Genomic DNA, 144,179 nt, shown 5'->3' with positions numbered 1-144,179 from the left:
GCACACGCCCACCGTCGTTTCCTTGCTGCTGCTGTCCGAAACCACGCCTACTGGAGGGTATAACTCAATTATCCCGCTCATATTGTTTTCTGTTTTAGCCATGCTAGCGTTATACGTAGATCTTTCTGTAATTAGCGTAGTATGTGCTTGCTTGACTGAATATCAGTATGCGTTTATTTGTGTCTATGCCATGCTAGTGATTTACTCATGGATTAATTTAATCGAGAAATTGCCTATTTACTCAACAGACTCACCTCAGAAGATTGTGCTCTGATCCATTCAGGTTCTATAGGAACTGAACATGTAAATAGTCAAAATTCACTAATACATAGTTGGAAACAGTTGGCTCTAAAACGATGATGTTATGCAGATTCACCTCAGAAGATTGTTCTCTGATCCATTCAGGTTCTGTAGGAACTGAGCATGTAAATAGTCGAAATTCACAATGTGGCATCATAGTTATTGTAGTGCTTTTCTTTAGACAAATCATAACCATAAAATTGAATAAAGGGATCCCTTATTGCAAGTGCTTCCTGTTCTGTAACGCGGCACATACCTTAAGTTGTTCTCCTTCTGAGTTATATCATATATAGGGAACGTTAGTGGTAATGTACTACACTGGGGATGGTTACGCTCTTTTCTTTGTCTTGGAGACTCAACCATCTAGATATACTCTAATTCATGGTCAAAGTCTGCCATCGGTATCGTCGACAAGGGCACGTTCGAAAATGCAGCTTGACGACATTGAATGAGGGACAAAAGGATTCATGGAAATCTGGCCTTGTTTTCTCTTGTATAGACCAACTAAGTCAAGAGTCTCCTAGTCATAGTCATGAAGCAGAGGTTCCTCCTATCAAAAATCTATCAGTCATTTGCTTTCTCAATTTTGTAGGTAGGTAATACAAACATTATTAAGAGATTTTTTTCACCAGACAATGGAAGAAATAAAAGGATTGCCCTCGAACTAGTGAATGCAAAAGCACAATTTTCACACCCTGTTCGGTAACCATTGGGGTAGGGGCCGGGGTGGGAGTTTGTGTTGAGATTAGGAGTGGAAGTAGATTTTTATTCCCATTTCCTTGCTTCGTATATTATGGGAATTAGTCTATCATGGACCACTGATCACGGATTAACATGGTACCCCATGGAAAGAAATCGGGAATCGGCTCCCTCAACTCCCATTCCTGTACCAACTTAAACTCTCATTACCTATAATCAATCAAAGGGCTTTTAATCTCCTCACCCCTCAACACACATTCCCCATCTGTAGTCCGCACGAACCAAAGACGTTGTCAGATAACACTTTCGGGGAGGAAGTGATACACTAGTGTGGTCATTGTTGTAGTCATATTCAATTTTCCACTGAGGGCCTATTCTTATCAAAAAAATCAACTTCGATATCGAATTAAAAACTTCACAATAAATGGGTTGCTTGCATCATTCTATCAAAAAACCGAGTGTATACACTTCTTTCAAAGAAAAATATAATTATAGTGATGTGGAAAAAATAAGATGACAAAAGTAGGGTAGTTTCTTATCAAAGAAATGGAATTATGTTGATCATAAATCTTCTTCTGGCTATGTCATTCAAATTTGTTTCGACACATTGCTGGTACAATACTTATCATGCTTTTTATAGGGCTAATTTGCCCTTGCAGATATTTTCCCTTATGTGCTGACTCGAAGGGCGGGCGCTTGGTAAGAGGTTGCGGGATCCCCGTGGTAGAGTTGATTGAATATTTTTCATGCTGACCTGGAAGGGTGAAAAACTTGAGCTCTGATGATGCGTTTGGTTGAATTGTTTCGTTGGTGATGATTTGTTTTTGTTTTGCTGTATTTATCTCTCGATGATAGATCAATAATTTCTAAGGCATATCGAGTATGACTTGTTATGAGCTATCTGATCAATTTATTTATAAAGTAGTACAGATTATTTGGAAGCATGTTACTGCAATGGTCATCGCAGTACTAGTAGTTTATTTTTCTCCCCCTGTCCCTCTTTTATATTTTCTTGTTTGAGGAACATTAAAATAAATGTGCCTGTTACCAAAAATATGGGGGAAGCTTTGCTTCTTCACGGCCTTGTTCTGCGCGAAGTCTCAGGAGTCTCAGCGGTATTCAAGATGGAAGCGGGCGGCAGTAACCCTAGTAAAAAGATTTCACATAGCGAGGAGGTTGAGGAGTTGCTCGGCAGATTGGCTCTCCATGAAGATCAGGGCGGCGATTTCGTATGGGAGGAGGAGGAGAATCTGCCAGATATTCAAGCTATGTGGTTAGCAATTGAGAGGGTACACACAGACAAGGGATTCAGTTCGTCGGCTTTGTACGCGGACATGAGGTCTGCTTGGAATCCCGCAAAGGGTGTGCAGTGGCGTATGATTGACACCAATTTGTTCACAGTGCAGTTTGCATGTCTTGGTGATTGGTGTTGGGGAACGTAGCAATAATTCAAAATTTTCCTACGTATCACCAAGCTCTATCTATGGAGAGACCAGCAACGAGGGGAAGAAGAGTGCATCTACATACCCTTGTAGATTGCTAAGCGGAAGCGTTCAAGAGAACGGGGTTGATGGAGTCGTACTCGTCGTGATCCAAATCACCGGAGATCCTAGTGCCGAACGCACGGCACCTCCGCGTTCAACACACGTACAGCCCGGTGACGTCTCCCATGCCTTGATCCAGCAAGGAGAGAGGGAGAGGTTGAGGAAGACTCCATCCAGCAGCAGCACAACGGCGTGGTGATGGTGGAGGAGCGTGGCAATCCTGCAGGGCTTCGCCAAGCACCACGGGAGACGAGGAGAAAGAGAGGTAGGGCTGCACCAATGGGGAGAGGAACTCATCTCGTGTCATGTGCAGCCCCAAAACCTCCACTATATATAGGGGCAAGGGGGAGGGGGAGGCGCCCTAGGGTTTCCCCTAGGGGGGCGGCGGCCAGGGCAGATGGGATCTCCCCCTTGGGTGACTTGGCCCCCAAGCCAGGAGGTGGGAACCCTAGATGGGGCGCCCCAAACCCCCTGGTCACGTGGGATTAGGTGAGGGGGGCGCACAGCCCTTTAGTGGGCTGGTTTGCCCCCTTCCCTTGGCCCATGAAGCCCCCCAACACTTGCCGGGGCTCCCGAAACACCTTTCGGTCATGCTGGTCATCACCCGGTACCTCCGGAACACTCCCGGACTCCAAAACCCTTCGTCCAATATATCAATCTTTACCTCCGGACCATTCCGGAACTCCTCGTGACGTCCGGGATCTCATCCGGGACTCCGAACAACATTCGGTAACCACATATAAACTTCCTTTATAACCCTAGCGTCACCGAACCTTAACTGTGTAGACCCTACGGGTTCGGGAGACATGCAGACATGACCGAGACGTTCTCCAGTCAATAACCAACAGCGGGATCTGGATACCCATGTTGGCTCCCACATGTTCCACGATGATCTCATCGGATGAACCACGATGTCAAGGACTCAATCAATCCCGTATACAATTCCCTTTGTCTAGTGGTACGATACTTGCCCGAGATTCGATCGTCGGTATCCCGATACCTTGTTCAATCTCGTTACCGGCAAGTCTCTTTACTCGTTCCGTAACACATCATCCCGTGATCAACTCCTTGATCACATTGTGCATATTATGATGATGTCCTACCGAGTGGGCCCAGAGATACCTCTCCGTTTACACGGAGTGACAAATCCCAGTCTCGATTCGTGCCAACCCAACAGACACTTTCGGAGATACCCGTAGTGTACCTTTATAGCCACCCAGTTACGTTGTGACGTTTGGCACACCCAAAGTATTCCTACGGTATCCGGGAGTTGCACAATCTCATGGTCTAAGGAAATGATACTTGACATTAGAAAAGCTTTAGCATACGAACTACACGATCTAGTGCTATGCTTAGGATTGGGTCTTGTCCATCACATCATTCTCCTAATGATGTGATCCCGTTATCAATGACATCCAATGTCCATGGTCAGGAAACCGTAACCATCTATTGATCAATGAGCTAGTCAACTAGAGGCTTACTAGGGACATGGTGTTGTCTATGTATCCACACATGTATCTGAGTTTCCTTTCAATACAATTCTAGCATGGATAATAAACGATTATCATGAACAAGGAAATATAATAATAATCAATTTATTATTGCCTCTAGGGCATATTTCCAACAGTCTCCCACTTGCACTAGAGTCAATAATCTAGCTCACATCGATATGTGATTAACACTCAAGGTCACATCCCCATGTGACTAACATCCAAAGATTTTACTAGAGTCAATAATCTAGTTCACATCACTATGTGATTAGCACTCAATGACTTCTGGGTTTGATCATGTTGCTTGTGAGAGAGGTTTTAGTCAACGGGTCTGAACCTTTCAGATCCGTGTGTGCTTCACAAATCTCTATGTCATCTCCTAGATGTAGCTACCACGTTCTATTTGGAGCTATTCCAAATAACTGTTCTACTTGGAGCTATTCTAAATTGTCGCTCCATTATACGTATCCGGTATCTCTACTCAGAGCTATCCGGATAGGTGTTAAGCTTGCATCGACGTAACCCTTTACGACGAACTCTTTTACCACCTCCATAATCGAGAAAATTCCTTAGTCCACTAGTTACTAAGGATAACTTTGACCGCTGTCCTGTGATCCATTCTTGGATCACTCTTGTACCCCTTGACTGACTCATGGCAAGGCACACTACAGGTGCGGTACACAGCATAGCATACTGTAGAGCCTACGTCTTAAGTATAGGGGACGACCTTCGTCCTTTCTCTCTATTCTGCCATGGTCGAGCTTTTAAGTCTTAACTTCATACCTTACAACTCAGGCAAGAACTCCTTCTTTGACTGATCCATCTTGAACACCTTCAAGATCATGTCAAGGTATGTTCTCATTTGAAAGTACCATTAAGCGTTTTGATCTATCCTTATAGATCTTGATGCTCAATGTTCAAGTAGCTTAATCCAGGCTTTCCATTGAAAACACTTTCCAAATAACCCTATATGCTTTCCAGAAATTCTATGTCATTTCTGATCAACAATATGTCAACAACATATATTCATCAGAAATTCTATAGTGCTCCCACTCACTTCTTTGGAAATACAAGTTTCTCATAAACTTTGTATACACCCAAAATCTTTGATCATCTCATCAAAGCATACATTCCAACTCCGAGATGCTTACTCCAGTCCTCAGAAGGATTGCTGGAGCTTTGCATACTTATTAGCATCTTTCAGGATTGACAAAACCATCCGGTTGTATCACATACAACCTTTCCTCAAAAATCATCGAGGAAACAATGTTTTGACATCCTATCTGCAAGATTTCATAAATAATGCAGTAATTGCTAATATAATTCCAACAGACCCTTAGCATCGCTACGAGTGAGAAAGTCTCACCGTAGTCAACTCCTTGAACTTGTCGGGAAACTTCTTAACGACAAATCGAGCTTTCTTAATGGTGATACTTACCATCATTGTCTGTCTTCCTTTTAAAATCCATATGTACCTAACAGCCTTACGACCATCAAGTAGTTCTTCCAAAGTCTACACTTTGTTTTCATACATGGATCCTCTCTCGGATTTTATGGCCTCGAGCCATTTATCGGAATCCAGGCCCACCATCGCTTCTCCATAGCTCGTAGGTTAATTATTGTCTAGCAACATGACTTCCAAGACAGGATTACGTACCACTCTGAAGTAGTACGCATCCTTGTCATCCCACGAGGTTTGGTAGTGACTTGATCTGAAGTTTCATGATCACTATCACAAGCTTCCACTTTAACTGGTGTAGGTGCCACAGGAACAACTCCCTGTGCCCTGCCACACACTAGTTGAAGAGACGGTTCAATAACCTCATCAAGTCTCCACCATCCTCCACTCAATTATTTCGAGAGAAACTTTTCCTCGAGAAAGGACCCGATTCTAGAAACAATCCCTTATTGCTTTCGAATCTGAGACAGGAGGTATACCCAACTGTTTTGGGTGTCCTGTGAAGATGCATTTATCCTCTTTGGGTTCGAGCTTATCGGCCTGAAACTTTTTCACATAAGCGTCGCAGCCCCAAACTTTTAAGAAATGACAGCTTAGGTTTCTCTAAACCATAGTTCATATGGTGTCATCTCATCGGAATTACGTGGTGCCCTATTTAAAGTGAATGTGGTTGTCTCTAATGCCTAACCCATAAACTATCATGGTAATTCGATAAGAGACATCATGGTATGCATCATATCCAATAGGGTGCAGTTATGATGTACGGACACACCATCACACTATGGTGTTCCAGGCTGTATTAGTTGTGAAACGATTTCCACAATGTCTTAATTCTGTGCCAAACTCATAATTCAGATATTCATCTCTATGATCATATCATAGATATTTTATCCTCTTGTCACGACGATCTTTCAACTTCACCCTGAAATTACTTGAACCTTTCAATAATTCAGACTCGTGATTCATCAAGTAAATATACTCAACATTTACTCAAATCATTCGTGAAGTAAGAACATAACGATATCCACTACACGCCTCAGCACTCATTGGACTGCACACATCAAAATGTATTACTTCCAACAAGTTGCTTTCTAGTTCCATTTTACTGGAAACGAGGCTTTCAGTCATCTTTCCCATGTGGCATGATTTGCATGTCTCAAGTGATTCAAAATCAAGTGAGTCCAAATGGTCCATTTTCATGGAGTTTCTTCATGCATATCTACCAACAAACATGGTTCGCATGTCTCAATCCTTTCAAAAATGAGTGAGTCCAAAGATCCATCAACATGGAGCTTCTTCATGCGTTTTATACCGATATGACTTACGTGGCAGTGCCACAAGTAGGTGGTACTATCATTACTATCTTTTGGCATGAACATGTGTATCACTACGATCGAGATTCAATAAACTATTCATTTTAGGTGCAAGACCATTGAAGGTATTATTCAAATAAACAGAGTAACCATTATTCTCCTTAAATGAATAACCATATTGCGATAGACATAATCCAATCACGTCTATGCTCAACGCAAACACCAAATAAAAATTATTTAGGTTTAACACCAATCTCGATGGTAGAGGGAGCGTGCGATGCTTGATCATATCAATATTGGAAACACTTCCAACACATATCGTCAGCTCACCTTTAGCTAGTCTCCGTTTATTCCGTAGCTTTTATTTCGAGTTGCTAACACTTAGCAACCGAACCGGTATCTAATACCCTGGTGCTACTAGGAGTACTAGTAAAGTACACATCAACATAATGTATATCCAATATACTTCTATCGACCTTGCCAGCCTTCTAATCTACCAAGTATCTAGGGTAATTCTGCTCCAGTGGCTGTTCCCCTTATTACAGAAGCACTTAGTCTCGGGTTTGGGTTCAACCTTGGGTTTCTTCACTAGAGCAGCAGCTGATTTGCCATTTCATGAAGTATCCCTTCTTTCCCTTGCCCTTCTTGAAACTAGTGTTTTCACCAACCATCAACAATTGATGCTCCTTCTTGATTTCTACTTTTGTGGTGTCAAACATCGCGAATATCTCAAGGATCATCATATATGTCCCCGATATATTATAGTTCATCACGAAGCTCTAGCAGCTTGGTGGTAATGACTTCGGAGAACCATCACTGTCTCATCTGGAAGATCAACTCCCACTCGATTCAAATGATTGTTGTACTCAGACAATCTGAGCACAAGCTCAACAATTGAGCTTTTCTCCCTTAGTTTGCAGGTTAAGAAAATCGTCGGAGGTCTCATACCTCTTGACGTGGGCACGAGCCTGAAATCCCAATTTCAGCCCTCGAAACATATCATATGTTTCGCGACATTTCAAAACGTCTTTGGTGCCTCAACTCTAAACCGTTTAACTGAACTATCATGTAGTTATCAAAACGTGTATGCCAGATGTTCGCAACATCCACAGACGACGTTCGAGGTTCAGCACACTGAGCGGTGCATTAAGGACATAAGCCTTCTATGAAGCAATGAGGACAATCCTCAGTTTACGGACCTAGTCCACATAATTGCTACTATCAACTTTCAACTAAATTTTCTCTAGGAACATAACTAAACAGTAGAACTGAAGCGCGAGCTACGACATAATTTGCGAATACCTTTTGACTATGTTCAGGATAATTAAGTTCATCTTATGAACTCCCACTCAGACAGACATCCCTCTAGTCATCTAAGTGATTACATGATCCGAGTCAACTAGGCCGTGTCCGATCATCACGTGAGACGGACTAGTCAACGTCGGTGAACATCTTCAGGTTGATCATATTTACCATACGACTCATGCTCGACCTTTCGGTCTTCTGTGTTCCGAGGCCATGTCTGTACATGCTAGGCTCGTCAAGTCAACCTAAGTGTTTGCATGTGTAAATCTGTCTTACACCCGTTGTATGTGAACGTTTGAATCAAACACCCGATCATCACGTGGTGCATTGAAACAACGAACTGTCGCAACGGTGCACAGTTAGGGGGAACACTTTCTTAAAATTTTAATGAGGGATCATCTTATTTACTACCGTCGTCCTAAGCAAATAAGATGTATAAACATGATAAACATCACATGCAATCAAATAGTGACATGATATGGCCATCATCACTTTGCTCCTTTTGATCTCCATCTTCAGGGCTCCATGATCATCATCGTCACCGACATGACACCATGATCTCCATCATCATGATCTCCATCATCGTGTCTTCATGAAGTTGTCTCGCCAACTATTACTTCTACTACTATGGCTAACGGTTAGCAATAAAGTAAAGTAATTACATGACGTTTATGTTGACACGCAGGTCATAAATAAATTAAGACAACTCCTATGGCTCCTGCCGGTTGTCATACTCACCGACATGCAAGTCGTGATTCCTATTACAAGAACATGATCATCTCATACATCACATATATCATTCATCACATCCTTTGGCCATATCACATCACATAGCATACCCTGCAAAAACAAGTTAGACGTCCTCTAATTGTTGTTTGTATGTTTTACGTGGCTGCTATGGGTTTCTAGCAAGAACGTTTCTTACCTACGCAAAGACCACAACGTGATATGCCAATTGCTATTTACCCTTCATAAGGACCCTTTTCATCGAATCCGATCCGACTAAAGTGGGAGAGACAGACACCCGCCAGCCACCTTATGCAACTAGTGCATGTTTGTCGGTGGAACCGGTCTCACGTAAGCGTACGTGTAAGGTTGGTCCGGGCCGCTTCATCCCACAATGCCGCCGAATCAAGATTAGACTAGTAACGGTAAGCATATTGAACAAAATCGACGCCCACAACTATTTTGTGTTCTACTCGTGCATAGAATCTACGCAATAGACCTAGCTCATGATACCACTGTTGGGGAACGTAGCAATAATTCAAAATTTTCCTACGTATCACCAAGCTCTATCTATGGAGAGACCAGCAACGAGGGGAAGGAGAGTGCATCTACATACCCTTGTAGATCGCTAAGCGGAAGCGTTCAAGAGAACGGGGTTGATGGAGTCGTACTCGTCGTGATCCAAATCACCGGAGATCCTAGTGCCGAACGCACGGCACCTCCGCGTTCAACACACGTACAGCCCGGTGACGTCTCCCATGCCTTGATCCAGCAAGGAGAGAGGGAGAGGTTGAGGAAGACTCCATCCAGCAGCAGCACAACGGCGTGGTGGTGGTGGAGGAGCGTGGCAATCCTGCAGGGCTTCGCCAAGCACCACGGGAGACGAGGAGAAAGAGAGGTAGGGCTGCACCAATGGGGAGAGGAACTCATCTCGTGTCATGTGCAGCCCCAAAACCTCCACTATATATAGGGGCAAGGGGGAGGGGGAGGTGCCCTAGGGTTTCCCCTAGGGGGGGCGGCGGCCAGGGCAGATGGGATCTCCCCCTTGGGTGACTTGGCCCCCAAGCCAGGAGGTGGGAACCCTAGATGGGGCGCCCCAAACCCCCTGGTCACGAGGGGTTAGGTGAGGGGGGCGCACAGCCCTTTAGTGGGCTGGTTTGCCCCCTTCCCTTGGCCCATGAAGCCCCCCAACACTTGCCGGGGCTCCCGAAACACCTTTCGGTCATGCTGGTCATCACCCGGTACCTCCGGAACACTCCCGGACTCCAAAACCCTTTGTCCAATATATCAATCTTTACCTCCGGACCATTCTGGAACTCCTCGTGACGTCCGGGATCTCATCCGGGACTCCAAACAACATTCGGTAACCACATATAAACTTCCTTTATAACCCTAGCGTCACCGAACCTTAAGTGTGTAGACCCTACGGGTTCGGGAGACATGCAGACATGACCGAGACGTTCTCCGGTCAATAACCAACAGCGGCATCTGGATACCCATGTTGGCTCCCACATGTTCCACGATGATCTCATCGGATGAACCACGATGTCAAGGACTCAATCAATCCCGTATACAATTCCCTTTGTCTAGCGGTACGATACTTGCCCGAGATTCGATCGTCGTATCCCGATACCTTGTTCAATCTCGTTACCGGCAAGTCTCTTTACTCGTTCCATAACACATCATCCCGTGATCAACTCCTTGATCACATTGTGCACATTATGATGATGTCCTACCAAGTCGGCCCAGAGATACCTCTCCGTTTACACGGAGTGACAAATCCCAGTCTCGATTCGTGCCAACCCAACGACACTTTCGGAGATACCCGTAGTGTACCTTTATAGCCACCCAGTTACGTTGTGACGTTTGGCACACCCAAAGTATTCCTACGGTATCCGGGAGTTGCACAATCTCATGGTCTAAGGAAATGATACTTGACATTAGAAAAGCTTTAGCATACGAACTACACGATCTAGTGCTATGCTTAGGATTGGGTCTTGTCCATCACATCATTCTCCTAATGATGTGATCCCGTTATCAATGACATCCAATGTCCATGGTCAGGAAACCGTAACCATCTATTGATCAACGAGCTAGTCAACTAGAGGCTTACTAGGGACATGGTGTTGTCTATGTATCCACACATGTATCTGAGTTTCCTTTCAATACAATTCTAGCATGGATAATAAACGATTATCATGAACAAGGAAATATAATAATAATCAATTTATTATTGCCTCTGGGGCATATTTCCAACAATTGGAACATGGCGATGGCTCAGGGACCTTGGTTATTCAGGAATCAAGCAGTAATTCTATTGGAGTATGACGGCTATACAAATCCTAGAACGATAGTCCTGGATAAAGTAGCTGTGTGGGCTAGAATTTTTGGTCTACCGGACAATTACTTGAATGAGCCGGTGATCAAAGGTATGTGCAGGAAATTGGGGAAGATCCTTGAGGTGCAAATTCAGTTGTCGGCTGGATATGTTGGTGCTTTTGTCCGTGTTAGAGCTAATCTTGATGTCAGCAAAAAGCTTGAGCGCTTTGTCTCCATCACACGGGGGGGAAAGAAGGACTGGTATATGGTTAAATATGAGAAACTTCCAATTTTCTGTAACAATTGTGGTTTGTTGGGCCACTGGTATGAGGAGTGTGGCACCGGTGAGCATGATGTGTCTAAGTTTGAATGGGGTGATTTCATACTGGCAGATGAATGGCGAGGAGGAGGAGGTGGTCGTGGATCAGGTAGAGGGGGTGGAAGAGGCAGAGGTGGAGCAGTGTTCGGTCGGGGTGTTGGCAGAGGTGCGCCGCCCAACGATGCAACTAATTCGGATGGGATCCCTGTGAATAACTGGAGGTATAACAGTGTGTTAAACACAAGATCTATGGGTAAGACAGCGATGGAGATTGAGGATCCAGGTGCAACAAATACTATTCTATCAAGCCAAGACGTGAGAAGTAATTTGCTAAATATGCATGGGAAGAGAGGACCGGATGATATAGTAAGTGCCCCTGGTGACTTGGGTACGAGTTTGGCTATTGTTCCAGTACACCAAGGAGGCTCCAGGGATGCCTTGGACAGCGACGAGATTGTTGAGGATCCAGAGACTGTAATATCAGATCCGGCTGCTGTTAATACACCCAAAGAAAATGTGAGGAAGAAGGTAAAGGGAGAGGATGGATCTGTTATTAGCAACGATAATGATGTTTTGGCGGGCTCCCTAGAGGGGCGCCACCCAGGACAATGAATGCCCTGATTTGGAACTGCCGGGGAGGGGGGAATTCCCGGACAGTTCGAGATTTGGCGACGATGGTGCAGTCGCATTCCCCCAAATTTGTGTTTTTGTGTGAAACTCGATAGAAAGCTAGTAAGATGAGGAGATATAGGGGTCGTCTCGGCCTTAAGGGTTTTGAAGGTGTGGATAGCTCGGGCATGAGTGGTGGTTTGGCGTTATACTGGCATGAATCATATCAAGTTACTTTGCTGGGGAAGGATGAACGGTACATTGATGTTTCTGTCATAACTGAACCGAACGGTGAGCCATGGAGATTGACCGGGGTGTATGGAGAGCCTAGGGTGGAGAATAGACATCTTATGTGGTCTACCTTACAAGACTTGAGTGCACAATCTAATTTACCCTGGCTAGTAATCGGAGATTTTAATGAGGCGTTGTGGAGTTTTGAACATATGTCCCTTACAACCCGCCCTGAACCACAAATGGCAGCTTTCCGAGATACTTTGATGCTTTGTGATTTAGTGGACCTGGGTTTTTCAGGTGTGCCCTATACCTACGACAATATGAGGTCTGGTGCAGCAAACGTGCGAGTCTGTTTAGATCGAGCGGTGGCTACAAATTCTTGGCGGAACCTGTTCGCTTTTTACAGTGTGCAGCACCTTGCGTCTCCATGTTCTGATCATGTGCTGTTATTGCTCAAGGGTGCCCCGGACCAGGAACAACGTAATGTGCATCCACGCAGGTATGAGATATTTTGGGAAAGAGACGTCGGGCTACCAGAATTAGTCCGCAAGGCTTGGGAGGCCTATGCTGTGATGGATGATCTAGGCCATGTCAATAAAGCTTTGAGAGACACTATGGTGTCCCTTCGGAAGTGGAGCAGTAAAATGTTTGGTAATATCACAAGGGACATTAATAAAACAAGAACCCGGCTAGAGGAACTAATGAATATGAATGCAGATAGTGCAGAAATCCAAGAGGTTTCGGATAAACTCAATGAATTACTGTACAAGGAGGAGATTATTTGGTTACAACGATCAAGGATCACTTGGTTGAAAGAAGGTGATAGAAACACGAAGTTCTTCCAGAGTAAGGCGGTTTGGAGAGCAAGAAAAAATAAAATCACTGAGATACATGATGCTAATGGTACTGTACACAAAGATGCTCAAGCCATGGGTGATGTAGTCTCGTCTTATTTTCATGACATCTTTGCTGCTGACGCAACCCTTGATGCCACGGAGGTTTTGGATCTTTCTAATTTAGTTGTTTCAGATGATGATAATGTTAAACTTTGTAGCGAATTTTTGGATGAGGAAATTTCGGATGCTCTTTTTCAAATTGGGCCTATAAAAGCCCATGCGCCAGATGGTTTTCCAGCAAGATTCTTTCAGAGGAATTGGGGTGTGGTGAAGACTAATATAATTAAAGCAGTGAAGGAGTTTTTCAGAACTGGTATTATGCCGGATGGTGTTAATGAGACATCTATCATTCTTATTCCGAAAATTGCGAATCCAGTCAAGGTCTACGATTTCCGGCCTATTAGCCTATGCAATGTTATTTACAAGATTGTTTCCAAATGTTTGGTTAATAGATTGCGTCCTCTCCTGGACGATATAATTTCTCCTGAGCAGAGTGCCTTTATATCTGGTAGGATGATAACTGACAATGCCCTGATTGCATTTGAGTGCATCCACCATATTAAACAGGAGAAGGATCCTACTAAGGGATTTTGTGCTTACAAAGTGGATCTATCAAAGGCATATGATCGGGTTGATTGGAATTTCTTCAGGCAAGTGATGCAAAAGATGGGGTTTTCACATCGATGGATTGACTGGATTATGACCTGTGTCATATCGGTGAGATATACTATAAAATTAAATGGATCCTCCTTGGATTCATTTGCACCGTCGCGTGGGCTTCGGCAAGGTGATCCACTCTCCCTGTTCTTATTTCTGTTCGTCGCGGATGGTCTATCTTCTATTCTCAGAAATAGGGTGAACTCTGGAATTGTTTTGCCAGTGAAAATTTGTCGTAGGGCTCCGGGAATCTCTCATCTTTTGTTCGCAGATGATACACTATTGTTTTTTGAAGCAAATCGTCTACAAGAGGAAAGAATTAAGTCTTGTCTTGACCTTTATGCTAGAGCTACAGGCCAGTTTCTAAATTATAATAAGTGTTCAATCATGTTCGGTGAAGCATGCCCTACCAATCTTGAGGAGGAGGTGAGAGATACTCTGAATATTCGGAATGTTGGTTTCGAGGAGAAATACTTGAGTCTTCCAACACCCAATGGTCGCATGTCCAAAGGCAAGTTTCAAAATTTACAAGCACAACTCTTGAAAAGACTTGTCCAATGGGGTGATGGCCATCTTGCTCAGCCAGGCAGGGAAGTTCTTATTAAATCAGTGGCGCAAGCACTTCCTACATATATTATGGGTGTTTTTAAACTGCCTTTTTCTGTGTGGGATGATTTAACAAACATGATGCGGAACTTCTATTGGGGCTCGAGGGAAGGAAAACGAAAGGTTCATTGGAAGGCTTGGCAAAAACTCTAGCAACCAAAATGTAAAGGCGGAGCTGGGTTTCAGGACTTTCGGATATTCAATCAAGCACTACTCGCGCGCCAGGCATGGAGACTATTGACAAAACCGGATAGCCTATATGCTCAACTTCTTAAAGCTCGGTATTATCCAAATGGGAAGCTAGAGGACACTGTGTTCGCAGGTAACGCCTCGTCCACGTGGACGGCGATTTCTCATGGCTTGGATCTTTTGAAGAAGGGGCTAATCTGGAGAGTTGGCAATGGCCAGCAGATAAGAATCTGGCGAGACAATTGGATTCCAAGGCCTTTCTCATATAAACCTATCTCGCCACAGGGCACGTGTCGGTTCCGCTTTGTCTCCCAGCTGCTCAACAACAATGGTTCATGGAATGTAAATTTGTTGCAGTCTATTTTCTTGCCATGTGATGTTACAGAGATCCTAAAAATTAGAGCCTCGCCAAGACTTGGAGATGATGTGCTTGCATGGGGACCCGGAAGATTGGGAGTCTTCTCTGTGAAATCTGCTTACAACATGGCTTTTGAAGAAACCTACAGAATGACTTCGGTTGCAACTAGTTCGGCGCCTGATGGTCGTAGGACCTGTTGGAAAATCATATGGGGTAGCAACGTCCCACCTACAATCAAGAATTTTGCATGGCGTGTGGCTGTGAACTCGCTTCCAACTTGAGAAAATAAACACAAGCGAGGACTAGAGGAGTAGCACAGCCCCAGGCGTAATCTGCATCTAGCTCCGCCACTGTACACATATGATGTGCCGACGTGGGTTTACTAGCTAGTAGTCATTGGTTACCTCTTGCCGCCGCCGAGCATGACAGGGAACAGCATATCAGAGCAAGGATCACAACGCCGCGTACCAAGGGCGGAGGAGAAGTAGAACGCTTCATGATGCGTTCTCCTTCTTGTCACAGCTTCTCATGTGTGTTCTCTTTGTGCATGCATGTCTTGTTTTATATAGTAGGTAACGCAAATACAACTGCCTACGCGCACTCTGACTACAGTCTATATTACTAGTCTATATTCTTGGTCTCGGGGAATTATGTATGGTCAAAGTCTTCCCTTGGGTCAACAGGCAGGGCATCTTTGGAAATTTTAGCTTCAGAACAAATAATTGGTGGCGAGCACTGTGGAAAGATATTCCTCTCTCGTCTTGTATGGACCAAGGAGTCAACACTATCGGCTATACCTATCATGCAGCTTGTCGGCACCACAGAAAAAAAAGATAAGAGTTTCTTCGAATTGCTAGCTTATTACAAGACTTGTTTTTCCAGTTGAATTTCCCACAGCATGTTTTTTCTGCCAGTTTTGCTAATGGTCAGGTGCCTCAAGACAAGTATTGTTTGAGTCGAAACTTTTTTCTCAAGCCAGTAGCAGCCCATATAAAAAGGTTCAGCTTGTTCCAAATTTTTTCGCTAGCTTGGAACAGCCCATGTAAAAGGCTCGGTTTGTTCTAATTTTTTTTTCATTTCACTAGCTTGGAACAGCCCACGTAAAAGGTTACTGTCTTTTTTTTTGCGAATAATAAAAGGTTACTGTCTCGCTGGAGCATGCCCACAGTCCACACACAAAGGCCTGGCCTGATCAATCAATTTATTTTAAGATTCCCTAAAAAACAAGTGCTTGTGTGTCTTGGACATTGCAATTTAATAATTTCAGTTTTATATATCTTTGCAATTTTCAGGATGTATCACCTGCAGTGCAATGGGTTCCAAAAAGTGAATATTTGTCATGAGACAGGATAAAATTTTCCATGGGCAATGTACTCAAATCGCAATGTTAAATAAAAGTGAAATTTGCCACGATCCATTAACTAAATTTTCCATGGTCAATTAATGAAATTTCCACAGTCCATAAACTAGATTTGCCAGGGTAAGTTACTAAATTTTCCATGGGTCCATTACTAAATTTGCCTTCAACAATTTTTGCCTTGGTGAATTGGTTATATGGTACCATATGAATTTGCCAACAATATTATTTTTCACACGACAACTTTGCCAACATTGAATATGAATTTGAATATCGGATTTCATGAAAACTAAAATTGCCATGACAAAAATTGGAGACATGCCAATTTCCGTGATCCATAAACTACATTTGCCATGCTCAATGAAATTAAATTGCAATGGTCCCACAAAAAAGTAGTTTTCCATGTTGCAAACAAACAAATTTTCCATGTTGCAAAAAATCTGATCTACTTCATTCTTTTGTGACGGAACATACATAACATTAACAATAGGTACTTGACATTTAAAACTCTTACAGATTATTAAGAAACGATGAATATAGCCATCTTACTGAAAGATTTGTTTTTTTATAAAAGAACGCTAGAGCCATGCATCTCCATACTTAGTTTTCTGGAGTTAGTAACATATCGCTGGCACTGGCAGTTCTTCACTCTGCCAACAAAAACGATAAACTTTCTGAGCGCGCGCTAGTATAGTCCATCACATCGGTGGCACTGGAACAGCCTGCTGCAGGGTCTTGCGGTGCAGCACTGCAGGTGCCGGCGGCGGTATGCCGTACCCTGGCGTGGCGCTGCCTGTGGCGCCGGAGGGCTCTGTCCCTCACGGGTTCCCTCCCTATGAACTGCATGCATGCACACCACAAGTTAACCGAGTGTATATGCAGAATATATACATTACATTACTTCTGTGGAGTGAACCAAGTAGTTCTCGCAAAAAAGAAGTTGTTAGTCTAGTAGAACAAATTACCTTGGATGTCAGCTGAGCATGGCAGGGAGCAGGGTATGAGTGTGATGGCCAGGATTGCCATGGCTGGTACCATGGAAGAAGAGGAAGATCTCATCATATGAACACCTTTTTTTCCAAGTAATTCCAATTGGCTCTATGACAACGGCAGAGAGAAGTTTTGTGTGCAAGACTTGTGCAGCGCAAAGACGTCGCAGGTATAAATATATATACGTACATATCGGATATTATGTAGTACCTACTCTGAAGAATCGTCTTAATAGAGACAGTTCACTTAATGGCCGGTCAAAGTTCTTGGCGTTTCAAATAAAAGAGTTGTTGTAGCTTATCTATAGCTTCAACCTATATGTAGTCATCACTGCAGCATGTGGACGCGTGGAAGCTTATGCGCTCTAGGTGCAGCCGGCTGGAATAGGTTGCACAGGATTTATTTAATTAGTTTGGATGGCGAGCCTCTCGTAGATTATGTGTATGAGCTATGTAATCTCGGGTTCGGCCAGTAATGGTTGTGTTTTTATTTATTTGTTTTACTGTCTGGAACTCGGTGACTTAAACTTGATTCATGTTTAATAATATGGTTGTGTGTGTCCAAATGATGCAGAGGCAGGTGGAGTTCCTGTCTGAGAGTAGTTCCAGCAGCTCCGCCACAGTAATTCAATACCCATACTAGTTGCATTATACAAGTATTTGCATTCATGAAGTAGAATATGTACGTCGACATCTTAGATGTCAATTTGCTTGACATCAATGTGCACCTTGAATGCTTCGATGTAGTCACTTGGACAAACGAGCTCGTCGATAAGGTTGCCACGGCAGACACAAAAGGTGATGGGTCCTTCAACAACGGGCATGATGTTTATTGAAAATTTTGTTTTTCACATGCCGCCGGCGAGGGCCGCGGTGGCGGAGGGCCCGGCGCCGAAGGCACCTAGGCGGGTGGACGCGGCAAGATCCCATCGGAGGCGGCAGGGGTGGTCCTTCTCGTGGGATCCGAAGGCGGTGGCCGGGGCAGCGATCCCTTGTCGTGGGGCGGTGGCCGAAGCGTCATCTGCCGGCGGAGCAAAGACCCTGGGATGGATGGCGGCGGTGGTAGCGCCCCATCCGACGGGGTGCCTGATCTACACGAAGATGGTGGTGGCAGCGACTACGGATCCAACCCCGATCGGATCCGCCGCGGGGCGGCCTTCAGCCGACCGGCGGCGCGTGGAGGGACCGGTGAGGAGACGTCGGATCTCCGCTGGTTTACCTAAGTCGGCGTTCGTCTACGTGGCGAGACTCCGCTCGGTTCCAGCCAACCGCGAGATCGGGATGACGTGGCTTTCGGTGAAAATCGCGCCTGACCGTGGTCATGGCGGACGATAGCGGCGTCTCGCACGTCGTTCCCGTCTCAAGGCATTGTCGTTGCAGGCCACGTCAACCTGGTCGGATGGTTCCGGGGGAAACCATAGATCTGGATATACCGGATCGGACAATGGCGACTTTCGATGTCGTTCTCCTTCCTAAGGGCATCGTTTTGGAACAAGTGTTGGCTGGAGAGGACAAGAGGAGGAGCGCGCGTGGTATCGGACACGTCGACAACAGCGAGTCTCAGCGGCATGGAGCAGCAGAGTGTCGCCGGTGGGCGTGTGATGATGGACGAGCGCGGGATGGTGGCGTTGTCTGACATCGCGGTGGCGTCGACGGCTACTAGACCAGGCAAGGTTAATGCAGCAGTACAATACTAAAGATGGATTGGCGGCAGGTGGCTGCGGCGGCCTCATACCTGGCAGGTGTCCTGGTTAAGAAGTGCGCCGGACTGGTGGGTGACCCATACCCGGCAGGCGTCCTGGTTACGACCTCGGATCTTAGATGTTAGGTTTGGCTGCGAGGTCTGTTTGACATTAGGCCCAGATTTTCAGCGCCCCTTCATTAATTCGATAGGAATAGCGACATTTATTGCCTAGACGGTGGCTTTAGTCTTACTGTTGTATGACTTTGTAAGGTCTTGTATGAATAATTAATAATGTGGCCGCATGCATCGCCAGATGCAGAGGCCGGGGGTCATCTTCCTTTTCTAAAAAAACATATACATGGCTACTCAATTACAGAAGGCTTAAGGACATTTTCATGGATGTCAACATGAAGCCCAATTGCTACGTCAAGGTATAATCCATTTTATTATTTTTTATCTGCCTCTCTATTCTTTCCTTTCCTTTTTTCTTTCCCACTACTGTGGAACATGGTTGAAAATCTCGTAGGGGATTTCCCTTGCAGCATGATCTATTTGCTTAGCAATCTGGTGACGCCAGTCGACAATGATGAAATGGCACAACAATTTAGTCACTGTGTCAGCTACGTTGCAACATCCTGCGCCGCTGGTTCCCATGGCAGGTAACTCGAAACGATTCAAAAGAAGCTGATGGTGACGACGAGAAAATGAAGGAGGAGGATGAGGATGGAGAGGTGGGGAAATAAGGATATGGTGACAATAACAGCGATGATGGCGAGGATCCCGTTGTTGATGCTGGCCAGAATACGCAAGTAATGATCATGAAGGCACCGGGCTTGCCACTTCTGGGCAATGCCAATGATAGCAGAACCACTTTTTTGAGCCAAGAACCATAGAACAATTATTCTACGGTATTTTTTTATATTAAATTCAAATATGTGCATAGAAAAGAGGACAAAGATAGCGAGAGTGTTAACATGGGTGTGCATGATACTTGTATACATACTCCCTCTGTAAAGAAATATAAAATGGTTTGAATCACTAAAGTATGATCTAAACGATCTTATATTTCTTTACAGAGGAAGTACAATGAAAACTTCCACATGTGATTCGTGCGTAAAAGCCGACGTTTGCAGCAACCTGCAGGTTCTTTCGGTGTGGCACAAGTCTGACCGTCGCCGGCAGCGACGAAGTGCTTGCACATCCTGGACACCCCGCTGACCTCGTGCCTAAGGCCCATGGCGCTGGAGGACGTTCTCCCTCACGGTTTCCGTCCACAAAAGCTGCATGCACATAAGCCAGCCAAACACATTAGTTCCTTTTTGTTTCTCGTGGAAAAGAGTATGCACGAAACAACAATTCAATGTAGTTAGTTACCTCGGGCTGCCGCCGCCGGCGCCGAGGATGCCATGGAACAGCATACGAGGAGAGCCAACAAGAGACCAACGTGGGTGGAAGAGCGCTCCATGATCACGTCCCAGCGCTTCTCAGTGTTTCGCACAAGGAATGGTAGCTAGGACCAGGAGAAGTTTTTGAGTACCTATGATCTCTTCCTGCTAGCGTAGAAGCATATATATACCTATATTTGCTCACATAGTCAAAGTTCCCTATGTCAGCAGTCAACAAAGATGTTGTGTTTCGAGCAAGTGGTTGTCCACATTCAACCTTCATTTCTCAAGAAAGTCTATGATATCTTTTTATATCAAAAAGTATTTGTGGATATTGATTGTTTCTTCATATAGTATTAGTATTAATGCACTCGCAGTTTGTAATATCCCTAGACCGTACTACGATCATGTGCACTATTCAAGTGAGACCGTGGAATTTCAACAAGCTGATCGTGCCGGCCTACTAGAGAAATGTTCAAAAGTGGGGATCAATAAAAAGCTCAAAATTTCCTAGGGCTGCATTTGGATGTATCGAACTAGATTTGTGAATTTGGAACTGACGAACGTGAAGAAGACATATGTACGAAATTTCGTCCGCAAACCCTCCAAACCTCCAGAATAAAGAAGATGTGGTGCAGTACGACATGATATTCTGTTATCTACGTATTTTAAGTTATCCGTGTGCAGGCCTGTCCGTGTGGCAAAACACTACGAAATACACAAATGTCATTTAAACATAACAGATTTACAGTATAGGGTTATTACAGACTTTTTCGGGTATATCAGAAAATAAGCTAAAGACGAGAAGCTGAAAAGAACTGGATGGCTTTGTTCTTATTGGCTAATTTTAACCAGACTTGTCAGGACTTATTGTCACTACAGCTTTTGCATAAGCCACGGTTAAAATTAACTGGCACTATGTGTGGCTTCCAGTAGGAGCTGCGTCTGCTGCAACTGCTGGAGGAGTAGGAGGAAGCGACAACGACGGCGATGGGTTGGGGTCGCACAAGGGGTACCTGCCCCAAGGGCAGCGGTGGTTGCGACCCCAGTGAGCTGTGAGAGGCCGAGGCGCCCCCAACGTTCTTCCATCTGCAGGAGGTATATCTGCCGGAGGGGTTGGAGGAAGCGGCGGTGGCGGGGACGGGTCCTGGTCGCAAGGGTGCTTATTCCTAGGGCAGGCATGTCTACCCCCGTTCGCAATAGGAGCAGGAGGTTTCTGCAACGGCCTTCCACCTGCACACACATAAAGAGATATACATCGGTTTGCACGTACGTGATACGTACAGTAGTACTCTCTCTGTAAACTAATATAAAAACATTTAGATCACTAAAGTAGTGATCTAAACACTCTTATATTAGTTTACGGAGGGAGTATGTATCAATCACATCAGAAAGTTCGGTGAAGTCATGGATATTCACTGTCATCCGTCTATGCATGGCTGATTACCTCCCTGGACAAGCTCAACCAGCGCGGCGCACAGGATTAGTGCAGCTGCGACGATCGCCCAGCATCGTGGGGACAAGGAAGATGATGTCGCCGGCTTCAACATAGTTGATGGATCTCTCTGTTTTAATTGTGGACGGATGCTTCATCCTTGCATGTGTCTGTACATATATATACATAGCTTGTTGGTAACCTTAGTGCGTAAGTGACCGTCACTTCCGCATGCAAAAGCTCACATCCGGTCCGCTTACGGGCAGCAAGGACGATTGCACGTCAACGAGACGTGTCTTTTCAATAATGCGTGTTTCTTCAAGAAAACCGCGTGAGAGGAAACAAGTGGAGTAATAATTAATGTCCGCGTGCAAACTGCATCTGGATGTGTGACTCTCAGCAAAGAACAACTTCTTCAGGTACTCCCGCAGAATTCTATGTCAAAACGCTCTTATATTATGGGGCGGAGGGAGTAATAAACAATTCTTTTTTTTTTGAGATGTAGCCTGAGTGGGATTTGTCCAGATTGTACCTTCTCTAAGGGAAGTCTTTAGGTCCATCACTACTTAGTGATGTATAATGCACTTATGCATTTTTACCAAACGGCATGCACTAAGTAAATGTGCGTGTCTTACTCTGAGTATCGCCTCTTAGTGCGGATTCAACATACCACGGCATTCCAGTGTGATTGTTGACCACGGCATGGCAGTCCAACTGACATGAATGGAATACTTAAATGACGCAGAAAAGATTATCGAATTTTGACTTTTCTCTATCTCTAAGAATATTCCTCATTACAAACTCAATATTATCCTATTAATACTGTAATAATATGTGCTTTTATTGCCAATATAGTAATTTCTCATGTATGCTGGTACCATATTCTAGAAAATAAAACTATTGTTGTCTATATATGCGTGTCTACATTTCATCAACGTTGTTGATATATATTAGTTCCATTGATATTATTTTAAAATGAATGGTTTTTTGTTATAACAATCGTATAATACCTCCAACGGCACAACATCTCATACGTTAGGTAGCATGAGAGTTCCTTTTAACATCATGGGGTTAACTCTTTTTTCTCTAGCAGTTTGTTGCAGTCAGCTCTTTGGTTTTGGTCTGGTCTATGTTGGCTTCAGTTTTAATTATTTACTGCTGGTGTGTTTCTCATTTGCATATCATGTTGGGGTGTTGTTGGATACTGCATTTGTTCTGAGAAGAGGGTGTAGTTTCTTAGTGCGTGGTTATGGTGCCCTTACATGTTCCGATATCGGTGTCATCCTGTGGTCGTTGTGTGCGCCCCTTGGGAGATCTTATTTCACGCTGGAACCATGGAATTGCTGCTATAACACTAAGAGCATCCACAATGTGCCCTTTTCCCGCCTCTATGAGTTGGAGGCCGGTGCCATACACTGCAAATGTCTTCCTCCAAGCTAAAATGGTTAGCATCGACGCCAAGCTAAGAGGCGCCTCCATCTTTCTTTTCAAACTAAATTAATATTGTGTCCCTACTTGTCATGCTCACTGGTGCATGATGTATGCTAGATTGGTTGATTGAAAAAACCTATTTTTTAATTGCATGGTGCCTGCCATTGGTCCACTTTAGAGGCCAAACTAAACTTCATATACTACACAGTTTTGGGCAAAGTCTAGAGGCATGCATGTGGACCCTAGCTTAGAAGCCATACAACCTCTAAACATTGTGGATGCCCTAACATGGGCCAGCCAATGACGCTCTCCCATTCTCTTAGCTCGGCTCCTTGCTCCATTCGCTCGCTTAGATCCCCCCCCCCCCCCCTCGCGCTTGCTCCATTGCTAACTTAGAAAGACCGGCTACTTAAACTAGACTGCACAAAGACAAGTCTGTCAAAATTGTTTGGCATCCTACCTTGCCAGCAGGCACACCTATTTCAACATGGTTCCAATCTTAATTTCTTATTCTCACTTATCAGGTGGAACTCCCGTGTATTTCATAGGTAGCTCCCCCAATTGACCAATTGACAAGTAAAGATTTTCATATAATCCTCTTATCTATTCATAACATCTCCAAATAAGAATGTCTCACTCTTATGAAAAATTATTTTCAAAATTGAAATCAGTTCAAAAGCACATAAAATTTATCTTGAAAGAAGGATATCATATCATCTGCATATTACAACATGTTTACACCTCCCTCACTATATTCACTCATCATTCATTTGGCATACCAATGCTTTTTGGCATTATTTAAAATAATAACCAAAGCATGAGCAGCAAGATTGAAAAGCAAAGGGGGGAGAGAATACCTTGTCTTACACCATTAAGAGTAAGAAAGTACAGTCGTACAACATCACTTACTTTTATACCAACATGACCCCCTTTCATAGTTTTGATTATACAATCATTTGATTTACATGGGAATCCCTTGAGAGTAACACTATGTGCATAAAAGTCCACTTAATTTTATCATATGCCTTCCCAATGTCCACTTTGAAAAACATAGCATTTTGTTTCTTAGCATGAACAACATTCAAAACCTCGTGTAGGATCATTATGTTGTTGAAAGTATATATGTCGGCAAATACTCCACATAAACAAGTATTGTACCATAATATCAAATGACGCACCCAGCCATGTATGACTATTAGAGGAAATTAACCAGGTGGTGAGTCTACATTGCAAACCGGCGGAAATACACGAAGCTGCACCCGAAGGTGCAGGGAATATGTCGATGAAATGGCCGAGGTTAAATTAACAACATTCATTAACATGTGGGTTGAATTTAAACTGAATTTTGTTAATTTATACAGGGCCGGGAATTTGTTCCGCTTGCACTACTAGAGCATGATTTGTTATTTTTGTTTCTCTTTATGTGAGTTGAATTTATGACTGAAATTTTGTAACATTTTAGATGTATGTTACTTCTCTATTTTTTTGCGGGAAAGATGTATGCTATTTCTTTAACTTAATTATTTTCAGAATTTTTGAGAACTCATAGTACAAGCCTTTGATGTTTGATGCACTGGCAGCACAAAAACTCTGGGTGCACAGGATATGCTCTCTAGGTTGGGACTAAGGCGAAGCTGAGTCAACCCCACTCGAACCTTTTGGAGACCAATCAACAGTAGACACCTGAGCCTCGTGGCGAGAATCTGGTGACGCGCCCACTAGACCCCAATCTTTATTTTCCTATATATCATTTGGAAGGAGGGATATCATATCATCTGCATATTACAACATGTTTACACCTCCCTCACTGTATTCAATCATCATTCATTTGACTTACCCGTGCTTTTTGGCATTATTTAAAATAATAACCAAAGCATGGACAGCAAGATTAAAAAGCAAATGGGAGAGAATACCTCGTCTTAAACCATTCAGAGTAAGGAAGTATGGTCCTACACCATCATTTACTTCTATACAAACATGCCCTTCTCTCATAGTTTTGATTATCCAATCATTTGATTGACATGGGATTCCCTTCAGAGTTAACACTCTGTGCATGAAAGGCCACTTAATTTTTATCATATGCCTTCCCAAAGTCCACGTTGAAGAGCATAACATTTCGTTTCTTAGTATGAATAGAATTCTAAACCTTGTGTAGGATCGTATAATATTGATGAAAGTATATATGTCGGCAAATTAATCTGCCTTACAAACAAGTACTGTACCATAATCTGAAGTCGTATTGCAACCTGACTTGACTTGTAATTAAATGGTGAAATTTCTGCAATCGGCCTGCCGCCCAAGGCCGAAGCTGCAACTAATAACAAAGCTAAATTAATTACGTCTGGCCGCTGGCACTGCGGGAGGAGTAGGAGCAAGCGGCGGCGAAGGCGATGGATTGTTGTTGCAGACAGGGAAACTAGGGCATCTCCTGCGCTACAGGAGCAGGAGGGGCCGGCACCGGCCTTCCACCTGCAAACACGAACGAAATACATCGGTCTATCACATCACAGCAGAGTTTAGTGAAAGACATGGAGATTTTGCATGCCATGTGTTTACGCATGCATGCTTAAGTACCTCCTTGGACAAGCTCAGCGTGTGGGGCGCACAGGATCAGCACTGCTGCGATGATCGCCCAACATCGGGCACACGAGGAAGATGATGCCGCCGGCTTCAACATATTTGATCTAACTTCTGTATCAGTCATGTACGACTGACTGCATGTGCAAGCATGCTATGTGTATATATAGCTTGTGCTCGTCTTTAGCTAGCCCTCTTGTAGGTACCGGTGTGTAACTGATCATCGCCAGTTTTGCATGTAAGAACACGCATGCTCCGTGAGGAAGACCTGGCGTCTGCACGTCAATGAGACGTGCGTTTTCACCAGCGTAAGAATGTTCAAGGAAATTGACCAGGCGGTGAGTTTATATTGCAAACCCGACGGAACTACCAGGCGGTAAGATTACGTGGACGAACATGAAACCAGAGAATGTATAACGGAGAAGATTCCTCCAATCCTATCTCGTCAAGTCGGTGATTTTTCAGCACACACAGAGTTCGCCGCAGCAACACTTTCTCATTTATGTAAATCTCATGGTTTATTTCAATATATCAGAAAGGATGAAGGCGTCACAGTTTGCTTGTATTGTAGTTCTGGAATCCAAAATTTTCTATATCTTGGCGCATGCTAAAAGTATTCATAAACTTTTTTTTTCAAATCCATGAACATTTTTAAAATTCACAATTATTATTTCAAATGGATGTATATTTTCTAAATTCATGAACATTATTCCGAATTTACGTTTTTTTCCTAGTCTACCAGAACAGTGCTGTGTGAGCTTGCCCCCCCCCCCCCACCCACCCAGCGTCGTCTCTCCGAGGCGACTCGGGCAGGCAGCCCGTCGGCCGCCAGCACAGCCCCTCCACCAGCCATCGCCGCCCGCTGCCACCAGCAAAACGATGTCCCGCAAAGCGCGGTGACAGCTGGCGGCAGTGGGATCCGTCCCGCGCACACGTGCTTGCCCTACTGCCCGCCCCCTCTTCCGTGTCGAGCCCCATCAGATATGGGCTTAAGCTTCCCTCTGGTCGCTCCCCCGGTGTCGGCCGCCGCCCTCCCTTCAGATCTGACTGGTGCGCCGCTGTGGCTGCCTCAGGGGAGGTTCCACCCGCCGTTCTCTACTGCTCCGGGCGCTGCGCCCTGCCCCCTACTCCGCGTCCTTGCGTCAGGCTCCGCCGCCTCCCACCCTCAACTGCTCGTCGTCGCCGACTGCTGTTCTGCCGCCGTGTCTCCCGCCTCCACTGTCCCCTGTTCCGTCATCGTCGTGCTTCGACGCGTGCTCGCAAATGAAGGTGGCATCGTGGCTCCTACGACTCTAGAGCCCTCCACCTCCCAGTTCCCCTGGTGGGCAGCCACTGTCCGTGGCTTCACCTACTAGGGGCTCCACACCTGTGATCCTCGCTGGTGCCCTCGGCGTCAAGGGTGCCTGTCGGCGTCGCTCCGCCAGTAGGATTCACCTGGATCTGGGCCCATCCATTTCAGCGCTACCCGGCGCTATTGGCGGCTTCTCTGTGACTTGTCACGTGGCGGATGTGACCGGGAATGGGGAGAAATCCTTGGTCGGCCTGCTGCTGGCCCAGATAGCAGCGACGCTTCCCGTCGTTTCCATCGTGATGTGATACGTCTCCAACGTATCTATAATTTTTGATTGCTCCATGCTATATTATCTACTGTTTTGGACATTATTGGGCTTTATTATTCACTTTTATATTATTTTTGGGACTAACCTATTAACAGGAGGCCCAGCCCAGAATTGCTATTTTTTGCCTGTTTTACGGTTTCGAAGAAAAGAAATATCAAACGGAGTCCAAACGGAATGAAACCTTCGGGAACGTGATTTTCTCAACGAATAAGACCCGGGAGACTTGGACCCTACGTCAAGAAAGAAAAGAGGAGGCCACGAGGTAGGGGGCGCGCCCACCCCCACCAGGCGCGCCCTCCACCCTCATGGGCCCCCTGTTGCTCCACCGACGTACTCCTTCCTCCTATATATACCTACGTACCGCCAAACGATCAGATACGGAGCCAAAAACCTAATTCCACCACGGTAACTTTCTGTATCCACGAGATCCCATCTTGGGGCCTGTTCCGGAGCTCCGCCAGAGGGGGCATTGATCACGGAGGGCTTCTACATCAACACCATAGCCTCTCCGATGAAGTGTGAGTAGTTTACCTCAGACCTACGGGTCCATAGTTAGTAGCTAGATGGCTTCTTCTCTCTTTTTGGATCTCAATACAATGTTCTCCCCCTCTCTTGTGGAGAACTATTCGATGTAATTTTCTTTTTGCGGTGTGTTTATTGAGACCGATGAATTGTGGGTTTATGATCAAGTCTATCTATGAACAATATTTGAATCTTCTCTGAATTCTTTTATGTATGATTGGTTATCTTTGCAAGTGTCTTCGAATTATCAGTTTGGTTTGGCCTACTAGATTGATCTTTCTTGCAATGGGAGAAGTGCTTAGGTTTGGGTTCAATCTTGCGGTGTCCTTTCCCAGTGACAGTAGGGACAGCAAGGCACGTATTGTATTGTTATCATCAAGGATAATAAGATGGGGTTTTCTTCATATTGCATGAGTCTATCCCTCTACATCATGTCATCTTGCTTAAGGCGTTACTCTGTTTTTAACTTAATACTCTAGATGCATGCTGGATAGCGGTCGATGAGTGGAGTGATAGTAGTAGATGCAGGGAGGAGTCGGTCTACTTGTCTCGGACGTGATGCCTATATACATGATCATACCTAGATATTCTCATAACTATGCTCAATTCTGTCAATTGCTCAACAGTAATTTGTTCACCCATCGTAGAATACTTATGCTCTCGAGAGAAGACACTAGTGAAACCTATGGCCCCCGGGTCTATCTCTATCATATTGATATCATACTACTTAGTTATTTCCTTTGCTATTTACTTTACTTTGCATTTTTATCATAAAAATATCAAAAATATCATCTTATCATATCTATCAGATCTCACTCTCGTAAGCGGCCTTATAGGGATTGACAACCCCTATTTGCGTTGGTTGCGAGAATTTATTTATTTTTTTGTGCAGGTACGAGGGACTCGCGCGTAGCCTCCTACTGGATTGATACCTTAGTTCTCAAAAACTGAGGGAAATACTTACGCTATTTTGCTACATCATCCCTTCCTCTTCGGGGAAAACCAACGGAGTGCTCAAGAGGTAGCATGATGGCATTGTCTTCATTCCCCAGTCTAGTGATGTTTTGTGTGTGCTCTGTGAAGTTCTATGCTTGGTGATACCCTTCGACTACGCCGGTGGCACACAGGTGCCGTGCCGTCCTCTCGGCCTGCCGTGACCGTTCGAATGTACCCCATGACACATGTGGTGTCACGGCATTGTGCCGTCTTGGTTGCCTGATGCTTTTCGATTGCGTCGACGGTGCAGTGTGATGGTTTAGTCTCGGCTCGCCGCTGCAGTTCGAACGCCCGTGGTGCCCCTTGTTGTGATGTTTTTGGGTGTGCTTTATGGAGTTATATGCTTGGCGATGCCCTCCGACTACACCGGTGGCACACAGGTGCCGTGACGTGGTCTCAGCCCGGCGTGACCATTCGAATGTACCCCATGACACAGGTGATGTCGCAGCGTTGTGCAGTCTTGGTTGCCCGGTGCTTTTCGATTGCGTCGATGGTGCAGTGTCTGGTTTAGTCTCGGCTCGCCGCTGCAGTTCGAGCGCCGGTGGTGCCCCTGATCGTGTTGTGTCCCCCTCTTGTCATGTGTTGTCTATGTGTTGTTTTGGCTTTATTTCTTCTTCTTGTGCCTCTCTGTACTTCTAGTTCGCTCGAACCCTATCTTGTATTAGGCTACAAAGGCTATAGGCGACAATGAATACAATTTAGGTGGGGAGTATTTCTTCTCCCCCCGTTGAAAATTCAAAAAAAAAAGGAGCTTGCTTTTTTTTTCTGCTATGATTTCTGGATGGTGAAGCGTAGCGAGCGCTGTTGAGGCCACCTGGTTGAGTCGAACCATCTGAGCCCACACCTAGTTGGGTTGCACACAAAAAGATTGATGCCACACCGGAGCCCAGAAAGCAAACACCGTGTGGTCGAAATGAACAACTTTGATGTTTGGGGATTCTTATTCCACGCGTACTGCCCCTACGTAGCGACCTAGCTGTTGCCACCAGTTTTTGGCACGGAATAAAAACAAACTTAAGATGGACTCAAATAAAAACATGTCCAATATCGAAAGTCACCGTGTGGACGAAATGAACAAATTTGATGTTTGGGTCGTCGCAATCCGATTTCATTTTAGGGGCCGAAGAAAAATATGGACCTAGCCGTGAACTTTTTTAATAGAAGATGAACATTTTTGAAAAATATGATTAACATTTTTAAATTCTCAAAGAATACTTTTTGTTATACATGAATACTTTTAAATACCTGATGATTTTTTTCAAAATACATGATGGAAGTTAAAATAAATACACAATTATTATTTTTAAGTACACGCTGGACATTTCATTAAATACCACTGTCTATAATTTTAATGCAGATCTATGTGGCAAACAATTATTAAAACATGATGCTCATTTTTTAAACACATATTAAAATAAAATATGATGTACATTTTTTAATTCTCAAACAACCCTTTTTAAGATACATGAATAGTTTTCAATAACAAATGGACATTTTTCGCAACCGCTCTACCTCACACAAATGATCGGTCATGTCCAGCTGGCGACGAGGGTCGGGCATGCAATTCAGTCCACGCCGCCCGCCCTTGCCCTTACAGGTGAGGTATTGGGCCAAACACCCGGAATTGTTTATCCCCAGTTTGTAGGGTCGCTCGCTGATCCGGTGCCGGCGGCGGGCGTTCATCTGCCTAGTGGTCCTGGACTGATCATCGTCCCTGGCCAACATGAGGTCCGTGTCGGCGCACACCCAATCCAACACCACATCCGATGTCGCGTAGGCCGCCCGACTCACCTCATTGAGTTCCTCCTCGGCGGCCGCCTTGTCAGTCGCCTTGCTGGTGCATGAGGACATGGCTCCCACGTCGCGGCCATGGTTATGAAGTATCTCAAAACTTGCTTTGATGTATGAGGCATGCATTTTTTGAAAATTAGGCATATCTTAATCCACATAACTTTTTTGCCATGACATGGTCAATGAACTAGACATTGTAGTGCCGTATTGAAAATATGAACAAAGTTGCCATGGTAGATGCATATTAAACATTTCCATTCTATTTTTTCTTATAATTGCCATGCTTTGTATAAGAAAAATGCCATGTATGTAAATTATTTTTGCCATGATACAAAAAAGAAATTTGCCATGGTACTTGAATTAAACTTGCAATGGTCCATAAATTAAGTAAGGTGGCCCTGCAGGACACACCCATTGAACCATGCATGCACAAGTCTGGATTTTATCTTAATGTGAAGGCTTCATACATCTTTTTTTTCTGCTACTGTACTAATTTTGTGTTTCCAGTTTCGTATGATTATTCGTGAAGTGAACCGAGTACAACTACAGGTTGGGGCATGCCTCCTGTGCAGTGTGTGGGTTTTTTTTGCGGGTGCAAAGGTAGTCGATCGAGGAAGAATGTAACAACTGCCTTCTTTTTGCGACAACTACTTGTGCTGTTACTTATTTTTGAAATGTGAGCTTTTGCAAAAAAAATCTGCATTTAAAAAATGTGAGCTTTTGAAATTTTGTACCCTATTTTTGAAATAATTGATCATTTCCAAAACTAGAAATTTTATCAGATTTTTGAAGTTTTATAAACCACGTGATTTTCCTGTTCATTGCTGCGGGAATTTGAATATTGATTTTGGATGAATTATGGACGAACAAACTGACCTAAATCAAAAGTTATTATTTTTGAAAGTAATGGTGTGTGAGCAAAGTGTACGCATGCATGCTGGACCATTGGAGTTGCAACAATTAAATTAGGTTATATGCATGTGCTAACAAATAGTGTTAGTGGATGTTGAAGTTGCACAATTGGTGATGTGGAGGGCTGCAGTTTTTCTGAAAATTCGAGTTACTGGGAATCAACTAATCAGGTATATAGGATTCCTGGACATTCCTTAAAAATCCACCATCATTTTTTTTAGAAAATGTTGGATCTTTATAAATTCTGAAGCAATTTAAAAATCCACGAACATATTTCTTAATTAAGAAATATTTTTTAATTCTCAAATTTTTTCAAATTCATGGATTGTTTTTTGAAATCATGGAGATTTTTTAAAATCATGAGCCCATTTTCAAATAAATTTACAATCAAGCATAAGAGAAGGAACAAGCTGCGAGCACTATTGGCCCCAACATATAGCCAGCTAATAGCGAACTCCGGCAGCAGAACCATGTTTTGTTGTACGCTCTGGTTTTGAAACCTTTGGTTTTGAAAGTATATTTTTAAAAGATAACATTTTGAAAAATTCATAACGTATTTTAAATTCTTGAACATTTTTAAATTTTCCAGCAATTTTAAAATTCGTGAATTTTTTTATAATTTCTTGAATTTTATAAAAGTTTATGAATATTTTTGATGTTCACAAACATTTTATAAATTCCAAAAAGTTTTTAAATTGATAAAAATTAATACGTGAACATTTTCCAATGCCCAATTTTTATTCAGTTACATGAATATTTTTAAAAATTCTCTAACATTTTGGAAATTCATAAAAAAATTTGAAAAAATTTGATCCTTTCAAAGCTACTGAAAGCGAAGCAAACAAATAAAATGCTTGAATCTAGCGCAGGATGACAAGTGATCTGTGCGCACGTGCGACCTTGATCATGACTAGAAAGTAGGGCCTAAATGCACCACTCTTCACCTAACCTAACGCATAAGCCCTCTTCAACTATAAGTACTAGTATAAAATGGCACATCATCTAGTAGGCCGTCTTAAATTAGTATTAAATTAGTTTGTTTCCTTAGCTTACTAGTTTGGTTTTATTTTATTATCACTTTTATTTTACTTATATTTTGAAAATATTTTATATAATCCTATATTACGAAAATTAATATACATAATTTCTATGAATGTTAATCGTCCGTTAGAGACATGTTCATGAAATGTAACTATCTGTTCACGCAATTGCCACTCAACAAACGTTGGTGGCATTTAAAATATTACTTTCATGATTGTTTTCTAAGCTCATGAAAATGTATAAGAATCGTTCAAGTAACCATTGAAAAATTGTTGTACCATTCAACAAATATTTCATGAAATTTATAAAATGTCTGCATTTAAAATATGTTTCCATAAACTGGTAAATATTGTTCATGAAATGTAAACACATGTGCACATAAATTAGGAAAGATGTACATAACAGATATAAAATGCCCGTGCCATTTAAAACATACGTTCATAACACAAAACAAGAAAATTCCCATGATTTTGTAAAATATGCATGGCATATTTGTAAATGTTCAAACATGTGTTTGAAAATGTTCATTATTTATTAAGAGAGATGTTCAATCCAGATTTTGCAAAATGTTGAATGTGTACCTCGAAAAATGTTCAACCTATACACATAAAGTATCCGACATATATTTGAGAATAAAAAGTAAACACAGATTAACAATTAGAAAAGGAACCGAAAGAAAACCTGGTGAATAGCGAAAGAGAAAACATGAAAAACGAAAAGAAAAAACATTCGGGATATTCTAAAATCGTTTTGTACTAGTGCATACAAGCTTCCCAAAGTCACGCTATTGGGCTTGTCCAGTAAGGCGAGCCCTTGAGGCGAAGTGTTCTCCCGTCTCGCATAAGCGAGACATATCAGCCTTGGCTCTAGCAAAAAACTAATTAAATATTTATTCCTATGTTTCAAGGTCGGACCATTGGCCTCTATCCCTCGACAGTTGTCTCAAAGGAACAAGTACCAATGTGGGAGAGGATCTGTGGCATGCGGATGTGGGGCACCAAGCCCTCACGTGTGTTTTTTGTCTTGGCTTCCAAATTTAACACTTTCATATATTTTCAATGAAATGTTCGAATTAAGTTATGTTTTCAGAATCGTGTAGCTTGCCACGAGGCGTTTGAAGTAAGCTTCATTTTGCATATGTTTTGATGAATTTTTCAAACTTTGGTAAGTTTCCACTAACAAAACTAAATATGAATGAATGACAAAATCGTTAAGTTTCCAAACTCAATATGTAAGTTTCAGGACTCTAGGTTTTAGAAACCCTACTGGAACCAATGACTTCTCGAATCACGAGGCAATCGTGTATTGGCGCTGGGCTTTGCAGTTGTGTGCCCTCGCACCTGTGTGCCCTAAGAGTTTCCAGTACATATGTGACAAGAATCATTGTCGAAAAACCGACGTTCTAAGAACCGTTCTAATAAAAGATGTGGCAAGAATGTTGGACCAACAACACGAATAAACAACTGCACTTATACACCCATGGGACTAGCAATCTTCCAAGAGAAATAAATAAACAAACACACTTTTAGTCACATTTCTAACATAGCACAAATAAATAAGTGTGCCACTAACTTAACACGAGTACACCATTGTCGTGAAAAATACAAGTAACGAATGAAGAAATGTGACTCGAATTCAAATCATGCTCTTGGTTTTAGTTTCTCTTCCCATCCAATTTCTTCCCATTATATATCAAACTATAGAAAGATCAGTTGTTATATTTTCTCTCTCTTTCTTAGTCGCGAACTGTAAAATAGCGGCAAAACACCAACATATTTTGATGATCTCCTCAACCGGTGGTCCAAATTCTCATTTCTTTATGGCTTCGTAGCAACCTATGAGCATTGCGGTACTTTTTCTAATGATTCAATGCCAATGGTTACTCGATGTGTTGCTTTGGACCAGAAGACTTTCAAATGGCGATGTCGGCATTGCAGTTTCAAAATCAATCTGTTACATGAAAAAAAAACTCACAATGCCCACCACCCCCTAAGAAGATCAGAAAAAACCTAAAATATGAGTTTAGAAAAGAATAGTAATCCTATACATTGTCTTGTAGTGTACATGACCCGCGATGAAGCTAGGAATTTCCATATATTATGTTGTCGTGCAACATACATGGACAATAGGTATTTGTTGTCAAATTTCACTAGAGAAAGTATACTCGAGGTGCCGAGAACGATTATGTTGGAATACAATAGAGAAATTAATTGAGTTGGCTCTACTGAAATTTTATGTGTACATATGTGATTTTCCTAGGACAACACAAGGCGGGGTTGCTGGTTTTGCGCTCCAGGCTGTTGACCCTGGTGAATAGATTGGAAGTTGATCTCATGCAAACAATCTAATCATGGCATATGACTCACACATGTGTGCTAGGTACTAGTATGTTTAGACTCAGTAAAGACGACATATTTGATCGTGGTTGCTAGCATTAATCAAGAATCATATGGAATTTTCCAGGAACAGTCAAAAATAATAAATATACCTAAAATGAAGTTCATAAATAGGTTTCTGCCCTCTAACAGAAAATGGCTCTCTCCCCAATTTATATGTAAATCAACAACCACTTAACAACTCAGCACGTACAAGAACACGCCACACCACACAGACGCAAGGTAGGACATCGATGCTAAAGAACAACTACACCACCCCATACAAATCCAAGCAAACAACAAGTAAGAGTTAAGCCTCCGAAGCCCTCAACTATGAACGAGTCACCATGAAGAGACGAAGCCGTGCAAGATGAACCATGGGCTCATACACTTCGCCTCCAGGAAGGTCACGATGCCGGAGCGACCCCACCACCTGATACAAGGATCAGGGTTTCCCATTTAGCAATACGAGGGTACTAAGTAACCACGACGACACCTTCAATAAGGGGGGCTATGCCAATAAATACCGCCACCATCCTGCCAAAGATAGAACATGTTTTCACCCCGGCCAGCTCTCACTACCATTGATACGTGGTATAGCCAGAAACCTGCCACACCACCGCCACCATCTTGGTCACCAGGCCGCCCACGTGACCATGGCCACTAGACAACACTTGAGTCGCGGGTTCCACCACAAGAACTGTGGCTCCGAGACGCCCTCGACTATGATCACTGCACATGGATGGCGTCACCCGGTAAGTGACAGAAGGCCCCACCTTCCAACCCAAAGCAGGCACCCTGGCATGACTAGGCCCCCATCGGCCAGATCTAGGCAAGGAAAGCTCTGACAGCCGCAAGCCATGTTGTAGCTGCCCATTAATCCCGATTTGGCACCTCTAGACCTTGTCGACGTTCAGGACGGGATGCCCCTGCTTCCCTCCCTGAAGAGCCCCTGCCAACTAGCACCAGCCCATTGGTCCACCCCTGACCACCGAGCCACATACCTACACCAGGAGGGGAGGGGGAGGCCGAATCCACCTCCGCCAGCGAACTGCCATGATGTAAGCATCTGCCGGCATCCCACGCTGCCCTAAGCCCACAGCGACTGAACAATGGATCGAGTTGATCGACGCCACTACTTCAAATGTGCACAACCGTTGCATATCCCATCACACCACGAGCACACCCGCGCGCCATCACATGCTCCGGTGCGAGGCCGTGGTGTGGCGCGCTGCTTTAACGCCGTATATGGATCCCCGAAAGCCTGCCTGCGCCAGCCTCCAGCACGCGGCAAGGAAGATACCCCCGCCGCCGTTTGCAGTGAGGCAGGAGGAGGGGGGGAGGGGGGTCGTAGGCGGCGGAGGCAGCGGCTAGGTTGACCTCCCCATCACATGCGGGGTGACGCCCGAGGAGAAAATGGTTTGCTCTGTTCCTGCTCTCTAGCCTCATGTACTGTGAGCGGCACTACAGAAAATTGAGAGGAATGAGATGGTAGACATGATGGGCTTAGAAAGAACACTCTTATCCACTTCATTTTTTTGTGTCGCGACATACATGACAATAGGTACATGATACTAAAACTCATACAAATTATTACGGAACGATGCACAGAGCCACCTTGTTGAAAGATTTGTTGTTTTATAAAAGAACGATAGAGCCATCTCCATACTTAGTTTTCTGGACTCTAGCAACATTTCGCTGGCACTGGCACTGCTTTACTCTGGCAACTAAAACGATAAACTTTGCGAGACTCGCCTAGGATAATCCATCACATCGGTGGCACCGAAACAGCCTGCTGCTGGATCTTGTGGTGCGGCGCTGCAGGTGTCGGCGGCGGCGGCGGCATGCCGTACCCTGGCGTGGTGCTGAGTGTGGCGCCGGAGGGCTCTGTCCCTCACGTGTTCCCTCCGTATGAACTGCATGCATACACATCACCGGTTAACGGAGTGTGTGTGTGTGTATATATATATATATATATATATATATATATATATATATATATATATATATATATATAGACACACACACATTACTGCAGCAGAGTTAACCTAGTAGAACAAGTTACCTTGGATGGTAGCTGAGCATGGCAGGGTGCAGGTGCAGCATATGAGTATAACAGCCAGGATTGCCATGGCTCGTACCATGGAAGAAGAAGAAGGCTTGTGCAGCGCAAAGACCTCTCTCGTATAAATATAGATACGTAGAGATATCGGATATTATGTACTACCTACTCTGAAGAACCGTCTTGATGGAGTCAGTTCACTTAATGGCCGGTCAAAGTTCTTGGCTATTCAAATAAAAGAGTTACTGCAGGTTATCTACAAGGCTACGGCTTCATGGATGTGGTCATCACTACAACATATGGAGGCGCAGGCACTTATAGCCTCTGGGTGCAGCCGGCTAGAATCGGTTGCACAAGTTTTATTCAATCAGTTTGGCTTATGAGCCTCTTGTAGACTATATATATTAGCTATGTAATCTCGTGTTCGACCAGTTGTGGTCGTGTTTTCTATTTATTTTTAGAAAAGGAGGATGTACCCCCGGCCTCTGCATCTGGACGATGCATGCAGTCATAAATGTTCTATTTATTTGTTTTACTGTTTCAAACTCGGTGACTTAACTTGATTCATGTTTGATAATATGAATGTTTGCATCCCCTGATGCAAACACCGGGGGAGTACAAGTATTTGCACTCATGAAGTAGAACATGTATGTCCACATCTTGGATGTCAAATGGCTTGACATCAATGTGCACTTTGAATGCTTAGATGTAGTCACTTGGACACACGAGCTTGCCAGTAAGGTTGTCGCGGCAGACACAAAGGCCGATGGGTCCTTCAGCAACTGGCATGATGTTTATTGAAACTTTTTTTCTAACATATACATGGCAAGTCACATTACCATGGACTGGCTTTTTAAAACTATAATAGAAACATTGTTCAGAATTTTTTGGCAGATGGTTACCGAGCTCGCCCTGAATTATAGCTTCTTTGGCAATACAGAAGATTTTGATGGATGTCAACATGAAGCCCAATAACTACGTCAAGGTATAATCCATTTTTATTTTTATTTTATCTTTTTTTTTGTATTTTCATGTAGGCTATTTTTTTCCTTTCCTTTTTGCATCTTTCCCACAACTGTGGAACAAGGTTGAAAATCTCATAGGGGATTTTCCTTGCAGCATGACCTATTTTATTAGCAATGATGAAATGGCACAGCAATTTAGCCATTGTGTCAGTTGCTTTGGAACATCCTGTGCCGATGGTTCCCATGGCAGGTAACTCTACAACGACTCAAAGAAGCTGATGGTGACGACGAGGAAATGAAGGAGGATTATGAGGATGGAGAGGTGGGGAAATAAGGAGGTTGTGACAATAACAGCGATGATGGTGACAATCCAGTTGCTGACGCTGGCCATAATGTGCAAGTAATGATCATGAAGGCACCGTGCTTGCCACTTCTGGGCGACGCCAATGATAGCAGCACCACTTTTTTAAGCCAAGAACCATAGAACAATTATTCAATGGCATTTTCTATATTAAAATTTAAATATATGCATACAAAAGAGGACAACAATAGCGAGAGCATCAATATGGCTGTGCATGATACTTGTATGCATACAACGAAAACTTCCACATTTGATTCATGCATAGAAGTCGACGTTCGCAGCAACCTGCAGGTTCTTTCGGTGTGGCGCAAGTCTGGCTGTCACCGGCAGCGACGAAGTGCTTCCACATCCTGGACACTCCGCTGACCTCCTGCCAGAGGCCCAAGGCGCGGGAGGACGTTCTCCTTCACGGTTTCCGTCCACAAAAGCTGCATGCACATAATCGGGCCAGACATAATAATTAAACATACTAGATACATGATGCCCCATGTGTTGCCGGAGGAACCTTTTTAAACGAAATGCATAAAGTTGCTACAGGAATATCTAGAACTAATGGGAAGCGATAAAGGGTATAAAAGGAGGAAAATTGTATTGCATTTAAAATAATGTGTCTCTAACAAAAATGTGAAGGGTGCACTACATAGGTGAGTTCTGATCGCCCTAGCACATATACTGTCAATACACAATCTAACGTAAAATTAACTTATGACTAACATGCATGAATTGATGACGTGGCGGCAATTCTACATAGAGTAATACGAAAACAATGTAATTTATAACTTGCATGCATGATTTGCTTATGTGGCATGGTTTGCATGTCTAGGAAAAATTGATAGTGGGTTGTGGCTATTTAAGAATAGAAGATTAGTTCCTTTTTGTTTCTCGTGAAAAAGAGTGTGTGCGAAAGGGAAACAGCAATTGAGTAGTTACCTCGGGCTGCCGCCGCCGAGGATGCCATGGAACAGCATACCATGAGAGCCAGCAAGAGAGCAACATGTGTGGAAGAGCCCTCCATGATCACGTCCCAGCGCTTCTCAGTGTTTCTCGCAAGGAATGGTAGCACCAGGAGAATTGGACTATGGCTGGTGCTGCACCGAAGTTTCGGATACCTATGATCTCTTCCTGCTACCTGCTCGCGTACGTAGAGGCTTATATATACCTATATTTGCTCACACAGTCAAAGTTCCCTTTGTCAGCAGTAACAAAGATGTTGTGTTTCCAGCAAGTTTCCTTTGGCTGCAATTGGATTTGTCCACATTCGACCTTTAATTTCTCACGAAAATCTATGATATCTTCTTAGATGAAAAAGTCCTTGTGATGTTGACTGTTTCTTCATATAGTATTAGTATAATGCACGCATATAGTTTTGACCAAACGGCCATGAGCACTATTCAAGTGAGACCGTGGAATTTCAACAAGCTGCTCATACCCGCCTCCTGGAGAAATTTAGACCGTGGAATTACCAAGTCCACAAGTGGGGATCAATAAAATCCATAAAAAAATGTGGGAATAAATAAAAAGCTCAAAATCCCCGCACGGTAGATGTGCTGGTCCAGCAATGTCTGCGCTTAAGAATGTGGCACGGAGAATGTTCAGCGCATACATAAAAAATGTTCATCTGTATTTGGAAATCTGGTCATCATGTCTTTAAATCATTATCAATGGCTATTCAAGAATGCGTGTTGGGAATTTTTTAAAAGTACAAGATAAACATTATTTTTATACATGATGAACATTTATAAAAAGCAAATTCAAGATTTTTAAATACACAAAGAACACTTTTTAAAACGGATGAATACTTTTAAATAACTGATGAACAGTTTTGAAAAAACATACACGATGAGCTTTTCTGAGTACATGCTGAATATTTTTTAAATACCATGTTGTATGTTTTAAGAGAAAATATGTGATATAAAATTTAATACATGATAAGAACTTTTAATACCTAATAAACATTTTTAATATTGATGTAGTATTTGAAAATGTTTACCCTTGAAAAAAAAATAACTGAAAATGAGTAAAAAGTCAAAAAAAGAAAATGGGAGAAAAAAATTAAAACGAAAAAGGAAATGAAAAACATAGAGGAATAATAAAAAAATACATTTAAGTAAGAGAAAAGTGAAGAAAAAGAAACGGGAAGAGAAACAAAAAAGACATGTACGACTAGACCAGTCCAACTAGCTAGTCTTTAAATAAATGATAAGAAAAACAACATAGTAACATAAACGATTGTTGCCTTGTTTGTTTGGGCTTCAGCTTCAACAAAATCAAGTGTGGGTTCGTTGTGGCACTGAAGTATACCGGGACATACGTCAGCCAAGACTGTAAATTGCCCGAATCGGATTTTGGCTGATTTTTCAAAGATGATTTAAAATAGGTGTTTATTTCACATTCAACTTGTTTAAAGCTGAATCTGGTCCCTAAAGCTCAACAAACTCTGTTGATATATGTGTGTGATGATTATCTAGCCTGCTTTACTGTTGCATATCACATCCCGTGACGTAGGACTCTAATCGATCTTAAGTTTACCCACGATTTGTCGATCTCAAATGAACCCAACAAATGGAATCCATGCAGCCGCTATTCCAGGTCGTTTGACATGAACCCAACAGATTAGGTTTCCATTCTTTAGCGAGCCAAGTGGGCCGTTCTTCTTTTTTCTCTATTCCTTTCTTACGTAAAAACCAAATGTATAAGTAAATAAGTGGCCCACCTAGTGTCTTCAGGCCTATTCAGGCCTCTTTTTGGGTCGGGCCATACCCATTCCAGTACATTATATCGTGTCAGGCATTAATGCCCATTATCTAAATTAACTGATAGGGAGCTCGGGCCGGGCCGGGCCGGCACAGCAGTCATCGGGTTTATTCAATAAACACTTTGGTGTGGTTTGTTCAATGAAAATGTACACATGCCCCCCCGCAAAAAAAAATGTACACATGTCTAAAAAATGAAATAAAAATGAAAATGTTCATGAGCTCGTTGTTAAAAAACAACATATAGTTGTTCCGGAAAGGACGCATAGGAGGAGATATGTGTGCAGTTTGTTACGAGAAAATACGGGATGGGGATTACACTCATGAACTAACCACATGATCAGCTATCGCCGTCCAATTCAAAATGGACGGGATCCGCATCGTTCGGATCTGATCCAAAATCCATGTGGTTCGGGATTTAGTAATTTCAAAAGTAAAAATAATGAAAACGTACAAGAGCTCGTTGTTGAAAAACAACATGTACTTGTTCCGGAAAGGACGCATGTGCCAGGTTTTCGTAAGGTGGTTCAATCCCTCATGCACAAGCGCCAAGCACAGCAACACAGGCCAGACAAGACAACAAGGTCCATAAAAAAATCAAGCTGGGCGTGCGTACGTACAAGTAACTAGTTTTTTTTTTTGAAATAGGAGGTTAAGACCCCAGCCTTTGTATCAATCGATGCATACAACTATCTTTATTTATTATTCAACAAAGTTCTAATAAGAATATACATCAAGCCACCCAAAGCCACCACTTACACCTACAAAACTCGATAATGTGGAGTGCTCTCACTCCCCACATCTAAATTTGGTGTTGTCGTCTATCCATCCACATAATGTATCGGAACCAACAATTGGTGCAGCAGACCTAAAGCGTACACCACATGCATCTATATCTATACTACTTATAAAAGAGCAAACATTATTTTTTCTAAGTGCACCCCATAAAATGTACACAGATACATTACCATCATATGATTAGTCCCACTAAACTCAATCTAACGGCTAGCCTTAACCTAATCTATTCTCTGTGTGTACTTAGTAATTTACATTGACTGACCGTACTCCACCGCGGAGGAAAATATGAAAGTCCATGCCTGGTCAATTAGGAAACTATAATCACTGACACGTCCTATTAAGAAACTAATCACGGGCACATCTAATTATTAGGAAACCAATCACAAACCCATTCTATTATTAGGAAAAAAACACGCGTGCATCCTATTATTAGGAAAATAATTACGAGCCATCCTATTAGGAAATTAATCACGGACGCATCCAATTATTAGGAAACTAATCGTGAGCGTATCCTATTAGATAACTAATCATGAACGCATCTAATTATTAGGAAACTAATCGTGAGCGTATCCTATCGTCTTCTATCAGGAAATCGCGATCGTTATATGTATATATGTAGTACGGTCGGATAGATATATACAAAAACTTGTTGTTCGACCAATCTCGGAGAAAGAGAGGTCACTTCTCTCTGTATATGTTCATGACGATCTTGTGTAATTCTTGACTGGAATTTGTTGGCACTGAAACGGTTCCTTAACTTGTCCTAAGTGACATTTTCATGTGTGACTATACTTACATAAATGTGTGCATATGAAGAATCATGATGAATCTTCTAAATAATTTTGAGTCTTATACATTGTCAAAAGTGGGTGGTCTTTTAATACAGGAGACATGTTGATTAAGGAGAAACGATAATTCAAATTATTTGTACGAGTTGGGAATAAGAGATCGTGTATTTTATAGAAAAATTTCAAGTATATGAATAAATTGCCTTGTATTAAGTTTAGTATAATATGTTAATCTAAATAGATGCGTGTTGCGCGTGCACACTTATTAATTCAAATAGACGTGTGTTGCATGTGCACACTTACTAGTACGTTCTAGACGCCGCTATCTTCATCGGACCGCTAACCCTCTTCAGAAGAGAGATCCACATCATCCTTGCCAGTCTGTCCCGCACTCGTCCATCCAGACACGAAGATTCTGAAAGACCTTGTCGTGCGTAGCACCTGCCGACTAGGTATGACACAACGTAGTACCTGTCAGCCAGACATGACTTGACATCTCAGCGTACATGTAACTAGCTAGCCAGTTGATCCTTTATTTAAAATCTTTGGCACAACCCATTGATCATACATGTAACTACATACGATCTATTCATAGTACTATATCGCGTGTAGCATATGTATTGGAGGTGCTTCATGCGGAAGGGTCAACGTTGGCTGCAACCTGCAATGTCTTCCGGCGAGCCGATGTCCCCGGCGGCCGGGTGTGGCCGCAGCCTGGGCAATCTGTTTTCTTCCCATGCGAGGGAATAGGCGCCGGAGGACGTTGGCCGTCACGGTCTCCGTCCAGAAATACTGCAAGCATGCAATTTTTTATCGTCATCAATTCAGATGTGACCACATGCACAGATGAAAATTACTGACTTCTATATATTGGAGGGAAGAAAGGAGAAGGATACAGTCTGAGTACTTTACCTGGGGCCGAGCACACCAAGGAACAGCATAGAAGGAGAGCCAGCAGGAGAGCAGCGCTGCGTGCATGGTACGAAGGACGCTCCATGATCATGTCGGGGAGCTTCTCAGCCATTCTCTTTCCCCGTTCTTAGTTTCTACAAGGAATGGTTGGGAGGACTAGTAGTGGAGTACGCACAAGATTTTGGTATGATCTGTTCTTGGCCACTCGCGTTTCTTAATATACACTACATATGTATGCTCATAGGTGAAAGTCCACTCAGCTCAGAGGCATGCTTTTTCCAAGTGGTTACCTGCTTAAATCTCTCCGGAAGGGTCTTATATCTTCACTTTTTCCTAGTGCTGGTTTCCTCATATATGACAGTACAATGCACTCATGCCTTTTGACCAAACGGTCGTGCCAATGTAAATAACCCACTAACGGTGGGGTTGTCCCGTCGGTCTCATCCGTCAAGCTGTTGCACACTATGCAAGCTCCCAACTCCGTGCCGGTGCGGACGGGGTCGACCTTCCTCCTCCTTTGTTGTTGGCAACTTTGGAAGCACCGTAACGCGGTGGTCTTCCAGGGGTTGCCCCCGTCACTCCCTCGTCTACTGCTGTTGTGTAGAGAAGACGCCGTGCTTTGGCGGGTGCGTCTGCCTGTTGCTCTGAAACAGGCGTCAGAGGCATGGCTTGGCTGCCTGGCAAACACTCCTGCTGCCTGATGCATGCCTGATGAGTGTAACCTGCCGCCTCCTTCCCCCCTCTCTCGCCCCTCCCCGTAAAATGTACTTGTGCATGCTGTTTACCTGGGCATTCTGGCCCCCATATATAGAAATTCAGGTGGGGAAATCTCCCCCCCCCCCCCCCCCCCTTGACAATTCAAAAAAAAAATAACCCACTAACAACATATTTTATATATTTTAAAAAAGAAATCTTTTTAATTTTGACTTCTTGGTTATATTTATTTTCTTTGAAAATGAAAATGTATATGTACATATTCACAGCCACCATGATATTTTGAGATTCGATTCACACTACATTCAGCCGGAGCCATCTTTTTTTGTATTTTCGAAGAAATGTAAAAACATCAATAGATGTGATCCACGATGTTTGAGAGCTAATAAATTGTAGACGCCACCAGAAAAGATAATGAATCATAAACAATGCACTTACTTCTCTCTCTCTCTCTCTCTCTCTCTCATGCCCATCACGGCCCCACGGCTCCTCCCATCATCTTCTACACCGAGTCCAGTGTTCTCAGAGCTTTCTCGAATGTTCATATTGCACATGAGAATACGTGGAAGAGAGTGCCAAGTAAATCTTGACCAAGACCATACTATTTTGAATGGACCACCTTCCTCACCGAGCTTGCAGCTACCACCATCCATCCATGTCCTTCTCGAGCATCTCTCCACCATATCTATCTAGCATAGGCTCTCGGTGTTCCATTTTCCTGAGCTTCTCATTTGCTGCGATGGAAGGCTACAACCCCACCCACTGAGAAGGGCAGCCCGGCCGGCAAGGCAGCCGGCAACCCGCGTCAGTACATGTGCCGCACGTGGGGTGGCCCCGATGGGTCCCATGTGTTGACTACACATGGGGCAGCCCATACCGCACACCTGTGTCACAATCATGACAGAGGCGGCATGTAGGAATAGTGGTCTTCAATCACTATTCCAACCAATCCATGACATCACCATGGAGTGGTCTTGTCTTGAATAGAGAGGTAGTATTCTATTACTCCTTCAGTATGTCTGGCTTCTTGGCGATCGTGGATCCACGTTCCCCTCCCCCCCCCCCCCCCCCCCCCCCGAGTCTATTACTCCTTCAGTATGTCTGGCTTCTTGGCGATCGTGGATCCACGTTCCCCCCTCCCCCTCCGGGGGGGGGGGGGGGGGCATCTCTAGCATTAACATCCCAAAGCAAGAAACATCAGACTTGGAAGACATAGTGCTAAGGCTACCTAATACCACCCAACATCAACAATTTTTAGGGTGAAATCACTGTCCAGCAGGATGTTGAAGTGTAATTTCTGCAAATCACACCCTTGATGTAGGTACTCGATCCCGCTGGCAATGCCCAAAGCAATCTTGTTGAGCTTGTCCTAGGAGAAGCTCTTCTCTGGTGAGATGATGTACTTCTCAAGAGATCTGTGGGGCATGACCTAGTAAAGAAGAGCCCTCCTCATTTCCTATGACGTTCTGATGTACCAAATGCTTGTTCTACGTCTGAACTCCTAATGGTATATTATTCTCTACGACCATATTTTTCGTCCATGCTTTATTATAGAATTAATATATCGTTGTCTAGTTCAGTATAATGAGAGCACGTACAGAAAAAGAATCAATGGATTTCAATACGAGAATCTCAAGTCATAGCCACTACAAATTTGATTCTAATATGTTCAAAACTCTGTCATGGCAGTTAAACCCAAAACTATGTGTTGAACCTCACCGCATCATCTTTTTGTCCTTTCTTTACCCCACCAAAAATTTCCTATGACACGAAAAATTGTCGCAGGATATGCACATGCCTAGTGACAGCCAAATGTGTCGCATAAAATCAGGCCAGAACGTCATCAAACTTGTCGAGGGCGCTGCTCTGGGAGGAAATCAATTGGTGACGATTTCTGTCACGCAAAATGATCCTAGGAGACGTTTTTTCCTCACGAGGATTTTTGTCATAAGATAGCACATATTTTGTAGTTTAAAAAGGAAGATGGTGATTTGCCGAGTTCTAGACCAAGGGCTCTCAGCAAAGGGTGCTCACCAACACGGAGCCGTCAATTGCAAACGGTCCTGCCACATGGTACCTTGTTGCCAGGTCCCAAGTTTTTATATCTCAACATATGTCGTGTAAGCCGAGTTTCCGTTGTTTACCGAGATCCATTTGTGCGGGTATCAACAATGGTCTATCTTCGCCGTGTCCTACTATTTATCGAGAATCGTACTTGGCTTACACGGTCTTTGCCGAGAGCATGTGCTCTGGAACTCGGCGTAGATTTAAGCACTCGGTGACGACCATTATTCGGCGCTATGATCCATAGCTATGTTTCTGGAGGTAGTGTTTCCATTAGGGTTGATGACGTTGGACACTATTTCCAAACGAAGAAGGGATTGCGACAAGGTGACTCGGTATCGCCCATGCTATTCAATATAGTGGCAGATATGCTAGCGGTCATGATTGATGGGGTAGTTAATCATCTAGTTGATGCTGGTCTCTCTATACTTCAATATGCCGATGATATGATTCTCTTCATAGATCATGACCTCGAGAACGCGAGAAATCTGAAACCGATTTTATTTACATTCGAGCAACTCTTAGGTCGTAAGTTCAAATTTCATAAAAGTGAATTGTTTTTCTTTGGCAAGGCTCAAGATGAGGCAACCTGTATGCTGAACTGTTTGGGTGCGCGTTGGGACAGTTTTCGATCACACATTTGGGGATACCGATACATTATCGGAGACTCACAAATGTTGAATGGAGACACGTCGAGGAGAGACTACAAAAAACACTTGACAGTTGGAAAGGTAAATTGTTGTCCCTAGGTGGAAGGTTGGTCCTCATAAATTCAGTACTAAGTAATATGGTACTATATATGATTTTCTTCTTCCAGTTGCCGAAAGGAGTTTTACATAGATTGGATTACTTCTGATCAAGATTCTTTTGGCATGGAGATAGCGAGAGAAAGAAATATTGACTGGCTAAATGGAGTATGGTTTTCCATCCCAAAGACCAAGGCGGGTTAGGCATTCATGACTTTGAGGTTAAGAATAGGGGCGTTCTCGACAAATGGTTGTTTAAATTATTGATGAAAGATGGTGTATGGCAAACCCTTCTAAGGAGGAAATATGTGGGTTCCAATGCGGTACCCCAAGTATACTAGAAGTCTGGGGATTCCCACTTTTGGGCGGGTCTAATAGCTACCAAGAAATATTTCTTCTACTATTGATCCTTCTCGATTAAGGATGGCTCGGAAATTAGATTCTGGGAGGACAAGTGGCTAGAAAATGCCACACTCCGAGAACAATATCCGGCTCTATACAACACTTTGCGGCACAAGGGTGACACTATCGCCACGGTAATGGAATTATTTCCGCCAAATGTGATGTTCAGAAGAGATTTAATTGGACACAGACTCCAATCATGGAACATCCTACTACAACGATTGTCCACGGTGCAATTGTCATAAGGGTCTGATGTATTTCAATGGAACCTCCATCGGAATAGACATATTCTTCATGATGCTCTCTTTATGTTTCAATTCTTATCCTTTATGTGAGCATCGTTGAAATCATCATGCCTAGCTAGGGGCGTTAAACAATAGCGCTTGTTGGGAGGCAACACAATTTTATTCTTGTTCCTTGCTTTTTGTTCCTGTTTAGTAATAAATAATTCATCTAGCCTCTGTTTATATGTGGTTTTATGCTTTTAATTAGTGTTGGTGCCAAGTGGAACCTTTGGGAAGACTTGGGGAAAGTCTTGTTTATCATGCTGTAAAAAAAACAGAAACTTAGCGCTCACGAGAATTGCTGCCATTTTTATTTGAAGAGTGATATTTAGTTAATTCTTTTTGAAGATGATTAATAGATACATTCCTCAGGTCCATCAATTTATTTGAGAATTTTATGAGTTCCATAAGTATACGTTTGATCCAGATTACTACAGACTGTTCTGTTTTTGACAGATTCTGTTTTTCGTGTGTTGTTTGCTTATTTTGATGAATCTATGGCTAGTAAAATAGTTTATAAACCATAGAGAAGTTGTAATATAGTAGGGTTAACACCAATATAAATAAAGAATGAGTTCATTACAGTACCTTGAAGTGGTGTTTTGTTTTCTTTCGCTAACGGAGCTTACGAGTTTTCTGTTAAGTTTTGTGTTGTGAAGTTTTCAAGTTTTGGGCAAGGATTCGATGGACTATGGAATAAGGAGTGTCAAGAGCCTAAGCTTGGGATTCCCAGGGCACCCCAAGGTAATATTAAAGGATATCCAAGAGCCTAAGCTTGGGGATGCCCCGGAAGGCATCCCCTCTTTCGTCCACTTCCATCGGTAACTTTACTTGGAGCTATATTTTTATTCACCACATGATATGTGTTTTGCTTGGAGCGTCAATTTATTTTGTTTTCATTTGCTTGATGTTATTTAGAACAATGTTTTGCATCTTTTATTTCAATAAAAGTGGCATTGATAGCCTTTACTATGCCTATGTTACAAGTATACATGTTGCTGTTTGAAAACAGAAAGTTTACCGCTGTTGCAATAATTCCCTAGAAAAGTAAGAATGTGATAAAATGTTGAAACCTTTTGAATATTAAGCTCTGATAAATTTACTACGGTTGGAATTTTATTTCATAATTTTTGGAGCTAGGGAAGTATGGATGTTGCAGCATTCTTTACAGACTATCCTGTTTAGGCAGATTGCTGTTATGTTTGCATTGTTTGCATATGTTTGCTTCTTTAATGATTCTATTTCACGATAGGACTATTAAATATGCAGAGGCATTTAGTATGCAATGTTGAAAAATAATTTTAGTGATTTGCTACAGTAGAGTATGATAAGGTTTTGGCAATGGTTTATACTAACTTATCTCACGAGTCCTTGTTGAGTTTTGTGTGGATGAAGCTTTTGAGATTTAGGGAGACTGTGATATGAGAGGAATTAAGGAGACACAAAATCTCAAGCTTGGGGATGCCCAAGGCACCCCAAGATAATATTTCGAGAAGTCTCAAGCATCTAAGCTTGGGGATGCCCCGGTTGGCATCCCACCTTTCTTCTTCAACAATTATCGGTTAGTTTCGGTTGATCCTAAGTTTTTGCTTCTTCACATGATGTTTGCCATTCTTAGAAATGTCATTTTGCTTTGCTTGCTGTTTGAATAAAATACCAAGATCTGAAATTCTTAAATGTTAGAGAGTCTTCACATAGTTGCATAACTATTCAACTACTCATTGATCTTCACTTATATCTTTCGGAGTAGTTTGTCATTTGCTCTAGTGCTTCACTTATATATTTTAGAGCATGGTGGTAGTTTTATTTTGAATAAATAGATGAACTCTCATGCTTCACTTAGATTATTTTGAGAGTCTTAATAGCATGGTAATTTTCTTAAAATCCTAATATGCTAGGTATTCAAGAATAATAAAATTCTCCTATGAGTGTGTTGAATACTAAGAGAGGTTTGATACTTGATGATTGTTTTGAGATATGAGGATGGTAATATTAGAGTCATGCTAGTTGAGTAGTTGTGAATTTGAGAAATACTTGTGTTGAAGTTTGTGATTCCCGTAGCATGCACGTATGGTGAACCGTTATGTGATGAAGCCGGAGCATGATTTATTTATTGATTGCCTTCCTTATGAGTGGCGGCCGGGGACGAGCGATGGTCTTTTCCTACCAATCTATCCCCCTAGGAGCATGCGCGTAGTACTTTGTTTCGATAACTAATAGATTTTTGCAATAAGTATGTGAGTTCTTTATGACTAATGCTGAGTCCATGGATTATACGCACTCTCACCCTTCCACCATTGCTAGCCTCTCTAGTACTGTGCAACTTTCGCCGGTACCATAAACCCACCATACACCTTCCTCAAAACAGCCACCATACCTACCTATTATGGCATTTCCATAACCATTCCGAGATATATTGCCATGCAACTTTCCACAATTCCATTATTATGACACGCGTCATCATTGTCATATTGCTTTGCATGATCATGTAGTTGACATCGTATTTGTGGCAAGGCCACCGTTCATAATTCTTTCATACATGTCACTCATGCATCATTGCACATCCCAGTACACCGCCGGAGGCATTCATATAGAGTCATATCTTGGTCTAAGTATCGAGTTGTAATTCTTGAGTTGTAAGAAAAATAAAAGTATGATGATCATCATTATTAGAGCATTGTCCCAGTGAGGAAAGGATGATGGACTATGATTCCACCACAAGTCGGGATGAGACTCCGGACGAAAAATAAAAAAAAGGCCAAAGAAGCCCAAATAAAAAAAAGAGGCCATAAAAAAGAGAAGGCCCAAATAAAAAATAAAAAATAAAAAATGAGAGAAAAAGAGAGAAGGGGCAATGCTACTATCCTTTTACCACACTTGTGCTTCAAAGTAGCACCATGACTTGTGGGAATCTTTCATTATAGAACTTGGCTTGTATATTCCAATGATGGGCTTCCTCAAAATGCCCTAGGTCTTCGTGAGCAAGCGAGTTGGATGCACACCCCCTAGTTTCTTTTGTTGAGCTTTCATACACTTATAGCTCTAGTGCATCCGTTGCATGGCAATCCCTACTCACTCACATTGATATCTATTGATGGGCATCTCCATAGCCCGTTGATACGACTAGTTGATGTGAGACTATCTTCTCCCTTTTTGGTCTTCTCCACAACCACCATTCTATTCCACCTATAGTGTTATGTCCATGGCTCACGCTCATGTATTGCGTGAAGATTGAAAAAGTTTGAGAACATTAAAAGTATGAAACAATTGCTTAGCTTGTCATCGGGGTTGTGCATGATTTAAATATTTCGTGTGGGGAAGATGGAGGATAGCCAGACTATATGATTTTGTAGGGATAGCTTTCTTTGGCCATGTTATTTTGAGAAGACATAATTGCTTGGTTAGTATGCTTGAAGTATTATTATTTTTATGTCAATATGAACTTTTATCTTGAATCTTTCGGATCTGAATATTCAGGCCACAATTAAGAAGAATTACATTGAAATTATGCCAACTAGCATTCCACATCAAAAATTATATTTTTTATCATTTACCTACTCGAGGACGAGCAGGATTTAAGCTTGGGGATGCTTGATACGTCTCCAACGTATCTATAATTTTTGATTGCTCCATGCTATATTATCTACTGTTTTGGGCAATATTGGGCTTTATTATCCACTTTTATATTACTTTTGGGACTAACCTATTAACCGGAGGCCCAGCCCAGATTTGCTGTTTTACGCCTATTTCAGTGTTTCGAAGAAAAGGAATATCAAACGGAGTCGAAATGGAACGAAATCAACTGGAGAAGTTATTTTTGGAAGGAAACCTACCGGATAGACTTGGACCCTACGTCAGAAGACGAAGGAGGTGTTCACGAGGGTAGGGGGCGCGCCCACCCCCCTGGGGCATGCCCCCCTGCCTTGTGGCCCCCCCTTCGGTCGACCGACGTACTCCTTTCACCCATATATACCTACGTATCGTAAAACTTCCAGGGAGCACAATAGATCGGGAGTTCCGCCGCCAGAAGCCTTCGTAGCCACCAAAAACCAATCTAGACCCGTTCCGGCACCCTGCCGGAGGGGGCAATCCCTCTCCGGTGGCCATCTTCATCATCCCGGTGCTCTCCATGACGAGGAGGGAGTAGTTCTCCCTCGGGGCTGAGGGTATGTACCAGTAGCTATGTGTTTGATCTCTCTCTCTTTCTCTCGTGTTCTTGATTTGGCACGATCTTGATGTATCACGAGCTTTGCTATTATAGTTGGATCTTATTTTCTCCTCCCCCTCTTCTCTCTTGTAATGAATTGAGTTTCCCCTTTGAAGTTATCTTATCGGATTGAGTCTTTAAAGATTTGAGAACACTTGATGTATGTCTTGCCGTGCATATCTGTGGTGACAATGGGATGCCACGTGATTCACTTGATGTATGTTTTGGTGATCAACTTGCGGGTTCCGCCCATGAACCTATGCATAGGGGTTGGCACACGTTTTCGTCGTGAATCTTCGGTAGAACTTTGGGGCACTCTTTGAGGTCCTTTGTGTTGGTTGAATAGATGAATCTGAGATTGGGTGACGCATATCGTATAATCATACCCACGGATACTTGAGGTGACATTGGAGTATCTAGGTGACATTAGGGTTTTGGTTGATTTGTGTCTTAAGGTATTATTCTAGTACGAACTCTAGAGCTGTTTGTGACACTTATAGGAATAGCCCAACGGATTGATTGGAAAGAATAACTTTGAGGTGGTTTCGTACCGTACCATAATCTCTTCGTTCGTTCTCCGCTATTAGTGACTTTGGAGTGACTCTTTGTTGCATGTTGAGGGATAGTTTTATGATCCAATTATGTTAGTATTGTTGAGAGGACTTACACTAGTAAAAGTATGAACCCTAGGCCTTATTTCCACACATTGCAATACCATTTACGCTCACTTTTATCACTTGTTACCTTGCTGTTTTTATAATTTCAGATTACAAATACCTTTATCTACCATCCATATACCACTTGTATCACCATCTCTTCGCCGAACTAGTGCACCTATACAATTTACCATTGTATTGGGTGTGTTGGGGACACAAGAGACTGTTTGTTATTTGGTTGCAGGGTTGCTTGAGAGAGACCATCTTCATCCTACGCCTCCTACGGATTGATAAACCTTAGGTCATCCACTTGAGGGAAATTTGCTACTGTCCTACAAACCTCTGCACTTGGAGGCCCAACAACGTCTACAAGAAGAAGGTTGTGTAGTAGACATCATGTTAAGAGACACTCATATTGCTAATTCGCTATACGGACCTATCCTTCAGAAGTGTGTTTGTTTTCTGGCATGTTCAGAAGTGCGTGCATGCTTTTATTCTGAAGCAAACAAATAAGGTACTAAGCAACCAAACTACTAAAGATAGAAATTTCTTTGGAGAGTCTGCTGATGTAGTCTAGAATTATGTTTGGAAGGCAAAATAAAACTGGGATACCACGTCCAAAGCATCATGGCCTAAGCAAGTTTTTTTGTTGGCCAGTACAGTTTTCTTGAATCTTTTTCCACCTCCCCATGTTGTTATTCTTGCATTTATAATATGATTGTTTTTCACTTAACCATACTTTCTCGTTGCATGTGCAGTTTTGGCTGATGTATTCGAGAACCAACATGGCTCAACTACCGATATGATTGTATCATCTATATATATTCTATAATATATTATAAAATGCAGATTAGGTATTTTTATCTAATTTTTTATATTGCATCAACGTAGATATATATTGTCAGTGTGGTCATGTACACTGTAAGCTAGAAGAATTCTCATTAATATTTTAGTTCAGTTTAGAATCAAGGGATCACATACAATGCGGTGGCCAAAATTGAAGTGATGATCCGTCAGGTTCGCCTCATCTTTATTAGGGAATGACTTAATTGGTCTCAGACACTTTTTGTGGCCTAAGAAATATCGCAAATGTTCCGCCTCCCCTCTCATCGACTCCTTGCAGTTGATGCCCCAGACGCTGATTTCTCTATTCCTGTGAGTTGATTCACCCACTTCATTCTTTCCCGTTATATATTAACCTACTGTCTTGTTGATTTGATTCACTATTTTGAGCATATGTGGCATGTTCTGCACGACATTCAGTTTAGATTTTGTTTTTGCGTGGATTCAGTTTTTTTGTAGTTTGTGAGGTTATTTTTCTTGCTGTGCAGAACTGATATTCTTGTGCTAGGGATTCAGTTCCTGTCTTGCATGGATTCAGTTTATTTTCCGCTGCTCCTAGAGGGTGCGTTTGAGTGATGAGAAGGTGGATCTTAATAACTTCATATGGTGATCTGATTTTTCTACGAGTGATTTCTTTTGTTTTATGCAGGCAAGCATGATTTATATGCAATCACATGGTTAATGCTCTGTTGCAGTTTATGCATGCAAACCACCGTTTGGATTGACTTGCAATTATAGGTATATGATATATTGGAAAGAAAAGTATGCCTTGTATACCATGTACTAACTGAAGTGTTTGCAGCCATGTCGAATGTAGAACCGTTGAAAATTTATTTTGTACTTCTTATTTTCTCTGAGCTAAGACCATGAATCTACTTAAGGACAGACATACATATATTCCCGCAAATTATATTATGATCCATATCATAAGAGTTTTTCTGTTTACCAAACTATCGACCTGTCATGAACCGGAGTTATTGGATTTCCTTTTGTGTACATATTGTGTAAGAAAAAGTTCTTTTAGAGAAAGGAAAGTTTAGTACGCTAAACAAGAGGACAAACTTACAAATAAAGAGGTGACATTTGTTGAAATTATAGCTTTTCTTCAGTTGATTGAGTTTCACAGTGCAGGTGTGGGCATGAAAATAGTTGAAGGAAGATTCAGTGGTTGAGCATTAGGAATGCTGCAATTACGTTGATACTCCTCCTCAAGATCATGCCATCATTGGAGGAAATTTGGCCTAATAATGTGCAGTGAATTTTATTGGCAATAAATTCTGCAATCAATTTTAGTTCACTCTTGTCTTACTATATATTGTAGGTTAATTCACTTTTGAATATTTTCATGGGCCTTAAGATTAACATATCCTTATTCCATTGCACAATCCCAAACCATGGAAATATTAGTTAAAAGTTTCATTGTGGATTCACTGGATTCATGGTATCATTTTAGAACAGGTTTTGCTATATCATAATATATGTAAGTAGGCGTGTCTGATTCTTTTTTGGTAAGAAGTATTGGTGCAGAGCTTGAAGAAAACCTTGAGAGGGTCCAACTTCTCTTAAGTATGCTATTGTTAGATAATGATTGGTATGGTATCTCATATTTTTCTTTCAGGATAGAAGCTATTGTTATCACAATCGTACCTGTATCAAGGTGATGCACTTTATGTGTCATTATCAATCAACGGGAACTCTACCAAGATGAAAGCATTGCCTTTAAAAGCACTATGTCCAATGCTTCTATGTGTAAAATTGAATGACATTGTGATCAGTTAGATTGGTGAGTTGTTTTGTGGCCCCGCACAATTATAACTGATGATTCATGTAGTATTCAAAGCCTTCATGTGACATTGTTCTACTTATTAAGGTTGAAGTTTATTTGTGAATTTGCCGTTATTCTCATGCATGTATGACATGAGCCTGTTCTTAAATCAGATAATATACTATCCTTTTTTCCTTATATTTTTGGGAAAATTTGTGGTCCATGTAATAACTATGAAGAGTCATATTACAATTTTACTTCTTTTGTTCACTGCTTTAAAAGCCAATGTTTATCCCATGCCACAGTATATGGCCTTTATGAGTTGTACCTCTGAGAAACTTTACAATTTTGTTCCAAGTTTGCATCTTGGCCATGCTCATTTGGACAATTCTTACACGTTCCATAGTTACTATGAAGTTTGCATTATAGAATATAGACATTCTAGGATATTTGACTCCTTTTTTACTATGCACTAGACTAAATAGCCTATGACTCTATCTTCTCTATGGAGAAGTTCAACCAATTGATTGCCGTTGATGTGTGACATTTACATATGATTGCAAGACTTTTTTTATTTTAAATAGTTGTCTGCCAATTGTGACAAAGGAGAAAATTCTTTCCTATGATTATACGTGTGTTACACATGCACGCTTACTAGTTAATTAAAAAGGTTTAAGCATTACAAACGGCCTCTGCATAACTAAGATGCACACAGCTATAACCATGTCCACGTTCTAAAAAAAATAGAAAAAAGGTGGAATATAAGTAATCATGTGGAAACCGTATAATGCCTAAGACGTAGGACGGCCAATCCGAAGATCATACTGCCATCCATGTCGGGTAAAGTATTCCTTGCCATGGCCTCCAATGCGAGAAATAGGGGTGCCTGGCCATAATGCCTATTATCTAGTTAACTGGCAGGGAGCTCGGGCCGGGCCGGGCCGGCACAACAATCATAGGGTTTGTTCAATAACAACGTTGGTGTGGTTTGTTTAATGAAAATGTACACAGGTCTAAAAAGTAAAAATAATGAAAATGTTCATGAGCTCGTTGTTAAAAAACAACATGTACTTGTTCCCGAAAGGACGCATAGGAGGAGATAGGAGAAAATACGGGATCGGGATTACGCTCGCGAACTAACCACATGTTCAGCTATCGCCGTCCGAATAAAAAATGGCCGGGATCTGCATCATTCGAATCTGATGCAAAATCCATATGGTTCAGAATTTAGTAATTTCAAAAATAATAATAATGAAAACATATACCGAGCCGAAGGCGCATCACTGGAACAGGGGCTTGGTGGGGAGACCTTTATATCATCTTTAGGGAGCCGTCGTGGTATTGCCTTTCTCAGAAGGACATAAACCCTAACAAAATTCAAAGGAATGACTAACAACGGAGCCCTTCTGCTGGCACTTGCAAGGATCCATCGCGTCCTCATGGCCCTAGGGCCACCGGAGACGAGACGGACTTGCGGCGGTGCCGGCAAGAGGCACGAACTCTAGCTTTTTTTTTGGAGGTGGAGGAGACGGCGGCTGCACTCTACGCACGATAGCTAGTTGATCCTTTATTTAAAATCTTTGGCACAAACCATTGATCGTACATGTAACTACATAACGATCTATTCATAGTACAATATCGCGTGCAGCATATGTATCGGAGGTGCTTCATGCGGAAGGGTCGACGTTGGCTGCAACCTGCAAGGTCTTGCGGCCAGCCGATGTCCCCGGCGGCCGGGTGTGGCCGCAGCCTGGACAGTCCGTTTTCCTGTGGCGTGAGGGAAAAGGCGCCGGTGGACTTTGGCCGTCATGGTCTCCGTCCAGAAATACTGCATGCATGTATTATTTTTATCGTCATCAATTCACATGTAACCACATGCACAGATGAAAATTACTGACCTCTATATATTAGAGGGAAGAAAGGAGAATGATACAGTCTGAGTACTTTACCTGGGGGCGCCGCGGCCGAGCACACCAAGGAACAGCATAGAAGGAGAGCCAGCAGGAGAGCAGCGCTGCTCGCGTGGTAGGAAGAAGGACGCTCCATGATCGTGTCGCAGCGCTTCTCAGCCATCCTCTTTCTCGTTCTTAGTTTTTACGGGGAATGGTTGGGAGGACTAGTAGTGGAGTACGCACGAGATTTTGGTATGACCTGTTCTTGGCCACTCGCGTTTCTTAATATACACTACATATGTGTGCTCAGAGGTCAAAGTCCACTCTTCGTCAACAATCAGGTCAGAGGCATGCTTTTTCCAAGTGGTTACCTGCTTGAATATCTCCAGAAGGGTCTTTATATTTTCACTTTTTCCGAGTGCTGGTTTCCTCATATATAATGGTACAATGCACTCATGACTTTTGACCAAACAGTCATGTCAATTCAAATGACCCATTAACAACATACTCCCTCCATACCTTAATATACGACGTTTTAGTAATTCAATTTGAGCTGCTAAAACGTCATATATTATGGTCCAGAGGGAGTATTTTTTTATAACTATTCAACAAAATATGTCTTTATAATTACTTAAAAAAATAGAAATCTTTTTAATTTCAATTCTTGCAGTTATATTTATTTTATTTGAAAATGAAAATGTGTATGTACATATTCACTGCCACCATGATGTTTTGAGATTCGATTCACACTACTTTCAGCCGGAGCCATCTTTTTTTGTATTTTCAAAGAAATGTAATTAAAAACCTCAATAGATGCGACCCATGATGGAAAGACATTTCTATGAGAGCTAATAAACTGTAAACTCTTCCAGAAAAATATAATGAATCATAAACAATGCACTTACTTCTCTCTCTATCTATGATGGCCATCACGACCTCACCGCTCCTCCCATCATGTTCTACACCGAGTCCAGTGTTCTCAGAGCTTTCTCGAATGTTCATATTGCACACGAGAATACGTGGAAGAGATTGCCGAGTAAATCTTCACCAAGAACATACTCCCTCTGCTCTTAAATATAAGGTGTATTATTTTTTCAAAAAGTCAAACTTATCTAACTTTGACCAAGTTCATAGAGAAAAATAACAGTGTCTAGAATACCAAATCATCATCACTAGATTCGCCATGAAATATATTTTTATATTTTATATATTTAGTATTGTAAATCCTTATATATTTTGCTATAAAGTTGGTCAAACATGGACAAGGTTTGACTTTTTGAAAAACTAATGCACATTACATTTAGGAACGGAGGGTATTTAGAATGGACCACCTTCCTTGCCGAGCTTGCAGCTGCCACCATCCATCCATGTCCTTCTCGAGCATCTCTCCACCATATCTGTCCGTCATAGGCTCTTGGTGTTCCATTTTCCTAAGTTTCTCAGTTGCTGTGATGGAAGGCTACATGCCCACCCACTATTCCTCCCAAATAGCATCTCAAATCCCCCGCAAAAATAAAAAACCCATCCAATCACGAAATCTAAGTCCACTAACTTTCTCTCATTGCTTGGCCGCAAACGAGAACAACGTACTATGCACTCCCTCTATCATCTCTACCTCCGCGTTGGCCGCCTTCCCATAGGTTTGTCATCAACAAATCTCTCTTGGAAGTGACCACCAATTATGAGGTGTAGTGTGGCCCTTTGAGCTTTAGACGACAGTAAGGGACAACGCCACAACTGTTGGAGTGAGGGGTGGTGGTGGTGTGTTGTTGGAATTGTCTCAAATATGTGTGTATGAGTTAGTATACAGTTTGACTTGTAATTAGAAGAGGGTTAGGTTTCTGAGTCAAGCACATGCCCCCTGGACACGTCATGTAAAGAGACTGTGGCATAGACGAAACTTGTAGGATATATAGACATAAGATCGCAAGAGGGACGGTCCAGACACCCGTGGCAAGAGTGACCTGACCGGCCATGGTTGGCGGTCGGAGACGCTGTCCGATGGTACCGACTATATTGTACTACATCGGTTTATCACATGTGGAGTATCACTCATAGTCAAGCCCCAGGGATGTAGGTGTTCACGTTGGACCTCACCAACAAATATCGATATTGAGATACGATTATAGATTCTGGGATGATCGACTCTGCACTTCAAATTTCAAACAAGAGTTTCATGCTCATGTGTGTGTGGTGGGTGGGGAGGAGGGATAGGGGCTACCGACATGCAGAGACAATTCCTTTCTCCTTTTCTTTTTTCTTCTCAAGTTAGATTGGATGGAAGAGACATTATGCTCCAAAATATGTTTATGTAGGAATACTTTTGTCCTGGTTTGTTGAACATACTTCGTTAGCGATTCCAAAATTCTATGAGTCTCGAATTTTATCCATGCCCTTACATGCTTCTTCATTATAAAAAAATGATGAAGCAACGTCCATAAACAAATTATTTGTGGTTCATTCTCAAGATATTGAACATACACACTTCTGATTATTCAACATTAACAATTTCAGTTCTAGAAAAAAAATCATCCAGAGCCGAAATTCATTTAATTTCACTTCTCAATTCGGCCAAAATTTCAAACCATTCACTTGAAACTCAACAAAACGTTTGGAAATTCTAAAATACATTATGAAAGTAATTAATTCTTATGTACTATTCTGAATATTTGTGCCTACTGAACATATTGATATTCAGTGAATATCAGGGACATTCTCTTTCACTGTTATTACTTATTGATATTTAGTTATTTACTGAAATTTTTCTTGGCGTGTCAACTCTGGGCAGCATCTTCCGTAATCAAGCATGTGTTGTTTGTTCAGCTGACATGAGTAGTAATCGGTAAACTGTCTGCAGCTGGCCTGCTGCGCAACGCAGAAGAAGGAATTAGCAAAGCTGTATTACGTCCGGCTACCAGGAGGAGGTATGTCTGCTGCTGCGGGAGGAGTATGGGAGGAATCGTGGAGACGTGATGGGCTGTCATTGCAGGTGTAATAGCCATCGCAGCGGGGACTGTATCGAAACCCGCTCACTAAGTGAACTGTATGTTTTGACGACAACAACGGCCTACCACCTGCAATTGGCATGTAGATCAGTTGGCAGTTGGCACGTACATGAGACGTATATATCCATAACAGGGCAGAAGGTTGGATGAAGGCAAGGAGATTCATCAGCTGCCGTCGGGGAAGGCATGCTTAATTACCTCCCTGGATCAGCACTGCTGCAATGATTCCAAGATGAAGCCGGCTTCAACATGCGTTAGTTAAGCATGCTTCATGCTCGCATGTGTATATAACTTATATAGCTTGTTGATAACTAGTGGATAACTGACGGTCACGTCTGAGTTCTGATTCTTCTGAATGGGTCAATGACGACTGCACGTGAAGAACACGCGAATTGCAAGTGCTACAATCACTTGGAAGGTCTACGAACTTCTAGACTAGACTTTGCTACCTAGCATCTCTCCTTAAATTGCCAAAGCATATGTCCTCTAGTGGTCCAAGTCATCCTTTTGTCAACACAAGACGGATGGAAATAAGCAAAAAATTGAGTAGGTATTCGTCGTTGTTACTCTCATGAGTGCAGACTACTGGTCTGAGTGGGATTTGTCCACATTTTATCTTTTGTAAGCGAAGTTCTGTAACGGTCATGTACTAGGTAGATGTGCACCTTTCTGCAAGAATGTCTTCTCAGTGCTGATTCCACATACTGCGGTCTTGTAATGTGATTGTGGACCTCCTTGTTGCAGTCCATTTCTATGTCATGAATGTAATTCCCCGGTATTTTGTGAGATTAATTTTGACATAAGTCAGAAAAGTAATTTTCAAACCATTAGTCGCATGTCAAATTGAATATCATGGTTGCTTTAATCTCCTTGAAGTGAATGTGATAGGTTATGACTTTTCCTAAATCAGAGTCCGGATGAATGCGAGTCTTCTAATTGTCGGCCTTCAGATACAATTTTCAATCCTTTTCGAATCAGATTCGGTAGAAGAACCATAAAGGATATGAATTTACCACTCGGTTGTGGGTGTTGTTGCTTATCTCCTGAGGATCCAGCCTCATGAGGTCGTAAAACAATCTAAGTTTTGCGAAATTTTCTAAAATTTGAAATGCATTGTCACGATGTGAAACATGACCCCATGTCAATTGTAACTTTTCGAACCACATTTAAAATTTCTACAAAATGAAAACCAATAAGATGCATGTAATGGTTTTTCCCAATAAAAAGTTTAATTTGTTTTTGTAAATGTTCTAGACAGAACCTAAAAAGTTACATAAGCACTTCAAAGATACTTGTAGTTTAGTTTTGAATTGTGTCTATTAAATAGCTAGAGATTCATTTAATCCCAAAATAATAGCAAATGAATTCCAAAAAAATTCTAATGTTGATATAAACAATGCAGTGTAGTACGTTCCTTGTACAAATAGTTTGGATAATTTTAAAGGCACTCCACATGTTACTTTACTTGGTACTTAAAAAAAATGCAAATTATTACAAAACAGAAGGAAACATTAGTTACATTAGTGGATAATAGTTTCAAATCAATTGTAGTCTAAATTTCAAGAATAAGTGATGAAGGAAAATGTAACGTGCAGCAAGGAATTTTTTTTTCTGGCCGGGAATTGCGGAAATCAGCCAGTTACCATCTCTTCCACTGCTTCCCGAGAAAAAGTAGTACCGTTCGATTTCTTTTGGATATTCAAAATTGTCATTGTACACCAGTGTCAAATACAATCCATATGATAGGTAAATGTATATCATTGAGGGGTGTTCTGCTTCTTGTCCATTCCGAGCATGTGCCAGGTTGCAGGATTGAATCCAGTGTGCACTATTCTTATTCTTTGTGCTGCTTTCCGCTCCATTGAGAATAACAAAATGCAAAAATGAGCTGCACTGGAGCAAAAGTGCAGCACTGGCCACCAAAACATGAAAAATATTAAAGTAGATATTAGCACAGTAGAATTATATTGTGAGGTGAAGTTTTGTTTGGATTTTTCGGATTGAAAATGCCGAGATTTCTGTTTTTTTTCTTCCAAAAAACCAGTTCTTCCGGCTGGCACCTACCAAAAGAAACAGAATCGTACAACCTATAGCCCGCCTTTGACTGCTATGATGCTTCTTATTTTTACGAATCTTTCCATAATTTTAAAGCCCGTCTCTTGAGGTCATTACATAACCCTACCCCTCTTTTCATTACTTTCATACAATAAATATAAAGTCAATGGAATCATATATATTGAAATGGCATAAATGGTCGATCCATCAATTAATCAAACTGGATGACCGAGCTGTATACTTTTTCCGGCTTCCAGACAGCGGGGATGACCTGATCGGCGACGAGCATCTTGCCAGACTCGTTAGTGATGCGTAACGAGAATGGCCCCTGCATGCGGTGCCGGGCATCCATCCTCCAGATGGATCCCCATGACTCCTTCATGGGCACCCACTCCCCCGTTGGAGCCATCTCGCCGCCGTTGCCAGCAACCGGACGTGACTCCATGATTTCCAGCAGTTTCACATCGCCGTCGCCGTTCTCGTATTCCACCAGGATTGCCATGTAGAACGGGTTCGACCCCTTCTCCACATGGAACATCACCGCCAGCCCGGGGTACTGGCACGGCACCCTGCAGAGCCATACCACTCGCTAGTGTTAGTGTGTGTGTCGTCTCCCAAACACTAAATATCATCTTAGTAAGATAAGACGATGCTCATGATGGTGACTGGCAGAATAGGTAAGTGGGTGTGCCGGTGTGGTACCTCCGGAACTGCATGTCAATGATGCCCGCATTGCGGAGCTCGTCGTTGCGGCCGTCCTTGGCCATGGCTCCAAAGGCAGTGCCGCTGAGGTCGAAGTGGTAGGGAAAGACCGGATAGTAGTTCATGTCCGTGATGATCACCGTCTCGGGCACACCGGAGCACGCAGGGTGGTTTGACCTTAAGCACCTTATCTGCATTTACGTTGCACACCATCGACCACCATCCGTGATCAGTTACAACGTTAGGCTGCACATACACATTCGTAAAGAAAAAAGAACTATGTAGAATATCTCTGCATGTATGCACGCATGTGACCATAATGTAGTGGTATGCATGCAGTGTGTAGTAGTAGTGCTAACGTACGGCGGCCGGGTCGTACCTGGTAGCATGAGCCGCAGCCCTTGCCGTCCTTGAAGAGCGGCTCGTTGCCGTTGGATCTCAGATCTGATGGCATCTAAAGAGTTATTTTACTTGGTGCAATTTTGAGACTCTCGGACGACTTTTTTGCAAAATATTCAAGAGCTTCTGGTAGCCATCGGATCTAAGATCCAACGGCTCTCGGGAGCCCGTATCATGGTATTACCTAAGCCTTGGTATCACCTGATATCTTCCCGTTGCCTCTTGTGTAAGATGGCGCTGGGCCTTGCCGTATTTATAGCACGGGGCTGCGTCCCTGCAGAGACCAATATTAATTGTATACTCTATTTGCCTTCTATATATATGTGGTATTGATTTTTTTTAACTACCTACTATAGAAAAAAAAATAGGCACGTGCAATGCAATATTAAATAAGAATATATGAAAATGTACTCCATGGTTGATGTGGTAATGTATATGTTGACTTTTTTTGCGCATCAAAGTATATGTTGACATTAACTAACGTGTTAATGCGAGCACAATGGGTTGTGAATCAGAAGTACAGGGAAGGATCAATGAACATTGAGAAGACAATGATAGTGACAATGATGATCCATGCTTGTATTTTGCATCACAATATCGTAAGATAAAATGCTTATTTATCATGTATATTCAACCATCAATGTACTATTTAATATTTTATCTCAATTTTCTCTGCTATTGCATGGTTGCAACGGGAGGGGACCAAAACGCTGCTGAAGCCGAAAAATGGAAGTCCATCGGGGAAGACACTTTTTTGCAGTGAAAAAATATTAAGCAGCAATACATGTATGAATTTTGAATGTAGAAGTCCACAAAAGCCATAAGGTGGGGCATGGCATAACCTGTGGAGCCTATGGTGCCCACATGGTGTGTGCGATGGTAAACTCATTTCATATGGTTGCAAGTCCAACCTTGTGCCATATTGTGCAATGGTGCATCGCTACCATGGTTGCAATTCCAATCGTGTGGCCAACATGATGCATCGCTCCCTACGTAGTGAGTGATTCTAGCCTGCTGGTCGCCTCCACATATGCTCCTGGACTTGGCATCAATTATCTTGCTTATCCTGCGTCGGTTGTGTAGATAGGTGGTTGTGGTAAGCTTCAGCCCAATAGGAAGGGGGCATGTGTCCTGGAAAAAGAGGGTGGACATGACATCATGATGTATGAGAAGGGCACGTTAACTTTTTGTTTTGTTTTGTGGGGACGTATAGGGGGGCTAAATTTCGTGTTTTGACCCTTTTCTGATATCTATTCGAGATCTGATCCTAGTCTGATAAAATTTCGAGATCTGACCCTTTTGCTACCGCCAAGATCCATGGCGATAGAGTCTAACAGCCTACCGCCAAGGTCCCTGGCGGCAGGGTTGCATGCCTTACCGCAAAATTCTCCTAAGTGTTGAACATAGTGCGTGCTCGTGCCTACCGCCAAACACCTTGGCGGTAGGGTTTGTACAGGCTACCGCCAGTATGTTTGGCGGTAGGGATGTTTCCTACCGCCAAGGTCCCTGGCGGTAGACTGTTACACCCTACCGCCATGGACCCTAGCGGTAGCAAAAGGGTCAGATCTCGATTTTTTTTCAAACTAGGGTCAGATCTCGAATAGGTTTCAGAAAAGGGTCAAAACACACAATTTTGTCGTATAGGGGCAGGATAGGTGGGGGTGGTTGCCGTGGCAGGATAACAAACCCATCAATGTGGAGTTGAAAAACTCCATGACATTTTCAGCTTGCATAGAAATGAGGGGATGAACTGACCACGGACGTTGATGTGGTGGGCAGCAGCAGCACGTGGTGGTGGCAGGCCGCAATGGCAGTTCCGGCGGGCTGCGGCCAGCCGTGGCAGCAGCTGGGTGCTGCGCGGAGACATGGGGTCTGGATGGGGCGGCCACCTGGAGGAGATGGGGATGGGGCAGTGCTGGCCACGGCCGACTCCGGGCGGCAGGGAGGAAATGGGGGAGGAGAGAAGAGAAGAAAATGGCAGTGAGAAGAAGAGGATGACGGTCGAATGTAACACCGTTAATTTTTAATGTCCACGTGGCCTGACAGATGGGCCCTCCTATCACAATTCTGATTATTTCTTAACCATTCAATGATTAGTTGTTTTTTGAAACGGGCGAACAAATCTTGTGGTAGGTTTTAGATTTTTTTAAAAAAAAGTGGTAGTTTTGTGGAACCCTAGTCCGGATTGTGATAGTTTTACGCTATTTACTCCGTCGCCAGAGTGTGAAGATCCACATATTGGAGGTAAATTGTGACGTAGCCTGCATAAATTTAGTCACGAACCATTTTGTATGTGGCGTGATTACCTCTCCTCACGCTCACCCTGTAGAACTATCTATCATAATTTGAATTATTCATGTGACATAAATATTATATATGGGATATAGACACAACTGGAATAATATTTGATTATGAATGTAGAGTCAATGAAAATAACTTATCTGAGAATGGAATGCTGAATGAAGTATAAGTTCTTATTCGTAAAAATAATTATAAATAGGAAATAGTACTCCTTCGTCCCAAAACAAGTGTGCTGGTTTTAGTTCAAATTAATTTGAATTAAAATCGCGATACTTATTTTAGGACGGGAGGCATGATAAGATGTCTGCGTATTTGCATGGGACACCATGCTAGTATATACTGAAACTACGCGGAGCCAGGCGTGCGTAATAATCCCAAAAACACGTACATAAGTAGATTGATTGATCCTTTATCCAAATCTTTGGCACCGGCTATGGATTGACCGTTTAGACACAACTACACAAGGATATACTGTATATACGGAGGCGCTTCATGCGTAAGGCTCGACGCTCGCAACCGGCTGCAGTGCCTTTCGGTGTGGCGCACGTGCCGGCATCCCCGGTGGTGGCAGCAGTGGCGGAGGGACCGTGCAGTCCCCACAGCGGAAGCAGTTCGTCGGGTTCTGCCCGGCTGACCCCGTGGGCGGCAGAGGACCATTCCCCTGATGGTGTCCGTTTGCAGCATCTGCATGTACACAAACGGCCCGGGCATGGCAATATTATTTACTACCGAGTTGTATCTCGGGATGATGAAAATAAGAGTAGGAGACGACAATTGAGGCGTTTACCAGGGCCCTTTGCCGCCGAGCATGCGAAGGAACAGCAGATGATAGCTAGAACCGCCAGAGCACGTGCGAGGGAAGAAGAAGAAGCACCCTCCATGATCCCGAACCAGCTTAATTCACAGCTATAATCTTTGTGTGTTGTTTTTATAAGCAAAGCTGATGACTTAGGTACATAGGATCTCCTACAATGGTCAAAGTCGGCCTTCTAGTAACAAAGTACGGGTAGAAATGTGCACAAGTAGGTATTAACTCACTGCTTTCTAATACACAATTCATGCATGCTTCCCGAGTGGGATTTGTCCAAGTTGTACCTTTTTTAAGGGAAGTCTATGCATTGTGCACGGCTTTCAATCAAATACATATAATGCACGTATGGTCAATACCGATCCTCCAAGGGAAGTCTACTTGTTATTCATGCGTAATAGAAATGTAAACCGTGCGCCACAAACCCAACCATGTGGCGGTTGATAAACTCATTGCACAACCATGTGCGATCGAGTGCACATGGTTCAGCGATACGATTCGTGTGCAATGAGATGATCCATTGCACATTGTTGCCCTCAAAGAATTGTGTGCAATATCGTCAACACAATTTCACGGAAAAATTACGAGTGTGATGGCTGCGCTATGCGCTGGCACCTCGTCTTCTGTCTTCTCTTTATGGCGGGTTCCTGACCGTAGACCTCTCACCTTGCCTTCCGCCACACACACATGTCGGTTCCATGCGTTTCCAGCCCACGCATCACAACGTACAAATAAGAATGAAGGTCGACACACAAAAACTAAACATGGCATCATGACCAAATGTAGCACAACCACGAGTAGGATTTAAGGTCGACACACAGAAACCCCACTCAGCAGCTAGCTTGGGCTGGGTCGTGTGACTATCCTTCCTTGATTGCCCATCGGATGATCTGACTATGCTGCCAATGCTACTGTTTTTTTTTATTTGTGTATTCACAATATATATAGAATAAATATGAGAAATTTTGAACCAAAGTTCTGTTTTTTTCCTGAAAAACTTGGACAAATGGATTTTGATGTCTAGATATATTGACAACCAGTGTCATTCGCTGTACCAGATAATTTTCACTACAATGGCTTGTAGATTTGAAAAGATCATATGACACCGAATTCTGAATATATTGAAAGTAAATAAGTGAAAGTTTGGACCTAGAGATCAATTCTCTTGTCAAAAAGTTTTGTTCCAACTTCAGACACAGACATACCTTTTTCAAAGCAAACATATGGCATTGTGCTCTGCATGTAAAATTTGATAAATTGCTAACACATTTGCGATCTCTACTCTGCTTTGAACTGTCTTTCTGGATTCCCATAGACTGTTACAGTGCCGTTTGGACATGGTATCTTCAACTGTAGCCTGTAGGTATGCTTATTGTTAGAAGGGAGAGAGAGGATTGGTGGAATAGCTGTTGTATTGCTTGAGCCTCGTGAGCATATATATCTATACCTCTATATCTATATCTATACCTACTAATAAAGCAAGGTGCGTTTCTCCAATTATTTCATCCGTTCACCGCCAAAAGATTTCTTTTTTCTATACGAGGTGGTACTAAATTTTTGTACGTCCGTATGTTAGCAAAAGAAAAAGATTTGTCTAGAATAATGTACAAGGGCCGCCCGCGCTACGACCCAGTAAGGTCATCCCATTTTCTCCTGCACACGCAGCAATAAGTAAACCTATTTCCCGCACAGGGCGGTAGATAGTTTAACATACGCACAAGTCGTAAAGACTGGGCCACCCATTTTCTCTATGTTTTGCTTCTATTTTTCTTCTTCTGTTTCTCTCTTTCTATTTTCCGTTTCTTTTTTATTTTTCCTATTTCAAGTTTATTTTTCCTTTTTTTTCTGAAATTCGAAATTTTCAAAAATTTCAGAATTTCACTTATTCTATTTTCCAGCAAAAATTTCGAATTCCAAAAATGTGTTCATATTTTAGAAAATGTTTGGGATTTCTTTGTTGTTCAAATTTTTCAGAATTTTAAAAATTAATCCCATTTTTTTAAATGTGTGTATTTTTTAGAATTGCTCAATATTTAATAAAATGCATTTGAAAAATGTTCCACATTCGAAAAATATTCGTGGTTTACCGATATGTTCATAAATTGAAAATAATGTTTACATTAAAGAAACAAATTTTCTAAAATTCTTCTGAATGTTCAAAATATGTTCCTGTTTTCAAAATTTGTTCAAAACTTAAAAATGGTCGTATTTTTTAAAAAGGTTCATGTTTTAAAGAATTTTTTGTGAATTTTTTTAAAAAGGTTCATGTTTTAAAAAGGTTCCGTTTAAACCTTTTTTTCTTGTTTTTTTTAAAATGTATGGAAGTTAAAAAAACTATTCGTTATTTAGAAAATTGTTCATGCTGCCAAGTATATTACGAAGTTCATGTTACGAATTCTAAATTGTGTTCCTATTTTAAAAATGTTTGCAATTTTAAAGTTTTGATCATTACAATTAAAAAAATGTTTTGGGTTTTCCAATTTTGTTCAAGATTTAAAAACTGTATTTAGAAAACGTTACAAACTTGAAAAATATTATTGTTTTAGTGATTGTTCAAAAATTGAAAATATTTTTTGCATTGAAAGCACATTTTCTATATTTTACTTCTGAACGTTCAAAACATGTTCCCATTTGCAAAACTTGTTCACAAATGAAAAAATCTTCGTATTTTTATAAACAGCTTCATGTTTTAAGAAATGTTTATGAATTTAAAAAATGTTCCATTCAAATTTTTTGTTCGTGTTTTTTTAATTGTATGGTTTTTTTAAATTGTGCATGTTGCCAAGTACATTAAGCAATTCATAGTTATCATTTTTTGAAAAGTTCAGAAAATGAACAAAATGTTTCAAATCGGACATTGCTTTATATTCTTAAATATTCACGCTGACCATTGGAGTATGCGTTTGTTTGAGTGGCTAGCAACATGTGGTCAGGTCTTTGAGGTCGTGAGTTCGATCACTCCCATACTTGGCCTGCGCTGCATCCGACATATCGAGCTAAGTCGGTTTGTCAAGAATAAGGGACACCATAAATTATTGACGTTTGGTAGCTTCCATGTGCAAATAAAACAAAATGTGCTGGTTATCTATAATTGAAGGAAATTTTGGGCATATTCCAACAAAAGAGAATATAGTTGTTTGGCTCTAATTAAAGGGTGTCATGTTGACCTAGAGAATACAGACATGTGGGGGTCTTGATCCATTCTTATATCGAGTCAGATGCATATAATTTTATTATCCCGTTGCAATGCACGGGCATGTGTGCTAGTATATAATGACCAACTTGGAGTACAAGACAAGGGTAGGAACAAATCCTAGTCTATCCTATACATCCTAATATACATTATACTCAACATCCCCCGGGGTCACAACGGTAGCGACGCAGACGGTGAGACTGGAGAAGAATCCGAAGGGAAACCGACGGACAGCCCCCCACAGTCGTAACGGTCGATGCATCGCGGAGTCGTGGCTGGAGTGAAAACCGACGAGGTTGCTCAAGCAAGGCGATAGCCCTTTGTGCCATTTGTCGATGTAGCCGAGAGCGTGGGTGGTTGTAACGCCCCGAGACCGATGTGCCAGGTGTCTTCCAGTTATTCGTTGTCATTGCCATGTCATTTGCTTGCGTGTTGCATTTCATCTTGTCATCATGTGCATTGCATCATCATTTTTTTCAAAACTTGCATCCGTCCGGATCTCCCAGTTCTTTCTGTTGTCCGTTCTGAGCCCAGCCACACTTGCACGCGCCCGCAACATGTCCGAAATATTATTTTATAAGTGGCCGGAAAATGTTCTCGGAATGGGATGAGAGTTGACGTGTGGTCTTATTATAGTGTAGATAGACCGTCTGTCAAGTTTCATCGCATTCGAAGATCGTTTGATGCCCCAACGGATAACTATAGCGGCATTATAGCCGGTCTAACGTCGGACGTTTTCGGTCTCCGGAAATAGATGCCGGGCCCTCTCTCTCTCTTCTCCCCCTCGCAGTTTCACCACAGCCCACCTAGTCCATCCTCCTTCCCCTCTTCGCTTCCGGAGTTGTCCGATGCGAACGCACGGTCCGAAACCCTCTCTACACAGTGCATCGAACCCCTCACGTGAGCGTCCGAAAGTTGTCCCGGACCCGACCCGGGGTGTCGCCACCGTTGTGTCCGGATCATCCCAAACATCTACAAAACGTCTTCGTTTTCTTTGTTTGGTCTCCCTAGCCTATTTATCTAGGACCGTCCGATTTAATCGGAGGGACCAAATACCCCTACCCAAAATTCACTTGTTATTTAAAGACCAAACCCTAAAACCTAGGGGAGCTGTCCCATCCATCAATCCCCATGCTGCCGCCACCTTCCTCATTTTCCCCATCGATCCAATCCATCGATCCCTCCCAATCTCTCCACCCAACCAGTGAGCCTCCTCCCGATCCCTTCCAAATCAATCGCAGTAGCCTCGCTCCGTTCGAGAGGAGCTCGACCCCGAGACTCCAGCCTCGTCTCGCGTCCGAGGGGCTCCCCGAGCACCTCGTTCCTGTCGGCTTTGACACCGAGCCACCGTCGAGCAGCAGCTGCAGAGCCATCGCCAGGCCAGCCCCGTCGCGCGCCATTTTCTTTCCCTTCCTCCCTGGCTCGCTTCTCCTTCCGTTCTCTGATCCCTCTCTCTCTTTCTCGATGTGTGTTGCCCGCAGGAGCCGCCGTGAACATCACCGCAGCAGCCGGTCGACCCCGCCTCTCCTGCCCGTTGACCGCGCCGTCGGAGCACCACCAGAACCGGGCCGCCTTCCCTGCCCTCCCCTCTCTTCGTCACTCCCTCTCCGTCTCTCTGCTCTCTCATGGCCTCTCTCTCTGTGCCCTTCGTAGGTCGACGCCGCCGGCCATCTCCGCCCCGGATCCGGTTGCCCTTGTCGTCCCGTGCTCGGATCTACCTCCTCCAGTCATCTCCTTGCTGGTCCGCGCCCCGGGGACCCGTCGATGAATGCTGCCATGCCGTGCGCCACCTCCTCTATTTTCTGCGCCCGCTCGAGCGGGGAGGACGAGCGGTAGTGCATATGGGCCCTTTGCATCGCCTTCAGGCCCAGCGCCATGTCTCCTCTATTTTTCCTACCGACCCAAGGGGCCCATGGGTGTGCAGCCTTCCCCAGCGCCTGTTTCGGTTGGGCCAGCCAGATCCAGCCCGCTATGTTTTTTTTCCTGTCCAGTGATTTTAGTAATTATCCAGAGTTTACGATTTTACAGATAGGCCCTAAACTTCATGCATATAATAACTTAATAACCGTGCATCGGATTAAAACAATTTATATATGAAAGTTGCTTAGAATTTTGTCTAGTTTAATAATATGCAACTTTCATCCATGTTTGAAATGTTTAAAATGCTGTTTGGTTAAATTTGCTCCTATGCCATGTTAAGATGATTTATTTCATAAGTATTTAACTGTAGCTCCGAACTGAATAAACATTATATGTAAATGGGGTGGAAAAATGCCTAGTTTAACATGGTGTGCTTGTTTTGCATGTTTAATAACACTAAAATTATGTTTAGGGCAGAACAGTACCAAACCTAATATATGCATATGAGGAGTTTCCAGACTTGTTGTTTTGTTGTTCCGACCTCATTTAAACTTGCCTAGATTAGATAGTTTCATCATGCTTCACCCTCTTGCCATGTTTAACCACATTTAATATTGTTGGGTACATAAACGAGATCGAACTAAATAACTTGAATGTGGTGTTTAGTCAATATGGAACGGGGTTGCATATTGAGCTCCACTTAATTTGTAGGGTTGTTTGTGCACTTTGCCATGCCATGCTTCTTTAAACCAGACATGCATCATATTTGTTTGCGCATCGTGCCATGCTTTGTGATGATTGTTTACTGTGTTGTGTGCTTCTTTCCGGTGTTGCTTCTTCGGGTTGGTTCCGATAACGTCGCGTTTGTGAGGACCCGTTCGTCTACGTCCGTTTGCCTTCTTCATGGACTCGTTCTTCTTCCTTGCGAGATTTCAGGCAAGATGACCATACCCTCAAAATCACTTCTATCTTTGCTTGCTAGTTGCTCGCTCTTTTGCTGTGCCTATGCTGCGATACCTACCACTTGCTTATCATGCCTCCCATATTGTTAAGCCAAGCCTCTAACCCACCTTGTCCTAGCAAACCGTTGTTTGGCTATGTTACCGCTTTGCTCAGCCCCTCTTATAGCGTTATTAGTTGCAGGTGAAGATTGAAGTTTGTTCCTTGTTGGAACATGGAGATGTCGTTCCTTGTTGGAACATGTTTGACTTGTTGGGATATCACAATATATCTTATTTAATTAATGCATCTATATACTTGGTAAAGGGTGGAAGGCTCGGCCTTATGCCTGGTGTTTTGTTCCACTCTTGCCGCCCTAGTTTCCGTCATATCGGTGTTATGTTCCCGGTTTTTGCGTTCCTTACGCGGTTGGGTAATAATGGGAACCCCTTGACAGTTCGCCTTGAGTAAAACTCCTCCAGCAATGCCCAACATTGGTTTTACCATTTGGCACCTAGCCTTTTCTTTTCTCTTGGGAGTCGCGCTCCTGAGGGTCATCATTATTTTACCCCCCCTGGGCCAGTGCTCCTCTAAGTGTTGGTCCAACTTGTCAGCCGCCGGTGGCCACCAGGGGCAACTCTGGGCTGGCCTATCGGAAGTTAAGACAATCCGGTGTGCCCTGAGAAAGATATATGTGCAGCTGCTATCGGGATTTGTCGGCACATTCGGGCGGTGTTGCTGGTTTAGTTTTACCTTGTCGAAATGTCTTGTAACCGGGATTCCGAGTCTGATCGGGTCTTCCCGCTAGAAGGAATATCCTTTGTTGACCGTGAGAGCTTGTGATGGGCTAAGTTGGGACACCCCTGCAGGGATTTGAACTTACGAAAGCCGTGCCCGCGGTTATGGGCAGATGGGAATTTGTTAATGTCCGGTTGTAGAAAACCTGAAGTTGACCTTAATTAAAATGCATCAACCGCGTGTGTAACCGTGATGGTCTCTTTCCGGCGGAGTCCTGGAAGTGAACACGGTGTTGGAGTTATGCTTGACGTAGGTTGTTTTAGGATCACTTCTTGATCATACTTTCTAGAACGTGCTTTGCTTTCTCTTCTCGCTCTCATTCGCGTATGTTAGCCACCATATATGCTAGTCGCTTGCTGCAGCTCCACCTCATACCTTTTACCTTACCCATAAGCTTAAATAGTCTTTATCGCGAGGGTGTGAGATTGCTGAGTTCCCGTGACTCACAGATACTTCCAAAACCAGCTTGCAGGTGCCGATGAGCCCTTGCAGATGATGCAACCAAGCTCAGGAGGAGCTCGATGAAGATCTTGTCCTTTGTGTTGTTTCGTTCTAGTTGATCAGTAGTGGAGACCAGTTGGGGTCGATCGGGGACCTTTGTCGCATTTGGGGTTCTTCTTTTATTTTGGCTCCATAGTCGGGTCCTAATTGTATTTGGATGATGTAATGCTTTATTCATGTAATTGTGTGAAGTGGTGATTGTAAGACAACTATGTATCTCTGTCCCTTATGTATTACATGGGTTGTGTGAAGATTACCTCACTTGCGACATTGCTTTCAATGCGGTTATGCCTCTAAGTCGTGCTTCGACACGTGGGAGATATAGCCGCATCGAGGACGTTACAAGTTGGTAATCAGAGCCTTCCCCGACCTTAGGAGCCCCCATTGCTTGATCGTTTTTAGCAGTCGAGTTGTGTCTAGAAAAATGTTTTGAGTCATTTAGGAATTATATATATCGGAGAGTTTAGGAATTATTTTTACTTCCCAGTCTCCTCATCGCTCTGGTAAGGCATCCTGACGTAGAGTTTTGACTCTTCTCTTCTCAAATTTCACTAAAAAAAATTTAGGATCACGCGGGTATCTTGGAATCGTTTCGATGGTTTTGTGACGAGAACATTGTCTTGGTGCCTCCTGTCAGGGGTTTTGTGGCAGTGTCCCGGGGAGTTGAGCTCCGAGGTGTTGTCGTCACAATTTTATCGTTGCAGTTCTGGAATACCTGAGTTTAGTTCACCGACATCGAAAATCTCTTTTATGGAGTTGTTGGTGAGATAACCTCAACGCCACCCAGTACTGGGGCGGGAGTTCAGAAGTATTGCCATAACTTGTATAACAGATGCTTTTCGAAGGTTGAGGTAGATGATTTCCGAAGGTTTCTTGGTTATGTGTTGAAGGATGGATACAGCTGGATGTAGGACTTGCTAGTTTTGGGTGAGATATTATGCTTCCCCTGTATCCCCAACACCCGATTGCATAACCGGAAAATTTCGGGAGTTTATAAGTGGGAATTCAAGTAGCTCTTAGGATATCTTTCCGACAGATGTATGATATGAAATTGGGGTTCGACGTCTAGTGGTCCGCCTATTCACGGTTGGTTTTACAGTGGTCTCGTTGTGTCTTAAAGAGTCCTTGGCTATGCCGACTCGGGGACGCTTCGTATGTCATGTGCACTGCCTTGTACATGATGGTGCTGTACGATCGAGCCCGTGTAGGCCCCACCACGAAAACTTCGGACGAAATCTCTATCATATGTTTGTTCCGGCTTATAATGCAAGCCAATACTTTGTTTTATTTTGAGTTGTGGTATTCGAGTTGCTTCGAAGTCAAATGTTGATTCCATACCTTTTCTAAACGGTGTTCTCATACTCCGATGCGGATACCAATCCTTCTTGATCATCAAGATTGTCTTTCCAATCCTTTTCAACCGGCGTGTTTTCTCTTCAAGTGGATCCGATCATTTCAACATCCACTAGATCAAGTATCAGTTCTTCTCAACAATGTTCGTTTCATCCATTCCAAATTGTCTTTGTTTTTCCCACCCTCCCTCCCTTGTTTTCCTTCAAGGACTCAGATTTCGTAATCAAGTGTCCATCTTATCCATGTGAAGTCTCTTCATTCTTTTCTTTCAATATTCTTATCCGGTGATTCTCATGAAGATTCTAACGGAGCTTCAAGTTCGTCATTCCTCATTCCTTTTCTTCTCCGGTGGAACCAATTCTAGCCTTGGTGTTGATCATATCCCTTTTTCCTCGTTTCAAATGCCTTCTCATGCTGGTGCACCTTATATTCAGTCATTCCATGCTCGTTATTCTATTGTTCTGGAGTGCTCAAGATATCTCAAAGATTCGTGTTTCCACTCTGCTTTTGTAATCCTTTCAAGCTCTTTTGAGGTTGTTATCTCATTCAAGCTATTTTATTCAACCGGTGCTATCTCCTTTGTCAAGTAATCATATCAATGGTGTTTTCTTTCGAGTGGGCCCTAACCCACAGGTCTATTCCCAGGATCTTACCTGACTCTTCTTATTTTCCCGGAGGTATTCTCAAATTCTTTTCGAAGTTTGACGTAAGAATGATTTTCATCAGTCAAGTGCCTTTCTCCAAGATCTTTCAAATTATTTTCATCGTTGGCTCAACCTCTTCGTTTTGACTCTTCCGGAGTTTCTAAATAATTCATGGTGGTGTTTCTCGTCGTAATTCTCAGATTTTGAAGACGAAGAAGATTTTTCTCTCAATCTTGCTCCATTCTGTTCAAGATTCATGGCTCTAGTTTGTTGCCACCCTCTCATAATTATTTTCGGTTGTGAGAATTATTTTCACCCTTCCGGAGCAATTCAAGAGTCTTCTCAGTTTGTTTATCCGGAGCCCATCATCTAAGAATTATTAATTCCAGCTTTCAGCTCTCATACTCTAAAACCTACCGGTGCTCCTTTCAAATATTCTCTAATCAGTTCTTGATCTCTTTGTTCTCTTATATCTAAACCCTCTCATGTATCTTCGTTCATTTGCTAATTCTTACCCGGTGTTTCATTATCCTTTCTTCGTTCATTTTTTTCAATTCTTACGGTGGTTCATTCAAGAGTTTTCTCTTCCTTGATTATCATATCAATTCATTCGTTCTTTCAAATCCTAACGGTGGTTCGTTGAAGCCTTTTCTCAAGTTTAATTTATATCTCTCTTAATCCTTTCTAACGGAATAAGTTGTATGCTATCCGTTGCTTGTCATCAATTAAAATTGGTGAAGGATACGCATAACGTAATTCTTATTCTTGTTCCATCCAAGTGATTAATTCCTTATTCCGGAGGTTCATCAAATTCTTGATCTCTTTTGTTCTTCTTTTTTTCCAGAGTTCCAGTTTTTCCGCTTTATCTCATCACGAAGATCCATCTAATCATTGCAAGGTTTCACCTTCAGTTTTCAACTTCTCTTTCTTTTTATTCATTTCTTTTACCGGAGTTCTTCATGAAGGTTCTACATGATGGTTCATCAAGGATTTAATTCCTTCTCGAAGTTTTTCATCGAGATTCGTTTCTAAGGAGCTCAAACATTCTACATCTTGCAATCTGGAGTGCAATTCTTTCAACCGTACCATTCGAGGTGGTATTATGTCATTCTTGATAATTTGAGTTCATGTCTCATGATTCCCATGTTGTTAAGAATGAGATATTTTAAATCCATCATCTCGTCATTGGAGTTATCTGGGGTTATATTTCACCTAAAGCCTTCCCTAAGGATTCTTGCTATCTATGGTGCTTATAAATGATCCAATTTCTTCTTTTATCCTTCTGGTGAACAAGTTTTCTCGTCTTCTTGTTCATATCAATCCAATTCTTTTTTTTCCGTGAGTGGCAGAATTTCACCTCATAGTTTTGAGTTGTTCTCCATAAGCCCACTACAAGCTTACTCTCTTTGTTGTTGGTTTTTCCCAACAACTCCGTTCGACCCTTCTCCTAAAGATGCTTCCAAGCTCATTTGAGGTAGAAGATATTGTTTTCTCCTCCATTCATTCCATTCCGTCCTCTCTTTTCTTCCGGAGGCGTTGTGATGTTGCTCTTTTCTCTCATCATCTCAGATGGTGTTCTTTTAGTGCTTACCCATTTAACCGGAATGTTGTGCCCCTTTGCTCAAATCCTTTTCATCCTATCAAGTTTTGCATCTCTTTTCAAACGGAGTGCTATACGAAGTTGTTCTTCCTTGTTTCTCTTTTCTAACGGATTTTTTTCAACTTCGCTCATCTCCGTTGTATTCTTTTCTCGAAATGGCTTAACCTTTTCAAGGTTCTTTGGTTTCACTCGTTTGTCAAGAAGCAACTTAGTTTTACCTCTTCTCTTTCTCTTCTGTTTTCCCTCTGGTGCCATTCTAGATCTTGGGACGAGATCTTCTCGTAGTGGTGGAGTGTTGTAACGCCCCGAGACCGATGTGCCAGGTGTCTTCCAGTTATTCGTTGTCATTGCCATGTCATTTGCTTGTGTGTTGCATTTCATCTTGTCATCATGTGCATTGCATCATCATGTTTTTTCAAAACTTGCATCCGTCCGGATCTCCCAGTTCTTTCTGTTGTCCGTTCTGAGCCCAGCCACACTTGCACGCGCCCGCGGCATGTCCGAAATATTATTTTATAAGTGGCCAGAAAATGTTCTCGGAATGGGATGAGAGTTGACGTGTGGTCTTATTATAGTGTAGATAGACCGTCTGTCAAGTTTCATCGCATTCAGAGATCGTTTGATGCCCCAACGGATAACTATAGCGGCATTATAGCCGGTCTAACGTCGGACGCTTTCGGTCTCCGGAAACAGATGCCGGGCCCTCTCTCTCTCTTCTCCCCCTCGCAGTCTCGCCACAGCCCACCTAGTCCATCCTCCTTCCCCTCTTCGCTTCCGGAGTTGTCCGATGCGACCGCACGGTCCGAAACCCTCTCTGCACAGTGCATCGAACCCCTCACGTGAGCGTCCGAAAGTTGTCCCGGACCCGACCCGGGGTGTCGCCACTGTTGTGTCCGGATCATCCCCAAACATCTACAAAACGTCTCCGTTTTGTTTGTTTGGTCTCCCTAGCCTATTTATCTAGGTCCGTCCGATTTCATCGGAGGGACCAAATACCCCTACCCAAAATTCACTTGTTATTTAAAGACTAAACCCTAAAACCTAGGGGAGCTGTCCCATCCATCAATCCCCATGCCGCCGCCACCTTCCTCGTTTTCCCCATCGATCCAATCCATCGATCCCTCCCGATCTCTCCACCCAACCAGTGTGCCTCCTCCCGATCCCTTCTAAATCAATCACAGTAGCCTCGCTCCGTTCGAGAGGAGCTCGACCCCGAGACTCCGGCCTCCTCTCGCGCCCGAGGGGCTCCCCGAGCACCTCGTTCCTGTCGGCTTTGACACCGAGCCACCGGCGAGCAGCAGCTGCAGAGCCATCGCCAGGCCAGCCCTGTCGCACGCCATTTTCTTTCCCTTCCTCCCTGGCTCACTTCTCCTTCCGTTCTCTGATCCCTCTCTCTCTTTCTCGATGTGTGTTACCCGCAGGAGCCGCCGTGAACATCACCGCAGCAGCCGGTCGACCCCGCCTCTCCTGCCCGTTGACCGCGCCGTCGGAGCACCACCAGAACCGGGCCGCCTTCCCTGCCCTCCTCTCTCTTCGTCACTCCCTCTCCGTCTCTCTGCTCTCTCATGGACTCTCTCTCTATGTGCCCTTCGCAGGTCGACGCCGCCGGCCATCTCCGCCCCGGATCCGGTTGCCCTTGTTGTCCCGTGCTCGGATCTACCTCCTCCAGTCATCTCCTTGCTCGTCCGCGCCCCGGGGACCCGTCGATGAACGCTGCCATGCCGTGCGCCGCCTCCTCTGTTTTCTGCGCCCGCTCGAGCGGGGAGGACGAGCGGTAGTGCATATGGGCCCTTTGCATCGCCTTCAGGCCCAGCGCCATGCCTCTATTTTTCCTGCCGACCCAAGGGGGCCATGGGTGTGCAGCCTTCCCCAGCGCCTGTTTCGGTTGGTCCAGCGAGATCCAGCCCGCTATGTTTTTTTTTCCTGTCCAGTGATTTTAGTAATTATCCAGAGTTTACGGTTTTACAGATAGCCCCTAAACTTCATGCATATAATAACTTAATAACCGTGCATCGGATTAAAACAATTTATATATGAAAGTTGCTTAGAATTTTGTCTAGTTTAATAATATGCAACTTTCATCCATGTTTGAAATGTTTAAAATGCTGTTTGGTTAAATTTGCTCCTATGCCATGTTAAGATGATTTATTTCATAACTATTTAACCGTAGCTCCGAACTTAATAAACTTTATATGTAAATGGGGTGGAAAAATGCCTAGTTTAACATGGTGTGCTTGTTTTGCATGTTTAATAGCTCTAAAATTATGTTTAGGGCAGAACAGTACCAAACCTAATATATGCATATGAGGAGTTTCCGGACTTGTTGTTTTGTTGTTCCGGCTCATTTAAACTTGCCTAGATTAGATAGTTTCATCATGCTTCACCCTCTTGCCATGTTTAACCACATTTAATATTGTTGGGTACATAAATGAGATCGAACTAAATAACTTGAATGTGGTGTTTCGTCAATATGGAACGGGGTTGCATATTGAGCTCCACTTAATTTGTAGGGTTGTTTGTGCACTTTGCCATGCCATGCTTCTTTAAACTGGACATGCATCATATTGCTTTGCGCATCGTGACATGCTTTGTGATGATTGTTTACTGTGTTGTGTGCTTCTTTCTGGTGTTTCTTCTTCGGGTTGGTTCCGATAACGTCGCGTTTGTGAGGACCCGTTTGTCTACGTCTGTTTGTCTTCTTCATGGACTCGTTCTTCTTCCTTGCGGGATTTCAGGCAAGATGATCATACCCTCGAAATCACTTCTATCTTTGCTTGCTAGTTGCTCGCTCTTTTGCTATGCCTATGTTGCGATACCTACCACTTGCTTATCATGCCTCCCATATTGTTAAGCCAAGCCTCTAACCCACCTTGTCCTAGCAAACCGTTGTTTGGCTATGTTACCGCTTTGCTCAGCCCCTCTTATAGCGTTGTTAGTTGCAGGTGAAGATTGAAGTTTGTTCCTTGTTGGAACATGGAGATGTTGTTCCTTGTTGGAACATGTTTGACTTGTTGGGATATCACAATATATCTTATTTAATTAATGCATCTATATACTTGGTAAAGGGTGGAAGGCTCGGCCTTATGCCTGGTGTTTTGTTCCACTCTTGCCGCCCTAGTTTCCGTCATATCGGTATTATGTTCCCGGTTTTTGCGTTCCTTACGCGGTTGGGTAATAATGGGAACCCCTTGACAGTTTGCCTTGAGTAAAACTCCTCCAGCAATGCCCAACATTGGTTTTACCATTTGGCACCTAGCCTTTTCTTTTCTCTTGGGAGTCGCGCTCCTGAGGGTCATCATTATTTTACCCCCCCGGGCCAGTGCTCCTCTAAGTGTTGGTCCAACTTGTCAGCCGCCGGTGGCCACCAGGGGCAACTCTGGGATGGCCTACCGGAAGTTAAGACAATCCGGTGTGCCCTGAGAAAAAGATATGTGCAGCTCCTATCGGGATTTGTCGGCACATTTGGGCGGTGTTGCTGGTTTAGTTTTACCTTGTCGAAATGTCTTGTAACCGGGATTCCGAGTCTGATCGGGTCTTCCCGCTAGAAGGAATATCCTTCGTTGACCGTGAGAGCTTGTGATGGGCTAAGTTGGGACACCCCTGCAGGGATTTGAACTTACGAAAGCCGTGCCCGCGGTTATGGGCAGATGGGAATTTGTTAATGTCCGGTTGTAGAAAACCTGAAGTTGACCTTAATTAAAATGCATCAACCGCGTGTGTAACCGTGATGGTCTCTTTCCGGCGGAGTCCGGGAAGTGAACACGGTGTTGGAGTTATGCTTGACGTAGGTTGTTTTAGGATCACTTCTTAATCATACTTTCTCGAACGTGCTTTGCTTTCTCTTCTCACTCTCATTCGCGTATGTTAGCCACCATATATGCTAGTCGCTTGCTGCAGCTCCACCTCATACCTTTTACCTTACCCATAAGCTTAAATAGTCTTGATCGCGAGGGTGTGAGATTGCTGAGTCCCCGTGACTCACAGATACTTCCAAAACCAGCTTGCAAGTGCTGATGAGCCCTTGCAGATGACGCAACCAAGCTCAGGAGGAGCTCGATGAAGATCTTGTCCTTTGTGTTGTTTCGTTCTAGTTGATCAGTAGTGGAGCCCAGTTGGGGTCGATCGGGGACCTTTGTCGCATTTGGGGTTCTTCTTTTATTTTGGCTCCATAGTCGGGTCCTGATTGTATTTGGATGATGTAATGCTTTATTCATGTAATTGTGTGAAGTGGTGATTGTAAGCCAACTATGTATCTCTTTCCCTTATGTATTACATGGGTTGTGTGAAGATTACCTCACTTGCGACATTGCTTTCAATGCGGTTATGCCTCTAAGTCGTGCTTCGACACGTGGGAGATATAGCCGCATAGAGGGCGTTAAAGTGGTGGAGCCGTGGTCGAGGTAGCCGTGCGAAGAATGCCGTGGTCGATGTCGAGTCGGGGTGGCCGGTGTCGAGGTAGTCGCCGTGGAGCCGCGGGCGCAAGAGGGCGCCGAGTTAGCATGGGCGCAGTGGTGTCGAAGTAGGGGTGCGCCGAGAAGAAAATCTTGTTGACGACGCGTCGCGTCGGGTTTGCCAAGCCCGGGGACACATCATGGACGAAGGCACGCACCGGTGTTGCCAGCACCGGGCATGCATAGACGGACGAAAAAAAAGTTGACGAAGCGCCGACCAGGCTTGCCAGGCCCGGGGACACGTCGTAGATGAAGGCACACATCGGTGTTGCCAGCATCGGGCATGCGTAGACGAGGGACCAGCACGAGTAGTACGCCATGTCGGGGAAGTCGGAGGGGCCAACAGAGAAGAACTCGACGACGATTGCGGCGTCCATCAGCACGGGGCCGATGTCACCAATGGTGGTCGGAGTAGACGAAGTGGTCGGGGTAGATGACGGCGACGCTGGCGACGGCTGGTGCTTGGACGAAGACGAAGGGGGTGGACGGGCGGCGGCAGCGGCTACGAAGGTAGCGGCGGCGGCGGTCAAAGAAGAGCGGCAGCGGCGGCCTGACGGCGGCGGCGGCTAGGTTAGGAGTGTGGCGGCGGTGCTCGAAGTAGGCGAAGAACCCTGTCAGGGAGACGAAGACCGGCGCGGACGGTGGTGTTCCTGCGCCAAGAAAGACGACGCGGTGCATACCACGGGAGGTCGACGCGCGGTGACGGCAGAGCAGACCGCGGGCCGCGGCGCTACGACCCGAAGGGGCGACGCGGCGGCGGCATGCGGGTCGGGGCAACGGCGGGGACCGCGGGCCGCGACGCTGCGACCCGAAGGGGCGACACAACGGTGGTTCGCGAGTCAGTGCAACTGCGGGGACGGCCTCGGGGCGGCGGCGGGGACCGCGTATCACGACACTACGGCCCGAAGGGGCAACACACGAGCCAATGCAGCCGCGAGGAGAACCACGGGGCGGCAGCGATGCGGCCCAATGGGGCGACGTAGCGGCAGCCCGGTGCTCGATCAGTGAAGAGGCGCGCTGAACTCGGGGACGATCTTCACGGGACCTGCGGAGGCGCGCGTAACCGACGGGCCAGGTCGGTCGCGCGGCGTAGATGAGGCAGATCGCAGCGGCGAGCGGGTGATCAAGCTGATCGCGCGCGAGGTCAGGGACGCCGTTCGGTGGAGGCGTGGTGGAGGCATGGTGGCGGCAAAGTCCGAGATGAAGCCGGCGACGACGGACGGCGTGGGACGTCGTGCGGACGAGCTTGTCAGCACCAGCACCAGGGCTGCCAAAGCAACGCCGGCACCCGGGCAGTGAGGCCCGAGCGACCAACGGAGCAGCGGCGCCCGAGTTGAGGCAGCCGACGCAGCCGTCCCGACGCAGCCGAGGACGATGTCGGCGAGGTAGACCGCCAGGCCGCCGTGCAGACGCGGTGGAGGTGGGTGATGTGGATCGATGGGCGGGCCGACGCGCGAGCGATGGCTATGATTGGCCGTCGCATGACGCGAGGCCGCCGGGTCGGGGCGATGCAGGTATCTAGGTCAGAGCAGGGCGGTGACGGCCGGTGCAGGGCGACGGACGGACCAACGCGCGGACGGCGGCTGGCCCTGACGGGCCACCTCGACGCGCGTGGCCGCCGGGTCGGAGGAGAGGCCGGCTGGCCACACCGGGGTCAGAGTAGAGGCGCACGGGGTTGATGACGGCGGTGGGCGACGCAAACCGATCAATAATAGATCGGAAAACCAAAAAGAAACCGCGTGATCAAGATGACCGGCGGGAAAGAGAAAACCCCGGAGCAAGGCTCGGGGAAAAGACTCTCTAGGGCAGCCGATCAATACGACCTGCGGACGAACCCTATGTACGGGTGGCGCGTCCCCCGGTGGCGGTAATGGAGGCCGACCGCCCCGTGGACGACGTGCGGATGCGGAAGCGGCGGTGGCTAGGGTTTAGAATCGACTTGCGACAGATACCATGTTAGAAGGGGGAGAGGAATTGATGGAATAGTTGTTGTATTGATTGAGCCTTGTGGGCATATATATAGGAATACAATGACCAACTTGAAGTACAAGACAAGATAGAAACAAATCCTAGTCTATCTTATACTTCCTAATATACATTATACTCAATACTTATGATGGCACTGCCATGAATTTCACATCTGCCGGTCAGCCAAAGATTGCATTGTAGCCGCCGTGGAAAGGGGCGACCTCGAACTGAAGTCGCACAGATCATAAGTTATCTTCATCCCCGAAGACAAACCTCCAACTCGATCCGCCCTAGGGGGCAACAAACGGGGCGGCCTGGCAAGAAACCAAGGAAACCTGCATCCGATTCCTCAAATCCAAACAAGGAGATACCCATTTTGGCTAGAGTGTCAGGTAAGATTATGTTGAGGCCACTGCCTCCGTCCATCAGGACGCGTGGTAGGCGCCAGGCCCCGACGATTGGATCTACCACTAGGGCATGCTTGCCAGTGTAAGGGTTGTTTTCAGTGTGGTCGTTTCCGTTGAACGTTAACGTTTCGCCTGACCATGCAAGGAGCTCGCGGGACACCGACTCCATTGCGTAGATCGTGCGATGCGTGAGCTTTTGGTTCTGGCGCGCCCCTATTGCCGGGAAGATCATATTTACGATGGACACATGGGAGGGCTGGTGGGTTGAAGAAGACCCAGCTTTCTCCTTGCGGGGCGGCGGCTCCTGCGTATCTCCTTGTGATCAATGAACGACGGGGGTTTGACCTCGAAGAGCCGCCCCGAGCTGTCAACCGCTAGCTTGAAAGAGCCGAAGGTGAATGTTTGGCCCGACGTTAATTTACCGGCCTCAGCTGGATCTCCGACCAGTATCGCTCGTGCCTGGCGCGCCAACTGATGGTGCAGAAACCGCCAGATCCATCAGTACGGTACCTGACGAGATGAGAAGTACCGCGACGCAGCCCGCATGCACAAGTTACCCAGGTTTGTGCCTCCGGAGTAATACCGTACATCCTACTTATTCTTGTTATTCCCGGCGGCTGGATACCTCGTGCGAGGGAGTACAATGGTGCCAGAGAATTGTTTCCTCGAAGATTAGATACGATGTGAGCCCCCCAACCTCCCCTTATATAGGCGGTGAAGGTTAGGGTTTACAGGGAGGGCAAGATGCTCATCAGTCTATTCATCCCGCTGCTGGGCCCTATAGGCTACTGCCCGGCCTCCTCCTGCCTGGTCCGTTTTGGTGAGCAACCCCTGGTGCATAGCCCCGTCCTTCATGTTGAACCTCGTCAACAAATATCGATGTCGACATGTGATTGTTCTTCCTCAGATGATCGACCCTGCACTTCATATTTCAAACAAGTGCCGCATGTCATGTGTGTGTGGTCGGTGGGGAGGAGGGATGGGGGCTACCAACATGCAGAGACTGTTCCTTTCTCCTTTTCGTTTCTTCTCCACAAGTTGGATCAGATGAGAGATACATTATGCTTCAAAACTTGTTTATGCATGAACAAACTATTTGTGGATAAGCATGTAAGAAAATGGATAAAAAAATAGTTAAAGCAACGTGCATAAACAAATTATTTGTGGTTCATGCTCTTGAGGATATGTACTGCTGATAATTCAACATTAACAATCTACGTTCTAGAAAAAATACACCCAGAGTCGAAATTTACTTTATTTCACTTCTCAATTCGTCTGAAACTCAGCAGAAAGTTTGGAAATTCTAAAATACATTCTGAAAGTAATTCTTATGTACTAATAAGCATATTTGTGTCTACTGAAATTACTGATATTTAGTGAATTACGCGGGCACCTGTATATATATATGTGATTGTGGAGAAATGTTTCATGCTTGCACCTGTATATATATATAGCTTGTTGGTAACTAGCAGTGCCTAACTGCACGTGAGCAACACGCGAATCTGCAAGTGCTAGAATCACTTGGCAGGCTCCACTAACTTATGGGCTCAAGACTTTGGTACCTAGCATCTCATATTGATTTGCCCAAGCGTATCCCCTCTAATGGTCAAAGTCATCCGTTTGTCAACAGAAAGCGAAAAATCGAGTAGGTATTCGTCGCTCTTACTTTCCTGAGTGGAGACTAGTGGTCTGAGTGGGGTTTGTCCACATTTTACCTTTTGTAAGCAAAGTCACTTTTCTACCCATACATGCAAATTTTTCATGATGAAATTGTAGGCGGGAAACAACTAGAACTTTTTGTATACACTAGAAACACTTAGCAAAGGATCTCAGGGAAATACCTTCTCAACAAGCAATTTTTTGACTATTGAAAACGTCTTAAACACTACAGTGTACATGTTTATATGTTTTGCCATCTTATCCATTTAGCCAGGTTGTTTAATTACAATTTCATACTCGCCTTTTTGAGATTTGCTTAAGATGTCATACACACTTCGACCGTTCAGCAGGCAATGATAAAATTAAGTGGCCTTTCCTTCAGCAGGCAATGCGCATGAAAGTATTTAGTGAGGTCTGGCGAAACCAAGTGGGTTCTCAAGTCCAAAAGGGTAGTGTCGGAATCAAGGTTAACGATGATATCGGCCTCTACTTTCAGACACACAAGGGATTGAGCCAAGGGGATCCCATGTCTCCTCTCTATTTAATATAGTGGCTGATATGTTGACCATTCTTATTGGCAGGGCTAAGCAAAACGGTCAAGTGGAGGGGTTAGTCCCTCATCTGGTCGATGGGGGAGTCTCCATTTTATAGTACGCTGATGACACTATCTTATTCATGGAACATGACATTGCAAAAGCGCGAAATATGAAACTCATATTATGTCTCTTCGAACAATTGTCTCGATTAAAGATAAACCTTCACAAGAGCGAGTTGTTCAGCTTTGGGAAGGCCAAAGAAGAGCAAGACACTTATAGACAACTGTTCGGGTGTGAATTAGGTTCTTTGCCATTCAGTTATTTGGGCATACCGATTCATTAGCGTAAGTTATCTAATAAAGAATGGAAGTGTGCATCGAAGATAGGATTGAAAAAAAGCTTAGTTGCTGGAAGAGCAAGCTTATGTCGTATGGAGGTCGGCTAGTGCTGATTAACTCGGTACTTACTAGTATGCCGATGTTGCTGCTATCGTTCTTCGAGATACCGAAAGGGGTGCAGAAGAGCCTTGATTTCTTCATATCTCGATTCTTCTAGTAGTCAGATGAGGCCAAGAGGAAATACCGTCTCGCGCGATGGGATATTCTTTTCCGACCCAAGGACCAGGAGGGTCTTGGTATTGAGTGTTGGGGAACATAGTAATTTCAAAAAACTTCCTACGCACACGCAGGATCATGGTGATGCATAGCAATGAGAGGGGAGAGTGTTGTCTACATACCCTTGTAGACCGTTCACGGAAGCGTTATATCAACGTGGTTGATGTAGTTGTACGTCTTCACAATCCGACCGATCCAAGTACCGAAAGCACGGCACCTCCGAGTTCTGCACACGTTCGGCTCGGTGACGTCCTCGTCTTCTCGATCCAGCAAGAGGGGCGAAGTAGTAGATGAGTTCCGACAGCACGACGGCGTGGTGACGGTGTTGGTGAAGAACAATCTCCGTAGGGCTTCGCCTAAGCACTACGAAAACTATGACGGAGGATAAACTAGAGGGGACGGGGTTGCCGGCACACGACTTGGTGTTTCTTGATGTGTCTTTGGTGCTAGCCCTGCCCCTCTATTTATATCTTGAGCCCTGGGGTCGAAACTTGGAGCAAAAGCCTACTCAAAGTCGGTTTTGCCCGAAAGGCAAGAGTCCCACTCGGACTCCAGGGCCAGACGCCAGGGTTCCCGGCGTCTGCACCCAGACGCCAGGGACCCTGGCGTCTGGCCCCTGGACTCCGCAAAACTTCCTTTTACACTTTCCAAAAACCTTATGGGCTTTCCCCTTTGGCCCAAATAAAGTGTTCTCGTACCCAAACATTTCGGGAAACATCCGGAACCCCTTCCGGTGAATTCCGGAACCCTTCCGGAGTCCAAACACTATTATCACATATATCAATCTTTATCTCCAGACCATTCCGGAGTTCCTTGTCATGTCCGTGATCTTATCTGGAACCCCGAACAACATTCGGTGACCAACATACATAACTCATAGTACTATATCGTCAATGAACGTTAAGCGTGCGGACCCTACGGGTTCGAGAACTATGTAGACATGACCGAGACACCTCTCTGGTCAATAACCAATAGCGAGACCTGGATGCCCATATTGGCTCCTACATATTCTACAAAAATCTTTATCGGTCAAACCGCATAACAACATACGTTGTTCCCTTTGTCATCGATATGTTACTTGCCCGAGATTCGATCGTCGGTATCTCAATACCTAGTTCAATCTCGTTACCGGCAAGTCTCATTACTCGTTCCGTAATACATCATCCCGCAGCTAACTCATTACTTGCAATGCTTGCAAGGCTTATAGTGATGTGCATTACCGAGTGGGCCCAGAGATACCTCTCCAACAATCGGAGTGACAAATCCTAATCTCGAAATACGCCAACCAAACAAGTACCTTCGGAGACACCTGTAAAGAACCTTTATAATCACCCAGTTACGTTGTGACGTTTGGTGGCACACAAAGTGTTCCTCCGGTAAACGGGAGTTGCATAATCTCATAGTCATAGAAACATGTATAAGTCATGAAGAAAGCAATAGCAGAATACTAAACGATCGTGTGCTAAGCTAATGGAATGGGTCAAGTCAATCACATCATTCTCCTAATGATGTGATACCGTTTAATCAAATGACAACTCATGTCTATGGCTAGGAAACATAACCATCTTTGATTAATGAGCTAGTCTAGTAGAGGCATACTAGTGACACTCTGTTTGTCTATGTATTCACACATGTGTTATGTTTCCGGTTAATACAATTCTAGCATGAATAATAAATATTTATCATGAAATAAGGAAATAAATAATAACTTTATTATTGCCTCTACGGCATATTTCCTTCAGTCTCCCATTTGCACTAGAGTCAATAATCTAGTTCACAACGCCATGTGATTTAACACCAATAATTCACATCACCATGTGATTAACACCCATAGTTCACATCGTCATGTGACCAACACCCAAAGGGTTTACTAGAGTGAATAATCTAGTTCACATCTCTATGTGATTAACACCCAAAGAGTACTAAGGTGTGATCATGTTTTGCTTGTGAGAGAAGTTTAGCCAACGGGTCTGTCATATTCAGATCCGTATGTATTTTGCAAATTTCTATGTCAAGAATGCTCTGCACGGAGCTACTCTAGCTAATTGCTCCCACTTTCAATATGTATCCAGATTGAGACTTAGAGTCATCTGGATCAGTGTCAAAATTTGCATCGACGTAACCCTTTACGACAAACCTTTTGTCACCTCCATTATCGAGAAACATATCCTTATTCCACTAAGGATAATTTTGACAGTTGTTCGGTGATCTACTCCTAGATCACTATTGTACTCCCTTGCTAAACTCAGTGTAGGGTATACAATAGATCTGGTACACAGCATGACATACTTTATAGAAACTATGGCTGAGACATAGGGAATGACTTTCATTCTCTTTCTATCTTCTGCCGTGCTCGGGCTTTGAGTCTTACTCAATTTCACGCCTTGTAACACAGGCAAGAACTCTTTCTTTGAATGTTCCATTTTGAACTACTTCAAAATCTTGTCAAGGTATGTACTCATTGAAAAAACTTATCAAGCATCTTGATCTATCTCTATAAATCTTGATGCTCAATATGTAAGCAGCTTCACTGAGGTCTTTCTTTGAAAAACTCCTTTCAAATACTCCTTTATGATTTACAGAGAATTCTACATTATTTCTGATCAACAATATGTCATCCACATATACTTATCAGAAATGTTGTAGTGCTCCCACTCACTTTCTTGTAAATACAGGCTTCATCGCAAGTTTGTATAAAACTATATACTTTGATCATCTCATCAAAGCGCATATTCCAACTCCGAGATGCTTGCACCAGTCCATAGATGGATCGCTGGAGCTTGAATATTTTGTTAGCACCTTTAGGATTGACAAAACCTTCTGATTGCATCATATACAACTTCTTCTTCCAGAAATTCATTCAGGAATGTAGTCTTTACATCCATTTGCTAGATTTCATAAAATGTGGCAATTTGCTAACATGATTCGGACAGACTTAAGCATCGCTACGAGTGAGAAGGTCTTATCGTAGTCAACTCCTTGAACTTTGTCAAAAACCTTTTTCGATAAGTCTAGCTTTATAGATAGTAACACTACTATCAGCGTCCGTCTTCCTTTTGAAGATTCATTTATTTTCTATGTCTTGCCGATCAACAGGCAAGTAAACCAAAGTCCACACTTTGTTCTCATACATGGATCCCATCTCAGATTTCATGGCCTCAAGCCATTTCGCGGAATCTGGGCTCATCATTGCTTTCTCATAGTTCGTAGGTTCGTCATGGTCAATTAACATGATCTCCAGAACAGGATTACCGTACCATTCTGGTGCGGATCTCACTCTGGTTGACCTACGAGGTTCGGTAGTAACTTGATTTGAAGTTACATGATCATCATCATTAACTTCCTCACTAATTGGTGTAGGAGTCACAGAAACAGATTTCTGTGATGAACTACTTTCCAATAAGGAGTAGGTACAATTACCTCATCAAGTTCTACTTTCCTCCCACTCACTTCTTTCGAGAGAAACTCCTTCTCTAGAAAGGATCCATTCTCAGCAACAAATATCTTTCCTTCGAATCTGTGATAGAAGGTGTACCCAACAGTTACTTTTGGGTATCCTATGAAGATGCACTTCTCCGACTTGGGTTTGAGCTTATCAAGATGAAACTTTTTCACATAAGCATTGCAACCCCAAACTTTAAGAAACGACAGCTTAGGTTTCTTACTAAACCACAGTTCTTACGGAATCGTCTCAATGGATTTAGATGGTTCCCTTTTTAATGTGAATGTAGCTATCTCTAATGCATAACCCCAAAACGATAGTGGTAAACCAGTAAGAGACATCATAGATCGCATCATATCTAGTAAAGTACGATTACGACATTCGGACACACCATTACACTGTGGTGTTACATGTGGCATGAGTTTGTGAAACTATTCCACATTGTTTTAATTGAAGACCAAACTCGTAACTCAAATATTCGCCTCTGCGATCAGATCGTAGAAACTTTATTTTCTTGTTACGATGATTTTCCACTTCACTCTGAAATTCTTTGAACTTTTCAAATGTTTCAGACTTATGTTTCATCAAGTAGATATACCCATATCTGCTCAAATCATCTATGAAGGTTAGAAAATAACAATACCCGCCGCGAGCCTCAACATTCATCGGACCACATACATCAGTATGTATGATTTCCAACAAATCTGTTGCTCGCTCCATTGTTCCGGAGAACGGAGTCTTAGTCATCTTGCCCATGAGGCATGGTTCACAAGCATCAACTGATTCATAATCAAGTGATTCCAAAAGCCCATCAACATGGATTTCTTCATGCGCTTTACACCAATATGACCTAAACGGCAGTGCCACAAATAAGTTGCACTATCATTATTAACTTTGCATTTTTTGGCTTCAATATTATGAAAATGTGTATCACCACAATCGAGATCCAACAAACCATTTTCATTGGGTGTATGACCATAGAAGGTTTTATTCATGTAAACGGAACAACAATTATTCTCTAACTTACATGAATAACCGTATTGCAATAAACATGATCCAATCATATTCATGCTCAATGCAAACACTAAATAACATTTATTTTAGGTTTAACACTAATCCCGAAAGTATAGGGAGTGTGCGATGATGATCATATCAACCTTGGAACCATTTTCAATACACATCGTCACTTCACCCTTAACTAGTCTCTGTTCATTCTGCAACTCCCGTTTCGAGTTACTATTCTTAGCAACTAAACTAGTATCAAATAAGATACCGAGGGGTTGCTATAAACACTAGTAAAGTACACATCAATAACATGTATATCAAATATACCTATGTTCACTTTGCCATCCTTCTTATCCGCCAATTACTTGGGGTAGTTCCGCTTTCAGTGACCAGTCGCTTTGCAGTAGAAGCACTCAGTTTCAGGCTTAGGTCCAGATGTTGGGGAACGTAGTAATTTCAAAAATTTCCTACGCACACGCAAGATCATGGTGATGCATAGCAACGAGAGGGGAGAGTATGATCTACGTACCCTTGTAGATCGACTGCGGAAGCGTTAGCACAACGCGGTTGATGTAGTCATACGTCTTCACGATCCGACCGATCCAAGCACCGTTACTCCGGCACCTCCGAGTTCTTGGCACACGTTCAGATCGATGACGCTCCCCGGGCTCCGATCCAGCAAAGCTTCGGGGAGGAGTTCCGTCAGCACGACGGCGTGGTGACGATCTTGATGTTCTACCGTCGCAGGGCTTCGCCTAAGCACTGCTACGATATGACCTAGGTGGAATATGATGGAGGGGGGCACCGCACACGGCTAAGGAACGATCGCGAGGATCAACTTGTGTTCATGGGGTGCCCCTTGCCTCAGTATATAAAGGATGGAGGAGGAGGAGGCCGGCCAAGGTTGGTGCGGCCAGGATGTGGAGTCCTACTAGGACTCCAAGTCCTAGTAGGAGTCCACCAAGAGGGGAGGAAGGGAGAAGGAAGTGGAGGAGAAGGAAAGGTGGCCGGCCCCCTTTTCCCTAGTCCAATTCGGACCTAGAGGGGAGGGGGGCGCAGCAGCCCCTTGGCCCTTTCTCCTCTTCCCACTAAAGCCCATCAAGGCCCATTGCTTCTCCCGTAACTACCCGGTACTCCGAAAAATACCCGAATCACTCGGAACCTTTTCGATGTACGAATATAGTCGTCCAATATATCGATCTTTACGTCTCGACCATTTCGAGACTCCTCGTTATGTCCCCGATCTCATCCGGGACTCCGAACTCCTTCCGTACATCAAAACTCATAAACTCATAATATAACTGTCATCGAAACCTTAAGCGTGCGGACCCTACGGTTCGAGAACAATGTAGACATGACCGAGACACGTCTCCGGTCAATAACCAATAGCGGGACCTGGATGCCCATATTGGCTCCTACATATTCTACGAAGATCTTTATCGGTCAGACCGCATAACAACATACGTTGTTCCCTTTGTCATCGGTATGTTACTTGCCCGGGATTCGATCGTCGGTATCCAATACCTAGTTCAATCTCGTTACCGGCAAGTCTCTTTACTCGTTTCGTAATACATCATCTCGCAACTCACTCATTAGTTGCAATGCTTGCAAGGCTTAAGTGGTGTGCATTACCGAGAGGGCCCAGAGATACCTCTCCGACAATCGGAGTGACAAATCCTAATCTCGAAATACGCCAACCCAACATGTACCTTTGGAGACACCTGTAGAGCTCCTTTATAATCACCCAGTTACGTTGTGACGTTTGGTAGCACACAAAGTGTTCCTCCGGCAAACGGGAGTTGCATAATCTCATAGTCATAGGAACATGTATAAGTCATGAAGAAAGCAATAGCAACATACTAAAAGATCGGGTGCTAAGATAATGGAATGGGTCATGTCAATCAGATCATTCATCTAATGATGTGATCCCGTTAATCAAATAACAACTCTTTGTCCATGGTTAGGAAACATAACCATCTTTGATTAACGAGCTAGTCAAGTAGAGGCATACTAGTGACACTCTGTTTGTCTATGTATTCACACATGTATTATGTTTCCGGTACAATTCTAGCATGAATAATAAACATTTATCATGAAATAAGCAAATAAATAATAACTTTATTATTGTCTCTAGGGCATATTTCCTTCAGTCTCCCACTTGCACTAGAGTCAATAATATAGTTCACATCGCTATGTGATTAACATCAATAGTTCACATCTTTATGTGATTGGTTTACATCTCCATGTGACTAACACCCAAAGGGTTTACTAGATTCAATAATCTAGTTCACATTGCTATGTGATTAACACCCAAAGAGTGATCATGTTTTGCTTGTGAGAGAAATTTAGTCAACGGGCCTGCCAAATTCAGATCCGTATGTATTTTGCAAAATTCTATGTCTACAATGCTCTGCACGGAGCTACTCTAGCTAATTGCTCCCACTTTCAATATGTATCCAGATTGAGACTTAGAATCATCTGGATCAATGTCAAAAACTTGCATCGACGTAACCTTTTACGACGAACCTTTTTGTCACGTCCATAAACGAGAAACATATCCTTATTTCACTAAGGATAATTTTGACCGCTGTCCAGTGATCTACTCCTAGATCACCATTGTACTCCCTTTCCAAATCAGTGCAGGGTATACAATAGATTTGGTATACAGCATGACATACTTTATAGAACCTATGGCCAAGGCACAGGGAATGACTTTCATTCTCTTTCTATCTTCTGTCGTGGTCGGGCTTTGAGTCTTACTCAACTTCACACCTTGTAATACAGGCAAGAACTCTTTCTTTGACTGCTCCATTTTGAACTACTTCAAAATCTTGTCAAGGTATGTACTCATTGAAAAACATTATCAAGCGTCTTGATCTATCTCTATAGATCTTGGAGCTCAATATGTAAGCAGCTTCACCGAAGTCTTTCTTTGGAAAAAACTCCTTTCAAACACTCCTTTATGCTTTACAGAATAATTCTACATTATTTCCGCTCAATAATATGTCATTCACATATACTTATCAGAAATGTTGTAGTGCTCCCACTCACTTTCTTGTAAATACAGGCTTCACCGCAAGTCTGTATAAAACTATATGCTTTGATCAACTCATCAAAGCGTATATTCCGACTCCGAGATGCTTGCACCAGTCCATAGATGGATCGCTGGAGCTTGCATATTTTGTTAGAACCTTTAGGATTGACAAATCCTTCTGGTTGTATCATATACAACTCTTCTTTAATAAATCCATTAAGGAATTCAGTTTTGTTTATCCATTTGCCAGATTTCATAAAATGCGGCAATTGCTAACATGATTCGGACAGACTTAAGCATAGATACGAGTGAGAATCTCTCATCGTAGTCAACACCTTGAACTTGTCGAAAACCTTTTGCGACAATTCTAGCTTTGTAGATAATAACACTACTATCAGCGTCCGTCTTCCTCTTGAAGATCCATTTATTTTTATGGCTTGCCGATCATCGGGCAAATCCATCAAAGTCCATACTTTGTTCTCATACATGGATCATATCTCAGATTTCATGGCCTCAAAACATTTCGCGGAATCTGGGCTCATCATCGCTTCCTCATAGTTCGTAGGTTCGTCATGGTCTAGTAACATGACTTCCAGAACAGGATTACTGTACCACTCTGGTGCGGATCTTACTCTGGTTTACCTACGAGATTCAGTAGTAACTTGATCTGAAGTTACATGATCATCATCATTAGCTTCCTCACTAATTGGTGTAGAAGTCACAAGAACAGTTTTTTGTGATTAACTACTTTCCAATAAGGGAGAAGGTACAATTACCTTATCAAGTTTTCTACTTTCCTCCCACTCACTTCTTTCGAGAGAAACTCCTTCTCTAGAAAGTTTCCAAATTTAGCAACAAAAGTCTTGCCTTCGGATCTGTGATAGAAGGTGTATCCAATAGTTTCCTTTGGATATCCTATGAAGTCACATTTCTCTGATTTGGGTTTGAGCTTATCAGATTGAAACTTTTTCACATAAGCATTGCAACCTCAAACTTTAAGAAATGACAACTTAGCTTTCTTGCCAAACCATAGTTCATACGGTGTCGTCTCAACGGATTTAGATGGTGCCCTATTTAACGTGAATGCAGCTGTCTCTAATGCATAACCCCAAAACGATAGTGGTAGATCGGTAAGAGACATCATAGATCGCACCATATCTAATAAAGTACGGTTATGACGTTCGGACACACCATTACATTGTGGTGTTCCAGGTGGCGTGAGTAGTGAAACTATTTCACATTGTTTTTAAATGAAGGCCAAACTCGTAACTCAAATACTCTTATCTACGATCAGATCGTAGAAACTTTATTTTCTTGTTACGATGATTTTTCACTTCACTCTGAAATTCTTTGAACTTTTCAAATGTTTCAGACTTATGTTTCATTAAGTAGATATACTCATATCTGCTCAAATCATCTGTGAAGATCAGAAAATAATGATACCTGTCGCGAGCCTCAATATTCATCGGACCACATACATCAGTATGTATGATTTCCAACAAATCTGTTGCTTGCTCCATTGTTCCAAAGAACGGAGTCTTAGTCATCTTGCCCATGAGGCATGGTTCGCAAGCATCAACTGATTCATAATCAAGTGATTCCAAAAGCCCATCAGCATGGAGTTTCTTCATGCGCTTTACACCAATATGACCTAAACGGCAGTGCCACAAATAAGTTGCACTATCATTATTAACTTTGCATCTTTTGGTTTCAATATTATGATTATGTGTATCACTACGATCGAGATCCAACGAACTATTTTCATTGGGTGTGTAACCATATAAGGTTTTATTCATGTAAACAGAACAACAATTTATTCTCTTACTTAAATGAATAACCGTATTACAATAAACATGATCAAATCATATTCATGCTGAACGCAAACACCAAATAACACTTATTTAGGTTCAACACTAATCCCGAAATTATAGGGAGTGTGCGATGATGATCATATCAATCTTGGAACCACTTCCAACACACATCATCACTTCACCCTTAACTAGTCTCTGTTTATTCTGCAACTCCCGTTTCGAGTTACTGATCTTAGCAACTGAACTAGTATCAAATACTGAGGGGTTGCTATAAACACTAGTAAAGTACACATCAATAAGATGTATATCAAATATACTTATGTTCACTTTGCCATCCTTCTTATCCGCCAATCACTTGGGGTAGTTCCGCTTCTAGTGACCAGTCCCTTTGCAGTAGAAGCACTTAGTCTCAGGCTTAGGACCAGACTTGGGCTTCTTCACTTGAGCAGCAACTTGCTTGCCGTTCTTCTTGAAGTTCCCCTTCTTCCCTTTGCCCTTTTCTTGAAACTAGTGGTCTTGTTAACCAACAATACTTGATGTTTTTCTTGATTTCTACCTTCGTCGATTTCAGCATCACGAAGAGCTTGGGAATTACTTTTGTCATCCCTTGCATATTATAGTTCATCACGAAGTTCTACTAACTTGGTGATGGTGACTAGAGAATTCTGTCAATCACTATTTTATCTGGAAGATTAACTCCCACTTGATTCAAGCGATTGTAGTACCCAGACAATCTGAGCACATGCTCACTAGTTGAGCGATTCTCCTCCATCTTTTAGCTATAGAACTTGTTGGAGACTTTATATCTCTCAACTCGGGTATTTGCTTGAAATATTAACTTCAACTCCTGGAACATCTCATATGGTCCATGACGTTCAAAACGTCTTTGAAGTCCCGATTCTAAGCTGTTAAGCATGGTGCACTAAACTATCAAGTAGTCATCATATTGAGCTAGCCAAACGTTCATAACGTCTGCATCTGCTCCTGCAATAGGTCTGTCACCTAGCGGTGCATCAAGGACATAATTCTTCTGTGCAGCAATGAGGATAAACCTCAGATCACGGATCCAATCCGCATCATTGCTACTAACATCTTTCAACACAATTTTCTCTAGGAACATATCAAAATAAACACAGGGAAGCAACAACGCGAGCTATTGATCTACAACATGATTTGCAAAATACTACCAGGACTAAGTTCATGATAAATTTAAGTTCAATTAATCATATTACTTAAGAACTCCCACTTAGATAGACATCCCTCTAATCCTCTAAGTGATCACGTGATCCAAATCAACTAAACCATGTCCGATCACCACGTGAGATGGAGTAGTTTCATTGGTGAACATCACTATGTTGATCATATCTACTATATGATTCACGCTCGACCTTTCGGTCTCCGTGTTCCGAGGCCATATCTGTATATGCTTGGCTCGTCAAGTATAACCTGAGTATTCCGCGTGTGCAACTGTTTTGCACCCGTTGTATTTGAACGTAGAGCCTATCACACCCGATCATCACGTGGTGTCTCAGCACGAAGAACTTTCGCAACGGTGCATACTCAGGGAGAACACTTCTTGATAATTTTAGTGAGAGATCATCTTATAATGCTACCGTCAATCAAAGCAAGATAAGATGCATATAAGATAAACATCACATGCAATCAATATAAGTGATATGATATGGCCATCATCATCTTGTGCCTGTGATCTCCATCTCTGAAGCACCGTCATGATCACCATCGTCACCGGTGCGATACCTTGATCTCCATCGTAGCATCATTGTCGTCTCGCCAATCTTATGCTTCCACGACTATCGCTACCGCTTAGTGATAAAGTAAAGCATTACAGCGGGATTGCATTGCATACAATAAAGCGACAACCATATGGCTCCTGCCAGTTGCCGATAACTCGGTTACAAAACATGATCATCTCATACAACCAAATTTAGCATCATGTCTTGACCATATCACATTACAACATGCCCTGCAAAAACAAGTTAGACGTCCTCTACTTTGTTGTTGCAAGTTTTACGTGGCTGCTATGGGCTTAAGCAAGAACCAATCTTACCTACGCATCAAAACCACAACGATAGTTTGTCAAGTTGGTGCTGTTTTAACCTTCGCAAGGACCGGGCGTAGCCACACTCGGTTCAATTAAAGTTGGAGGAACTGTCACCCGCAAGCCACCTATGTGCAAAGCACGTCGGGAGAACCGGTCTCGCGTAAGCGTACGCGTAATGTTGGTCCGGGCCGCTTCGTCCAACAATACCGCCGAACCAAAGTATGACATGCTGGTAAGCAGTATGACTTATATCGCCCACAACTGACTTGTGTTCTACTCGTGCATATAACATCAACATATAAAAACTAGGCTCGGATGCCACTGTTGGGGAACGTAGTAATTTCAAAAATTTCCTACGCACACGCAAGATCATGGTGATGCATAGCAACGAGAGGGGAGAGTATGATCTACGTACCCTTGTAGATCGACTGCGGAAGCGTTAGCACAACGCGGTTGATGTAGTCGTACGTCTTCACGATCCGACTGATCCAAGCACCGTTACTCCGGCACCTCCGAGTTCTTGGCACACGTTCAGCTCGATGACGCTCCCCGGGCTCCGATTCAGCAAAGCTTCGGGGAGGAGTTCCGTCAGCACGACGGCGTGGTGACGATCTTGATGTTCTACCGTCGCAGGGCTTCGCCTAAGCACTACTACGATATGACCGAGGTGGAATATGGTGGAGGGGGGCACCGCACACGGCTAAGGAACGATCACGAGGATCAACTTGTGTTCATGGGGTGCCCCTTGCCTCAGTATATAAAGGATGAAGGAGGAGGAGGCCGGCCAAGGTTGGTGCGGCCAGGATGTGGAGTCCTACTAGGACTCCAAGTCCTAGTAGGAGTCCACCAAGAGGGGAGGAAGGGAGAAGGAAGTGGAGGAGAAGGAAAGGTGGCCGGCCCCCTTTTCCCTAGTCCAATTCGGACCTAGAGGGGAGGGGGGGCGCAGCAGCCCCTTGGCCCTTTCTCCTCTTCCCACTAAAGTCCATCAAGGCCCATTGCTTCTCCCGTAACTACCCGGTACTCCGAAAAATACCCGAATCACTCGGAACCTTTCCGATGTGCGAATATAGTCGTCCAATATATCGATCTTTACGTCTCGACCATTTCGAGACTCCTCGTCATGTCCCCGATCTCATCCGGGACTCCGAACTCCTTCGGTACATCACAACTCATAATATAACTGTCATCGAAACCTTAAGCGTGTGGACCCTACGGTTCGAGAACAATGTAGACATGACCGAGACACGTCTCCGGTCAATAACCAATAGCGGGACCTGGATGCCCATATTGGCTCCTACATATTCTACGAAGATCTTTATCGGTCAGACCGCATAACAACATACGTTGTTCCCTTTGTCATCGGTATGTTACTTGCCCGAGATTTGATCGTCGGTATCCAATACCTAGTTCAATCTCGTTACCGGCAAGTCTCTTTACTCGTTTCGTAATACATCATCTCGCAACTCACTCATTAGTTGCAATGCTTGCAAGGCCTAAGTGATGTGTATTACCGAGAGGGCCCAAAGATACCTCTCCGACAATCGGGGTGACAAATCCTAATCTTGAAATACGCCAACCCAACATGTACCTTTGGAGACACCTGTAGAGCTCCTTTATAATCACCCAGTTACGTTGTGATGTTTGGTAGCACACAAAGTGTTCCTCCGGCAAACGGGAGTTGCATAATCTCATAGTCATAAGAACATGTATAAGTCATGAAGAAAGCAATAGCAACATACTAAACGATCGGGCTGCTAAGCTAATGGAATGGGTCATGTCAATCAGATCATTCATCTAATGATGTGATCCCGTTAATCAAATAACAACTCTTTATCCATGGTTAGGAAACATAACCATCTTTGATTAACGAGCTAGTCAAGTAGAGGCATACTAGTGACACTCTGTTTGTCTATGCATTCACACATGTATTATGTTTCCGGTTAATACAATTCTAGCATGAATAATAAACATTTATCATGAAATAAGGAAATAAATAATAACTTTATTATTGCCTCTAGGGCATATTTCCTTCAGTTCAGACTTGGTTTTTTTCACTTGAGCAGCAACTTGCTTGCCGTTCTTCTTAAAGTTCCCTTTCTTCCCTTTGCCCTTTTCTTGAAACTAGTGGTCTTGTTAATCATCAACACTTGATGCTCTTTCTTGATTTCTACCTTCATTGATTTCATCATCATGAAAAGCTCGAGAATCATTTACGTCATCCGTTGCATACTATCGTTCATCACGAAGTTCTACTAACTTGGTGATGGTGACTAGAGAATTCTGTCAATCACTATTTTATCTAGAAGATTAACTCCCACTTGATTCAAGCGATTGTAGTACCCAGACAATCTGAGCACATGCTCACTGCTTGAGCTATTCTCCTCCATCTTTTAGCCATAGAACTTGTTGGAGACTTCATATCTCTCAACTCGGGTATTTGCTTGAAATATTGATTTCAACTCCTGGAACATCTCATATGGTCCATGACGTTCAAAACATCTTTGAAATCCCGATTCTAAGCTGTTAAGCATGGTGCAGTGAACTATCAAGTAGTCATCATATTGAGCTAGCCAAATGTTCATAACGTCTCCATCTGCTCCTGCAATAGGTCAGTCACCTATTGGTGCATTAAGGACATAATTCTTCTGTGCAGCAATGAGGATAAACCTCAGATCACGGACCCAGTCCGCATCATTGCTACTATCATCTTTCAACTTAGTTTTCTCTAGGAACATATCAAAAAATAAAATAGGGGAGCTAAACGCGAGCTATTGATCTACAACATAGATATGCTAATACTACCAGGACTAAGTTCATGATAAATTAAAGTTTAATTAATCATATTACTTAAGAACTCCCACTTAGAAAGACATCCCTCTAATCTTCTAAGTGATCACGTGATCCAAATCAACTAAACCATAACCGATCATCACGTGAAATGGAGTAGCTTTCAATGGTGAACATCACTATATGTTGATCATATCTACTATATGATTCACGCTCGACCTTTCGGTCTCAGTGTTCTGAGGCCATATATGCATATGCTAGGCTCGTCAAGTTTAACCTGAGTATTCTGCGTGTGCAAAACTAGCTTGCACCCGTTGTAGATGGACGTAGAGCTTATCACACCCGATCATCACGTGGTGTCTGGGCACGACGAACTTTGGCAATGGTGCATACTCAGGAAGAACACTTTTATCTTGAAATTTAGTGAGAGATCATCTTATAATGATACCGTCAATCAAAGCAAGTTAAGATGCATAAAAGATAAACATCACATGCAATCAATATAAGTGATATGATATGGCCATCATCATCTTGTGCTTGTGATCTCCATCTCCGAAGCACCGTCATGATCACTATGGTCACCGGCGCGACAGCTCGATCTCCATCGTATCATCATTGTCGTCTCGCCAATCTTATGCTTCTACGACTATCGCTACCTCTTAGTGATAAAGTAAAGCATTACAGGGCGATTGCATTGCATACAATAAAGCGACAACCATATGGCTCCTGCCAGTTGCCGATAACTCGGTTACAAAACATGATCATCTCATACAATAAAATTTAGCATCATGTCTTGACCATATCACATCACAACATGCCCTGCAGAAACAAGTTAGACGTCCTCTACTTTGTTTGTTGCAAGTTTTATGTGGCTGCTACTGGGCTTAGCAAGAACCGTTCTTACCTACGCATCAAAACCACAACGATAGTTCGTCAAGTTGGTGTTGTTTTAACCTTCGCAAGGACCGGGCGTAGCCACACTCGGTTCAACTAAAGTTGGATAAACTGACACCCGCCAGCCACCTGTGTGCAAAGCACGTCGGTAGAACCAGTCTCGCGTAAGCGTATGCGTAATGTCGGTCCGGGCCGCTTCATCCAACAATACCGTCGAACCAAAGTATGACATGCTGGTAAGCAGTATGACTTGTATCACCCACAACTGACTTGTGTTCTACTCGTGCATATAACATCAACGCATAAAACCTGGCTCGGATGCCACTATTGGGGAACGTAGTAATTTCAAAAAAATTCCTACACACACGCAGGATCATGGTGATGCATAGCAACGAGAGGAGAGAGTGTTGTCTACATACCCTTGTAGACCGTTTGCGGAAGCGTTATATCAACGCGGTTGATGTAGTCGTACGTCTTCACGATACGACCAATCCAATTACCGAAAGCACGACACCTCCGAGTTCTTCACACGTTAGGCTCGGTGACGTTCTCGCCTTCTCGATCCAGCAAGAGGGGCGAAGTAGTAGATGAGTTCCAGCAGCATGACGGCGTGGTGACGGTGTTGGTGAAGAACAATCTCCGTAGGGCTTCGCCTAAGCACTACGAAAACTATGACAGAGGATAAACTAGAGGGGACGGGGTTGCCGGCACACGGCTTGGTGTTTCTTGATGTGTCTTTGGTGCTAGCCCTGCCCCTCTATTTATATGTTGAGCCCTGGGGTCGAAACTTGGAGCAAAAGCCTCCTCAAAGTCGGTTTTGCCCGAAAGGCAAGAGTCCCACTCGGACTCCAGGGCCAGACGCCAGGGTTCCCGGCGTCTGGACCCAGACACCAGGGACGCTGGGGTCTGGCCCCTGGACTCCGCAAAACTTCCTTTTGCGCTTTCCAAAAGTCTTGTGGGCTTTCCCCTTTGGACAAAATAAAGTGTTCTCATACCCAAACATTTTGGGAAACATCTGGAACCCCTTCCGGTGAATTCTGGAACCCTTCTGGAGTCAAAACACTATTATCCCATATATCAATCTTTATCTCCGGACCATTCTGGAGTTCCTCGTCATGTCCGTGATGTTAACCGGAACCCCGAACAACATTCGGTCACCAACATACATAACTCATAGTACTATATCGTCAACGAACATTAAGCGTGCGGACCCTACGGGTTCGAGAACTATGTAGACATGACCGAGACACCTCTCTGGTCAATAACCAATAGCGGGACCTGGATGCCCATATTGGCTCCTATATATTCTACGAAGATCTTTATCGGTCAAACCGCATAACAACATACGTTGTTTCCTTTGTCATCGGTATGTTACTTGCCCGAGATTCGATCGTCGGTATCTCAATACCTGGTTCAATCTCGTTACCGGAAAGTCTCTTTACTCGTTCCGTAATGCATCATCCCGAAGCTAACTCGTTAATTGCAATGCTTGCAAGGCTTATAGTCGTGTGCATTATCGAGTGGGCCCAGAGATACCTCTCCGACAATCCGAGTGACAAATCCTAATCTCGAAATACGCCAACCCAACAAGTACCTTCGGAGACACCTGTAGAGCACCTTTATAATCACCTAGTTACGTTGTGACGTTTGGTGGCACACTAAGTGTTCCTCCGGTAAACGGGAGTTGCATAATCTCATAGTCATAGAAACATGTATAAGTCATGAACAAAGCAATAGCAGAATACTAAACGATCATGTGCTAAGCTAACGGAATGGGTCAAGTCAATCACATCATTCTCCTAATGATGTGATCCCGTTTAATCAAATGACAACTCATGTCTATGGCTAGGAAACATAACCATCTTTGATTAAGGAGCTAGTCTAGTAGAGGCATACTAGTGACACTCTGTTTGTCTATATATTCACACATGTATTATGTTTCCGGTTAATAAGGAAATAAATAATAACTTTATTATTGTCTCTAGGGCATATTTCCTTCATTGAGAACATAGAAATTAAGAATAAATGTCTTATGAGTAAATTACTCTACAGGTTAGAGACAGAGCTGGAAGGTATGTGGGCACAGTTTCTACGCAACAAGTATTTACAGTCGAAAACGCTCGCCCAGGTTACCGTGAGACCAACTAACTCGCTATTCTGGAAGGGACTCATGAGAACGAAGGACTTGTTCTTTCGTAGGGTCAAATTCTTGATTGGCAATGGGATGTCAACAAAATTTTGGGAGGATACGTGGTTAGGAGAGACGCCCCTAGCCGTATAATATCCCACCCTTTATAACAATGTGCAACGTAAAGAGGATTACGTAGGCACAATATTTCAAGCGACTCCCTTGAATATTCAGTTCAGACGTGCGTTAGTTGGTGAGCGATACACTGCCTGGATGTACTTGGTTCGGAGATTGATAGATGTTCAATTATCCGACCAACCTGATTCGACGCACTGGAAGTTAGCTAGAAATGGGGTATTTACGATGAAATCTTTCTACATGGATCTAATTAATTCTGGCCCAATCTCGAGATCGTTACATATTTGGAAGGTTAAGGTTCACTTGCGTATTAAAATATTTATGTGGTTCATCCACAAGCAAGTAATACTCACCAAGGATAACTTAATTAAGAGGCGATGGTTAGGTAGTTCACGTTGTTGTTTTTGTGACCATGATAAAACAATACTTCCTTGAGTGTCCACTCGCCAAATTGCTTTGGAGAACGATTCATATAGCCTTTAACATTAATCCTCCAGTTGGCATTGAATCGTTGTTTGGGACGTGGTTAGCTGGGGTTGAGCATATTACTGCAGCTCGTATTCGGATTGGAATATGTGCACTTCTATGGGCTATATGGAACTGTAGGAATGATATGATTTTTAACAGACAACACATTATAACTTTCTTGCAGGTCATCTTCATAGCTACCGCATGGATCCGTACGTGGTTCTTATTCACTCCTATGGACTTCAGGGGGGGGGGGGGGGGGCTTTGGTTATTGGGTGCAACCAGTGGGAGATGGTAGCACGAGCTATATTCAACCGGTTCGGATGACGGTCGCATAATTGGATAGGAGTCTAAAGAGCTTATCCTTTACATTGCCTTACCGGTTGCGATTTTGAACATGTACTTTTTTTTCATTGTTTCGCTCCGCTTGCGAGCTGTAATACTTTTATGACTTGGTGCTACTTCGAGACTTTTTAATAAGATGGTTGCATGCATCATTATAAGGCAGAGGCTGGGGGTACGCCTCCATTTTCAAAAAAACACTTTGACCGTTCCTACCTTGTAAAAATTTCAGGCAATGAATTAAATAAACTATAATGTGCAAATCTAACCATAGAAACAATGTGTTGGCAGAACACCGAAAGGTAACAGTAACGAAAAAAATTAGTGAGGAAATTATGAGGGGCCCAGAAAAATAAACTCAAGAGTACATCATAAGTATTTAGACATGCTAGAGAATAGTAAGCACATCATTTTTTCTATTTTGGCTGAACAGATATTTTCTCGACAAATAAAACGGAAAAGAAAAAGTAGGATTTTCATTCATGTTCCTTCAGCTTCAGTGCAAGTTAACCTCCTTGGTTTGAATTTGGGATCAATATAATCGTGATAAAGGAAGGAGCACTATCAATTGATGTTAGTGCTAACAAGCTAGTAAGAACAGTAGAACAGTGCCACCAATGGCTTCCCACATCAATTTGAGCTCATCAACCGTCGGATCCTGCTATTGTACGCTCCAAATCTACTAGCAGACCCACGGCTCGAGCATGTACCTTTTCAACGTGCGTTACAAACTTATAGGCGCGATCGACTCAGCCCACTGTTTTTTCTAGCATCAGTACAGACACAAGCGCTCATATACACGCGCATACACACACCCCTATGAATGTACGCACGCACACCCTACTCCCATGAGCACCTCCGAGAGATTGAGCCGGCATATCATCTTGAGATTTACGAAGTCACCGTAGGCGCCTCGTCGTCGACGGGAACGTCTCCTTTCACTGAAAGCACATCATCGGAAATTCTGAAATAAATCCAGGAATAATGCGAGCACCAAAATTTGAACCCTGATGGGTTGGGATACTACTGTCCACCTAACCAACTCAACCACAGGTTGATTCGCTCAGCCCACTGTTATCCGGTTGCATTCTGCCAGCGGCACAAAAGCTCTACGTCGCTTATTGCTATGTGGAAGATAGCATCACCTCAAGGAGTTTTTCTTAGTGGGCCAGCCCAGTGGCATAGTTTTAGAAAGCTTCTATAGACAGCTATGAACCTGTTTTAGAACCCTGCCTGTTTTTTTATTTTTTCTTGTCGGTTTTTCTAACAGTTTTCAGTGTCTTTCATTTGTGTTTTTTGTTTTTTTGTTTTTTTCTTCCATCTTTAATTTTTTTTATTTTCCTTGATTTTCTTTTTAGATTTTCTGTTTGTTCTTTTATAATTTATTTTTATATTTTCAATGCATGTCTACTTTTTTCAGTACACGATTTCAATTTTTCATATAACTGTGGAACATTTTACTTGATACACGTCGACTTGTTTTTCAAATACATGTTCAACATTTTTTATACGCATCGAATATTTTTATAACTAGTACAAAAGAATTCAATTACAGAGAGAACATTTTAGGACATTGTATAACTATTTTTTAATGAAGCAGATATATTTTTGGGACCTGTGAGCGTCTTTTTAAATGTAATGCAATTTTTTTGAATGATACGGACATTTTTTTTGTAATTATGTGAGTTTTTATCATATTGTATATACATTTTTCGAAAAACTAACAATTGTTTTGAACATAGACCTAAATGATGCAAAAGCTTTTTTCTAAATACCATCAATTTTTTTACATTCTCTGAACATTTAAAAAATTCATGAACTTGTTTTAATTGTAATATTTTTTATAGAAGTTGTGCCAACACATTTTTTGCACTGCATAACATTTTTTAACCCATGATGACCTTTTTAAAAATTAAATTAGAATATTTCATTGGCAGAAATAAAAGTAAAAGTACTACCAAACAATAAATTGCTGCCTGCAATGACCAGCTAGCCATCATACATCATAGCTTGTTTGTCCCTTTAAGCGATGGTAATCCTGATACGACTGGCCAGCGACGACACAAACCTTCAGCATTTAGATTTCTACCAGGGTTTTTTTCACAATTTTGAATTTGTGTTTATTAACTTTCAGATGTATTTCAAAATATTTTTACTATATATATTATAAAAATTGCTTTGCGTACATAAGTTGAAACGTGTTAATCGTGCATTTAAAAATGTTTAATGTGTATAGAAAAAAATGGTTTCAATCTACACAAAAATGTACAATGCATATGGAATAAAGTAGAAATCACAAAACTAAAATAAGTCTTTCCTAAAAAAGTTAATCATGCATTTAAAAAATGTAAATTTCTGTAGAATTTTTTTTCGATGTATTGAAAGAATGAACAATGTGTATGGAAAAAAGACATAAAATACAGGATTCGAAAATGTTAATCATGTATTTGGACAATGTTAGACGTGATTTTAAGAACTGTTACTGATGTATATAAAAAATGTAGAATGTGTATGAAAAATGTACAGATAAATAATGTTCAAAAGTTGTTAATTATGTATTTGGAAAATATTAAACAGGTATATGTAAAATGTTCTGTTGTATACAAAAATGTAGAATGTTTATGGAAAAAGTTAACATAAAAATTATATGTTAAACAATATTTATCTTGTATTTCTAAAATGTTAAACTTTGTTTGTGGTGTGCAATGAAAAATTGTACAATGTGCACGAAGAAAGAAGACAGCCAAAAATATAAATTTATTAGAAAAATGTTAAGCGTGTATACAAAAAATATTCCTAGTGTACAAATCTTTTTTACAAAGAAAATAAAGAAAACCAACAAAACTTGAAAAATAACACAAAGAAAGAAGAAAAAACAAAGGGAACAAAAAAAGAGAGCAGTAAAAACCAAAAATGAAACAAAGATAAATAAAAAAAGAAAAAAAACTGCTAGAAATAGTGAAAGCGACGAAGATCAATGATGTAAAAACGGAATATCAAAAGAACAATAAAAGAATACAAAAAAAAACAGACGAAACACGTACTTAGAACGAGCGAATGACCTAGGAGGTAGTGACCACTCTAACGGGGCAGTACATACGTGCGAGCGCTTCATGCGACATATGGCAATCACGACTCGTGGCAACTATTTATCGCATTCAGCGAGGTGGAAAGGGTCTCTCTCTAAATTTCATATTGTACTTAGGCCGACCCACTTCACGGCCACTACTTATCGCATTCAGCGAGGTGGAAGGGGTCTCTCGTTGAATGTGGCACAGTATTTGGGCCGAACCACTTCTCGCCCAGTTAAAGAGAAAACAAGGGGGGGGGGGGGGGGGATAACGAGGATCGATACCTGGTTCTCCTTCAAGAAGCAAGCGCACATACCCACCATGTCGCGCTACTGTCCGCGTTAGGTAAAGGGGGCGCGTGCTACTTGAAGCGAGTCAAGCAGCTTTTTCTCCTTTTTTGTTTTATTTTGTCATTATCTTCTTTGGGTTTTTTTCTTCAATTTTTTTAATTTTCCTTTACTTTGGTCTATTTTGTTTCTTTCCCGGTTTTAGTTTTTTTGTTTTTTCTTTGTTTTGTTTTCACTCTACATTCTTATATACATGATCGTATATTTTTCAAATACTTGTTCAACATTTTTATATACATGTTCAAATTTTTTGAAATACTTGTTCTAAAATTTTCAAATAGTTGTTCAACATTTTTATATACATGACCAATATTTTTTTAAATACTTGTTCAACATTTTTTCAAATACTTGTTCATTTGTTTGAAATGTTTTTTGAAGAGTGTTTTGTGTAAACATTTTAAAGTGTAAACAAAAGTATAAAACTAAAAGTAAAAAACAAAACAGAACACGTAAAAAAACAAGCAAAAAGTGGTTGTGGCCTCCCGCGCTCGTGTGCTGGTCCAGCTTGCTCCCACATTCAGCGAGTCCGGAGCCAGAATCGCTGAAGGCGAGATATAGGCGCAGACTTCGCGGCTTTGCATGGGCGAACAACCGAAGGACAGATATATGGGTCAACCCATTTAGCAGGTACGTGCTCTACAGAATCCATTCCCAGTTGCAGGTTCCTCTCCGGTTTAGTTCCATATTTTTGTCTTTCTCCTGTTTGGCCTTTTTGTGGTTTTCTTCAGTTGCCGGAACAATGTTTGGAAATTTTCAAAGAACTGTTCAGAATTTCAAATATATGGAACTAAGTTTTAAGAAATTTCATGGGATTAAATTTTTTCATATTTTAAAACAAGTTTCCAAATTTAAAATATTAAAAACAACCGCACAACAGAAAATGTTCAGAAATTTTGAATAACTATTGAGACTTTAAAAAATGTTTGCATTTTCAAAAAGATCCATAACTAAAAAATTCTTTGTGTTCTTCCAAAATTGTTCAGCTTTTGAGAAATATTCATGTTTAAAAAAATGAAATTCATTAATCCGCCTAAAATAACCAATTTCTACAGTGACCGGGTCACTACAGTGTGTGTCGCTAAAGTACTCCGGCCACTACAGTGAGTTGGTTGCTAATCATGCTAAATGGACCGACCTAGTCGCGGTCTCCCCTATGCATTGGTCCCTATTTTTCACAAAATGAGTCATATAGGAGCTCCCCTAAGCAATGTAGATGCACCACACCGCCCCATTCTAGGAATTCTCTCCTTAATTGGGTTGACCAATTGTTACAAATGCAGATAGGCCCAAAAAGAGTATAAACGAGGTGGTGCGACATTATGAGTTAATAAAATTCACGCTTTTATAAAAAATGGTGATGCTCTCGTCCAATCGAAGAATGACATAGAAATGCTCCACCGGGATGGTAAGGCAAGCCATAATTCTAAATTTGTAATGGATGTTTTGCTTTAATTTTCTAGTACCATGGCGTGATGGTGAAACAAAATTCTTAACCTTTTGAGTACTACAACAAATTACATACCGAGTCCTGCATTGGATTGAAGACGGTGAGGAAAGAAATGACAGCCATGGCACTTATTGTTGGTAACGACTAATGATCTTCTTGGCATGCTTGCTTTTGTTGTTGATAATACAATTCAGTTTTTCTTAGCTATTTGATGATGATATGTTAGATAATTATGCGTCTATGAGAAGTTGTAATTTTTAGTTGAATGAGTTTCCAAGGATTGCACGTCTTGACCTAATCTGAATTCTACACAAGGGACATGCTAACGATCCAAGCTACCATCACCATGCGCCCACTCTGAAAAGCAGAAGAGCCCATCATTTGTAAGATCATCTCATTGCCCATACTTGTGACACCCCGATAATTACTCTACAGTAATTCCACGGTAATGATGCCACGTCACCTCAGTTACTACTGCTAATCTCGCGTTAGTTCGAAACATGTTCAAATTCAAATTTGAATTAAAGTCAAGCGATAGAATTTTTTGAAACGTTAAAACTAAAATGTTCATCATGTGGAAAATATTAGTTTGTTAATACTGGTGGTGAACCAACATTTAAAAAAAATAAATTCCCTAAACTATCCAAAACTATGGCAAACAGCCCCAAATTTCATCATTCTATTTAAACAAAATTCCAAAGCTTATCAAATGCCTCCCAAAATTTTTGTGGCAGTGCCATATGATGCAATGTTATTTATTGGATTAGTTACATGTTTTACAAAAGCTAGTTAGTGACTAAAGGAAATAGAAAACATAAAAGAAAAGAATGAAGTCTCCTGTGCACTTGGCCCACCATGAATAGTACAAGGCGCAGCCCAACTCACCTCATCCTCTTCTTCCTATTCACAGCACACCCCGTGGATGATCTGAGCACGTCCATGGCCGGTGATCTCCACGTGCTGAGCATCCAGCCCCCCTGGGCCCCTACAAGATGAACCCGGCACCATTCCCCCCTTTTCCGCGTGCCATTTTTCTTCTCCTCTATGTTCATCAGACGCCCTCGTCGCCATGGCCCCGTGGTAGGCATGTCTACTGGCCACCGTTCTCCGTCCTGCGCTGCCCAAGAGCTCCGTCACGCTCTTCTCCTTCGACTACTTCACTAAATCGAGCTCGGGAAGCCACGCCATCGTCGTCCACCGCGGCCTCGTACGAGCTCACCATCAGCTCTCCCCCGGTGAGCAGCCTCGACCCCCCCTCTTTCCCTCATAATCGTCGCTATAGGCCACCTCACCGAGCGCCGGGAGCTCCGTACGCCCGTGCCCCCCTGGCCACAGTTTTGATTTTTGGCCGAAAAAAACCAATTTCAGCTGAATGTCGGCCATCTCGCCTGCGCCCGGAATATGTCCCTTTCGCTTAAAAAATTTCGGCCTGCTTTGAAAGTTCTGGCCCAGCCCAACATCTAGAAGGCCTCCGCTATGGTCCGGCTAAGAAAACACCATCAAACTGAACGCCCGAACCCTAAACTTCTCGTTTCCTCTGTCTTCCGTGTGCGCGCCGCCGCCGCTGCCAGCCTGCTGCCTTCCCCCGCCCGTCGGGAGCTCCTCCAGTGAAGAATCCGCACTCCGCCGCTGCATCAAGCTGCCTCGTTGACGGGTACCTCCCGCCCGCTCACTTGCGTCCGAGTGCGTCGACGCGCAGCCTCCATCAGGGCCACCTCGCGCCTCCTCCATGACCATCTAGTTTCTTCTCCGTTGCTTCTTCAAGGCCACGGCATGGTACTTGATGTCTGTGGCAGTGAGGATTGTTTTTATATGTTGGACTGATGCATAGGTAGCATCAGGGCACTTCCTTCTTCGTTTGCTTCTCCAATGTTTATCATTGGACTGATTCAGTTTTAATCCCTAGAGCTCGATCTGCTATACTTTTCCTCCGTTGATTGCAAAATTTCTCTCAAACTTCGGCCGAATTTCGGCCAGATTTTGATTAAATTTCATTCAAAATTTAAATTTTGTTTTTGCAATTTCGTCCGAGATTTGGCCGCAATTTTTGAATTGACCGAAATTCGGCCATTTCGTCTGGGGGCGAAAAAGAACCCAATCCGAAAATCAAAACGCAGCCCCTGGCCGCGTCCGCTCACGCCCATGGCCACGCGCACCCCTGCCGCTTGCCTGCGAGCCCATTTGGCCGTCCCCTGCTCGTCCAGCCCCCCCTCACTCCCGCGCTGGCTGCTGCTTTGTGCCGTGGCCGCGTCCGCCGCAGCCCTCGCGCGCGCCAGCGCTGGCCACGCTGCGCCCGCTCCGCTGCCACTGTAACCGCTGCCGCTGCTTTGCTGTTTTTTCTGTAACTGCTGCCGCTGCTTGCTGTACTGCGCTGCTGCCTGGCCTCGCGCAACCGACTCGCCCGCTTGCTGCCGCAACTGCTGCTGCCCTGCGCCGCCGCCTGTAGTTGTTGCGCCTGCTGCTGCCGCCTAGGACCCACGCCTCCGGCCGCCTCTCCCCGTGTCCGCCCTCGGCTCCAGGCCCGACCTCGTTCTTGCTGCTCCGGCCGGCCGGCGAGCGCCGTGGCCGCCGCGCGCCCCTGTGTGCGTGTGCTTGCCTTCAGAGGCCATGGCCGGCCCTTGTTTGGGGCTTGAGGATAACTCCCCCCCCCCCACGCTAACCCCCACTAACATCTAGGCCCCACCCCACTTGTTAATTAGTTAGCCACTAATAATAAAATTAGAATAAGCCCCTCTAACACTGATTCGTGGGACCCCTTTTCCCTAATAATTCTAATTAGAGTAATTTAACCTTGTTAAATATAACACTCAATGACAGGTGGGTCCCCATTCACCTGTTGACCGGTCAACTGTTGACTCAGCCCCTCCTGACCCCACTGGTTCTACACATAGGCTAGCTGCAGCTGGGTACATTTAGCATTTTCTGTTTTAATTTGAGTTAATAATAAATCCATAATTTCATTAAAAACTTTGAAAAATCATAAAAAATAAACCGTAAGTCAGATGAAAATACTTTGTACATGAAAGTTACTCAGAACAACAAGACGAATCCGGATATGCAACCCATTTGTCCGTCACACATCCCTAACATAGCGAACACACAACTTTCTTCCTGCGGTTCATCTGTCTGAAAACGCGAAACACCGGGGATACTTTCTCGGCTGTTTTCCCCCTTCGCCGGTATCACCTCCTACTGCGTCAGGGCACATCTAGCACCGTTACTTGTCATGTCATGCATCAATATGCATTATATTCATTGTTTCTTCCCCTCTTCTCTCCGGTGGACTACGAGACTGATGCCGCTGCTGGTGCCCCAATCGACTACGTTGTTGACGACCCCTACTTGCCACAGCAACCAGGCAAGCCCCCCTTTGATCACCAGATATCGCCTAGTCTTCTCTATACTGCTTGCATTAGAGTAGTGTAGCATGTTACTGCTTTCCGTAAATCCTATTCTGATGCATAACCTATAATTGTTGCTATAGTTGTTGATACCTTACCTGCAATCCTAAATGCTTAGTATATGATACTAGTTTATCATCAGTGCCCTACATTCTTGCCAGTCTGCCATAATATACTATCGGGTCGTGATCATGTCGGGTGCTAGTCACGGGTATATACTATACATATTACACATGATACATGTTGTGACTAAAGTCGGGTCGGCTCCTTGAGTACCCGCGGTTGGTTCACGAATTGGGGGCTGAAAGAACATACTTTCCCGACGCCCCTCTATGTGGATCTTTGTGGCGGAGCGACAAGGCAGATTGAGACCGCCCAGGTGAGAGGTGGGCCTGGCCCTGGTCGGCGTTTGCGGTTACTTCAAGATAACACGCTTAACGAGATCTTAGTATTTGATCTGACTCTGGTCACTGGCCTATACGCACTAACCAACTACGCGGGAACAGTTATGGGCACTCGACGTCGTGGTATCAGCCGAAGCCTTCGTGACGTCAACGACTGAGCGGCGCACGCTGGGTTGGACCGCGTAACACAACTTCCTCCTTTGTAATGGAGGTTGCTAGGTCTGCTCACCGGCCGCATACGCAACGTGCACGTGTGCAATTGGCGATGGGCCTAGACTCCTGCGCGCTTAGGATTTAGACCGGCGTGTTGACATCTCTCACTAGTAGAAAACGGAGTTTTATCATCGGTTCGTAAGGGCCTTTAGTGCCGGTTCTGCAACCGGCACTAAAGAGTGGAGACTAAAGGCCCCCTTTAGTACCGGTTCGGCACGAACCGGCACTAAAGGCCCAACACGTGGAGTGAGCTCGCCCGTGGTATGGGGGACCTTTAGTACCGGTTGGTGTTAGCAGCCGGTACTAAAGGTATTTTTTCTGAAAATTTTGGATTTTTTTTATTTTTTTTAAATTATAAATTTTCTGAATTATTTGATGATTTAGTCTCTAATCACCCCTCTTAACTGCTCAAGTGTGGATCACTCATTTCAAATCGTCAAACTTCTGGGCTGGTCACCCATCCTCTCACTCCCCCAGCCCGAGCACGCTTAACTTCGTAGTTCTATTCCCCCTACTTTCCAAGTCTACACTTGTTGTTCTCCTGACAAATGTAAGCTGTTAATCCTATTAACCCTCAGTAGTTTAGCTTGAGCATTAGGTCACACATTTCACCGTTTGAGTTTGAAACTATTATTCTAAAAAACAGTAATTATTAATATTTCTTGAATAAGTTTGACCCTAGTTTGACCATTGTTTGACCATAGTTTGACCAGATTTGACCAAAATTCAAAACATTGAAATAATTATTTAGTAACACTAATATTCTTGAATAATTATGTAGTAACATTAATACTTCTTGAATAAGTAGTTTGACCATAGTTTGACCAGATTTAACAAAAAAACTGAAATTTGAGCATATCTTTTTTTCTTTTTGGAATTTGAGGATTCTAAAAAATTGCAAACAGGCCGTAGGCGGTCAAATCGGATGCGGATTTTCGTGCTGAACATTTTGATATATTATACGTTTTTTTTTCAACATCATATGCAAAAGTTATGGCCGTTTTACTTTTTCATAACACTTTTTTGCAAAACATGTCCAAATTTAAGTTTTTTAATTTTCCTAACTAGTAGATGTAGTAATATAACTAAATCTCGAAGAATTTTATTTTTTGAATTTTGTATCATTTTCTTTTGTTATTTTCAAAACTGAAATGGCGATACACATGGGGGAGGGTAGAGTTTGAAAATTGCCCTATAGTCCCGGTTTGTATCTCCAACCTGGACTAAAGGTCAGACCCCTTTAGTCCCGGTTCGTGCCACGAACCGATACTAAAGGTTAGCCCTTTAGTACAGGTTTGTGCACGAACCGACACAAAAGGTGATCGTGGGGCCCCGGCCTGACGCCAGCCTGCCACCACCCCTTTAGTATCGGTTCGTGGCACGAACCAGTATTAAATGTTCAACACGAACCGACATTAATGCATAGCCGTTCGAACCGGCACTAGGTACCATTAGTACCGGGCCAAAATCGAACCGGGACTAATGTGTCTCACATTAGGTCCTTTTTCTACTAGTGTCTGTTGTGCCTAGGCAGGGCTGCGACGTGTTGATCTTCCGAGGCCGGGCATGACCCAGGAAAGTGTGTCCGGCTAAAGGGGGTCGAGCGTGTTGGGAAATGTGGTGCACCCCTGCAGGGAAGTTTATCTATTTGAATAGCCGTGTCCCTCGGTAAAAGGACGACCCGGAGTTGTACCTTGACCTTATGATAACTAGAACCGAATACTTAATAAAACACACCCTTCCAAGTGCCAGATACAACCCGGGGATCGCTCTCTAACAGGGCGACGAGGAGAGGATCGTCGGGTAGGACTATGCTATACGATGATACTTGGTTAACTTACCATCTACTCTCTTCTACTGTTTCAAGATGGAGGCTGCCAGAAGCGTAGTCTTTGATAGGACTAGCTATCCCCCTCTTATTCTGGCTTTCTACAGTTCAATCCACATATACTACTCCTTTCATTGAAACCAATGCATATGTAGTGTAGCTCCTTGCATGCGAGTATTTTGGATGAGTACTCACGGTTGCTTTTCTCCCCTCTTTTCCCCCTTTCTATACCTGGTTGTTGCGACCAGATGTTGGAGCCCAGGAGCCAGACGCCACCGTCGACGATGACTCCTACTACACCGGAGGTGCCTACTACTACGTGCAGGCCGCTGACGACGACCAGGAGTAGTTTAGGAGGATCCCAGGCAGGAGGCCTGCGCCTCTTTCGATCTGTATCTCAGTTTGTGCTAGCCATCTTATGACAACTTGTTTAACTTATGTTTGTACTCAGATATTGTTGCTTCCGCTGACTCGTCTATGATCGATCTCTTGTATTCGAGCCCTCGAGGCTCCTGGCTTGTAATATGATGCTTGTATGACTTCTTTTATTTGTAGAGTTGTGTTGTGATATCTTTCCGTGAGTCCCTAATCTTGATTGTACACATTTGCATGTATGATTAGTGTATGACTGAATCGGGGGCGTCACAATACTATTCATATATAATTATATATTGATTTCTATGGAAGGATGTCTGAAAAATGAATTGAAAACATAATATGATTGACCATTTACAGAGTGTTGCACTCGTCAAGCATACAAGTGTCAACACCTGATAGCTTATGGATTTTTTTGCCAAAACCTTAGGAAGAAACTCGACAGTGAGGAGGACCTTATTTCTCTACTAGCACGGCCTTTACCAAGTTCTCCACTCTACATGGTTTTGTCCCATATTTGACTATCTTACTTACGAAAGCACTCGACTTCTAGGAAAAGACCGCAAACAAGCCAGCCACAATGTTGAACAATCAATTGGCTAACGCCAGTGTACCCTCACTACAACAAACTTCTTTTGTTGTTACAAATCGTGGTTCCAACATGTACTTCTAACTAGACACCCGGTTAACGTCACAACCACTCACCTTTACCTTCCTCCCCACCTCTTCTCATACTCAGTGCTGCAGCTAGTTAAAGTGGCCAATATTTTGCGTTACAGTTTAAATGCTAACCTAAGAAATCGTCTTACACTTGCAGCCGTACAATAACTCATTTCTCTTTTGGCTATTTTGCAGGACTTTTTCCCATCAGAAGAGGAAGAAGAACAATGGTTCCTTTGTTGGGGGCAGTGACGTCTCCACCAAGCATGCCTACAACATGCTGATGGGCAGACCGGGCATTGATTTGATCGCTCCTTTAATTTGGCGCTACAAGGCTCCCTAGAAGCTTAAAGTTTTTGCTTGGATTCTCTTCAAAGACAGGCTCAATACTAGGGAAAATCTGGCGCACAGGAATATCATCTCCTCCAACCTGTGCCCAACGTGCCTACAACTTCCTGAAGAAATGATCCACCTCTTCATCACATGCCCTCTGGGGGACAGAGTGTGGTAGTGTGTGGGCATTGTTCTGAAGGAAATATGCCCTAGAGGCAATAATAAAGTTGTTATTTATATTTCCTTATATCATGATAAATGTTTATTATTCATGCTAGAATCCTATTAAACGGAAACTTAGTACATGTGTGAATACATAGACAAACAGTGTATCACCAGTATGTCTCTACTTGACTAGCTCGTTGAATCAATGATGGTTATGTTTCCTGACCATAGACATGAGTTGTCATTTGATTAACGGGATCACATCATTGGAGAATGATCTGATTGACTTGATCGATCCGTTAGTTTAGCACGATGATCGTTTAGTTTGTTGCTATTGCTTTCTCCATAACTTATACATGTTCCTATGACTATGAGATCATGCAATTCCCGAATACCATAGGAACACTTAGTGTGCTATCAAACGTCACAACGTAATTGGGTGACTATAAAGATGCTCTACAGGTGTCTCTGATAGTGTTTGTTGAGTTGGCATATATCGATATTAGAATTTGTCACTCCGAGTATCGAAGAGGTATCTTTGGGCCCTCTCGGTAATACACATCACTATAAGCCTTGCAAGTAATGTGAGTAATGAGTTAGTTGCGGGATGATGCATTATGAAACGAGTAAAGAGACTTGCCGGTAACGACAGGGGCGGAGCTACAGGGTGGCCAGGGTGGGCCGCGGCCCACCCTGGGATTTTGGAGCAGCCTATATACCAATGGGTATTTAACTGGGCCAAAAAAACAATATCACTGGCCAGCCCTCGTTCAGCCATAGCCCACGAGGCCACGGCCCCTCGTTCCACATCGAGGCAGAGCATACGACGCCCTTGTCCTGACGACTGATGCCCTCGCCTCACGCCCTCACCGTTGCGGCACCGCCGTTCCTCGTCAGTCGGAGCCCAGGCCGCCTCCCCTTCCCGCCCGGCGCCACTGGCCATCGGCTCCCCCGCTCCCCCGCGCCCCTTGACCAGCAGGAGCCGTGGCCGCCTGGCCCTGCCGCCCGCCTGCCCCTGACTCCACCCCCTCCTCCCTCCCTGCAAAGCCGATGCCCGTAGGAGGTGCGGCTCGCCAGCCAGTCTCTGGCCGTCCGGTGGCAGCATCGCAGATTCGCAGCAAGTGTGCAAATCAAATTTAAAGTACCGAAACCCCTTATTTTTTGACTTAGGGTTTGCTTTTTTGCACTATACTACCATGAATTGATGAACACATGCATATGTTGCATATCATTTCTGCCTCAATTAGCTTTATTGATAGAAACTAAATTTTATTGCAGAATTTTTGAAGAATGAAGAGGACCGGAGACATTGTTTCTCTTTTTCAGAGAGAAGCTATGAAGATAGGGAAGAAGAAGAAGGCAATGAATATGTCAGATGTGGCCGAAGAGCAAGCCGGAGAACTTGTTTGTATGCCGGTTGTGATTGAAGAGCAAACTCAAGAACCAACAATGTCTATGTCGAATGTGACCGTAGAGCAAACTGAAGATCAAACTCAAGAACCACCACCGGTTTATGATTTTAGTCATCTTAAACATGATCCCGAGGAGACATATAGTTCATCATTTGGTGTACTTGCTTCTAAAATTGGTATTGATTCTACCGGTGGCAACAACAAATGTTGAGAGAGCATTTTCTGCCATGAGTATAGTCGAGAGCAAGTTGAGAAATAAGACGGGTGATATTCTTTTGGATATTTGCCTAGTCACATACATTGAGAGGGATGCTTTTGCTGAGGTGAATGCAGATGATATAATTGATACTTTCATGTCAATGCAAAAGCATAGGCCAAAACATAGTATTTTCGAGCTTCTCAAGATATGTACTATGGTCCATATAGTATGTACTATGTATGCTTCTTTATGCAAAACTTATACTTAATTGAGAATTTTAGTGTGTTTGTAAGACCATATTGATCTATTTCTATCTGATATTGGTAACTAGTTAGAACGCCCACATGTCATATTTATTGTAATTTTTTTGGAGGGTCGGACCACCCTGATGTCAAATGCTAGCTCTGCCACTGGGTAACGAGATTGAACTAGGTATTGAGATACCACGATCGAATCTCGGGCAAGTAACATACCGATGATAAAGGAAACAATATATCATGTGCACGACATTACAGGCTGCACATGAAACACATCTATATCCTATATGAATATTTCTGAATGCATGCACGCGAATAATAATGGCTAAAAAACAATGTGTTGGTAACAAATTGGTTTGTAAAAATAAATAGATTATAGTGGTACTCCCTCCAATCTATATTAAATTTTGCCGATTCAGTATAAAATTGTATCAAATCAGCGATGGAATAACACAATTGCTTGCAGGTGTGTAGTAAACGGACTAATGATAGCGTAAGGTGGGTCGTATCGTACCTGATACCATGGGGCGCGCAGTACCATGTCGCCTTGGCATCAAGCCAGCTGGAATTGGCCGCAGCAAGAAACGCGTGGGCGACGAGGATGCAGAGGATCAGAGCAGTCGCGACCGCAATGGAGGAGGATGCCATCGTTGGCTCTTGTGCCGGACGGCATTGTGCACTTTGTCGTACTTATATATCGTTGACTGCCAGGCAAAAACTGGTAGCAGCGCCCATAGAGACGGATATTAATTGCAAGATATATTTGCTTTTAATTATTATTATTTGAAACTTGCTTTTAATTATTCCATTTAATCAATTTAATAGAGAACTCAGTCTGTATCTACAACACTAATTAAGAATATATGAAAAATACCATATAGATTGACATTTATAAGCTTGTTAATGTGAGAACGCGGCGTGGGCTAAACTGGCTTGTTACATGATACTTTCCTAAAAAACGAAAAAGAAAAATTCTATATGTACATGTCGCTACCTCGTTTTCCAACTCACTGCACCTGTCCTCTCCAACGTCGTCGTTTAAAGTGGCAATTGGGACAGAGGATTAAGTGGGACGGCTGATTGATGATGGCCAAGATCGTCGACGATCACTACGACGAAGAATACCATGGTGTCTAAGCATCGACAATCAGGAGGCCTCACTTCTGACTTCGGCAAGTTTTGGCCCTCATTTCTATGGACCATGTACGATTATCAAGATATTTAGGGCTTCATTTGTTTCGTGCTTCTGATAGTATTCTGCGAGCCCTTTGCGTCAGTTTTTCGAAAAAGTTGAGGTGTGTGTGATTTTTGCTCTGTTTAGTTAGGCCAATAGATCAACTTTCTGGTTTTCGATTTAGGGTTGATCAATGTCTCCGTAATTAATGGCCCTGTAGGGAAAAATTGTAAAGATTTTGGCGATGTACTAATAATTAGTGTACTCCGCTTTTAGATTGTAGTACTATTTAGGGTTTCAATGATCCATTTTGAATGGATCTTTTCTGGAAAGGACCTATCTTTTAAAAAAACTATTTTTTTGCAATGTAGACATTGATGTTCATGAATTCACCATGATATACATCATTTCTTGTTTTTTCGTGGTGTTGGACCTATGAGAACATACATGATACTTCTAGCATTTTTTTCTTCGAAGGAGTATAAACCATAGTAATTTATCTTTATGATTCATTTGCACTAGATTCTATGGGAATATATTATTATCCACTGCATTCGCTTTGATAGAATCTTAAGTTGTTTTTCACAATGTAGCATCATTTCACCCCCTTTAAATCATAAGACTGCATCAAATTCTTGCATTTTCCTTTCTCTTTTGCCCTTCGATTTCTAGGCAGTGCGTAAGAAAATATGCATATACCTACAATTTGAATCATACAATCACAACAAATGATTCCACATGTTAGGAGTTTTTCTACAAGTTTTGGAGGAAACCAAACATGAGGCCGGACCTACCAGGAAAAAAAAACCTTTGAATGTTTCAATGCATCTTATGTCTTCCACTAACTATTCTCTCTTACTAATCAAGTAACAGCCAATCTCTGAAGTTCTCTTTTTTTCTCTTGTGCACCATCCAAAATGAGTTTGTTTTTGTAGGATTCAACATGCATGCCATCACATTCGGCCTGCAATTTTACTACTATTATGACTGAGAGTTCTACCTTCCAAAGGTGCCTACCATGTGTTCATTTATTCTTGTGCCTTGTGGTTTTTCAAAATATAGACACCCTGGATTGTATATTCATGCAACATAAACTTTCCTATAAAATACAATAAAACCTATGCACTACGTGTTTCAATACTCTATAGGAGATATCAGTAACCTTAGCACCTCTTCGCATGTTGTGAATAAAAGATGGCACAACAACAACAGGAGTGTGACCTAAGGATTTCATATTCCATTATTACCCTTCAGTAAATAAATTGCACATACTTATTGCATTGGCGGTTCTTCATATATTCAGGGATGGTCACAACAAACAGCTAAAGGGTTTTGCAGTATGGTACAAGTGTCGTCATCACAGGCGGCATAGTGTTATTTAGACAGTATGGAATATTGCAGTTAATCGGCAGGTGAGGGATACCATCCGCCCAAGCGATCCTGATATATAAGAATGGGTGTGGTTAAACCTAGATGGACCTACACCCCACTATCTAACCATCCATATTTGTGTTGAGTCATATTTGTTAGCTAATATATATTCAAGTAAAGAATTCACTGAATCTTCTATTTTATTTGTTTGTCACAAATGACAGAACATATGAACATGAAATTTTGCAGGTCGATATAGATTTATTATGGTATTCAGAATTATTTTCGTAGTTTTCTGGTATACTGGAAACAGCCAAAAATATAAACAGGTGTTGGTGCACAAGCGCATAGAAAGAACACTCTTGTGGACTGCGCCATATGGCATCTTTTAGATGACTGCATTGGTGCTAGGCGGTTCCATAGGATTATCATGTAAATATATTTTTAATTAATGTTCATAATTGTAGAAAAGGGTACAGCCATCACTACCATACTTATTTCTGGACTCTAGGAACATATCAGTGGCACTGGCACCACAAAGCACTGACAAAAATTGAAGTGATGAAGTTTGCAAGACTTCTGCAAGATAATTCATGGCATCAGTGGCACTTGAAGAACAACATGCTCTAGCTGTAAGTTCTTGCGGTGCGGCACTGGCGGTGGGGTGCTGGAGTGTCCACGACCATGATTATGTGGGCCCGGCGCTGCCCACGGCGCCGGAGGACTCACTCCATGATGGTCTCCTTCTGCATGAGCTGCACGGAACATCATAGATTAATAGAGTATACACAAAACTTGCATAAATCTGGCCATAGTATACATTACTACCACAATGCTACTACAGTACATCACAGATTAATAGAGTACATACACACCTTGGATGGCGGCTGAGCATGTCAGGGAGCAGCATATGAATAAGATAGCTAGGATTGCCATGGCTTGTCCCATGGCAGAAGAAGAGAAAGCTATCTTCATGGCTTGTGCGACAACAACAAAGAAGAATTCTGTAAGGAGCTGATTTGCCTGCCATGTGCAGGTATAATATTAACTCATTGGCTTACATATATGTATATATATATATAGAGAGAGAGAGATCAGAAGTTACCTGCCTACTCCAAGAATCATCGTTGATGGAGGGAGGATCGAAATAGATCTCTAAAATCTAATTAAAATGAATGCAATTAATGGTTGATCTCTTTAATATTGCACTACTAATTATACAAGGTTTTTTTTGCAATTGTACTAATTATAAAAGTATCTATCTTCAGTAAGTATTAATTTTTTTTCCGGGGAATCAGTATTAAATTTTTAAGACTTATACTAGTCTAAAATGTGGATATTCTGACGTGGAGATTTGTGGAGTCTGCAGTCTAGCATATATGTTTCTCACGTATACCCAAAAAAGTTTGTACCAGCCACAACCTGATAAATCTAGTTAGGAGCGCACGAGCCATGTACTAACTGAATTACATGTAGCCAAAACCGAAGCTAATAGAAATTCAATTCATACTTTGTCAATTTGTGTTGTTGTACTACTGTACCACTAAAGTTTATTTGTCATGAATAGTAAGTACTCATCTCATCAATATGATTACAATTTTTTCAAATCATTGAGCAGTTGTATGTTGAGTAGCATGCTAACCATATCATCACCACCAGTAACCATGGGGAGACATGTTAATAAGAAAAAGTAGTAGATCACATATATCTGTCCGCACACACAGAGCTCACAAATGATTTTTCCACCCAAGTGACAAGAATGTATACTAGATCACATATATAGCACACAAATGCTGAAGTCACGCATTTGTTTTCTTGTTTAAACTGTCCATGTCTTGTACTTGTACAACAAGGATGTTTGCAATCCTCAATAAGACTTTTGAGTCGCTGCAAACAATTCCGTTGTTACAAACTTGCCATTCTTTAGTGAAAGGAAACATTGGCCTGCAGATCTCCTTGATTTCTATGAGCGGAACTCACAGACTTTACATAGTTATAAGAATAAACTTAGTCATTTCAAACTGCATAACCATTAATTTTCACATGGGTCAACAACATCTTTGGAATATAAAACGTAAGTGAAGTAAATAAATTCAGTGTTGTCAAGTCGCTGGGTTGCTTCTCTTAGTGTGACAAGGAAACATATTGCTTCGCGGCTTCCTCACATTTTTGTCAAACAAGTTGATAAGGGAAAACTTCTCACTCGGCCTTGGAGAACCAAGAGTGAACCTTGATTCTGATAAAATTATCTTTGTTGGCTAATACAACATTATCTTTCAATCTGACAAGGATGAAATTAAAGCTCCAATTTTGTGGAATGAGGGAAGTCCTTATTTCAACCCTTAATTCATGCGAATGTCCAAGAAACAACCCTGAATTTTAAACTATCTTACAACCCTCAACTTTTAGAATCGTGCAACTTTCAATCCTATCTCTCATCAAACTTTGATCTGATCAATTCAATTGGTTTTGACCAGTTGACCCCTCCCAATCAGTGTCCACATCACTAGCCTACTTTTTTTTACCGAAAAGTATAATGTCCAAAAACAATTGAAAATTTCTATAAAATGAACACTACCTTGATGATCATACTGTGAACATATGAAACTTTTTGCCAAACGTATATAATGTACAAGGAAAATATATATTCATGACCGTTTTTTGAGAAGGGCAAAAGATTTGCCACATTCATTAATTAAGAGAGAGTTTGAGTTTTGTATATGCCCGAAGGCCACCCCACCGGAGACATAAGCCTACTCTCCTGGCATCAAATTACTCAAACACTTAGCACCCGCCTTAACCCCTAATAGAAGCCTCCTCATGGATGCTATATAAGATGTATCCCATAGTTGCAAATTTGTTGCTGAAGACCCTTGCATTGTGCTCCTTCCAAATTTTCCATATGACTAGCATTGCGATCAAAGCCATACCCTTGTGGTTGTCATGATTTCCTTACATGAAGTGGTCCCACCAAGCGAAACATTGTTGATGCCCGCCCAAGAGTTAGCGTCGAAGCAATGGTGCCCAAGCCAATCATGGATGGAGGCCCAAACTCGTAGGGAGAAGTGGCACTGGAACATCAAAGTGTCGTACGACTCCATGGTGGTGCTACAAAGATGGCATAGTTCACAGTTGAGCAATCTCTGCTTGGCCAGCAGGTCCATCGTCCACACCCGGTTTAGAATGACTATCCACGCGAAGAATCTGCACTTAGGAGGAGGCCACACCTTCCATACCGTGGTCTTCAAGCTTGTAGTAGTTTGCCCCAAGAATTGAGCCTTGTACGCCGATGTCACGGAATAGCATCACGAAGACATCAATTTCCAAACAATGGAGTCCAACCTATCTTTGACAAGTTGCACGCGGGAGGTGTAGGACAAAAGCTGAAAGAATTCCTGTAGGTGTTGATTAGTAAGCCCGCTAGACAAGTCAATACGCTGGACCCAAGCATTGCCAACAAGAGCCCCTTTGACCATACTTTTCCCTCTTGGAGATGTCGAAGATGGAGGGTGCAATTTGTCATGGCCACATCCCGTTAACCCAAGGTGAGTTCCAGAAGCTCGCCTTGGCCCCGTTGCCAACTTTGATAGTAGTGACCGCGTGGAAAAGATCCATGTCCGAGTCATCGCATTGTTTGCCGGAATCCACTCATGTTCTCTTCGATGCGGCCCAAGCGAGCTAAAGCCACCGAAGGTGCAAGGCACACGCAAACTTGCCCAAGTGTAGAATCCCAAGCCCCCCAAGGCAATAGGCCGGCACACTATGTCCCATTTTATTTTGAATTTTCCACCGGACACCTTTGAAGGAAATATGCCCTAGAGGCAATAATAAAGTTGTTATTTTATATTTCCTTATATCATGATAAATGTTTATTATTCATGCTAGAGTTGTATTAACCAGAAACTTGATACATGCGTGGATACATAGACAAAACATAGTGTCCCTAGAAAGCCTCTACTAGACTAGTTCGTTAATCAAAGATGGTTAAGTTTCCCAACCATAGACATGTGTTGTCATTTGATGAACCAGATCACATCATTAGGAGAATGATGTGATGAACAAGACCCATCCATTAGATTAGCATAATGATGGTTACATTTTATTGCTATTGCTTTCTTCATGACTTATACATATTCCTTTGACTATGAGATTATGCAACTGTTGGATACCAGAGGAATACCTTGTGTTCTATCAAACATCACAACGTAACTAGGTGATTATAAAGATGCTCTACAGGTATCTCCAAAGGTATTTGTTGGGTTGGCATAGATCGAGATTAGGATTTGTCACTCCGAGTATCGGATAGGTATCTCTGGGCCCTTTCGGTAATGCACATCATAATAAGCCTTGCAAGAAATGTAACTAATGAGTTAGTTACGGGATGATGCATTACGGAACGAGTAAAGAGAATTGCCGGTAACGAGATTGAACTAGGTATGAAGATACCGACGATCGAATCTCGGGCAAGTAACATACCGATGACAAAGGGAATAACGTATGTTGTCATAACGGTTCGGCCGATAAAGATCATCGTAGAATATGTGGGAGCCAATATGAGCATCCAAGTTCCGCTATTGGTTATTGACCGGAGAGGTGTCTCAGTCATGTCTACATAGTTCTCGAACCCATAGGGTCCGCATGCTTAATGTTCGATGACGATTTGTATTATGAGTTATGTGATTTGGTGACCAAATGTTGTTCGGAGTCCCGTATGAGATCACGGACATGACGAGGAGTCTCAAAATGGTCGAGAGGTAAAGATTCATATATATGACGATAGTATTCGGACACCTGAAGTGGTCTGGGGTTACCGGGTGCGTATCGGGTCACCGGAAGGGGTTCCGGGCTACCACGGGCAAACTATATGGGCCTTATGGGCCAAGAGGGGAAACACACCAGCCACAAAGGGGCTGGTGCGGCCCCCCCATATGGGCTGCCCAAATTGGAGAAGGAAAGGGGAAGGAGGAAAGGAAAAAGGGAATAGGATTCCCCTTCCCCCTCTTCCCTTCCTACTCCGAATAGGAATAGGAAAGGGGGGAGGCCGAATTGGGTGGTGCCCAAGTAGGATTCCTCCTACTTGGGGCGCTCCCTTGGCTGCCTCTCCTCCCCTCCAACCTATATATATGAGGGGGGCACCACTAGAACACATAACAAACATTGTTAACCGTGTGCGGCGCCCCCTCCATAGTTTACGCCTCCGGTCATATTCACGTAGTGCTTAGGTGAAGCCCTGCGTGGATCACTTCACCATCACCGTCACCACGCCATCGTGATGACGGAACTCTCCCTCGACACTTTGCTGGTACAAGAGTTCGAGGGACATTATTGAGCTGAAAGAATGCAGAACTCGGAGGTGCCGTATGTTCGGTGCTTGATCGGCCGGAACGAGAAGAAGTTCGACTACATCAACCGCGTTGTTAAACTTTTCCGCTTTCGGTGTACGAGGGTAGGTGGACACACTCTCCCCCTCTCTTTGCTATGCATCTCCTAGATAGATCTTGCGTGAGCGTAGGAATTTTTTTGAAATTGCATGCTACGTTCCCCAACGGTGGCATCCGAGCCAGGTCTATGCGTAGATGATATGCACGAGTAGAACACAAAGAGTTGTGGGCGGTGATCGTCATACTGCTTACCACCAATGTCTTATTTTGATTCGGCGGTATTGTTGGATGAAGCGGCCCGGACCAACCTTACATGACCACGTTCATGAGACCAGTTCCACCGACAGACATGCAACTAGTTATGCATAAAGGTGGCTGGCGGGTGTCTGTTTCTCCAACTTTAGTTGAATCGAATTTGACTACGGCTGGTCCTTGTTGAAGGTTAAAACAACAAACTTGATAAATCACCGTTGTGGTTTTGATGCGTAGGTAAGAATGGTTCTTACTAGAAGCCCGTAGCAGCCACGTAAAACTTGCAACAACAAAGTAGAGGACGTCTAACTTGTTTTTGCAGGGCATGTTGTGATGTGATATGGTCAAGACATGATGTGATATACGTTAATGTATGAGATGATCATGTTTTGTAGAAGTTATCGACAACTGGTAGGATCCTTATGGTTGTCGCTTTATTGTATGAAATGCAAACGCCATGTAATTGCTTTACTTTATCACTATACGTTAGCGATTGTTGTAGAAGCAATAGTTGGCGAGACGACCACGACGCTACGATGGAGATCAAGGTGTCGAGCCGATGACGACGGAGATCATGACCGTGCTTTGGAGGTGGAGATCAAAGGCACAAGATGATGATGGCCATATCATGTCACATATTTTGATTGCATGTGATGTTTATCTTTTATGCATCTTATTTTTCTTAGTACGGCGGTAGCATTATAAGATGATTCCTTAACTAAATTTCAAGGTAGAAGTGTTCTCCCTGAGTATGCACCGTTTCTACAGTTCTTCGTTTCGAGATACCACGTGATGATCGGGTGTGATAGACTCTACGTTTACATAAAACGGGTGCAAGACAGTTTTGCACATGCGGAATACTCAGGTTAACCTTGACGAGCCTTGCATGTACAGACATGGCCTCGGAACACTTGAGACCGAAAGGTCGAACGTGAATCATATTGTAGATATGATCAACATAGAGATGTTCATCATTGATGACTACTCCATCTCACGGGATGATCGGACATGGTTTAGTTTATTTGGATCACATATCACTTAGATGACTTGAGGGATGTCTATCTAAGTGGGAGTTCTTAAGTAATTTGATTAATTGAACTTAATTTATCATGAACTTAGTCCTGATAGTATTTGCATATCTATGTTGTAGATCAATAGCTCGCGTATAGCTCTCCTGTTTTATGTTTGATCTGTTCCTAGAGAAAACTAAGTTGAAAGATGATAGTACCAATGATGCGGACTGGGTCCGTGATCTGAGATTATCCTCATTGTTGCACAAAAGAATTATGTCCTTGATGCACCACTAGGTGACGACCCTATTGCAGGAGCAGATGCAGATGTTATGAACGTTTTGCAAGCTCGATATGATGACTACTTCATAGTTTAGTGCACCATGCTTTTATGCTTAGAACCGGGACTTCAAAAATGTTTTGAAACTCCACAAAGCATATGAGATGTTTGAAGAGTTGAAATTGGTATTTCAGACTCATGCCCGTGCCGAGAGGAATCAGAGCTCTGACAAGTACTTTGCCTACAAGATGGAGGAGAATAGCTCAGCCAATGAGCATGTACTCAGAATGTCTGGGTACTACATTCGCTTGAATCAAGTGGGAGTTAATCTTCCAGATAAGATAGTGATTGACAGAATTCTCTAGTCACTATCACGAAGCTACTAGAACTTTGTGATGAACTATAATTTGCAAGAGATGACGAAAATGATTCCCGAGCTCTTTGCGATGCTGAAATCGACGAAGGTAGAAATCGAGAAAGAGCATCAAGTGTTGATGATTAATAAGCCCACTAGTTTCAAGAAAAAGGGCAAGGGAAAGAAAGAAAACTTTAAGAAGAATGGCAAGCAAGTTGCCACTCCAATGAAGAAGCCCAAAGCTAGACCCAAGCCTGAAACTGGGTGCTTCTACTACAAAGGAAATGGTCACTGGAAGTGGAACTGCCCTAGATACTTGGCGGATAAGAAGGATGACAAAGTGAACAAAGGTATATTTAATATACATGTTATTGGTGTGTACTTTACTAGTGTTCATAGTAACCCCTGGGTATTTGATACCAGTTCAGTTGCTAGGATTAGTAACTCAAAACAGGAGTTGCAAAATGAAGAGAGACTAGTTAAGGGCAAGGTGATGATGTGTGTTGGAAGTGATCCAAAGGTTGACAAGATCACCATCGCACACTCCCTCTACCTTCGGGATTAGTGTTGAACCTAAATAAATGTTATTTGGTGTTTGCGTTGAGCATAAATATGATTTGATCATGTTTATTGCAATATGGGTATTCATTTAAGTCAGAGAATAATTGTTGTTCTATTTACATGAAGAAAATCTTCTATGGTCATACACCCAATGTAAATGATTTATTGAATCTCGATCGTAATGATACCCATATTCATAATATTGATGCCAAAAGATGCAAAGTTGATAAAGATAGTGCAACATATTTGTGGCACGACCATTTAGGTCATATTGGTGTAAAGCGCATGAAGATACTCCATGCAGATGGACTTTTGGAATCACTTGATTATGAATCATTTGATGCTTGCAAACCATGCCTCATGGTCAAGATGACTAAGACTCCGTTCTCTGGAACAATGGAGCGAGCAACTGATTTATTGGAAATAATACATACCGATATATGCGGTCCGATGAGTGTTGAGGCTCGCGGCGGGTATCATTATTTTCTAACCTTCACAAGTGATTTAAGAAGATATGGGTACATCTACTTAATGAAACACAAGTCTGAAACATTTGAAAAGTTCAAAGAATTTTAGAGTGAAGTGGAGAATCATCATAACAGGAAAATAAAGTTTCTACTATCAAATCGTGGAGGCGAATATTTGAGTTACGATTTTGGCCTTTCATTTAAAACAATGTGGAAAAGTTTCACAACACACGCCACCTGGAACACCATAGCGTAATGGTGTGTCCGAACATCGTAACCGTACTTTATTAGATATGGTGCGATCTATGATGTCTCTTACTGATTTACCACTATCGTTTTGGGGTTATGCATTAGAGACAGTTGCATTCACGTTAAATAGGGCACCATCTAAATCCATTGATACGACACCATATGAAATATGGTTTGACAAGAAACCTAAGTTGTCGTTTCTTAAAGTTTGGGGTTGCGATGGTTGTGTGAAAAAGCTTCAGCCTGATAAGCTCGAACCCAGATCGGAGAAGTGCGTCTTCATAGGATACCCAAAAGAAGCTGTTGGGTACACCTTCTATCACAAATTCGAAGGCAAGATCTTTGTTGCTAAGAATGGATCCTTTCTAGAGAAGGAGTTTCTCTCGAAAGAAGTGAGTGGGAGGAAAGTAGAAATTGATGAGGTAATTGTACCTTCTCTCGAATTGGAAAGTAACTCATCACAGAAAACCGTTCCCGTGATGCCTACACCAACAAGAGAGGACGCTAATGATAATGATCATGAAACTTTAGATTAAGTTACTACCGAACCTCATTGGTCAACCAGAGCATGTTCTGCACCAAAGTGGTATGGAAATCCTGTTCTGGAAGTCAAGTTACTAGACCATGATGAACCTACGAACTATGATGAAGCGATGATGAGCCCAGATTCCCCAAAATGGCTTGAGGCCATGAAATCTGAGATGGGATGCATCTATGAGAACGAAGTGTGGACTTTGGTTGACTTGCCCGATGATCGGCAGACCATAGAGAATAAATGGATCTTCAAGAAGAAGACTGACACTAACGGTAATGTTACTGTCTACAAAGCTCGACTTGTTGCAAAAGGTTTTCGACAAGTTCAAGGAGTTGACTACGATAAGACCTTCTCACCTGTAGCGATGCTTAAGTCCGTCCGAATCATGTTAGCAATTGCCACATTTTATGATTATGAAATTTGGCAAATGGATGTCAAAACTACATTCCTTAATGGATATCTTAAAAGAGAGTTGTATATAATGCAACCAGAAGGTTTTGTCGATCCAAAAGGTGCTAACAAAGTGTGCAAGCTCCAGCAATCCATTTATGGACTGGTGCAAGCCTCTCGGAGTTGGAATATACGCTTTGATAGTGTGATCAAAGCATATGGTTTTATATAGACTTTTGGAGAAGCCTGTATTTACAAGAAAGTGAGTGGGAGCTATGTAGCATTTCTTATACTATATGGAGATGACATATTGTTGATCGGAAATGATACTGAACTTCTGAATAGCATAAAAGGATACTTGAATAAGAATTTTTCAATAAAGACCTCGGTGAAGCTACTTATATATTGGGCATCAAGATCTATAGAGATAGATCAAGACGCTTAATAGGACTTTCACAAAGCACATACCTTGATAAACTTTTGAAGAAGTTCAAAATGGATCAGGCAAAGAAAGGGGTCTTGCCTGTGTTACAAGGTGTGAAGTTGAGTCAAACTCAATGCCCGACCACTGTAGAAGATTGAGAGAAAATGAAAGTCATTCCCTATACTTCAGCCATAGGTTCTATCATGTATGCAATGCTATGTACCAGACCTGATGTGTGCCTTGATATTAGTTTAGCTGGGAGGTACCAAAGTAATCTAGGAGTGGATCACTGGACAGTGGTCAAGAACATCCTGAAATACCTGAAAAGGACTTAGGATATGTTTCTTGTTTATGGAGGTGACAAAGAGCTCGTCGTAAATGGTTACATCGATGCAAGCTTTGACACTGATCCGGATGATTCTAAGTCACAAACCGGATACGTATTTTTATTAAATGGTGGAGCCTTCAGTTGGTGCAGTTCTAAGCAGAGCGTCGTGGCGGGATCTACATGTGAAATGGAGTACAGAAAATGAAGGAGTTTGGATGAAGGAGTTCATATCCATTCTAGGTGTAATACCTAGTGCATCGGATCCAATGAAAATCATTTGTGACAATACTGGAGCAATTGCCTTGGCAAAGGAATCCAGATTTCACAAGAGAACCAAGCACATCAAGAGACGCTTCAATTCCATCGTCGATCAAGTCAAGGAGGGAGACATAGAGATTTGCAAGATACATACGGATCTGAATGTTGCAGCCCCGTTGACTAAGCCTCCCTCACAAGAAAAACATGATCAACACCAAGACTCCATGGGTTGTAGAATCATTACAATGTAATCTAGATTATCGACTCTAGTGCAAGTGGGAGATTGAAGGAAATATGCCCTAGAGGCAATAATAAAGTTCTTATTTATATTTCCTTATATCATGATAAATGTTTATTATTCATGCTAGAGTTGTATTAACCGAAAGCTTAGTACATGTGTGAATACATAGACAAATAGAGTGTCACTAGTATGCCTCTACTTGACTAGCTCGTTGAATCAATGATGGTTATGTTTCCTGACCATAGACATGAGTTGTCATTTGATTAACAGGATCACATCATTGGGGAATGATGTGATTGACTTGACCCATCCGTTAGCTTAGCATGATGATCGTTTAGTTTGTTGCTATTGCTTTCTCCATAACTTATAGATGTTCCTATGACTATGAGATCATGCAACTCCCGAATACCGGAGGAACACCTAGTGTGCTATCAAATGTCACAACGTAACTGAGTGACTATAAAGATGCTCTACAGGTGTCTCCAATGGTGTTTGTTGAGTTGGCATAGATCGAGATTCGGATTTGTTACTCCGAGTATCGGAGAGGTATCTCTGGGCCCTCTCTGTAATACACATCACCATGAGCCTTGCAAGAAACGTGACTAATGAGTTAGTTGCGGGATGATGCATTACAGAATGATTAAAGAGACTTGCCGGTAACGAGATTGAACTAGGTATTGAGATACCGACGATCGAATCTCAGGCAAGTAGCATACCGATGACAAAGGGAACAACGTATGTTGTTGTGTGGTTTGACCGATGAAGATCTTCGTAGAATATGTAGGAACCAATATGAGCATCCAGGTTCCGCTATTGGTTATTGACCGGAGATGAGTCTCGGTCATGTATGCATAGTTCTCAAACCCGTAGGGTCCGCACGCTTAACGTTCGGTGACGATCGGTATTATGAGTTTATGTGTTTTGATGTACCGAAGGTAGTTCAGAGTCCCGGATATGATCACGTACATGACGAGGAGTCTCGAAATGGTCGAGACATAAAGATTGATATATTGGACGGCTATATTCGGACATCGGAAGTGTTCCGGGTGATTTCGGAGAAAACCGGAGTGCCGGAGGGTTACCGGACCCCCCCCCCCCCGGGAAACTGATGGGACACATGGGCCTTAGTGGAGAGAGAGAGGGCCAGCCAGGGCAGGCCGCGCGCCCCCTCGCCCTCTGGTCCGAATTGGACTAGGGAAGGGGGGCGGTGCCCCCCTTTCCTTCTCCCTCTCCTCCTTCCTTTCCCCCTCCTAGTAGGACTAGGAAAAGGGGAGTCCTACTCCTACTAGGAGGAGGACTCCTCCTCTTCTGGCACACCCCAAGGGCCGGCCGGCCTCCCCCTTGCTCCTTTATGTATGGGGGCAGGGGAGCACCCTAGGACACACAAGTTAATCATTGATCTCTTAGCCATGTGCGGTGCCCCCCTCCACCATAATCCACCTCGGTCATATCGTTGTATTGCTTAGGCAAAGCCCTGCGCCGGTAGCTTCATTATCACCGTCGTCATGCCGTCGTGCTGACGAAGATCTCCCTCGACACTGAGCTGGATCAAGAATTTGTGGGACGTCAGCGAGCCAAACGTGTGCAGATCGCGGAGGTGCCGTACTTTCGGTACTAGGATCGGTCGGATCGTGAAGACGTACGACTACATCAACCGCTTTGTCATAACGCTTCCGCTTACGGTCTACGAGAGTACGTGGACAACACTCTTCCTCTCGTTGCTATGCATCATGATGATAGATCTTGCATGTGTGTATGATTTTTTTTTGAAATTACTGCGTTCCCCAACATGTTCGTCGGCTGCAGACATAAACGAGTTGTGGGACGCTACTCTCCCTCGACACTTGCATCCCAAAGCTTGGCTACTTGTTCTGCTTACACTCTTATAGAAGATCTTGGCTGCCTGCAGCGACATGTTATTAAGGTCCATTGACCAACATTCTGTAATAACCCTTAGACTTGTTATCTTAGACATAGATCTCTGGTCATATCATATCATGAAGACGAGTGACAAGGATGACGTCTTCTTGTGGCGTTCCTATCTCTCTGCACGTTCCACCGTTCCTTTGTAATTTATGTACTTTGCTGTGTAGGCAGACTTTGAGAATTGAGAGCGAGTGCGGATGGAAAAAAGAATGTGTGCCTTGCGTTTCCCTTCGTGGTCGTGGAGTTACGGCGAGTTCATATATGATGGAGATGAGTTGCACGTATATGGCGAGTTGTGTTGTCGCTGGACAGGAGGTGTCGTTTGATAAGATGTGGCATCGGCGACACTGAAAAGATGTGAAGATGTGAAGATGTGGTGGGTGAAGAGTTGTGCCTTCCCACGTACAAGCAACCGACGAGAAGATGAATATCAACGTGAAGATGGATGCGGGCCAGTTAAGTTGAGTTTCTGCATGAGGCTATGCGTTTAGTCTGCATGTGGGACGCTAAGATGTGGCAGCGTGGCTGGTAGTCCAGATAATCGTTGGTTAAACTCTATGAGTGGATATGCAAATGAAGTTGCGGTGAGGATGAAGTGGTGGCCATCATTACATGAAGAGAGAAGTTGTGATCCGGTAAGTCACGTCACCGAAGACAACGGGCGTGATAAGATGAATAGAGAGTCGTCTGCGTGTCTCGTCGAGTGAAGAGTTAGATGTTTGGATTAGGGGGTGCTTGTTGGAATAATCCAAACATAGATGAGTTAGTAGATGTACCGTGCGCGTTGGATGCATAACAAAGTTATGTCCGGTTAGGACTATATTAGCATTATTGTGATGCCGCGTGATTAGATTAGGTAAGTCAATATGAGTCTGGTCAAGAGTAGTAGTACTAGACGGATTAGAATTGATGGTTAGCTTGGGTAGCTTTGCTTCTACTAGTCCGTGTAGGTTAGGAAATAGGAGTCTACGTCCGTAGCCTAAGCCTTTATATATTTGGGACGTCGGCGTGAGTTTGTGTACGCGTGTGTTCGTGTTATTCTGATGTGATCGATCCCGAGGGAAAATTTCCAACAAGACAGACTCAATACTAGGGAAAATCTGGCGCACAGAAATATCATCTCGTCCAACTTGTGCCCAAGGTGCCTACAGCTTCCTGAAGATACGATCCACCTCTTTATCACATGCCCTCCGGCGGACAGAGTGTGGTAGCGTGTGGGCATTGTTCGTCGGCTGTGGACATAAACGAGTTGTGGGACGCTACTCTCCCTCGACACTTGCCTCCCAAAGCTTGGCCACTTGTTCTGCTTACACTATTATAGAAGATCTTGGCTGCCCGCAGCGACATGTTATTTAGGTCCATTGACCAACATTCTGTAATAACCCTTAAACTTGTTATCTTAGACTTAGATCTCTGGTCACATCATATCATGAAGACGAGTGACAAGGAGGAGATCTTCTTATGGCTTTTCTATCTCTCTGCACGTTCCACCGTTCCCTTGTAATTTCTGTACTTTGCTGCGTCGTAGACTTTGTGTAATATATACAGGAGGGGAACTCCACCCCCACCCCCCTCCTGTGATTCACAAAAAAAGAAAACAATGTTGAACATGAGGCGGGGGCACACAACAAATTTGGTGCGGTGTGGCGCGACAGTTAATGGGCCGCTCCGTCTATGGTGTAAGTTTGGCAAGTTGACACATGGCGAAACTCGACAAAGAGCGACTCTTTGCCAAGTTTCCGATGATAAGCACTCGCATAGTAACTCATTACCAGCGTGTTCTTGGTGGAGTCTTGTTCGCCCGGTGCGGAACTCACCAAACACATTGCCGAGTTGTTTCCGGCGTTTGCAGAGTTCTCTGGGCACTCGGGAAAGCTGCGGTTCCCAGCAATGTGCTATGCCGTCCGAATAAAGCTTCCCCGTAGCAAATGCTAATAATAAAGCTTTGGGATCATGTGGTGCAGATCAAATTTATGCGTCTAATGCACAACCATAAATGTATAACATTACACTAAATAAGCAGTTGTATATAACATTTATTGATATTGATATAGATAGATATATTAAGCTGAGGATGGACGAACACACATGCAACCAGACATCACAGGCGACGTCTCAGCCTGCTACATAGGCACGCACACATGTACCATATTTATTTTTTCTTTGACAAATCAGGGTGCTCCCCTTTTCATTACTTCCATATATATATATATATATATATATATGGGCATATTTGGCCGATCAATCAATTAATGAAACTGGACGTGGGAGCTGTAGGTTTTGTTGGGCTTCCAATCGATGGGGATAACCTGTTCGGCGACGAGTGTCTTCCCGGACTCGTTGGTGACGCGCAACGAGAATGGCCCCTGCATGGGGTGGTGGGCATCCATCCTCCAGATGGATCCCCATGACTCCTTCATGGGCACCCACTGCCCCGTTGGAGCCATCTTGCCGCCACTAACAGCGCCCGGTCGCGACTCCATGATGTCCAGCTGCTTCACATCGCCATCGCCGTCCTCGTACTCCACCAGGATTGCCATGTAGAACGGGTTCGACCCGTCCTCCACATGGAACGTCACCGTCAGTCCCGGGTAATGGCACGGCACCCTGCGCAGCCATGTAACTCACTGGTGTCAGTGTGTGTCATCTCATAAACACACAATATCATCTAGCTCTCGATCTCAATAAGGTAAGACGATGGCTATGATGCTGACTGGCGTTATAGGCAGGTGGGTGTGGTACCTCTTGAACTGCATGTTGATCATGCCGGCGTGGCGGAGCTCGTCGTTGCGGCCGTCCTTGGCCATGGCTCCGAAGGCGGTGCCACTGAGGTCGAAGTGGTAGCGGGAGACAGGGTAGTAGTTCATGTCCGTGATGATCACCGTCTTCGGCACACCGGAGCACGCAGGGTGGTCTGACTTTAAGCACCTTATCTGCATTTGCAGTGCACGACATTACAGGCTGCACATGAAACACATCTATATCCTATATGAATATTTCTGAATGCATGCACGCGAATAATAATGGCTAAAAAACAATGTGTTGGTAACAAATTGGTTTGTAAACGGTTTTTCCTAGCTGGGGCTACACGGTACCCCTTATCTCAGCCTTTCAATCGTGCCCATGTGTTCATCGAGATATGTGCACACAGCAGTTGGCGTCACACGCTTAATCCTTAATCATCTGCATGTGAGGGAACTGTTCATGACATGACGTCGTATGTGCCTCTGACTCTCTCGTTCTTCCCTGCATGCAACTCTTCTCTCTCTTTCTTTATGCTCTCTTCCCTGCTACTCTCTCTTCTCTTAGTTTTTTTAACTCATGTCATGAACAGTACAACATCCACACCCTGGCAGTCACATCTTTTCATGAGAGAGAGTTGTGAGAGAGGGACGCTGAGGAGAGAGAGTATGCTTGTGCATGCATGTCACACACCGTGAGAGAGATAGAGCTTCTCTTGTGCATGCCCATGCAGAAATATTTTATGAGAGGGAGGGGGAGAGAGAGAAATGTCCAGCAGATGCTGCATGTGCATGCCGAGTATTTTATGAGAGGATGAGACAGGACGTGAGGAGAGAATGCAATGTCCAGCAAAGATTACGGTTCATGCTGAGAGGATGAGACAGCTACAATCTGCTAATTGTTTGACTCTGCCGCTGAGCATTGCACATATCTCGAAGTGAACTGACGCTGGAGATAGTGGGTACCGTGTAGCTCGGGCTAGGAAGGAACTTTGCGAAAATAAATAGATTATAGTGGTACTCCCTCTAATCTATATTAAATTTTGCCGATTCAGTATAAAATTGTACTAAATCAGCGATAATTAATATGAATCAGAGGAAGTAACATAATTGCATGCAGTGTGTAGTAAACGAATGATAGCGTAAGGTGGGTCGTATCGTACCTGGTAGCAGGAGCCGCAACCCTTGCCGTCCTTGAAGAGCGGCTGGTTGCCGCAGGAGGTCATGGAGGAGAAGGGTGGCAAGTTGACGTTCTTGAACCCGCACGCGCCGCCGTTGTCGTCGGGACCGGCACCATGGGGTGCTCCGTACCATGTCGCCTTGGCGTCAAGCCAGCTGGAATTGGCCACAGCAGGAAACGCGTGGTGCTTGGCGTAGCAGCCATAGGCATGGGAGACGAGGATCAGAGCAGCCGCGACCGCAACGGAGGAGGATGCCATCGCTGGTTCTTGTGCCGGACAACGCTGGGCACTCTGCCGTACTTATAGCGCAGCAAAAACTGGTAGCGGCACCCACAGAGAAGGATATTAATTAAATAATCTTTTTGTTTTTAATTATTTCATTTAATCAATTTAATAGAGAAATCAGTCTGTATCTGCAACACTAAATAAGAATATATGAAAATATACCGTATATGTTGACATTAATAAGCTTGTTAATGTTAGAACGCGGCGTGGGCTAAACTGGCTTGTTACATAATACTTTTCTAAAAATGAAAAAAGAAAAATTCTATATGTACATGTCACTACCTCATTTTCCAACTCACTGCACCTGTCCTCTCCAACGTCGTCGTTTAAAGTGGCAATTGAGACAGAGGATTAAGTGGGACGGCTGATTGATGATGGCCAAGATCGTCGACGATCATTACGACGAAGAATACCATGGTGTCTGAGCATCGACAACCATAGGCCTCACTTCTAACTTCGGCAAGTTTTGTCCCTCATTTCTATGGACCACGTACCATTATCAAGATATTTAGGGCTTCATTCGTTTCGTGCTTCTGATAGTATTATGCGAGCCCTTTGCGTCAGTTGTTCGAAAAAGTTGAGGTGTGTGTGATTTTTGCTCTGTTTAGTTAGGCCAATAGATCAACTTTCTGGTTTTCAATTTAGGGTTGATCAATGTCTCCGTAATTAATGGCCCTGTAGGGAAAAATTGTAAAGAGTTTGGCGATGTACTAATGATTAGTGTACTCCGCTTTTAGATTGTAGTACTATTTAGGGTTTCAATGATCCATTTTGAATGGATCTTTTCTGGAAAGGACCTATCTTTTAAAAAACTATTTTTTTGCAGTGTAGACATTGATGTTCATGAATTCACCATGATATACATCATTTCTTGTTTTTTCGTGGTGTTGGACCTATGAGAACATACATGATACTAAGATTATTTGGTTTGATTGTTGTTTATATGTCTTCCTCTCCAGCGACATGAGGGTAGCACTTGGTTTTCCATGGGGGCAGCTCTCTAGCATTTTTTTGTTTGAACATAGTAATTTATCTTTATGATTCATTTGCACTAGATTCTATGGGAATATATTTTTATCCACTGCATTCTCTTTGATAGAATCTTAAGTTCTTTTTCACAATCTAGCATCATTTCACCCCCTTTAAATCATAAGACTGCATCAAATTCTTGCATTTTCCTTTATCTTTTGCCCTTTGATTTCTAGGCAGTGCCTAAGAAAATATTCATATACCTACAATTTGAATCGTACAATCACAACAAATGATTCCACAGGTTAGGTGTTTTTCTACAAGTTTGGAGGAAACCAAACATGAGGCCGAACCTAACAGGAAAAAAAATCCTTTGAATGTTTCAATGCATCTTATGTCTTCCACTAACTATTCTCTCTTACTAATCAAGTAACAGCCAATCTCTGAAATTCTCTTTTTTCCTCTTGTGACCATCCAAAATGAGTTTTTTTTTGTAGGATTCAACATGCATGCCATGACATTCGTCCTGCAATTTTACTACTATTATGTTTGAGAGTCCTACCTTCCAAAGGTGCCTACCATGTGTTCATTTATTCTTGTGCCTTGTTGTTTTTCAAAATACAGACACCCTGAATTGTATATTCATGCAACATAAACTTTCCTATAAAAGACAATAAAACCATATCCACCACGTGTTTCAATACTCTATAGGAGATATCAGTAACCTTAGCACCTCTTCGCATGTTGTGAATAAAAGATGTCACAACAACAACAGGAGTGTGACCTAAGGATTTCACGTTCCATTATTACGCTTCAATAAATAAATTGCACATGCTCATTGCATTGGTGGTTCTTCATATATTCGGGGATGGCCACAACAGATAGCTAAAGGGTTTTGCAGTGTGGTACAAGTGTCGTTATCACAGGCGGCATAGTGTTATTTAGACAGTATGGAATACTGCAGTTAACCGTCAGGTATGGGATACCATCCGCCCAAGCGATCCTGATATATAAGAAAGGGTGTGGTTGAACCCAGATGGACCTACACCCCACTATCTAACCATCCATATTTGTGTTGAGTCATATTTGTTAGCTAATATATATTCAAGTTAAGAATTCACTGAATCTTCTATTTTATTTGTTTGTCATAAACGACAGAACATATGAACATGAAATTTTGCAGGTCGATATAGATTTATTATGGTGTTCAGAATTATTTTCATAGCTTTCTGGTATACTGGAAACAACCAAAAATATAAACATGTGTTGGTGCACATGAGCATAGAAAGAACACTCTTATGGACTATGCCATAAAGCATCTTTTAGATTACTGCAGTGGTGCGAGGCGGTTCCATAGGATTATCATGTAAATATAATTTTTAATTAAAGTTCATAATTGTAGAAAAGGGTACAACCATCACTATCATACTTATTTCTGGACTCTAGGAACATATCAGTGGCACTGACACCACAGAGCACTGACAAAAATTAAAGTGATGAAGTTTGCAAGACTTGTGCAAGATAATTTATGGCATCAATGGCACTTGAAGAACAGACTGCTGTAGCTGTAAGTTCTTGCGGTGCGGCACTGGCGGTGGGGTGCTGGAGCGTCCACAACCTTGATTATGTCGGCCCGGCGCTGCCCACGGTGCTGGAGGACTCACTCCACCATGGTTTTCCTTCCGGGTGAGCTGCATAAACATCATAGATTAATAGAGTATACACAAAACATGCATAAATCTGTCCATACTCACATTGGACGGCGGCTGAGCATGGCAGGGAGCAGCATATGAATAAGATAGCTAGGGATGCCTTGGCTGGTGCCATGGCAGAAGAAGAGAAAGCTCTCTTCATGGCTCGTGCGACAACAACAGAGAAGAATTCCGTAAGGAGCTGATTTGCCTGCCTTGTGCGGATATAATACTAACTCATTGGCTTACATATATATATAGAGAGAGATATCAGAAGGTACCTGCCTACTGCGAAGAATCATCGTTGATGGAGGGAGGATTGACCCAGATCTCTAAAATCTAATCACGATGAATGCAATTAATGGTTGATCTCTTTGATATTGTACTAATTATACAAGTTTTTTTTGCAATTGTACTAATTATACAAGTACCTATCTTCAGTCAGTATTAATTTTTTTCCGAGGAACCGGTATTAATTTTTTAAGATTTATACCAGTCTAGATCATGGATATTCTGACGTGGAGATTTGTGGAGTGTGCAGTCTAGCATATATATTTCTCACGTATACCCAAAAAAGTTTGTACCAGCCACAACCTGATAAATCTAGTTAGGAGCGCACGAGCCATGTACTAACTGAAATACATGTAGCCAAAACCAAAACTAATTGAAATTCAATTAGTACTTTGTCAATCAGTGTTGTTGTACTACTGTACCATCACAGTTCATTTGTCATGAATAGTACGTAATCATCTGATAAGCCATAAGTATAGGGGATCGCAACAGTTTCCGAGGGTAGAGTATTCAATCCAAATTTATTGATTCGACACAAGGGGAGCCAGAGAATATCCTCAAGTATTAGCAACTGAGTTATCAATTCAGCCACACCTGAAAGACTTAATATCTGCAGCAAAATATTTAGTAGCAAAGTAGTATGGAAATTACGTAACAGTGGCAAAAGTAATAGTAGTAGCTTTGTAGCAATCGTAATAGTGGCGACGGAAAAGTAACGAAGCAAAGATCAATATGTGAGAAGCTCGTAGGCAATGGTGTTGGGAAACGTAGTAATTTCAAAAAAAATCCTACGCACACGCAAGATCATGGTGATGCATAGCAACGAGAGAGAAGAGTATCGTCCACGTACCCTCGTAGACTGTAAGCGGAAGAGTTATGAGAACGCGGTTGACGTAGTCGTACGTCTTCACGATCCGGCCGATCCAACTACCGAACGTATGGCACCTCCGAGTTCAGCACACGTTCAACTTGATGACGTCCCACGAACTCCGATCCAGCAGAGCTTCACAGGAGAGTTCCGTCAGCACGACAGCGTGATGACAGTGATGATGTTGCTACCTATGCAGGGCTTCGCCTAAACACCACTACAATATGATCGAGGTGGATTATGGTGGAGGGGGGCACCGCACACGGCTTGGAACAATCAACTTGTGTGTCCTAGGGTGCTCCCTCCCCCCGTATATAAAGGAGCAAGGGGGGAGGCCGGCCGTCCCTTGCAGGGCGTGCCAGGAGGAGGAGTCCTCCTCCTAGTAGGAGTAGGACTCCCCTTTCCTACTCCTACTAGGAGGGGGAAAGGAAGGAGGAGAGGGAGAAGGAAAGGGGGGCGCCGCCCCCTTCCATAGTCCAATTCGGACTAGAGGGGGAGGGGCGCGCGGCCTGCCCTGGCCGGCCCTCTCTCTCTCCACTAAGGCCCATGTGTCCGGTAACCCTCCGGCACTCCGATTTTCTCCGAAATCACCCGGAACACTTCCGGTATCCGAATATAGTCGTCCAATATATCAATTTTCACGTATCGACCATTTCGAGACTCCTCGTCATGTCCGTGATCACATCCGGAACTCTAAACTACCTTCGGTACATCAAATCACATAAACTCATAATACCGATCGTCACCGAACGTTAAGCGTGCGGACCCTATGGGTTCGAGAACTATGTAGACATGACCGAGACATGTCTCCGGTCAATAACCAATAGCGGAACCTGGATGCTCATATTGGCTCCTACATATTCTACGAAGATCTTTATCGGTCAAACCGCATAACAACATACGTTGTTCCCTTTGTCATCAGTATGTTACTTGCCCGAGATTCGATCGTCGGTATCTCAATACCTAGCTCAATATCGTTACCGGCAAGTCTCTTTACTCGTTCCGTAATGCATCATCCCACAACTAACTCATTAGTTGCATTGCTTGCAAGGCTTATAGTGATGTGCATTACCGAGAGGGCCTAGAGATACCTCTCCGACAATCGGAGTGACAAATCCTAATCTCGATCTATGCCAACTCAAAAGTACCATTGGAGACACATGTAGAGCACCTTCATAATCACCCAGTTACGTTGTGACGTTTGGTAGCACACAAAGTGTTCCTCCGGTAATCGGGAGTTGCATAATCTCATAGTCATAGGAACATGTATAAGTCATGAAGAAAGAAATAGCAACATACTAAACGATCGGGTGCTAAGCTTATGGAATGGGTCATGTCAATCAGATCATTCACCTAATGATGTGATCCCGTTAATCAAATAACAACTCTTTGTCCATGGTTAGGAAACATAACCATCTTTGATTAACGAGCTAGTCAAGTAGAGGCATACTAGTGACACTCTGTTTGTCTATGTATTCACACATGTATTATGTTTCCAGTTAATACAATTCTAGCATGAATAATAAACATTTATCATGAAATAAGGAAATAAATAATAACTTTATTATTGCCTCTAGGGCATATTT

General features: G+C 43.1%; 2 protein-coding genes across 2 annotated transcripts; both read right to left on the bottom strand.

Moving 5' to 3' along the window:
• Window positions 1-62,620: 62,620 nt before the first annotated feature.
• Window positions 62,621-120,013, bottom strand: LOC123056578 (expansin-B7-like). The gene is made up of 6 exons (XM_044479931.1): window positions 119,887-120,013; window positions 111,687-111,720; window positions 84,453-84,465; window positions 63,491-63,565; window positions 63,112-63,302; window positions 62,621-62,978 (listed from the first exon to the last, which is right to left on the bottom strand). Exons 1-6 carry the CDS (start codon window positions 120,011-120,013, stop codon window positions 62,621-62,623), a joined length of 798 nt encoding a protein of 265 aa, XP_044335866.1.
• Window positions 120,014-136,593: 16,580 nt separating this feature from the next.
• On the bottom strand, window positions 136,594-138,747 carry LOC123057487 (expansin-B7-like). Its single transcript, XM_044480444.1, has 3 exons — window positions 138,472-138,747; window positions 137,310-137,500; window positions 136,594-137,174 (listed from the first exon to the last, which is right to left on the bottom strand). The coding sequence occupies exons 1-3, from the start codon at window positions 138,745-138,747 to the stop codon at window positions 136,817-136,819; spliced, it is 825 nt and encodes a 274-aa protein (XP_044336379.1). The 3' UTR covers window positions 136,594-136,816.
• Window positions 138,748-144,179: the final 5,432 nt, after the last annotated feature.

Source organism: Triticum aestivum, chromosome 3A, assembly GCF_018294505.1.
Source record: "Triticum aestivum cultivar Chinese Spring chromosome 3A, IWGSC CS RefSeq v2.1, whole genome shotgun sequence".
Classification (NCBI taxonomy): domain Eukaryota; kingdom Viridiplantae; phylum Streptophyta; class Magnoliopsida; order Poales; family Poaceae; genus Triticum; species Triticum aestivum.
This window is presented reverse-complemented; position numbering and strand designations above follow the sequence as displayed.

Excerpts from the sequence above, each read along its gene's own strand:
- LOC123056578 (XM_044479931.1), bottom strand. The coding sequence starts at position 120,013 with ATGGCATCCTCCTCCATTGCGGTCGCGACTGCTCTGATCCTCTGCATC. Across the intron at positions 63,303-63,490 it reads GCTGCGGCTCATGCTACCAG|ATAAGGTGCTTAAGGTCAAA; the intron begins GTACGACCCGGC and ends ACGTAAATGCAG. Across the intron at positions 62,979-63,111 it reads ATTGACATGCAGTTCCGGAG|GGTGCCGTGCCAGTACCCCG; the intron begins GTACCACACCGG and ends ATGGCTCTGCAG.
- LOC123057487 (XM_044480444.1), bottom strand. The coding sequence starts at position 138,747 with ATGGCATCCTCCTCCGTTGCGGTCGCGGCTGCTCTGATCCTCGTCTCC. Across the intron at positions 137,501-138,471 it reads GTTGCGGCTCCTGCTACCAG|ATAAGGTGCTTAAAGTCAGA; the intron begins GTACGATACGAC and ends CTGCAAATGCAG. Across the intron at positions 137,175-137,309 it reads ATCAACATGCAGTTCAAGAG|GGTGCCGTGCCATTACCCGG; the intron begins GTACCACACCCA and ends ATGGCTGCGCAG.